We start from the raw sequence: 124,326 nt of genomic DNA, 5'->3' as shown, positions 1-124,326 counted from the left end.
TTTCTTTCTTTCTTTCTTTCTTTCTTTCTTTCTTTCTTTCTTTCTTTCTTTCTTTCATTTTTCATTCATTCATTCATTCATTCATTCATTATTTCCCCATCCACAAACACTTCTCAGCATTGATTACACTCCAGGCATTGGAATGCCAGTGGAGAACAAGACGCCGGGGTCTCCAAACACAGAGAAAGCTGGAAAAATTTAGGCAGAGCGGAAGCAGCCATTCACAAAATATTATAGACTTTAGAAGCCCATCTTTATGAGATTCTAGAACAGGCAAAACTACTCGAGGGTGGAAAAAATGTGGGAATGATGATTGCCTGGGAAGAGCCATGATAGAACTTTCTGGAAGGATGGATATGTTCTGGTGTCTTGATAGAGATTTGGGTTACACGGGTGAATGCATTCGTCAAAGCTTGAAGAGAATACACTTGGGATTTGCACATTTTATTCTATTTTACTCAAAAGGAAAAAAAGTAAGGAGAGTGGCAAACAAATATTGGACCCTAGTTTGTATTTTCCAGGCTGGAGTATTAGAGGGAAATGAGCTAATGTCTGCAACTTACTTTGACCCAGGGATCATGACCTGAGCCAAAGGCAGATGCTTAATGACTGAGTCACCCAGGAGTCCCTGCAACTTACTTTGAAATGCATGAACATGTAGTATGGATTGAGGGGTGGATGGATGAATTGATTGTAATACACTGATTCTAGAATCTAGGAATGGGTTTTCCATTCTTAAACTCAATTTTTTTATATGCTTAAAAATTGTCATAAAGAAATGTTGGATTTCGGGTTGTGGTTGGTGCCTTTCTGGGGCTCATAGTCTGGTGGGGAGAAGAGCGGGTGATGAGGAGGGATAGAAGAGGGTATGGTCACAGGATGAAGTTGGAGGTAGAACATTCTGGAAAAGCACCCCTTCCCCATTCCCTGCTCTTCTAGTCTGAGGGGAAAGGTGGGGGAGGGAAATGAGGGTCTGAGTTGGAGAGGCCAAGGGGGTTTGTGCTAGGAAGCGGGGGGGGGGGTGTTGGAGGGACTCCCTCTAGCACCCTCTGACCCTTTCCCAATGAGTGTCCCCATCAACAGCCCCCTGAGTGACCACACAACCACACTTTCTGGGGCTGAGTCAGCAAGTCAGTGGTGACCTTGAAGCCCAGCCAGGTTTCCTGGACAGACCAGCTCCACTCATCACCCCACTTTCCAAGGAAATGGACTTGTGACAGAATGGCTTGTTCTTTCCAAGCTCCCACCTCCCTCCCCCAGATCCCAGGAAACCCCCTGAGATCCCAAGGCATCTTACCAGGTTGGCTGAGGTGTCTGGGGAGGGCCCCCAAGGTGGGGCAGGACACGTTCCCCACAAGCTCTTGCTAGCCCCTTCCCCCTCTGCCTCAATCCCCCCATCCTCACCCTCTTGTCCTTAGATGCAGACACAGACGGCTCAAGAGGGCTAATTTGGCAGATGCTAACAGAAAGCCTAGAGTCTAAACCCAAAACCTGTGCTTGCCCCTTCCTCATTGGGTGAGCCCGGATACGTCATTTTGCTTCTTCACACCTTGATTTTGCATCCATCCAGTGGGACAGTAATAACACCAGTATTTTGTGGGTTTCTGGCCAACTGAATAATGGCTCACAAAAGGTGTCCCCGTCCCAGTCCCTGGAACCTGTGAATATATGGCCTGACATGGTAAAAGGGGCTTGCAGATGGGATTCATTACCTCAAGAAGCTGGAGATGGAGGTGCCCCTAGATTTTCCAGGTGGGGCCAAGGTCATCATCACAAGGGACCTAAGAAGAGGGAGGCCGGACGAGCAGAGTCTTGAAGGAGATGAGCCCGTTGAGCACAGCCCGAGAGAGACTAGAAGAAAGCTGGGGAAGAGGCTACAAGCCCAGGAATGTGGACGCCTGCAGAAGCCAGAAAAAAATCAAGGAAACATAGTCTCCCTCTTGGGTTTCCAAGAGCGCAGCCTGGTGGATGCCTTCATTTTAGCCCAGGGAGAACCTGTGGGACTTCTGACCTCCAGATCCTTAGCGCATTGAGGTTGTGGAAAGCCACCAAGTGTGTGGTCATTCCACATAGTGGTCATAGGGCGCTCATATGCCCTGAAACCTGGGGAGCAATTACTAGGCGCCCAGCCCTCCTGGCGCGACCAGGGACGGGGACTCCAGGACATGCCACTGCCCCCGCTCCCGGCCCCGGAGCTCAAGGTCCAGCAAACCAGACGCATCCACGCACAGAAGGCAGGTCGTAGAGACGAGTAAAAGGGTGACTGAGGGGCTGGGGGCCCCCTTAGCCAGGGTCACTTCCATCAAATGCAGGCAGAGAAGCCCATAGGTATGGCTAGAGCCCAGTAAAGGGGGAACAGAGCGGAAGGGGAAGGCGCCAGCCACACAGGGCCTTGCTGGCTGCCCGGAGTTGAGGTTTTCTTGGAAGAACCCTTATGGGGCCAGGTGCAGGGCTGCCCTCCCAGGGCTCCCATGCATTGTGGGCTTCTCTCCATTTGGCATCGGGCGGAAGGCTTTATGCGCACAAGAACCTATGTGAGAGAATTTACAGATGGGGAAACTGAGGCCCGAGAGGATACAGTCACCCGGCAGGGAAAGGGGCTGGAGCTGGAACTCAGCCCGCCTTCTCCCTCTCCCACCCAGAGGTGGGGAGTCACCCAGTGGGGGGCGGGGGCAGTGACCAGGTGTGTCCAGCAGGGGGCAGCACGCCTCCGGAGCTGGGAGACCTGAAGCAGGAGCGTGCAGAAAGGCCCAGGGGAGTAAAAAAAAAAAAAAAAACAAACCACGAGCTCTAGACCAACGTTTTTTCCGGGGCTGGGGTCTTGGGTCTCTGAGGTAGGGACCTGGGAACCTGGATTCGTGGGTCGCTAAAGGGCTGGGCCGGGTCTCTGAGGGGCTGGGGACCTGGGGCCTGGAATTCTAGCTCTCCAGGAAGGTGAGAGCATGGGTTCTGGAGTGCGGAGACTGGGTCCAGGATTTCTGGATCTCTGAGGGGCTGGGAGCCCTCCTCCCGCCTGGTCCCCCACACATTACCCAATCCCCTTAGAGAACCGTGGCCATTGTCAGAGAGAAATCCCCGAATCTCCCAGTGCAGGCCCGGAATGTTCTCAGGATTCCTGGGATGGGCTGGCTCAGCCCCTTGGTCCCTTGGGGTGTGCGGGGATCTGGGTGGGGGTGTGGGCTGTGGGCCCGGGAGGCCCTTCTGAGGTAAGGATGTGGACAGGCCAGCTACAGTACCCTCATATCGAGCCCCCTCCAACCTCTCCCTCCATCCCCACAACACACAGAAGCAAAGCCAGCTGGCTTGCAGACCCTAAGGCTCCTCGCAGAACCAGTCTTTTCCCATTTCTAAATGGCCTTCCCTCCTGTTAACAAACTTGCTGAGTGGGTGGGGGTCGGGAAGGGCAGCCAGGAGGGGTATGAGTGGGGAGTGTATGTGACTGGGAGCTTAGGAAGGACTCCCCCCCACCCCCTCCCCACGTCCTGTCCTAGCGGAGCTCCCTGTCCCTGGGGAAGGCCCATTAATGTCGGAGCTCAGGGCTGTGGAAAGGGGGATGCGGAGGACCCTGGGGTGAGCCAATGAAAGAGCACATGAGCCAAGGAAGCCCAGGTGATGGGGTTGGGCTCAAGATAGAGATGTGGGAAGTCAGCAGGGATTGCGGGTGATTAAGGTCAAGGGTCCCTGGAGAGGCAGAGAGGAGTCCCTGAGGGGAAACTGAGGCACGCCCGGACGGGGCAGAAGGGCAGAGGCAAACAAGAGGGCTATTCATGGAGGACGCCTACTTTTTTCCATCAGCCTCTCCTTTGGGAACAGCTTGCAGAGGACCTTTGTGCGTGTCTGGGTGACCGTGTGTGTGTCTCTGTGTGTCCGTGTGTTTAGTTTTCTGTGTGTAGGTTCTGTGCATTTATGTGTGTGTGTGTCCATGTGATTGTGTTCTGTGTGACTCTGCGCACATTGGGTGTGTCCACCTTGTATCTGTGTGGCGTCCATACCTGTGTGTCTACACTCTGTGTGTGGTGTCTGTGTCCCTGCATGGGTTTCTCCGTGTACTTGTCCATGTCTGTTTCTCTATGGATGTGTGCGTGTCCCATGGGTCTGTAGTCTTATTATGTTGCGTCTGTGTGCGTGGGGATGTTGATTTGTGGTTTGGCTGTGTCGTGTGGTCTGTATCTTGGTGGATGTGGTGTGTGGGTGGTCTGGTGTGGCTTCTGTCTCTGTGGTTGGAGGGTGCTGTGTTTGCGTATGGGAGTCTCGGCGTGTGTCTGTGGTTAAGTCGCCTAAGACAGCTGGTCCCTGCGTTTTCAGGTCTCTGTAGGTAATGATGTCATATCACCTCACCTCCCGCTACTGAGTCACAGACGCTGGCACTTGGGCCCCCGACCCCCCACTTTCCTGGAGCACTGGGGTCCTACAAGAGGCTATGGGGCTTCTGTGCCTGTCAGGGAGGAGCGGATCAGGACCACGGGGCTTCCAAGCTCTAAAGTCCGGTGCCCTCCCCTGAGGGGGAAACTGAGACCCCAAAAGAGCAGACTGGGGCAGCCACGTGGCCAAGGTTGGGAAAGGCAGGTCCTCTCCGGGACCTGGGGCCTCCAGGGGAGGACCGTGTGGATTTTCCCTGGCCAGGAAGGGGGTGGGGCACCAGCTCAAGGCTTTGAGGTTGTAAAGCCCCAGGGGAGCACCCCTGGCCGCTGAAACATTGAGGACGAAAATCCAGCTGCCTGGAGGGGTCTGCTCGGACAGAACCTCACGTCCCCCCAGGTTCAGAACCCTCCAGTCTAAACTAGCTCTTCCCCAGGTACCCTAACCCTGCTTTCCACGCCCTGAAACTATCCCATGGATTTGTGAAATTCAAACTTGGTTTTTCCGCTGCGTCCTAGATGAACCTGAGGACGTCAGGCTAAGTGAAATAAGCAGACCCAGAAGGACCCATCCCGCAGGACCCCACTCCCAGGAGGTCCCCAGAGGATCCCCATCCACACAGACAGAGAGGAGAGGGTGGGAGCCAGGGGTGGGGAGTCCGTGCTTTGTGAGGACAGGGTCTCAGTTTTGGGATGCTGGAAAGTTCTAGAGACGGACGGCAGGGATGGTGGCACAATGTGACAAAGGACACGTGGGGATGGCGGGCAGCAGTGTGGACGGGGGACTGAGCACAGGGCCCGCAGAACTCCCACACGCTCAAAAACACCAACCACTTATCGCCACTGGAAATGATTAAAATGGTAAACGTTATGTGATATATATTTTAGCACAATGAAAAACGAAACCTCCCTCACAAGAACTGGGACTTCATCTTGTTCTCAGAACTTGGCCCCCAGTAGGTGCTCAAATCATGGTTGTTGAGTGGATGAAAGAGGAAAAGAGGTCATCCGTCCACAGCAGATGGACAGATAGGAGACAGAGAGAAAGCGGGTGGAAGCTTGAAGCCAGCACCTTCTCCTTTGTCTATAAATCATGCTTCAAAGCAGTGGTGCTTGACTGGGGGTGATTCTGCCCCCCACCAGGAGGCATCCGGTGATGTCTGGAGACTTTGTTGGCTGTCATGACTAGGTGGAAGGGGGACGGCTAGTGGAAGCTCGTGGGTAGAGGCCAGCGAGGCTGTTAAAGATCCTGCAGTGGACAGGACAGCCCCACCCCCCACAACAAGGAACCATCCGGCCCCAATGCCAGCAGAGCTGAGAATGAGAAACCCGATTTCAGAGACACCTCCTCCTGCAAGCCCTCCTTGCAGTTCCTCCTTGCACTTCCCTCCCGCCCGCCAACACACCCCCTTCCTTTCTCCCTTTAGCCTCACCAGGAGACATTGATCGGGTGGGGTAAGCTCTGGGCTGTGCCACCTGGATGGGGTTGGGGTCAGGGTCAGGGTTGGGGTCCAGGAGGAAATGTTCCTTCATCACATTTGCAATGGACACCGGGCCCTGTCCAGGTGCTGAGGCTCTAAGCTTAGCGGGGTGGTTGCAGCTTCTCCGCACAGAGCACAGCGGGGAAAGGCTGGGGATCAGAACCTCCTTGGGGGTGAGTTGGGGTCGAGTAGGGTCAGGGATGGGGCTGGGGTGGGAACCTGCCTGGGAATCATTTACGAACCCCTGGTTCATTCCTACGGATCCTGATCTGCGACAAGTGAGGGGACTGCCCCAGGCTGAAGGATCCCAAACCTGAAAGAAGAACTGACACCCTCAGATTGGGGCCCACATCCGCACGGTTTCCTGTTTTTCCCTTAAAGTGAACAGAGCAGTGGGCTGATACCACAGAAGGGAAGAGGGAGGGGTCATCGCGTGACAGGGTTGCTGCCACTCCCCCTGCCCTGAGGAGGGGAGCGGAGATTTCACCCCCAAAGCATCCTCTCGTCCAAGTTGAGTCTTGGCAGGGACCCAGCATCGCCGGATGGAAGGACACGTGGGGATGGTGGGCAGCAGTGTGGACAGGGGACTGAGCACAGGGCCCGCAGAACTCCCACACGCTCAAAAACACCAAACGGTACCCCCGTCCCATCCTTCATTCCTCACTCCTCACCCTGTCCTGTGTCTTCACCGCGACCCAACAGGGACTGTTCCCAAACTTTCTGCTCCTCTTTTCTGTGTCCTCTTCACTAGGACAGCTCCACTGTCCCCCAGGGTCTCCAACTGAGACCGAGTCAATTTTTACAGCAGCTTCTGAGTACCTCCCCGTGCCCACCGTCCCCTTAGCCAAGGCCCGTCTCTTCCCAAACCAACCCGCTTCTCTTTGTTCCCGCAGCAGCCGCCCCAGACACCTCCTCCAGCACCTGGGCAAGGCGACAGCGCCCCAGTGTCCACACCACCACCTGGCCCCCATGACAACACCTGGCTCCCCTCCCCACCACAGGCCTCCTGCTGCCTTATGTCTAGCCCCAGGGACCGACCTCTCTGGTACCCACCTGACAATGCTCTTCTCTACTTAAAATGACCATCTTGGGGCGCCTGGGTGGCTCAGTCGCTTAAGCCTCTGCCTTGGGCTCGGGTCATGATCCCACGGTCCTGGAATGGAGACTCGCATCAGGCTCTCTGCTCAGCAGGAAGCCTGCTTCTCCCTCCCCCTCTGCCTGCCACTCTTCCTGCTTGTGCTTTCTCTCTCTCTCTCTCTGTCAAACAAATAAATAAAATCTTTAAAAAAATAAAAAATAAAATGAAAGGACCCTCCTCTGTCAGTTGGTCAATCATGCAATGGGTCCGAGTCCCCACGATTAGCCCAGATCAAGGTTGAGAGGGACATTCGGGGGCCCCTGAATGAACAGCCTCCACCAACAACCATTCAGTCGATAGATACATAACGAGGGCTGACCTTCGGTGCTGAAACGTGGTGTGACAGACGAAGGAGGCATTTCAGCCAGGCTCCTCCCCAGCCCGGCCCTAGCTGGGAAGTGGGACACAGGGGCATGGGCAGGCATCTTCCTATCCAATGGGGCTTGGCACAGAATGTTCCCCAAACCAGACCGGGAAGACGTTTAAAGATCAGAGGATACATTTTCTGGAGGATGAGCAAGGTGTGAGGTGTCAGGAAGGCCTCATAAATACAAGGCCAGGTGAACGGTGGTTAGAGATGCAGACTTGGGACCCACGCTACCTGGGTTCAAATCCCTGCTTTGCCGTTTATAAGCTGTGTGACTTTGGGCAAGTTACCTAACCTCTCTGGGCCCCACATCCTTCACCCCTAAGGCAGCGTGAAGAATGAAAGCATCTGCCTCGAAGTGTGTTTGTGGACATTAAATTGCTCTCCAAGGACACTGGGCAACATGCACCGGGCACGACTAAACTCAACCTGATAACAAAACCATCGATATTTGGCCAAGATGTTCTGTGATCTCATGGATCTTTCTAGTCACTTTGGTTCTGTCCCGATTCTCCCATTTACCTCCCCCCAAGCTCCGGGGATGCGGGCTAGCGTCCCTGAACCTGAGTTTGCTCACCTGAGTGATGGAGGGAGCTATTCATAGTCCGGACTTCACCAGGCTGCAAGGAGCCCCCCGGAGGCCATGCGTGTGCTGTGGTTACCCAGGTGGTGAGCCCATAATTAGGTCGGTGAAAATAGAAGCCGTGGGTGGGTCTGCTTTCAGAAGAAACTCTCTCTCCAGGTCAAGCTCCTCACCACGGCCCTCGGCCCCACCGGCCTCTGCAGCCAGCCCCGACGGGCCAGGACAGCGACACGCTCAGAGCTCATGTGAGTGCGTCAGACACATTGAGTGTGTGAGTGTGTGAATGTGTGTGCACATAGGTGATCCTGTGTGTGTCGGGGCTGGCCCTGGGGAGTGGACAAGGAAGGCTCCCTGGAAGAAGCGAGCTCCGGGCTGAGTCTTGAGGGATACTCAGAAGGAGCTCGGCTTGAGGGGAGGGCAGAGGGCAGTGTGGGCGGGATCGCCCGAGGTGCGGGGTCCTGGGCTGGGGAAGGGGAAGCCAGCGCCTGGCATGACAGCGAGGAACCGATGAGTTTGGAGGGTGCGCTGGGGGCCGATCGCAGGGAGCCATGGAAGGCCAGAAGCAGGGCTGGGAGCTCTGGAGTTAGAGAGAGGGCCTGGCCTCAAGCCTGGTTACCAGCAGACCAGGAGGCCATGTTCCCCACACCACACACCCCCCACCAGTGGTTGAGTAAATAGGCTCCAGTGTCCCACGTCCTGGGTTCAAGTCCTGGTTCCACCACTGCGTGACATGGACGAGTGACTTTCTTGATGCCTTAGTTTCCCCAGCAGCCCACCAGTAGGTTAACTGAGCAGCGACTGCGCACCAGGACCTCGCACACCGCCTTGGTCTTCACCCGGTGGGGTTGGCCCCGTCACCCCTGGTTGTGCGTTCAGAGAGCCAACTAAGTTGTGCGTTCAGAGAGAAGCCGGAACTCAGCCCCAGGTCTGTCTGGTGTGGGTTCAGGCAGGCTGGGCGGTGGGATGCTCACACCTCCCGCCTCTTCCATGACGGTGAACGGTCCAGTTGGAGCCGCAGCTAATCGGGTCCCAGCCACCACACGCCTCCACTTCCCCAAGTCTCAGAGAGGGGAAGCAACTTCCCCAGAGTCATACAGCAAGCGAGGTAACCAGTAACCTCAGACAAGAGGCTTGTCTGACCCCCCCCCACCCCCACAGTCACTGGCACGGTCTTTAAAGTCAAGAGAAACTTTTAAAGATTTATCTATTTATTTGAGAGTGAGAGCGCTCACAAGCTGGGGGAGGGGCCGAGGAAGAGATTCCCAAGCAGACTCCCACTGAGCCCAGAGCCCACCTCAGGGGCCGGATCTCACGACCTTGAGATCATGACCTGAGTCAAAACCAAGAGTTGACACCCACCCGGGTGCCCCAAAGTCAAGAGACTCTAAAGATGCCTTGAGCACATTGGTGGAGGAGGAAGCTGAGGTCTAGTGGCAGAGTTTCTGCGCCTCCCAGCACATGCCTGATAAACATTTAGGATCTGGAGACTCACTGTGTGCGAGCGGCACCTCGCTGAAAGCCTCACGCACGTTATTACCTCGTTTGATCCTTCCACGACCTCCTGAGTTGGATGCGATCATCATTCCCATTTTATAGAGGGGAGACTGAGGCTCAGAAAGGTGGGGTCCCAGGCCAAGGTTGCACAGGCAGCAATAGGAACAAGCTGATTTTATTTTGGGGGCTATGGTCAGGCCTTATTGAGAGCAATTTACATATTCATGAGGAGTATCTCACAGCCCTAGGGCATAGGTGTCCTTAACATTGGCTTTTTATGGATGAGGACGTCGGTTTTGAGGTTCAGTCGTTCGCCACATTTTTCAAGCACCTGCTGTGTACCCAACGTGTGCCAGACTCTGGGGTGCCTACCTCTGGTGTCAGGCCTGTGACCCACCATACCAGCTGCATCTCGCAGTTAAATGCAACATTGACTCCTGGCGATGGACTGAGCACAATCAGCCAATGGTCACTGAGCTGCTCAGGTCCCAGATGCTATCTGGAGCCTGACATCTAACCTTCCTGCTCGTTAGAACCCAGCTCCCGGCTAGAGCTATTACCTGTTAAGTTGACTGCTTTGTCCGGTGGTGAGCAGCCCGTCACTGGGAGAATCCAAGCAAGACTGCCATGGAGGAGCACTCATACTCAGGTGAGAGGACTCTCTGGAGCTGACATGGGCAAAACCAAGCAGCTGACCCCCTACCTTTCACCCAAGAGAGGAGAGGGGCTCCAGGGTCTCTCTCTGGGAAGAAGGCCCAGCCAGGGGCCAGGGGGAGGTGAGCCCCGACTGGCCCTCTGGGCCCAGAGCCAGGCAGGAGAGGGAAGCCACAGGCCCCTCCCTTCCCTGACTCAACGGCCTCCAACAACAAAACCGCTCCAGCTGGGGTGCCGGGAGCCCAGTAGGATTGGAAGCCAAGTCGAACAGGGCCTCGGAACAAGGGGAATTCAGCGTGATGAATCCTCCCAGCCAGGGTGAGGGGAGGGGGCCCGGACCCACAGTAGGGCCACAAGGTAGGGTCTTGGGTGACTCAGCGATTGGGATGAGTCCCCCGGGGGGGTCCGACATCCAGGGAAAAGGCTGGGAAAGAGCTTGGGTATTGAGGAAGAACTGAACCCTGGTGCCCTGCGTTTGGGCCAGGACCAGGGTGAGGGCTGGCTGTCCAAGGGGAAGGAGGGCCCAGATTTCTGGGCATGAGGCTGGAGATCTGGCATGGGCGTGAGGGGGTAACTGAACCCACAAAAGGGAAGAGGACCACAGGCGAGCTCTGGGTGGGGGTCAGCCATCAGAGGAGGGGTCCGTGGAGGAAGGGTCTCGGCTCCTGGTCCTAGGCCTGTCTTCCTGGGAAGTGACCTGGCCCCCAGTCAGGCTTGCTGGCCACTGGGGGGTAGGCAGAAGGAGTGGCAGACATGAGGCTGGATGGCTGGAGGGACAGAGTTGGAGACACACGGATGCAGAGAGGGACAAAGTCGGGCGGTGGGGTGCTCACTGGTGGGCACGACAGACAGCAGGCAAGGCGCGCAGAGGAGGCTGGGGCGTCCTCTGAGATCCACTGCCTTCGTGTGGGCTCTAGACAGGCTCCCAGGACTTAGGGGCTCTGGGTGATGGGGAGACAGGCACGGCCAAGCCCAGGCTCAACCCTCTCCCCCTGGCGCTCTCCCCAGACCCAGCAGAGTTCCCAAAGTTTTCCAGAAGGCGGCGATGCTGTGGGCAGAGAGTGCAGCTGGCGCTGTTGGGGCTGGCGACCGTCCTGCTGTGGGCCGGGCTGCTGGCCCTGCTTCTCTTCTGGCGTGAGGACACCCCCAGCCCCATGAGGTCTCCCTCTTGTGTTCCCTCCCAGAAGCCCACTTTCCGACCCCAGGGAGCCCAGCCCTTGGAGTCCAATTTTCCCATCGTGTCTCCTGTGTTGTCCCCACCAGCCTCCTCCCAAGCCCCTTCTGTCCACCCTGGAGAGCTCCCCGCCCCGTCCAGCACCCCTGTCTCCTGCCCTTTCCACACCTGCCACACGATATGCCCAAGGCCTCCATCCCCAGCTGACAGGTGGGGTGTGCATGGCTGTGGGCATCTAGAAACCCGTCTCCTCCCCTTCTCTTCTCTCCTCCCCAGACTGGGACACTGTGCAGAATCTGAGACAGCTAGAAGTAACCGCTGCTCGGAATGGTATGGAGGGGTCAAGGCGGGGAGGGGGTCTCTTGTCCTGCTTCTGCCACTGACCACGGTGGGCAGTGGGAGAAGGACTGGGCTCCAGCGACCCCCCACCCCGGGAACTGAGGGTCAGCCTGCATTTCCCACTCCCCTGGGGATGAAAACCCGGAGACTCTTGGAGGGAAGTGGGCTCTGAGAAGTGCCTGACGGAGAAGTGCTCCGGAATTGCTCCAGGCCTCGGTTTCCTCACCTGTAAAATGGGCATCACTTCAGGGCTCTCGAGGCAGAAACAAGCTAAGACCTTCGAAGCACTGAGACCATGTCCAGTGAACTTTCGAGAAATACTTGCTGCTTTTATGTTTCATTCTGGGCAGGGGTGGGGGGGGAGGTACACGTGTTCATTCTATTCTTGGCTGCGTTTTCCTGAGCACTTTTGCCCCAAAAATGAAAAACAAAAATCTTCAGGTCTTGTGACCATATGAGGGGGCCCTGCACTTGGGGTCGGGGCCAGGGAGCAATTCGGGAATCGGCTTCCTGGCTCCTGAGGGCACATCTTCTCTCCTGCTGCCCCAGTCTCTCGGGTTTCCAAGGACTTGGAAAGACACAACGGTGACCAGATGGCCCAGAAATCCCAGGGTGAGAGCTGGCAGCTTGGGTCTAGGAGGAGGGGAGGGCTGGGGGGAGGGGAAACCTGGATTAACTTGCGGGCACCGTGTAGACCACCTGTGAACTCCAAAATGAGTAGGTGACCCTGAAGACACGGGGGCTGGGGGACAGGGAGGGCTGGGAGACTGGGGAGGACCCGGAGGACTTGCTTACCACTGAGCCCCCTCCCCTGCCACCAGCTGCCCAGGTATCACAGAACATGGAGGAAATCCGAGCTGAACAGAAGAGAATGAAAGCTCAGGGTGAGAAATTGGGGGGGCTGGAGGGGTGGGGGCTGTGGGGAGTGCTAAAGCTGGGAGGCACCATGAGGCTGGGGGCTCTGGGACTCCCAACCCTGACACCAGCCCACCCCCATCAGACTCTGAGCTCTCCCGGAACCTGGACGGACTTCGTTTGGACCTGAGCAACCTCAAGTCCTTGAGTGAGCCTTGGGAGGGGCTGGGGGGTGGGGGGGACGGAGGGGGGCGTTGCCAGTTCGTCTCTGACCACTGTCCCCCATCCAATCTCCCAAGGCTTGAACGAGAGACACACAGCCCTACGTTCCTTGGAAAGACTCCAGCAGGAGGTGCTGAAGCTGTGGATAGAGCTACATGTGTCCAACGGTGAGTTGGTGTGTCAGTGCGTGCATGGGACCGCACGGGTGAGGTGACGTGTGATAGACGTGTGCACGTGACAACGTGGCCGGGTGTGCGCTCATGTGTGTGGCAGGGTCCTTGGGGGACACACGAGAGTGAGTTTCTGAGTCCAGCTGCTTCCCTCCTCGGACCTGGAGCAGGCGCAGGGGCGGGGGGCGCTCGAACACTTTTTTCCTCCAGGTAAAAGCATTGTTTGACCATCTCTGGGTTCTCTTGGCCTCTCTCTCCTCTGCCTGTTGTGGCTCCGCAGAGAGTCAGCAGCACGATGCCCTCAGCCACAGCCCCTCCCCAAAGACTGTCTGACCCAGCCAGGGGTGGGGCCAAGGGGGGGCTCACCTTTGCAGCGATGGGGGCGATGCTGGTGGTCATGAGTTGGGGGGCCGTCCCAAGAGGCTGCAGGAAGAACAGACAGTCCATCAGTGCGCCTTGAACCCGGGTGTTCCTGCCCTGATGTCCTCCCCACCCTCACCCCCTCCCTTGAGTTTTGGTTTTCCACCTCTGGGAAGCCCCAGCTGCCCCAAGTGGCAAAGAAAAGAGGAAGGCTCTGTGCTTGGTATGAAGGAGTTCAGTCCCCTGGGACACTGTGTGGCTGTGGGAATCCCAACAAGAAAGCCGCCTGTGGTCCCTCTGGGGAGGGCTCTGGACCACGTTCTCTCTGACGGAAGATCTTCCAATTCCTCCCTGGTCCCTGGGGAGGCCTGGGGTCTGAGCCCAGCTCCAGGGCTGTCTCTGGACGACTATGCAACACGCAGCCAGGGCACTTTCCTCGAAGTTTTCTGCCTGCCGGCCCCAAATTCTATTTCTTTCTTTATTTGAGAGAGAGAGAGCATGAGCAGGGGAGAGGAGCAGAGTGAGAGGGACAAGCAGACTCCTCGCTGAGCACAGAGCCTGATGCGGGGCTCAATCTCACGACCCCGCAATCATGACACCCAGCAGAAATCAAGAGTCGGACGCCCAATTGACTGAGCCACCCAGGCGCCCCCCATCAAAATTTTCTTCAAGTGCCCAGAGATACTCTCTTCCTGTTTTAAGGTGCCCCACCCCCCGCACCAAGGGCCACATACGGGTCACTGGTTCCTGGTCGGAAACACATCCAGCTTTGTTCCTCGTTGAGGTTGTGGACCCCCAGCCGCTTAAAAACTTCCACCAAAGCTATGGGCCCTCTCTGCCCATCATTCCAAGAAAATCTATTTTATTTTATTTTTTTTAAATTATTTATTTATTTATTGGATAGAGAGAGAATGAGAGAGAGCATGAGAAGGGGGAGGGTCAGAGGGAGAAGCAGACTCCCTGTGGAGCTGGGAGCCCGATATGGGACTCGATCCCGGGACTCCAAGGTCATGACCTGAGCCGAAGGTAGTCGCTTAACCAACTGAACCACCCAGGCGCCCAAGAAAATCTATTTTAAATCAAGAGCGAGTCAACCCAGTAACAGTGGGTTTAACCTCGCACCTGGGAGGGCTGGGTGGTGGTGACAGTGTCTAAGAGTTTCCTCAGAGTGGGGACAAGAGGAGACAGAGACCAAGGTGGCCCAAGGTCGAGACCAGGCAGACCCAGCCCTTCAGGAGCCCCCTCCATAAGCTCTCCATGGTGCCTCCAACTAGACAAAAATCATCTCCATTTCCCCAAACATGGCAAGAATCTGATTTTGGGGGTGCTGGTAGCAAGGGTGACCAGGACTGTTATTGGAGCCATTAATGGGGACAAGTCACAGGGCCAGTGATGCTGGCAATCTTGGCCTCACCACATCGGCATTGGTGTTGGCCGCGGTGGTCGCAGCAGAGAGAGGTTGCTGGCCATCCTGGGCCCCTCTGGTGATGATGGTGGTAACACAGGTGTCGCAGGCAGGGTTGGTGATCACTGCCATGGTGTTGGCAGTGGAGGTGCTTCTGACTGTGAAGGGGTTTGTGGTGATGCTTGGTGGCTGAGGGGCCACTGGCCACAGAGCTGGTGACATGGGGATGCTGATGGTGATGGATACGTGGCTGGCTGTGGGTCACTTTGTGGGGATGGCGCTGGCAGAGGCTGAGGTATTGCTGGCCAGGACCCCCTTGATGTTGGTGTCCGTGGCGGGCATGCTGCTCCGGTGGGGGTCTGGAGGGGGTTCTTTGTGGCATTGCTGCAGGCTGTTGAGGTGCTCCTGCCAGGGAGCTGGTCTGGCCCGTCGGCGGCAGAGCCCCGGAGAAGGCAGCCTGCAAGCCTTTGTTAGGCTCTGGGGTGGGTCTGCTTTCAGCCCGGACCCCAGGGGTGACTCCAGGAGAGACGCTGCCACCCACTCTGCCTATCATACCCACCGTGCCGGCCATGGCGCCAGCCACAACACTCACCACAGTGCCAGCCATGACGCCCACCACGGTGCCAGCCACAGCACCCACCACGGTGCCAGCCATGGCGCCCACCACGGTGCCAGCCACGATGCCCACCACGGTGCCAGCCACGACGCCCACCACGGTGCCAGCCACGGCACCCACCACGGTGCCAGCCACGGCATCCACCACAGTGCCCGTCATGGCGACCACCACGGCATCCGCCACGGTGCCCGTCATGGCGCCCGCCACAGCATCCGCCACGGTGCCCACCACAGCTGCCCCCCTGAGCCTCTCCTCCACCCCAGGCTCCACCTGTAACACGTGTCCCGAGAAGTGGGTCAGCTTCCAGAGGAAGTGCTACTACTTCGGTGAGGACCCCAAGAGGTGGATCCAGGCCCGGTTCGCGTGCAGCAAACTGCAAGGGCAGCTGGTCAGCATCCACAGCCAAGAGGAGCAGGTGAGCCCGAGCTCATGGGCGGGGGCTGTGGACCCCCACCTCCGCCTCTTGCATGGTGGGAGGGACCCGGGCACAACTCCCCGGCACTTCCAGGCCTGTCCTGCTCCCCAGGACTTCCTGGCCAGACACGCCAACAGGAAGGGCACCTGGATTGGCCTTCGGGACCTGGACAGAGAGGGGGAGTTTATATGGATGGACAAGGAACCCCTGAACTATAGGTGAGGAGGGAGAACGTAAGGGGGGCCTCAGGGAGGGGGTGCTTCTCAGCAACGGCCGGCTTGGGGGGCAGGCAGGCCCAGGTGGAGGTGAGGGCCTGTGGGGGGAGGGTATTGCTGGGCTGCAGGGATGGGGGGGGGCGGGCCCAGACTCGGAGGGATGAGTCTAGACTGAAGGCACTAGGGCTCCTTCCCCACCTCCACCCTCTGACCCTAAGTCTTCCGCTGCAGCAACTGGCGGCCAGGGGAACCCAACAACGGGGGCCAGGGCGAGGACTGTGTGATGATGCAGGGCTCCGGGCAGTGGAACGATGCCTTCTGCGGCAGCCGGCTGGACGGCTGGGTGTGCGACCGGCTGGCCACGTGCTGACTGCCCACCCACCCCCGCGGCCCCCCTGGGGTTCACCGGGACGTGCTCCGAGACCCAGACCCTGACAGTCCCCGGCCCACCTGTCTGGTGCCCCCCCTGCGTCGCTCCCCCACCTCAGACACAGGAACAGCCAGGCCCACAGAGAGGCTCTGAGGACCCTCAACTATTTGTGGCTAAGGTCCCGGCCCCATTTTCTCCTGCCCAAACAGAAGAAGGCCTGTTGACCCATCCCCGGCTCCTGCCAACTCCCCAGAGGGCCTGTCCCTTGCTCCTCAGCTGGCCGTCACCCTGTCTTCAAGCGCTCAGAGTACTCGCCTCAGAACTTTCCGGGGAGCCGAGGCGGATGCCTCGGGCCCCTGTGTGCTTCCCCTGTCGGGCCCCCCGACCGTCTGCTGGAGTCAGGAGTAGACCATGTCCCCAGCCCACCCCTGGCCACCCCAGATGTAGCCCCCGTGTCCTAACCCCCCAGGGAGAAGACCCCTGGCTCAGGCAGCCAGGCTCCCCACCCAGCCCACGTCAGTAAAACGGGGTGAGGACAGCCCCTTCCCAGGGGCCTTGCTGGCTCCGGTCTCCCAATGTGGGAGCTGGGAGTTCCAGAACCAGCGGCCTGAGGCCACCTCGGGGTGTCCAGAGCAACTAAAATGGCATTTGCACCTCCCCACTTCCCCGCCCCCCGCACCCCCACTCCTACTTCATTACAAGAAGCATTTACTAGACAGGGCTGGAGATGAAGATTCCCGTGTCCAAAGCAGCAGAGAACACCCCTAGAATATTGTAGGGCGGGGCAGGGGATAGCCTGAGCTTAACCGCCAGCCCGGCCTGCAGGCAGGAGGGCAGGAGCGCACACACGAGACGCAGGATGGGCCTGGTGTGCAGAAGGCACTCGGGAGATGCGGACAGGCCCACAGGTGGCCTGGTCACCCGGTCCAAAGGTGCTGGCCCCACCCTGACGCGGGTTTTGGGAGGCGTACATGGCATCAGCCCCAGGTCTGGCCAGGTCAGTCCCTGCACCCGAGGCTGAGGAGGGAGGCAGGCCAGGACCCCGGGACACCCTGTGTTACACTCCTCGCCCGCTCACCCGACCCCCAACTCCTGGCCTAGAACAGGAAGAACCAGACTGCTCCTGGGATTCTCGGGCCCCCTAGAGGGGAATCCATGAGGAGAGGCCCGCGCTGGACCACCTGGGACCTGGGAGTCAAGGGCCAGGCCGAAGGGGCTGGGGAGGGCGCTAGGGTGGCCCCTGGGGGGTCCTGGGGCCAGGAAGGGGCAGGGGTAGAGCTAGGCCGAGGTTACCTGTTGTCTACCCACTGCTCACCCGATTTCTGCCTCCTCCAGACGCCCCCTTGGAACTCCAGGCCAGTGTATAACTGCCTACCTGATCTCTCCAAAGGGGACTCCCGGCCCCTCTGCCACTCAGGCCAACGACGGGGTCACACTCGGCACCTGTCACCCTCACTGCTCCCTCCGAATCCTCAGGGAAAGCCATGTGCAGAATCTGCCCACTTCCCACCACCTCCAGCAACCGCTTTGGTGGGCCCCCATCCTAGCTTGCCTCAATCTCCTTCTTCACTGCCTCACACCTTCCAGAAGTTTCCTTCTGGATCTGAGGGGGGAAAAAAGAAAAGAAAAAAAAAAAAATCAAAGTCTTACAGGGTGCTTTGCAATTGCAGAATCCCTGCAACTTGCCTGGTCTCCCCAGCTTCTCCTCCGCTCTCGCCTTCCCCAACCCCAGCACCTGCACCAGCCTCCTCACTGGCACTTACACATGGAGGTTCGCTCCTGCCTCAGGGCCTTTGCACATGTCTCCTGCTCCACTTACTCCTCAGTGGGGGCTATCTTGCATTCCCCCCTCCCTCCCATTTAAAATGACACCCCTGACTCCAGATCGCTTGTATCTCACCCTACTTTCTTACTACACTCCTCCCCTTCCAAGAAAATGTGTCATTCACTGATAGGTGTGTTCTTACTCCCCCCAACCCCGCCGGCCTCCCACCCCAGGCTTGACTGTGACCTTCAGGAGAGCAGGAGCTTTTGTTTTGTTCTCAGTTGTGACCCCAGCACCGGACCCATAGTAAGTGTTCAATAAATATCTGTCAAAAAGGTAAATGTGGGTCCATGGGCAGATGATCTCCTCTCAGTACCTACTTCATGGTCTATTAAATGAGGGGAGGTACCACGCCTGCCTGGTTCACCAAGGGCTGCCGCTGGGCTCCTCTTCCTCGCCCCTCCCTACCCACCCTCTCTCGGCTTCAGTAGACACTGTATTTGCAGCCTCGAGCAGAGCATCCTGTTCGGAGCTGCTGTAATGGGAAACTTGCCAGATCTGTTCTTATGGGTGCCCCACCCCCACTCCTACAGATCATTCCACATCTCCCTTGCCCCCAAGTCCGTACTCACCCTCAGCAGGGAGAAAGACCCTGGGCCCCCTCCCAGCCTACCAGCTCTCCAGCTTCCCTCCCTAGAGAACAGCCCCTCTCTTCTCCTCCCACCCTCTCTCTTTCTCTCTGGCATCCTTCACTGTTGGGTCTCTGGGTGGAGCCGGCTGGCCGGTTCCTGCCTCCTGTCCTTTGTTTCTGCGATCTGCCCCTAGCCCAGCAGGCCCTAGAAGCCACTCTCCAGGGGCTCTGGGGGACACCTCAGGCTACTAAACCCAAGGACTCTGCAGTTCCCCCTGGCTTCCCAGCGCACCCCAGCTCACTCCTCCAATCCTATGGGCTTCCCTGCGACTTCCCTCCCTGCATGGAGGCTTAGACCGCCCTCCTGGACTCCCCATCTTGGATCCTGGTCGGCCTCCTAGAAACTGCCCCCTCCCCAAATTCAGACTGGCGCCCTGATCACCCCCTCCACCAGCTCCCTCAGGGGCCCCTCCCCTCGCCCAGCCAACAGCTATTTCCTGCCCATGACCGTCACCAGGGCTACACATGGTACCTACCATGTGTAGTTCCATCCAGGCTGTGAATGCCCCGGTCCTTTGCTGGGGGCGGAGGCCTACCCCACCCCTCGCTGGAGGAACTGGACCCGTCCCCTGGTCAGACTTGGCACCCGGGCTCTCCCCACCTCATGCCGACCTCCACAGTGCACCCCCAAAAGCAACTGAGAGCTGCATCCACCCCACCCCTAAACCCTCAATGAGGGGACCCAGCCGACAGCCCCGAAGTTCTCTTTCATGACAGACTTGTTCAAGTCTGCGAGGAGGGGAAGGAAGGAAGGGAAATTTGAAGACAACCCCCCCTCGCCCCCGCAAAAAAAGATCTGGCAGGATTAACCTTGGGGAGGAGAAGTGATCAGGAACTCAGGGAGGGTGGTGGGCCAAAGGGAAAGGAGCGGCTGCCTTAAGTGTCAGATTTTACTTTTTAAACAAGAACACACAAGAGGGTCCTGGGATCGAGCCCCGCATCATGCTCCCTGCTCGGCTGGGAGTCTGCTTCTCCCTCTGCCTCTGCCTGCCACTCTGCCTGCTTGTGCTCTCTCCCTTTCTGTGACAAATAAATCTTTTTTTTTTAAGATTTTATTTATTTATTTGATAGAGACGACAAGTAGGCAGAGAGAGAGGAGGAAGCAGATTCCCCGCTGAGCAGAGCCCCATGCAGGGCTCCATCCCAGGACCCTGGGATCATGACCTGAGCTGAAGGCAGAGGCTTTAACCCACTGAGCCACCCAGGCGCCCCAAATAAAATCTTTAAAAAAAAAAAAAAAACCTTGAAAAAGAAACGCATGAGAACGCCTGGCCGGCTGGGTCGGTAGAGCACACTGACTCTTGATTTTTTTTTTTCAAAGATTTTATTTATTTATTTGACAGAGATCACAAGTAGGCAGAGAGGCAGGCAGAGAGAGAGAGGGAAGCAGGCTCCCTGCTGAGCAGGGAACCCGATGTGGGGCTTGATCCCAGGACCCTAGGATCATGACCTGAGCCGAAGGCAGAGGCTTTTTAACCCACTGAGCCACCCAGGCGCACCCTGACTCTTGATCTTGACCAGAGTTGTTCAGTTTGAGCCTCCTGTTGAGTGATGACTTAAAAATAAAATTTTTAAAAATAAAATAAAGGGACACCTGGGTGGCTCAGTCATTTAAGCCTCTGTTTTCGGTTCAGGTCATTATCCCAGGACCCCGGTATCGAGTCCCGCATCAGGCTCCCTGCTCAGCAAGAAGCCTGCCTCTCCCTCTCCCTGTCGGCCAGCCCCCTCCACCTCTCCCTCTCCCTGTCGGCCACCCCCCCCCCCCCCCCCCCCCCCCCCCCCGCTTACGCATTCTCCCACTCTCTGTCAAATAAACAAAATCTTTAAAATAAAAATAAAATAAGGGCGCCTGGGTGACTTGGTTGGTTAAGTGACTGCCTTCGGCTCAGGTCATGATCTCTGGGTCCTGAGACGGAGACCTACATCAGGCTCCCTGCTCAGTGGGGAGTCTGCTTCTCCCTCTCTCAAATAAAATCTTAAAAAAAAAAAAAATGAACAAGGAACATAAATGTGTTCATAGATCATCGATATTAACTTCAAACTATCGTAGGCACCGAGATGATTCCGAAGTGAGCCCACCCACTTCCCCAGGTCTCTAGAGTTCTCCAAGTGCGGCCCTTGGAGCATCAGCAGTTCTTGGGGACTTGTTAGAAACGCAAATCCTAGGACGCTTGGGTGGCTCAGTTGGTTAAGCTGCTGCCTTCAGCTCAGGCCATGATCCCAGGGTCCTGGGATCGAGTCCCCCATTGGGCTCCTTGCTCCGCAGGGAGCCTGCTTCCCTCTTGGCCTCTGCCTGCTTGTGTGTGCTCATGCATGCGTGCTCTCTCTCTGACAAATAAATAAATAAAATCTTCTAAGAAAGAAAAGAAAAAGAAATGCAAATCCTCAGCCAGCCCAGCTCTGCAGAATTTTGAAACTCCACGGGTGGGATCTGGGCACCCCCAATGCACCACACTCTGTGTGCTAGCGCACTGCTTCTCAAAATTAAGGTACAGATATCCCCCGGGGAACTTGCTAAGACACAGACTCGCAGTGGCAGACTGAGGGTCTGCGTGCTGACCAACCCCCAGGAGACCCCACTGCTGCGCACCGCAGACCGCACTTTGAGCAACGATATAAAGCCACTGTCAGCCACCTCTCTGCCTACTCCCTCTGCGTGCTTCCTAGGCACACAGCTGTACCCCATCCTTGACCTACTGCTGTCTACACCACAGGGTAGCTGGACAGAGAGTAGCAGCGTTCTCCCATCTCCAGTCACGGGGGAACTCCTGCAGACTCACGTCTACGCTAACCCCGGGCCTCCCCCAGGCCCGGCTGGGTGGGACCTGGCCCACCTCCACCCCTCCACTGTACCATAAATGTGCAGGTCTTGGCCTCCCTCCCCAGCCCGAGGCAGGCACCGGTGTCAAGGTGTCGGGTGGACGTGTGAGGCCCCCACACAAGACACAAGACACGTTTAGGAAGGAGGCTCTGCATTCTTTATCTCCCGTGGGGTCAGCGGCCCTCCAGGGCCCGGTCTCGGGCTATGACCGCCTCCTCAAACTTGATCATGAGCGTGGTGCCCTTGTGCCAGTGTGCCGTGACCTTGGCGGGAAAGCCACTGTGCGTGAGCACCGCCTCCACGATGCCCGCCGTGAAGCTGGCACAGTTGAGCGTGCTGTTCTCCTTGGGCACTGAGATGTAGGTGTTGACGAGCGGCTCCCGCTCGATGATGTAGAAGGTGCGGGCGTCGTCATTGGCCTGCTCCAGCTTGTCGGCCTCCTTGCCGAACAGCGCCTTCCACACCGCACCCTTGACGAACAGCAGAGCGCCCAGCACCTTGGTCTCGCGCCGGGCACCCTTCTCGCGAGCCACAAGCGCATCCAGAACGCGGGCGCCCACCTGGCGGCCCAGGGCAGCCAGGCGCGCCTGCAGCTCGGCCACGGAGAAGACCCGGCTCTGGCAGTGCTGCACCAGCTCAGAGAAGAGCAGCGCGAAGGCGCTCAGGCTCACCTCGGTGCGGGGCCGCACCAGGGCGCGCTCTAGCAGCGCCGACTTCCCGCGCGTGAAGCGTGCCTCCATGCTGCCGCCGCCGCCCTGCTGGGACACAAGGAAACACGGGTCGGGGGAGGGAGGGAGCACCCTTTTTGTGTGCTCCAGTGCCGACGTCCCGTGTAGGAAAAGAGAGGAAGGAAAGGGGGCACCCACCTGCACATAAAGCACGCCTCCCCCAGTGACGGAAAATGGGGAAAGTAGCAGGTTTACACCTTTGGCAAAGAAAGGGTTTGGTGGTGGGAGGACACAAGTGGGAGACCACAGGGGTGACCGGAAACCATCCCCACCTTCGAGTTCCAGGTGATTGCTCCTACATGAAAAGCACCTTCCTGTCCCCCTCTGCCACCTGTGGGAGCAGCTAGAGACCTAGTGCATGGGGGAGGGGGCGTCAGACCTAGGGCAAGGAGAGGACAAGGATGGGGGAGCCGTCAGAAGTCTTGGGCACTGTCCCCCACAAGCCTCCAGCAGCCACAGGGCTAACTTCCTGCAGATGAAGAGAACTTGCCCGCCTCTCCCCTGCGGAAGGCCAAAGAAACCAGAGAGGGGGTAGGGTGTGTCAAGACCAACAGCCAAGAGGGTTTGGGGTTTCAGGGACTGACAGAGGAGTACACGGGACAAGCCAGGAGGAAAGGGCTCTGACAGCGGTCGTCTGGCATGCACGAAGCACGCCTCCTTGAAGATGCGGGTGGGCCTTCGTTTGTAAGGAAGACTGGAGGCGGCCGCAGAGAAGGCGTTGGGAACCCCTCCACCTCCGTGCCCTCCAGATCGGCAGCCGGACAGTGGGAGACAAGGTGGAGGGAGACCCGGGCTCCGGGGGAGCCAGGAGGGGGCGCAGTGGTCCTCCCATCCTAGTGCACCAAGCCAGGGGTCCGCGGAGGAGACCCGGAAGGGGCTACTGGAGAAAACCCGGAGGGGGCACCGAGACTTCCACGACGCTGACCTGCGGTGAGGGTGTAGGAGTAGGAGCGGATGGGAGGATTCCAAGGGCGCTGAGACACCCTCTCCCGCCCCCCGACCCTCGCCCACTCTTGCGTTAAAGCCGCTGCCCAGGGTGGGGTCGGGAGGAGCTGAGAACCCGGTTCCCACTGCGCAGGAGGGGGCCGGAGGCCGGAGGGGTCTGGGGATGCTGGGATTGTCCTCAACGAGGTCCGCGCGGGGAATGGGAAGACAAGAGCGGGGGGGGACTCCAGGGCTCCAAGACGTCCCCAGGTGCGCATCCCTCTACACCGGGAGGGCCCAGCGCGCGAGATGGGAGGGGAGTGTTGGCACCCGCCCCCCTCACCAGGCCACGATGGGAGCCGGTAAGCTAAACCGCGGAAAGGTCGGAGCCCCGAGACCCCCGCGCCAACGTGGACCCGGCAGAGGGGCCGGGGAGGGACCCACAGGGACCCACCCTCCTCACGGACCCTTTGCGTGGGCCGAAGCGGACGGACCGGGGATCGCGGACGCCGGGAACGTCGCCCAGGATCCCCAGGCGCGCGTGAGGCTGGGGGTCCCGGAGCCGGCGAGGCCCAGCGCAGGTAGGGGTCGCGGGCGGGGGTCTCACCAGCGAACTGCGGCCGTCGGTTTGGCCGAGTTGCTTTACGGCGCCGTAAAAGGCCTTGAGTGCGCAGGCGCTGCGACCGGGACGGGCTCGTGGGCGGGGCGCGCGCGCTGGCGGAGATTCCAGAGAGCGGCCGCCAGGGGGCGCGCGTGTCCGGGGCGTCCGCCTGGGACTCCTGGGCGTCCGCCGAGAGGTGTTGGCCCGGAGGTCAGGGGCGGGGCTGGCTTGGGTTGGCCAACTCTTAGACAAACAGGAGCGGGGATGTCTGTCTCAGGGCACATATGTCTGTCTCAGGGCACATATGTCTATTTGTCCTAGAGGCTCCACTACGCCTTGGACACGCAATCCGTGCATTTACTCGGGTACATGTTCTCTTAAGGGACATACATCCAGGAGCCGGGGGCATTGTGCACTTAGGGACGTCTGCACTCAGGGCTGCACGCTCGGTGGAAACGTAGTTCCACCCGAGGATACCTGCTTAAGGGCTCGGATATACCTGTGGGCCCACCTACACTTAGGGAGACACTGTCTATCTCAGACACACAGCCTCCCGGAGGGAGACTAGGTTACCCCCTGGGTACATGTTCATGGACACAGACAGATGCACTCAGGGCATTCATTGCCGCACAATCTCGTGCCCCAGGGCTCCTGGGATCACGTCCGCATGCTCACTGTGTGCCTTTCACCACCCCCCAACATTTGCCAGACCCTCCCCCACCAGGCCCCCAAAGCCCCAGATGCTCGGAATATGAGATCCGAAAGCCACATTCTTTTGCATCGGCCTTTATCCTCACAAATCACAAACCGTGAGCGCAGAAACAAAGGGGCATACATGTGTACAGGCTCTGAACACCCTCGATGACATGATCAGTCACACATATTGGCACACGCCTATTCACACCAACACAAGCAATGACGGCACACGCAGTGACACCACAATTATAGTGGTACAAAGGGTGCCCCCCACACAGCTCCACCAGGACACATTTATGCAACATACCACAGGACACTCACACGTGGTCACCGTGCTCCCCATGTTGCCAACACCCGCATTCACAGTGACACACTTTTGGGGGTCCTTGCTGACACAGCCACCCACTGTGTCATGCATTATGCTCACAACACACCATGATACACACACGTGGCCGGCTTCACTGGGAGGTGCAGCCAGGTCTTCGAGGTCTCCCCATCTGTTGAGGTCTCTGTGTGGGATGGAGACCCAAGGTCAGGCAGATCACTCCCCTAGGAGGGAAACTGGGACCAAGTCCGTGGCTCCCTCCTCACCCACCTCCCCAGCCCCAACTTACATGAGCTTGGGCTCTTCTTCAGTGCATTGGAGATTTCCTGTAACTTATGCTTGATTTGGTTTATGTCTGGGGGCAAGAGGACAGGAGAAAGCTGGTGTGGGGTCCCCCACAAGGCCCCCACCTTTATTGGAAGTCTCCTCCCTGCCCGACCCCCAGTCTGGGGTGCCGCGGGGCCTGTGTACTTGGTGTTCCCAGCAGCATTTAAATATCTGCTGAGTGACTCAGGGGGTGACATCCATCGTGCCTTTAAAACCCTGTGCCCTGGGAGGGTGGGACCCCTGCTGCCCCCGCCCCCAGTTCCCCAGCACCCAGCATGAGACAAATTCCGCCCAGTGAAGGTCTGCCAGGACACCTGCTGATAGCGTCTTCACTTTATCACTCTCGGCCTGGACATCTCTCTTGACCACATTAACGTCCTGCTTGGCCTCCATGACGAGCTGCTGGACCGAGCTCCAGCCCTGATTCTGCTCCTCTTGACACTCGCGCACCAAGGTGGAGACTGAGGACCAAAGTGGGCGTGTCCTTATCACCGCTGCTCCCCCCACCCCCACCCGGACCCCTGGGGCCTCCCCGCTGGGTGCCACCCTCACCATTCCAGAGCTCCCTCTTCAAGACCAGCAACTCCTGGGACATCTCAGAATCTGTTCAGGGGGAGGGGCGGGGGAGGCAGGAGAAGCCTTGAGGCGCCCCCAGTCCTGCAGTCCTGGGAACAAGGGTGGGGGAAGGCAGAGGAACGAGGGAGAAGGCAGATAGGGTGGAAACACTGGGCCTCCCCACTTCCTGAGGACTGGGCCCCCTCCACACTGCTGCAGCCCCCCACCAAAACAAAACAAAAACAAAATCACAAAAACAACAACAAACACCCTGAAACCAAAAACCCTACTCACTCTTTGCCAGGACTACTGCCAAGAGAATGACACAGGACAGGATGAGAATGGTGTGCAGGCTCATAAGGGCTCTGCGCAGACAATGAGGGACTTGGGCGGAGTCTGAGGGCTGCCTAGACAGGGTGGGGACTGGAGTAGAGGCAGGACAGGTGACCTCCAGGGCCCAACACCACCACCCAGCCCGTCAGCACTGACTCTAACACCACCTGCACCTGCTCTTCCCAATACCTTAGCCACCGTGACCACCAACATGCATACTGACCAGAGCCCCAGCGGTCCTAATGCTGCCATCATCATGGCCCCCTTACCGTCCCCTTTACCAGCACTCATGATGTCAGCAGTAGCTGTCAACCACACCCGTCAACATCAGTGCCTATACCGTTGTCAGCACTGTCCCCAGCACCGGGTCTCATCAGCAAGGTCATAGGCTCTGTCCAGGCCCACCCCTCTGCCATCACCAAATCCAAATCCATCACCATCATCCAAACCTTCACCAACACTCCCACCAACACCAACACCACCAACATCATCGTCCCCACCTGGGAAGCTAAGCCGCCGCCCCCGACCTTTAACACACAAACCTTGATGTCACCACGCCCCCCACGTCTGACCCCGACCTCCACCTGGTGCTCTTGTTCCCGTGATGCCCTACCATGGGCCCCTCCCAAGGCTGCGCCATGTGTGTTGGCAGGTGGTTGCTTGTGCTGATCCTTGGATGGTGAATGCCTGCCCTTCAGCTGGTCCTGGTTTCTGAAGGTCAAGGTGATATTCTCATAGTCAGGGTTATCTGCACCTGTGGGTGGGTCAATGAGAGGGGAAACCTGCCGGGACCTCTGGGGCAGGGGTGGGGGTGGGAAGGGGACTCAGAGTTCTTGGCTCACCAGACCCCTGCACACGACAAATTTCCGAGGATAAAAGATAAGGAATGGGGAAAACATGATCTGTTTCTTGGTTAGGTGGAGAGGGCGTGCATGAGCGTTTGGGGGATACACATGCACACATACATTTTGGGGTGGGGAAGGAGCGCTGTGACCCCACTTCTAGCCCCTTGTCTCTCCCATCCCCATCTCTCCCACCTGACCTCTCCCCTCCCCACCCCGAGGTGCCTAACCTTCCTTATTGGCTGGAGCCCTCTGTTTCTTGTCTTTGAAGGCTGCCGCCTGCATCTTGACCTTCTTCTTCGTGTAGATTTCCTCAGACTCCATGGTTCCCAGTCTGCCAGTTTGCCCACACACATCCCCACCCACCGGAAGGTGTCATGGCAGATGAGGAAATCTGTGGGTTGGGGGTAGGGGGAGGAGAGGTCAGCCTCCTCTTTTCAGTGATCCAGGACCCTCCAGCCCTGGGACATCCTCACTGCCCCTTACCCCAGATCAAGAGGGTCTTAGGAGACCAGAGGTCCCCGGGAGTGCCAAGCAGGAGAAGCCCATAGATCCAGAGACAGGAACCACCACAATCAGGAACCAGCAACAGAAATGTTAGTCAATGCTACACGGTCATCATGTTGTAATAAACAAATATATCAAGTCCTCACCTGTATACCTCAATCGCACACATCATTATACACCAATTAGACTCAATATATATAAATTTCAAAAATTTTAAGGGATGGTCACAAACTTTACAGGAAACTATGTATTTGTCTACCCATATGACCTTCATCCCCTGTCCCTCTCAAGAGAGAATCTGGCCCCCCTGGGAGTCCCGCCTTTTAGGTTTGGGGTATCTGGACTTGGAGGCAGGATTCCTAGGTTTCCCACATCTTCCTGCCCCCTGCCCCAGTCCCACCCCTCAGCTCCACCCCAAGAAGTTCTACTTCTTCAAGGCCCTGTGGAGGAAAGGAACGGATGTGAGGCAAGGGGACCAGCCACTGGAGCTCCACCCATGTCTGGGACAGAGGCCAGACGCACCCCTTGACCTAACCCTGGACATGGTGTCCCCTCTCCCGGGGCCCCCAGACAGAGGAACACTTGGAAACATTCACTCTCATCCACACATCTGCTCACTTCCCCACACTCATACACACTCCCAGAAACCATCATATGTCTGCTCACGTATTCACATGGCTCGCCCATTGGTAGGCTTCTACACCGGTTTACCCCCAGAGAAACGCCCATATTCATGCCTTCACGTGTCTGCTCTCTCTAGAGGTCTTAAAGCTCTCTTTGTGTCTGTGACCTTGAAAACTGGAGATAAAAGTGAGACCAAGTTTGCAGGGAATTTCTCTAAGTTTAGAACGGTGCCTTCTGGTGGAAAGGTAATGTAAACCACATCTTTAATTTAAATTTTTCTGGCAGCCACGTTAAGAAGACAAAAAGAGACAGGCTAAATTAATTTTAATAATGTATCTTGTTTAACATAATATACCCCACAAGTGATCACTTCAGCATGTAGGCGATACTAAAAAATTATTGAGCTATATTATTTTTTGTGGGTACTAAATCTTCAAAAATCAAACGTGATTTAAACTCACAGGACAGTTCAAGCATTTGATGGATGCGATATTGGAGAGCACTGGCCTAGACTATCATGGTTCTCTCCCTCTGGAAAAAATAAAAGACCGTTTAAACTTTAAAAAAAGATTCATTTATTTGACAGAGAAATAGAGCACAAGCGAGAGGGGATGGGGAGAAATGGCAGAGGAAGAAGGAGAAGCAAGCTCCCTGCTCAGTGGGGAGCCACTGCCGGGATCACGACCTGAACGGAGGGCCGACACCTAACTGACCGAGCCACCCAGGTCCCCCTTAAAAGGACTGTCCATGTGGGAGAAGTAGGTATGTTTTAGCTTTTAAATATGTGATTAAATTTGAGATAACTTTGGAATGGTCCCCCAGGGTTTGATGAGGATAATGCTCTGTTTTCTAAACTATTGCCAACTTTGCCGGCTCAAGGAGAACCACTTTGACAGTCTCTCTCTCTGCCCTCTCCTCCCTCTGATTATTTAGAAAGTCAGGATTGAGAGATAAGACCCTCTTCTGACGTAACAGTCACAGAGGAGACGGACCAATGGGCAGCCGGCTCTGCTGTGATGGACAGGCGCAGGGGGTGGGGCCGCAGCCTTGCCCATTTCTGTAGGTGCTTGAAGCTAAGAACAGGCTCCATCAGCCCTTTGGATAAAATAGCAGTTGTGCACCTGGAGGCCCACGAGCAATCACAGTGGCCCGAGAGGGCTCTGTGAGGTTTCTTGACCAGTCCTGTCATAGGGTCACAGTCTCAATTTTCTTTTAAGAAAAGAATATGCGTCTCCAGCCCAGCTAACAATAAACCTGTGATTGGTTTAGAGTGGGCACATGATCCAGGCCCAGCCAATCAGAGTCAAAGATTTGGCACAGGGGTGGGCACAGGAACCATATTCAGCCAATGAAACTCAGGCCTGCGAATTCTGCGGCATTAACCAGGGAAAAGGCCATTCCCCCCCCCTCCCCCCGCAGGGGGCTCTCAGCCTGGGAAAATGTAAGCCTGGAGCTGTGTTGGGGGAGACCCCGCTTGGGAGAGAAGACATTGAGGAAAGCAGAGCTGAGAGGCAGTCAGATCCTGGAGATATCATTTGAGGGTTCTATCCACCCATACCTGAATCTGTCGTTTCTAACCCTGGGTCTCTGGGCTTGCCTGGGACCACCAGCATCAGACTCTTCGTTTTGGCTCAGAAAGGTCCGTGATATCAGGGTTGTGAGATCGACCCCTGTGCTTCAGGCTCTGCACTGAGAGTAGACGCTCTCTTCCTCTCCCTCTGCTCCCCTCTGCCCCTTTCCCCAGCGCACTCTCGCTCTAAAATAAATAAATAAACCTTTAACCCTGGGCCTCTCAGTTACATATCCATAAACTTCCTCTTTTTTTCTTTCTTTTTTAAAGATTTTATTTTTAAGTAATCTCTACAGCCAACATGGGTGTCAAACTCACAACCCCGAGATCAAGAGTTGCATGCTCCACCGACTGAGCCAGCCAGGCGCCCCCAGGAACTTCCTTTTACTTTTGCTCAAGCTGTCTTTACGTGAGGTTTGAGGCACTTGCGACTAGAAGAATCTTGGCTACCTCAGGGGGTGCTGGGCGGTTGGCAAGTGAGAAAATGGAGGCTTGAGAAGGGGGCTTGCCTATCCAGGTCTGCACCCTGGGGCAGGAGAATGACTACGCTGGAAATGAGCGCTCTGAAGAGGACCTCCTTGGGGCCAGACACAGGGGGACAATTGAGTGGAGCTTGGAGATAAAGAGGCATTCCAATCAGTCTGGGGACAAAGGAGGGCACCCCCCTCCACATCAGTGAGGGGGTGGGACAGGCGAGGTTATAGACCCTTTCTGGTACTCAACACACTTCTGACTCAGTTGTCCCACCTCAACCCCATGGCCACTGTGGGGTCAGGGGGGTGGATACAGGAGGGGAATCTCTGGATTGGGGTATAGGTGGGCTCCAGGGACAAGAGGAGAGTTTGTGACCTCAGCTCATGGCTACCTGAATCAGACAGGGGGCTATGCCATCACAGGGGGTGGGTGGCAGAGGTTGGGGCATAACATAGGGAGAGAGGGGGTGGTCAGAAGAAAGTCACGGGCGCCCTACGCCACTGCCTCCCTCCAGGAGCGTCTAAAACATCTTGAAAACCAGGATCCCACCCCATCACCCATGCTCCAGTCCCTGGAGTGTGCTGCTGGGGGCTGGGGCAGTTGAGTCTGGGGTCCCTTTCAAGACTGCACACTGAGTGCTCTGAGGTCTGTCTGCATCTCTCAGGGACTGGATTTTAAGACCCTTGGATTAGGGTTCCCAGGGATCTGTGCCACCCAGGAAGCTGTGTAAGGGTTGCAGGTGACTTGCCTTCCAGGTCAGAATTCAGACTGGGACCAAAGCCACCCAGGTGGGGGTGGGAACTTGATGTAAGAGGCAAAAGACTCTGTCCAGGGTTTACATGTTTGTGGTCTATGTTTCTTCTTCTATAGCCATACTTATGTGGTTCAGGGGCATTGTCTGCGGGCATGTTGTGTCCCTGTGTGACCATAATGACTGGGTTGTGTACTGTGTGTGTATATGTAGTGTGTGCAGGTCTCTCCACGAGGTTGGGGAATGAGGGATCGTGGCTCAGGGCTCTGGGCTGAGAGGTGACTCAGGGGTCCACCATGACCCTGGGGCTACTGGGGGCTTTGGCCCTGAAGTATGCAGGGGGTTGGGGGGAGGTCAGGGGTCGCTGTCTCATACAGACCCAGACCCCGAATGAAGCCTCATTGTGGAGGCTGGGACAGACTGACCCAATGACTTCCTGGAAGACCAGAGACCCGAGGGATCGTCGCGGCCTCAGAGGTAACGCTCACTTCCCCTCCTGAAGGAGTCCATGATCCTTGGGTGTGAGTGTCCTTAGAGGAAGGAGAGTCCTTGTTCTCGGAGACGCGGTAGGGGGAGGCACAACGTGGGAGGAGATAAATGGGCAGAAGAAAGTCACGGACGCCCACAGCCACCACCTTCCTCCAGCGTCTCCGTGCCCGGCTCATTTCAGAGACACCAGCTCAGTCCCCCCCCCTCCAACAAACGACAGCAGGGCGCGCAGACCCTCACCATCATCCTCTCAGGGTTTATTTCCACCCCGCCCCTCCGAGGCCTGACTCCGCCCCTCCGAGGCCTGGCCACGCCCCCAGCCCCGCCCGCTCTCCCCGGGGACCTCAGGCGGCGGTCTGCAAGCGACAGCAGCGAGCTCCGGTCCAGTCCATGCCCGCGCACTGGCAGTGGCACGTGGTTTCGGCGCGCACGTCCCACGAGCCGCAGGCGGAGCCGCAAGTGCAGGCGGTGACGGCGAAGCCTGCGGGCGGGAGCGGAGGGAGTGTGGACCCGAGCGGGAGGCTGCGGGCCTGGGGGTCGGGGGGAAGCGGAGGCGGGAGGGTCTCCAACACCAGAGCGTGGGAGCCGGGTTGTGTGGAGCGCAGGGAGGCTGGGGCCCTGGACGCCAGTGTCCTGAGGAAATGCAGTCTCGGTGCTGGGGCGGGGAGGCTAGCGTGGCAGACCAGGACTCTGGGGAAGTTGACTCGAAACAGAGCCTGGGACGCCTGGGTGGCTCAGTCGGTTAAGTGGCTGCCTTCGGCTCAGGTCCTGATCCCGGGCTCCTGGAATCGAGTCCCATATGGGGCTCCTTGCTCAGCGGGGAGCCTGCTTCTCCCTCTCCCCCTCCCCCTGCTTGTGCGCTCGCGCTCTCTCTCTTTCTCTCTCAAATAAAATCTTAAAAAAAGAAAAAGAACTAGAGGCTGGACTTAGGGGGAAGGGTTCCTGCGTGCGGGGAACAGAAGTGAGAGCTGGGAAAAGGACTCGAAACTCACCTGCGGGACAGGTGGCGAGGTCCCCCCTGGAGGTGACACTCCGGCAGGTCAGGCCAAAGTTCCTCATTGTCTCAAGAACTGCGGGAGGGAGGGAGGAGGGAAGGCGGCTGTGAGACCAGGCTGCCCCTCCCCCATCCTCCTGAGGCCCTGGCCCTGGTGGTTTGGAGATAGGCAGGGGTCAAGAAAACTGTTCTGAGGAAGGCCTAGGTGGGCCAGGCCCTGTAGAGAGCCATGAAGTGGGGAGCCCACCACCTCCCAGGTTCTGTCTTGAAATGGGTGATTAGAGGAAGGAGGATATTCCCAGCTTCTGCGGTAGGTGCCGCTAGATGGGGGCTGGGGCTGGGCTGGGCTGGGTTGGGTTCCGGGTGGAGGTTTGGTTCTGGTTGGGGCTGGCTCGATGGCTGCTCCGTGTCCGGAATTAGAGGGGCCCCTGCTGAGGTTGAGTGAGGGTCCTCACTTAAGGATGGGGCGTCATCCTGGATCTTCTCATTGATGGCTTTGTCCACGGGACACAGAGAATTGCCACACACCAGCAGCCCCAGGACAGGGAGCAGGAGGAGGGGAAGAGCCTTCATCCTGCAGCTGCTGAAAGAGGGAACCCACAGCTGGGTCAGTTCCTTCTCATCTGGGGAGGGTCAAGCGTCCAGAGCGGGTGGGATATGGAATCCTGGGTCCCTGTGGGGGACGAGACTGGAGTCCCAGCTTTGTCCTGGCCCCCTCGGGATGGACTTCTGGGCTGAGCCGGAGCAGGGTTCACTTACCCTCGGGATGGACTCAGCAGGTCGAATCTCAGGCACTGATTTCATGCCTCTGCCGCATCTCCCTCTTTAAGGCTTCTGGACGTGGAGCTTCCTGTCTTGGCTGGGTGTTTTGGCCCCCCGCCCCCCCCCCCCCCCCCCCCGGCCCCCTGCCCTCCCATCCCACATCCGGGGCCAAGAGGAAGCCCCCAGGGCAGACTCTAGGGGCCCAGGGGTAGGAAGCTCTGCTCCCCCCTTCCCTGCCACAGTTTCCCCATTCAAGAGCCCACCCTTCTCACATCCGGGCTGGGAATGGTCCAGGAGGTAGTGCCTGGGGGATGACTCCAGAAGCCTTGTCCCAGGGACGGGCAAAGAAACAGGAGTTTGCACAGAAGCATAACCAAAACAACCCCGTGTGAGAACTGCATACCGTGTTCACACCCAAATGCCCATCAACAATAGACTGGATAAAATCATGTTTCTTTTCCCTTCAATGCAACAGTCTGCAACAGACCCACTGTCTATTTCTGCGCAACCCGCGAGCTAAGAATGGTTTTTACATTTTTATTTTGGGGGGTTTTGTTTTTAGTACGAATGGATTTTTTAAAATTGTGGCAAAATACTTTTCGCAATAAAATTTTTTAAGGATTTTATTTATTTATTTGACAGACAGAGATCACAAGTAGGCAGAGAGGCAGGCAGAGAGAGAGAGGAAGGGAAGCAGGTTCCCCGCTGAGCAGAGAGCCCAATGCGGGGCTCGATCCTAGGACACTGAGATCATGACGTGAGCCGAAGGCAGAGGCTTTAACCCACTGAGCCACCCAGGTGCCCCTCACATTAAATTTTTAAAAAGATTTTATTTATTTGTCAGAGACAGAGCGAGAGCGCGCAAGCACTAGCAGGGGAGCGGCAGGCAGAGGGAGAGGAAGAAGCAGACTTTCTGCTGAGCAAGGAGCCCTATGTGGGACTCTATCCTAGGACCCTGGGACCATGACCTGAGCCGAAGGCAGACGCTTAACCGACTGAGCCAGCCAGGTGTCTCTTTCACATTAAATTTGTCATTTTAATCATTTCTTAAGAGTTTATTTATTTATTTGGGACAGACAGATTGCAAGGAGTGAGGAGGGGCAGAGGGAGAAGCTGACTCCGCACTGAGAGCAGAGCTTGATAGGGGGCTTGATTCCAAGATCCCAAGATCATGACCTGAGCGGAAGGCAGATGCTTAACTGACTAAGCCACCCAGATGCCCCATTTTAACCATTTTTTAAATGTACAGACCACTGACATTAAGTACCCTCGCACTGTTGTGCAACCAACCCCATCATCCGTCTCCAGAACTTTCTCATCTTCCCAAACTGAAACTCTTTTGCCCCGAAACACTAACTCACTATCCGCCCTTGCTCCTGGCTTCTACCATCTACTTTCTGTCTCTATGACTTTGTCTGTTCACACCTCAAGTAGGCGGAATCACACAATACTTATGCTTTGATGTCTGTCTTCTTTCACTTAGCATAAATGTTTTCAAGATTCATCCAGGTTGTGGCAGGGGTCAGAACTTCATTCTTTTCCATGGCTAATATTCCATCGTAGGGACACACCACATTTTGTTTATCCATTCATCTGTTACTTACAACTTGCTCTGTTGTTTCCACCTCTTGTCAATGACATCCCTGTAAACCTCGGAATGTAATGAGCATCTCTGAGCCCCTGCTTTAAGTCCCCTTGGGTACACATCCAGAAGTGGGCTTGCTGGATCATATGGCCATTCTGTGCTTAACTTTTCAAGGAGCTGCCAAAAATTCATACATTTTTGAATCATTGGGAACAAAAAATTTAACAGTGACATATGAAAAGGACATGAAATTGAAATCCCAGTGCCCACAAATAAACTGTTCTTGGATTATGGCCATGCCTACTTTTTTATAGGCTGCTTTCCTAAGTCAGTGACAGAGACGATGCCCTGCAGAGGTGACCCCAGCTACCATCTGACCCTTTACAGAAAAAAAAAAAGAAATTGACCATCCCTGGTCAGTAGCACAGAGTGTGAATGAGAGATCATAAGTGGCAGCTGCGTGTAACAATCTGAATGATTCTCTCCAACATAATTGTGAACAAAAGAATCCAGAGGCAGAAAAGAACATTAACTGCACAAATTCATTTATTAAAAAAGACCAGGACAGGGCACCTGGGTGCCTCGGTGGAGTGAGTGTCCGGCTCTTGATTTTTGCTCAGGTCATGATCTCAGGGTTCTGAGATCAAGTCCTGTGTCCAGCTCTGTGCTGGTGTGGAGCCTGCTTGGGATTCTCTCTCTCCCTCTCCCTCTGCACCACCCCTCTCACCACTTCCCACACACACTTGCTCACTCTCAAAAAAAAAAAAAAAAGAAAGAAAAGAAAGGAAGGAAGGATGGAAGAGAGAGAGAGAAAGAAAGGAAAGAAGGAAGACCGATTAATTTATGTTGTTGGAGATGATGCTGGAAGTTCCCTGGGGAGTGAGGGAAAATGGGAAGCTAGTGAAAATTCGAGCGCACACTTACATCTGCACACTTTATGCCTGCTGTATTTCGGTAAAAGTGATGTGTGTGTCAAATCCCTGTGTAAGCACAACCGTGTACACAGGGCCAAAGTGTAGACAATACTTATTGAGCAGTTACTATGTGCCAGATGTGATGCTATGCATTGTGCCTGCCGTGGGGAGCAAGGGGACCCCCACCACCAGCCCTCACGCACTTTGCCCTGTCTGTTGGAGGAAGACAGACACCGAGAGAGAGCTCAATTAACCTCACCCTCCATCAGTCATCTCTGCCATGGAGGAGAGGAATCGAGTTCTGGGAGAACGTCTGGCAGAAGAATGTGGCCCCCACTGGGAGAATCCAAGGAGGTTTTATGGAGGAAGAGATAGCTGAGCGGAGGGTAAGCAAGAGTTAAGCAGGAGAACCAGTCAGGAGGGCATTGTGGGTGGAAGAACAGCATGTCCCAAGTCCCTGGGGAAGGACAGTGTGCACCAGCTTTGAGGAACTGAAAGAAAACCAGTGGGCAGAAAGGCAAAGAGCCTGGTTGGCATAAACAAATTTCACAGGCTCCCTTCCTTGAAGACCCCGAGACACAGCTTGGATACAAGGTAGCTTGGGACACAACAAGAGTCATTTGGTTGCGAGCTCTGATCCTTCAAATCTTTCAGTCTCAGAATTTTTCAGATAAAAACTTTTGAGAGGCACAGAAGTGGGTATCTCTGTCTATAGGTCAGGGGAAAAGCAGGGGGTGTGTGGAACCCCTAGGGTTCCCTGGGGACTTAGCTTGAAAATCCTTGGTTTTCAAGTAGCAGGAAAGGGCCACATGCCTTTTCATTCTCTTTGAAGAAAGGAAAATATTTTGGGGGCGCCTGGCTGGCTTATTTGGAAGAGCATGCCACACTTAATTTCAGGGTCATGAGTTCGAGCCCCACACTGGGTACAGAGATAACTGAAAAGAAATAAACTAAAAAAAAAAATTTTCAGGGGCGCCTGGGTGGCTCAGTGGGTTAAGCCTCTGCCTTCAGCTCAGGTCATGATCTCAGGGTCCTGGGATCGAGCCCCACATCAGGCTCTCTGCTCAGCAGGGAGCCTGCTCCCTCCTCTCTCTGCCTGCCTCTCTGCCTACTTGTGATCTCTGTCTAATAAATAAATACAATCATTAAAAAAAATAAGGTGTCATTTACATAAAGCAAACTTCACTCTTTTTACCGAGTTCTAGGAGTTTTGACAAATGCACAGAGTTACGTGATTATCACCACCCAATACTTAATACTTAAATGACAGTTGGGAAAAAAGGAATTTCCCAACAATCTTAAGGAAATCTGTGTCCTGAAGCCACAGAGAGGATTTTTTCGCTCTGTACCACCCGTCTCCCCGCGTGGCCCAGCAGACCTTGTGAAAATTCACAAGTATTACGAGCTTCTTCCTGCCTCTGTTACTGTACAGCTGTCCTTGAAGGGTTGTTTTGAACCCAGAGGGCCTGGGAAACTGACCTTCAGAAGTAACCTGAGTTACTTTGCCTCGCTAGATAACAACTTGCTGTCCGGTTGACAGACTCAGATGACGGGAGACTCAGCCAAATCAGGAAAGAATCACTGACACTTGCTTCCTGTCCCATATGAATGACAGAAAAGAAAAGCAAAAACCTTGGAACCCTGCCCATTTTCTTTAGCAAGAGCTGGCGAGCCTGGCTTCATTTAGAAACCCTTCTGACCTGGGGGTGGGAGGCTGCCTGGCAGAAGGGGAGTGTGAGCTGCTAGCTACCTGCGCAGAGGTGGGGAGAGGACAGGCAAGACCCTGTGGGGCCAGGTTGCACCTTGGGGCAAGGAACAGCGACAGCCTGAAGGTTGGGTCGTAAAGATCATGAAGATTTCCAGTGTTAATGACCTGAGATTGTCCTTGCAGAGACCCACTCTTGCCTCTTGGTGTCCCTGGTTTCCTTGGGCCTCTGGACTCCTTACAGAATATCTTTCCCGTGGGGGCTCCTTGGGATGCTCTGAGATGACTGTGTCTACTGTTTGTTGGGCAATATATACATATGACCACCACCCAGTCAGGTAGAGATGGTAATTATCTCTACAAAAGGAGCTGTTGAGGCCCAGAGAGGCTAAGGGATTTGTCTGGGGTCACATAGCAAGTTGGTGGAGGAGCTGGGATTTGAACCCCGGTGGTCTGGGTCAAGGACATGTACCTTTCAGCCTCAAGAAGTGTGTGGCAGGGTGGAGGGAGCTCCCCGGAACAGCCACAGCACTGTCCCAGATTTACTTAAAAAAATAAAAAGAAAGAGGGCACCTGGGTGGCTCAGTGGGTTAAAGCCTCTGCTTCAGCCCAGGTCGTGATCCCGGCATCCTGGTATCGAGCCCCGCATCAGGCTCTCTGCTCAGCAGGGAGTCTGCTTTCCCCTCTCTCTGCCTGCCTCTCTGCCTACTTGTGATCTGTGTCTATCAAATAAATTAAATAAATAAAAAATTAAAAAATAAAAAAATAAAAAGAGAAAGAACAAAAGCAACATTGTTTTGAGAATATTCCTACAGCTTTTCTTTTGCTGTTGAAGAAATGACAGAGATAAAATGGCCCTATTTATTTTTCCTAAGATTTTATTTATTTGAGACAGAGAGGGAGAGAGCACAAGCAGGGGAGGGAGAGGGGGAAGGGAGAGGAGCAGAGGGAGAAGCGGGCTGGATCCCAGGTGCCCTGAAATAGGGACATTTTGGAGCACCTGGGGGGCTCAGCTGGTTAAGCGTCTGCTTTCAGCTCAGGTCATGATCCCAGGGTCCTGGGATTTGTCCAACACCAAAGTCTCCCCTTTTAACCAAGGCATTTTCTCCCCCAAACCCTGGGATGGGCAGTACAGGGACCAGGCTGGGGATGCGTGGAGCGCAAAGGAAAGGGGTGCGGAAAAGAGTTTCATGGAAACTCCTTCCACCCAGCCTGGCTTTCTCATTTTTTTAAAGCTTTTATTTATTTATTTGAGAGAGAGAGAGAGAGAGGGCATGAGCAGGGGAAGAGGCAGGGAGTCCTACACATGGGGCTTGATCTGGAGATCTGAGGACCCCAGGATCGTGACCCGAGCCGCAGGCAGACGCTTAACCAACAGAACCCCCCCACCAGGTGCCAGCCTGGCTTTTTTAGGTTCCACATATCAATCTTAAAGAAACAAACAAACTCAGGGTGCCTGGCTAGTTCCGTTGGAAGAGGATGTGACTCCTCATCATGGGGTGGTAAGTTCAAGCCCCACACTAGGTGTAGGGATTACTTTAACTAATTAATTAATTAATTTAAAAAACCAGGGTGCCTGGGTGGCACAGTTGATTGGGCATCTGACTCTTAGTTTTGGCTCAGGTCATAATCACGGGTCCTGGGTTCATATTCTGCGTTCGGCTCCGCTCTCAGCTCAGAGGCAACTTGAGACTCCTTCTCCCTCTTGCTCTGTCCCTCCCCCCTGCTCTCTCGCTCTCTAAAATAAATAAATAAAATCTTGAAAACAAACCAAAAAACCACCCAAACTCTTTACAGAAACAGAGAACAGATCAGTGGTTGCTGGGGGTCGAGGGCGGGATGGAGAAATACAGGAAGGTTGTCCAAAGGTCCAAACTTCCAGCTAGACGATGAATAAGTTCCGGGGAATCTAATGTACCGGGGGGGGGGGGGTCACAGTAAAAACTACTGCATTGTGTGTCTGAAAGTTGCTAAGCGAGTAGATTGTAAGGTTCGCACCACACACACACACACACACACACACACACACACACACACACAGTAACTCTATGAGGGGATGGATGTGTTAGCTAACCTTATGGTAGAAATCATTTTGAAATATGTCACATCACTACATTGTACACCCGAAACTGATACAATGTTACAGATCAATTACATTCCCATAATGGGAGAGGACATCAGTTTCACATATAAGGGAAACCATGCAGTGTTTGTCTTTGTCTTTCTTTCTTTCTTTTTTTTTTTTTTAAGATATTTATTTATTTGGGGCACCTGGGTGGCTCAGTGGGTTAAAGCCTCTGCCTTCAGCTCAGGTCATGATCTCAGGGTCCTGGAATCGAGCCCTGCATTGGGCTCTCTGCTCAGCAGGGAGCCTGCTTCCCCCCTCCCCTCTCTCTGCCTGCCTCTCTGCCTACTTGTGATCTCTGTCAAATAAATAAATAAATAAATCTTTTAAAAAAAAAAGATTTTTATTTATTTGACAGAGAGAGAGACGGCGAGAGAGGGAACACAACAAGCCAGGGGAGTGAGAGAGGGAGAAGCTGGCTTCCTGCCCCACAGAGAGCCCAATGCGGAGCTTGATCCCAGGACCTGGGAATCATGACCTGAGCCAAAGGCAGACGCCTAATGACTGAGCCACCCAGGCCCCCCAGTGTTTGTCTTTCTCCTTCTGACTTATTCACGGGCAACTGCAGAGACCATGCGGATCGGGACACCACACAAAACAGATGCTGCAGAAATGTCACCTTCCCTCACCATCATTTTCCCAGAATTTCCCTGGCCACTGACAGGGACAGAGACTCCTAGTGCTCTCATGAACTTTGGTCACTGGAGGGTTGGGAAGCCCGAGTCAGGACCTTCTCTTCCTGTCCTGTCCCCCCTCCAAGCGCCCCAGCCCTGGGGACTCCATCTCTGCCCACCCCACCCCCCCAGCAGAGTCTTCCCACTCGCTGAGCAATTTCTTCACTCCAGGGGCCTTTTCACAACATTCTTGGCGCTGTTGGTTAACGGCTGTTTGAAGATTTTGAGTAACTTTAGAAAAACAAAAAAAACGGGAAGCTCACTTCGGTGACCTCCTGGCTGTCTGGGCTCCCCTGGAGCTGACAGCTGACAGCCTCCCTGCCCTCTTCTCCTTCCTGGAGCTTTCCTTGGCTCACTGAGTCACACTCACTTCCTGTCCCTGCCCTGCAGCCACTAAGCCCCTGCCTCCCAAGTTGAAGGCTTCAGGCACCCCTTCCTCCGCCGGCGCCCCTGTTTTCACCCCTCCTGCCCACCTGGCGGCTCTGCTGTGCCCCAGAGCCTCGAGTTTGTTTCAGTGGAGCAAGTTCCAGGCCACAAACTTGGATGAAATCTTATTCTAGAAGGACCTCCCTGCACGGCACGGGTGGAGAACTCCCACTCTAATGCATTCCTGACCCTGAGACCGTCTGTCTGTCCTCACTTCTCCTGGGGACGTGCCCTCAGACCCTTCAAAGCGCTGATGTGAGCCTGGGAAATCTTTTTTGCTCACTTTGTGGGGCCCTCCTTCTTAGCCCGGGGCCGGACCCCATTAGAGTGTCTAATAATAATAATAATAATAATAATAATAATAATAACGTTATTATTATATCCATAAATTATCATGATGATAATTATCATTACGGCAGCCAGAGTCTCCAGGATGCCTCCTATATGCTTACAATGTGACCACTGGTCACCCTGAGATCTGTTTCCACCCTAGATCTCCCTGATAAACTCAAATATCCTGCTGACTCCTGGGGATCCTGCAGATAATACCTAAGAAAATGTATCAGGTTGTTACTTTCCAACTAGTTGCCAAGGGCCAGGTTGTTTGAGAAGGATCCCAGCTAATCCCAGTGGAAGGATTAACACACTTGGAAATAATCTTCAGGAGACAATGTGTCCAGGCATGGAGACATGATGGCTGCTGACACTTTTAGGTGGAGAACTGGTAGGGACTGGGGGACATCTGCCTCACTCCCACCAATCCACAGATGAACTATAGGACCCTGACCTTATGGAGCCCTTGAGAAGATGCAAAGGGAGGTGCCCAGCCTCACCGGTGAGAGATTATTCTGACCTACAGCAAAACCTGGTTCAGATAGTGCTAACCACCCGATGTTCTGAGGAAACAGCACGGTGAGGATGGTGGGAACAGATGCTAAGAACAAGTTATACCGGGTCACAAAGAAGCAGCCAGCCACATCCAGAAGGAAGAGAACCCCGAAGAACCCCAAAGAACACACACCAAGTCGGGATAGATGTCCTCAGGAAATAAAGAACGGTGACATTTGAGCTAAAACCGGAAGGAGGGAGGCTAAGAAGATTTGCGGGGAAAAGCAACTGCAGGCAACTAGAAAAGCAAGTGCAAAGGTCCTGTGGCTGGAACGGAGTGGTGTGTTTGACAGATGGCAGTTGTGGCTGAGGGAGCCAGTGGGGAATGGACTTGAAGAGGGACTTTGTGAAACACAGAGAGAGGGAGGTTGGATTTCGTTCTCATAGGAGGGTTTTGACAAGTCTCAGTAATGCATGCGGAGGGATTGGCGTGATGCTTCACGCCCACAGGGGTCCATGAATTTTTGTTGACTGAAACTGTCCTTAAGTCGGAGACGCTACGACACCTCCTCGGCATAAAGGGCAGAGGCTGACGCGGCGGGAGCAGGGGAGTTTTGTTGCAGCAGAGAAGCTCGGAGTCACCGCTGATCCACTTACCGTTTCCAGTTAGGGTTACCCCAGCTCCAGGTACGGAGCCAAGATCCCGGAAATTTGGGGGCACAGCGCCCCCTGGTGCTCATAGCGTTTATCTACCTAAGCGGGGCCCGGGCAGGGGTGGGGCGGAGCGTGGAGACCGCGGTTTCCCGGGGAGGCGAGTTTCACCGTCACACTTTGAAACCACCTCCTTCCCGCCCCGACTCTGGCCAGTTAAATGGCTTCTCTGCCGAGGCCGGAAGGGGAGCCCCGCATCCAGCGCGGGCGTCCCACGGGTCGGGGGCCGGGGCCCCACCCCGCCTCCTCGACGACCTCGCACATCCAGCCTTCTGCCCTGGTGGGAGTTTCGCGTGTATTCTAGAAGTAGACTGAGTCAGAGGGTTTAGCCCTTCTCGAGGGCCCCGCCTGCAAACGCGTCCTTAGAATTCCCTGAATTCGGAAAAGGAGAGGTGACTTCAATCGGGGCCGCGTCTTCCATGGCCGGTGAGGAAGTGTCCTGTCTCCGCCCAAGCCCTCCCGGTCCCGGCCTTAGATGGCCACATCCCCCAAGGTGACCTAATGGGAATAAGTAGCGCTCCACGGGGTGGGGAGGGAGGCGCTATCCCCAGTTTGCCCGCCTGGAGCCCCTCCCCGAGCACCCCTTCGGGCAGTACCTCTTTGCCAGCGTTAAACGTGGGCCCCGCCGGCCCTTGCTCAGATCCCTTCTGTAGTTGTCCCACTGCGCCGGCAGGGGCCAGATCCCTACCTGGGCCCTCCAGGCGCTCTGTGGCTCTCAGATCTTACTGCCCCTCAATGTCCTTGTTGCTCCTTCTCACTCTCTTGCCTTGGCTTCCACTGTGCCCTCCCCGCCTTCCCTGACTCCTCTTTTCATTACCAACTCAAACTTCCCCCTCCTCCAGGAAGCCTTCCTTGACTGCCCCCAGACTGGATAGATGAGGGTATCCCTCTGGGCTCCCACAGCCCCCTCCGCTGCTGCCCACCTGGCTCTGTATCTGTGCCCCAGAGAGGGACAGACCTCATGTCTCATTCACGCTGCGAGATTCCGATCTCCTTTTTAGCTGAGTGTTGCAGGCTGAGCTGTATCTCCCCCTCCCAGAAATTCAGGTGGAAGTCCCAACCCCCAGTGCCTCAGAATGTGACCGATTCTGGAGAGAGTTTTTTTACAAGATAATTAAGTTGAAACTAGGTCATTAGGGTGGGCCTTACTCCAACATGGCTGGTGTCCTTCTAAGAGGGGATTAGGACACAGGCGTGCAGAGGGACAGCACAGGAGGACATGGGGAGAAGAGGGCTTTCCAGCCTCCACTCCCCAGGGTGAGAGGAACAACCAACCCACACACCTTGAGCTTGACCTTCCAGCCTCTAAGGGCCGTGGGAGAATACATCTCTGTTGTTGAAGTCACCCAGGCTGCGGCAGCCCCAGCATGTGCGTATACCCAGTTCACCGCCGCTGTGAACTCCCTGGGGGTGGGGTGGAGGACGAGAAGGGGGAGGGCGAGGCTCTGGGCTGGGTGGGGAAGTGGGCGTGGCATGCTGTGCACCTGTCTGCAGCAAAAGCACACTCTGATCCCAGGAGCTGGAGAAGACCCTGGCTGGCTCCAGGGCCCATCAAAACCGTTCCTGGAGTGGGGGTTGGGAGGGGGGGCTGTGGGAGGACAGGATACCAGGTCTCTTCAGCTTGTCAGTACTAACAGGCCCATCACAGCAGCCAAGATGAATCAAGGCGGAGGAACAGCAGCTGTCACACCCTCACGCCATCAGCTGTCTGGCACGGTCTCTACCTCGTCTGCAAAGCAGCCCCGTGTTTTGGGTGGACGGAGAAGCCAGGAAGCCGGCCAAGGCCTTACAGCTTGTCCCTCTCAGAGCCAATGTTCAAACGAGGCCCAATTCTCAAGCTTCGCCTCAGTTTAAGACGCCTTCTGGCAGGACAAGAATGGGTCCTAAGGGACAGGTCAGGGAGGAGGGTCTGCGGGAGGCACCTGGCCCAAGTCAGCTCCATCAGAAAGAAGGTGAGGTGGGTGCCGGCGGGAGGAGAGAAGGGAGGAGTTTATTTCTCTGGGAAGGGAGGGGGGCGGGTCAGGGCAAGGCAATGTCCTCCAGCTTCTGGTCCAGCGTCTTGAGGTCATCCAGGAAGCGTGTCGGGGTGAGGATGTGCGAGGAACCTGGGCCACGAGAGAGGGTTGGGGAGGTGGATCTAAGAAGTCTAGACTCTCTAGAAACATAGGAGTCCAGCCCCCAGGGGACCCCTTCCCTGGGAACCCAAGCCCCAGCCCCTCAGAAAGTCAGGAGTTTCCAGCTACTCACCCAGGGCTCCCCGACACAGGCCCTGCACAGGCTCCAGGGTTTGGGGACCCAACAGGGAGTCCCCTGTCAGCCCGACCCTCTAAAGCATGTAGGAGCCAGCCCCGGCACCCAAGGTACCCCAGCCCTGGCTTCTCACCAATGAGCACCTCCCACTTGCCATCGGTGGCCCTGGTCACCTCGTAGGCGGCCCTCATCTCTGACATCGCCACGCCGCCCAAGACGTAGATGATGAGCCGGGGCCCAGCCCGCGTCTCCACACCGGCCTTGTTCTTGTGCCAGTGGCCGAAGCGGGCACTGTGCAGGGGGAGGCAGACACAGGTCAGTCCGGGCAGGAGACTCTCCACTGCACTGCCACGCCCCTCATCTCCCATGGGCCTGGGTGTGGGGCAGGAGGCGGCCCCCGAGGGCCCTCACCTCACAGCAGCCTGGGAGCTGGATGTGGGGGCGGGGTCGGACACAAAGGGCCACAGCTTTCGGTCCAGCCGGTCCTCCACGGCATCCTGGGAGCCAGAGAGGGAGGCTCAGGACAGCAGCTTCAGGTGAGGGCATCCGGGCTCCACGGGGGTGGGTGGGGCAAGGCTGCTGGGCCCCCAAGTGGGCAGAGGTGCCAGGGGCCAGAGGAACAGCGGGCCCCTGGCCTGGTCCTTTTGCCTATTGCTCCTTTGGGCTCCCAGGACGGGTAGGGGCTGGTGGTGGGGAGGGTGAAGCAGGAACATGGGGATTTCTTGGGGAGGGTGGGGAGCAGGGGGAAGAGAACTGAGGACAAAGGGGCCAGTGCTTGGACAGGAAATGAGGCTCCCCTTTGAGGTGTCCCCCCGCTTTCCTAATTCCTCGGGTGTGGGCTTGGGGACCCCCCCCCAACAGCAGAGCAGATCGGATGCCAGGGGGATGCCCATAACGAGGGATTTTCCTTTAAGCCCTGAAGCTTAGCACTGTGACATGAAGAGGACTGAGCCACCGCCTAGACCAGGGCCAGACTTGCCATGGGCGGGGGAGGCAGGGGGAGGTAGGGGGAGGTCAGGCCCCACCAGTGGTACCTCCATCACATCCTTGATGACTGGGGTCCAGCGGGACAGCTGATAGGTGGGCTCCAAGCGCTCCCTCCGCTCTAGCCGGTTTGAGGTCCCAGAGCCCTACAGGCAGGGCACAGGGATGGGGGCGGGGAGGATGGGGGAGAAGGAGGTGGGTCATGGGTAGGACTGGGGACTCATCTGGCTTGGGGAGGGGCTGCAGAAAAAGATGGAGAAATGGAACAGAGAAGCAGAGAGAGAGGGAAGAAGGTGAGAGAAGGAGAGAGAGGGCTGGGGAGGGGGAGAGGGAGAAAGGGAAAGAGAGAGGGAGAGGGAGACAACAGGGAATGAGAAGGAAAAAGAGATTCAGAGCCCATGAGACTAAAACCTGTGGCAAAGAGAGACAACAGACAGGTGGAGACAGAGACAGAAAGGCATGGAGAAACAGCGGAATGGGGAGGTGGGAGGCAGGGTGACAGGGGGCTGGGAGAGAGATGAGGGACAGGTGAGGGGACAGGAGAGCCACCCCAGCAGTGGAGGCAGGGTCAGGGGAGGTGGGACACACAGGGCCAGAGAGAGACAGGAGAGACTAAGCAGACAGCTGAGTACAAGAAGCTGCTGTGTGGGTGAATTTGGGGTAGGGGTGTGTGTGTGGGGGGGGGGTCCTCTGAGTCCTCCAGGAGCCCATGTCGACTGTGTGCTGGTGACCCTGCTCTCCGTCCCCTGGGACTCTGGCCACACATCCCACACTGCGCCATCATCAGGACCACAGCTCTGGCTACACCTCACCCCTGTTTATCATGCAACCCATGACTGGGAACAGCTGCGGTGCCCGCTGGTCCCCAGACCAGACCCTTCACAGACCTCCCTGTCCTCCCAGCGCCCCACCATGCTTTGAATGCCGCAGCCTCCCAGGCCCCAGGCTCTGACTCCCAGGCACCGCCCCCCATGCCCACATTTGCACTCCGCCCAGTCTGACCCTAACGGCTTGCTGCCAGCATACCCCGGGGTTGGTGACCGTGCCCCCCAGCTGCTCCAGGTTCCGGATAAGGCTGCTGTGTGCCTGCACGTTGGCGTGCTGGATCAACTTGGCCAGGTTCTCCTCACTCACACCTGGAAGAGGAGGATGGGTGGGCTTCTAGGGATGGGACCCTCATGAGGGGGGCTGGCTCAGAGAGGGCAGGGAGACAAAAGGTGGCCACAGGGTTCCTGGGTGAAGGGGTTTGAGGGTGGCGAGAGGAGGTCCCAAGACTGTGATGGGGGGGTGGTCCTCAGGACCAAGGGAGCCACTGGGGCAGGTGCGAGGAGGATGCTAGAATTCTGGATGGGGATCCCAGAGGGGAGAGATGGGGGTCCGAAATTAGTTGATGGGGCCAAGTTTGGAGGAGTCAGGTTTGGGGGTCGCTATGTCAACGGAGACCTCATGTCAGTGAGAGTTCCCCAGATCAATGGCGGGGGTTCCCAGGTTTGAGGTGGGTGTATCTGTCGGGTCTGGTGTGCCTGTTGAATGGGGGTATCCCAAGGTCGGGAAAACTGTGGGGTTGAGAGATTCCCAGGACCACTGCAGACCCCTGTGATGGAGGTCTCCGGAGGTCTTCCCAGGCCCCCAACCCACCGTTCCGTAGAAGGATGTACAGCAACAGGACCCGAATCTTGTCATAGGCCGGCACCGCCGTATCCAGTAGCACCGGCACGATCAGCTTCATGGCATCCTTGATCTTCTCACCTTCTGCGTCTGAGCCCATGGCCAGGTCCTGCGGGGCAGGGGTCGGTGGGCTTCCAGAGCTAGGCCACCCCCAGAGTCCTTGGCAGGACCTTGGGGACTGCCTTCTTCCTACTACCAGGTCTCTGAAGGTTTTATCAACAGGCCCCGCCCCTCTCAAGACCCCCACCCACCTCTCCACAGGCCCCACCTCTTATCTGGGTCCTACCCCCTCTATGGACCCGCCCTCCCCATAGACCGCTACTTCACAGTCCCTATCACAGTTCTCCCGAAGCCCCGCCCCCTGACAGGCCACACCTCTCCAAGGCTCCTCCCCTGCAGACCCGCCCCCTCTACAGGCAGGTCTCTCTGAGGCCCCACCCCCGACCCAGGCCCGCCCCCACCTGCTCAACACCGCACAGCTTCTCCACCGAACCCATGAAGTGCTTCATGCAGTCGTCGGCTAAATGCAGGTGCGTGGAATACTGCGGGGTGGGAGGAGGAAGTTGGGGGGTGACAGAAACTGAGTCCCAGTCCCCCACCCAGTTTCCCCGCCCAGGCTCACCTTGTTCAGCTCCTTCTGGTACTGCGGCATCTTTTTCAGGATGTGGGACAGGTCTTTGATGTTGGCCTGGGGACAGGGAGGCCGTGAGGCCCGGCCCTGCGCACCCCGGATCCCACTCCGGGCTCGGCCACGGGACTGGGGCCCCGCCCCCACTCGATGGCGGCACAGGCCTCTCTGCCCCAGCTGCCCATCCAGACGCGGGCCCTCCCCTACCTTGTCCGTGGTCAGCCTCTTGCTCTCACAGAACGTCTTCAGAAGCTCCGTGACCCTCCTGGCGGTGAAGAGTGAGCAGGGGTGGGGCTGGGGACTGGCGCCAACGCTGTAGTTTGACAGCAGTGTGTGCGGGTGATGTGGGGTGTCACACAGCCGGGACGCGGGAGCCAGGAGACACATGTGTCCCTGTACTAGGCCATGGGCAAGGCCACACTGAGGAGTCGGCTGAGGGGCGTGGCTTGCACTGGGGCGCTAACCCAGGGCCAAAGACCAGGCACGTGGCCCACAGTGGGGGGTGGGGGAGGGGACGCGACTGGGGACACGGAGTGGCCCACACACTTGGACACGTCGGCGATGTGCATGTGCCGCAGCTCCACCCACAGGTCATCGTCCTCGTCCAGCAGCACAGCCTTCTCGCGGGCCTCGCTCAGCCCCGTGGTCTCGTACCTGCGGGACACGGAGGGTCAGGGCAAGCAGCTGAGGAGGGACGCGGGAGCTGATGCGCCGGGTTCGTGTGCCGGGGCTCTGCGTACTTGTATGTGTCCTGTTCGATGTTCAGCAGGTCATAGGCCATCGCCTGGAAGGTGAGCTCATGCAGCAGTGGGGACACGGGGTCCGCCCCCCGGTCCATGATGAGTAGCTGTGAGCGGGTTTTTTCAGGGCCCTTGGGGGGGGGGGCAGGGATGAGGATCCTGACCCTGTCCTTCCTCCGTCTCGGCTTCACCCCTCCTCCCCTGCAGGCCCCCTTACCTCACCCAGACTGGGACTGTCTGCCTTGAAGGCATTCAGCTTGGCCAGGACTGCGTGGGCCAGCTGCGCCGTGACCTCTGGGCCCCTGGGGGTGGGGTAGGCAGACACGAGGGCCTCAGGCTTGGGGCAGAAGAGGGCCAGGCCCACGCGGGAGGTCAAGGAAGGGGTTAGGGATGGGAGTCGGGCCCCGGGCGAAGACCAGGACTGGGGTCAAAAGTGAGGTTCAAGGCTGCAGGCAGGATGGGGTCAGGGCAGGGGCGGCCTCGGGGGGGGGTCCCCACTTGCGGTAGCGGATGGCCGGGTACTCCTGCAGCGTGGCGCACAGTGTGGCGATCTGCTGGGCCAGTGCCTCAATCTGCCGGGCCCGCTCCCCCACCCGGAAGGGGCAGTAGAGGTTGTAGGTGCTGTGGGGGGCATCCAGGGAGAACACCTGGGGGGACATAAGTGTTGGGGCCACCGCTCTGGGTGTACCCCTGGCCCGCACACGGCCTCCAGCACCTGCAGCTCCCCGGGGCTTCCCCTGGGCTCTGGAACCTGCCGCGCCATGCAGGAGGCAGGCCGGGATGCTTTCAGCTGATGCCCGCAGGAGGCGGAGAAACAGCCCGGGCCCCTGCCCCTCGGTGGGAAGAACTTAGGCCCCTCTGTGTTGGCTGCTTTCCTTTCTGACCTGAAGGCCCCCTTCTTTACTGGGTTCAGTGTCTTTCCGAGGGAACCCAGGCTGTTTGGTCACCGGCTCCCGCCCCCCACCCCGGACCAGCCTCGGCCGTACCTGGGCCTCGTAGGGGAGGAAGGCCAGGTGGATCTCTTTCAGCGTCTTCACCACCTTGGCCAGACGGGAGCGGCCCAGCTCACCGAAAAGGGGCTCAGGGCAGGCTGGGGTGGCAAGAGAGGGCATCAGGCTAGAGTGGCCCCGCGCCCCCGCCCCGCCCCATGCCCCCTGCCTGTTTCACTCACTGTCAGTGAAGAAGATGTGTGCTGCTTTGTAGGTGAAGGTCGGAGTCCCCCGGAAGTCGGCGATCAGGGCCTGCACTGACTGGAGGGCGGAGGGGGGCACAGACCATTGTCCAAGCCTGGTCCTGCCCCTCCAGAGCCCTGCCCCAGCCTCCCAGCCATGGCCTGTCCCCCCTCCCCACAACACGCGCAGACATGCACAGAGGCATGCGTCTACACACACACACACACACACACACACACTCGTTCACACCGGCACCTTCTCCGTGGGGCTCAGCAAATAAATGGCCTCCAAACTAGGGATGGGTTCTCGCCGTTTGTTGATGTCTTCAACAACTAGCAGGAACGGAGAAAGGGCCGTATGTAGGTGGCACTGGGACCAGGGCTCATGGAGAATCTCAGACTCGGAGAGTCGGACACTTGGGCAAGACGGCTGGATGCCAGGGCAGGGGGAGTGGATGCCCTTGGCGCCTAAGGGGAAGTACCCGCCTGTGGGTCACATGGCTAAGGGTTACATGGCAGGGTTCAGCACGTTCAAGGTCACAGCCGTGCCCCTCTAGGGGTCCTCCATAGAAAGCGACACATTCTGGGCATTAGGGGACCGACCCCATGCTCAGTCCCATCTGGGCAGCATGGGGTGGGGGTGTCCACTCACTTGTAATGCCCTCAGCCAGGATGTCTGACATCTTGCAGCAGGAGGACAAGATGCGCATGCTTGGATGGTCCATGATGAGTACCTGTCCGGATGGATGGACAGAACGACTGATGGACTGAGGAGTGGGCAGGAGAAGTTCCAGCTGCCCCTGAGGTAGGGCTGGGGTGGCGGGCAGGACTGACAGCTTCAAGAACTGGCTGGATGGGGGGACCCGACAGCAGCCTGCCCCACACCCACACACCCACCCCAAACCCCTGGACTAGCGGCCTCCCCAGGGAGTACTTATGGGTCCCACATTCAGGGCCTCCCACATGGGTCTGGGCAAGGCATTCTGCCAACCCCATACCTTCCACTCCCCATCCTTTTTGACACTCCGAATGACTCCGCTCAGAATTTCTGCGGGAAAAGTAGAGCGGGCTCAGGATACTGGATTCGCTGGCCCCAACACAGCCCCAAGCCTTCTGAGTCTCAGGGCTGGGCCTCCATCTTCAGTCCTGTTTACTTCTCTCATCAGTCTTGGGAGGTCACCCCTAGGGTCACCCCCAATTTACAGACAGGGAAACAGGTTCAGAGGACGGGTGACCAGCCTAAGCACCCTCAGCCCTAAATGGCTAAGTCCCTGGGGTTTATGTAGTCAATAACAAATATGCATTAGATGAACGAGTAACTGAAAAGTTAGAGTTCATGTACAGGTCTACCTCCCTCCAGAGCCCAGCTCTCAGCCTCGCCATCGCAACCTTGAGTTCTCCTGGTGGGGGCCTCGAAGCCAGATCCCCCTCCCAACCTCCATCAGTTAGTTTCCTTGCAGGACCCCTGACTCCCTGCTCTGAAGCAGGCCTAGCTTCTCCGCATTAACCTCCGTGTAGGAGGCTCCGCTTTGGGCTGGGGTGCTAGGGGTTTGAGCCATAGTCTGCCCTGCCTTGCGGAGGGAGAAGCAGAAGGGACAGGGTAGCCCCGCCCGCCCAGAGTGTCATGTCCACTCTTATCAGGACCGCCAGGGCGGAAGGAGCAGGAAGGAGGTGCTGAGGCCGGAACTACTTGAGATGGGGGAAGAGGCGACCTCCACCCCTCTCCCAAGAGCCCCGACCCATGGCGGAGACGCCCGAGTCCTCACGCTGCATGAGGTTCGTGGTGACCGGGCAAGAAGGAAGGTGTCCCCCACCCCCCGGGCCTAGACATTGGCCTGACCACAACCCCCAAGCTCTCACACCACCTGGGGTCGTTGACCAGCGCACCCAGCCCGGGCCCCAGTCCAAGAGTCCAACCCCCCCGGACTCTGCCAGGCTCGAAGACCCGGCAGTCGGGCGTCCAGCTGCGCCTTCTCCCCGCCGGCAGCCTAGGGGGTCCAGGACTGCAAGCCCTGGGGCCTGCCTACGCCACCCCTAGCCCGATCCCCCTGGGTCCCGGGAGTCCAGTCTCCCAACTTTGTTTAGCTCCGGCACGGGAGAGCCGGGACGTCCAGCAGGACCGAGTCCCCGCCCGCCCCCTCGAGGATCAGGTGCTCAACGCCCAGCCGGGCCGCCAAATCCTCGCCGCCGGCGTCCCAGGGTTCGTGCACCCCCGGCCCCCGCCCCCCAGGAGACGCACTCACTTTCCCCCACCACCGCCTTCAGCCCCGAGGGCGCCATCTTCCCCCAGGGGCGCCGCCACCGCTTCCGGGTCTGTCCCAAGGTGGGGGCGTGGCCCCGCGCGTCAGCCACCTGGACCCCGCCCCGCGGAGCTGGCCCCTCCCCCACCGGTCCTTGGAGAGGAAGATCTGTCCCCCGCAGAGTGGGCGGGCGGATGTGTCCACGCAGACGAGTGCGGAGTCGCTGGAGGGGCCCCCAGACGACACACGCAGACGTGAGCTCAGACACATCTTCCCTGCTTGCGTGCAGCGAGCAAGTGGGATTGCGGGGAAACAACGCTTTAATCTTTCCCAGACGCGGCTACCACCCTGCCAGAAGTTTCTCCGCGGCTGACGGATGCTGTGTGCCCATCGGGGGCCGTGGGGCCATAAGCCCGTGACCCACTTACCTTCTGTTCCCCAGAGCGTAGCCGCGGGCTGGACAACATGTGATCAACTCACGAGAAAGCCTGGAGGGAGGGTTGAAGCTAAACCAGCAGCCACTGTGTGCCAAGGACCTGTGCCAGATTCTCATTCCATCCCCGGAGAAGCCCTGACAGGGAGTGCGGTATAGACGATGAAACCGCGGCTCAGGGGGACCCTTGTCTAAGGCCACACGATGAATAGGCCTGCTGGGATCTGAACGTGGACTCTGTCGGAGGGGGGCCGCTTGTCATAGCCTTGCCCTCACGGGCTGATAATCACATCTCTCTGCTGATGAACCCGTGGGCTCAGCGGCATGCTCAACCCCTTGCACACTTACACACACACTCAATTCACACTTGACTCGAAAGTTCATGGCCTGCTCCTGCTGTGCCCCAGCAAGTGGCTGTCACCTTGCCACACAGAGGGCACAGTCCAGCGGCACCCATCCAAAAGAGGTCCCGTATCTCAGGTGTGATGCACGGGTGTGAATGCAGAGTCCAGAACTGGTTCCTTCATTTGGCCATGTTTATTAAGAATTGGTCTGGATGGGGCACCTGCATGACTCGGTAGGTTAAGCAGTCTGCCTTTGGCTCAGGTTATAATCCCAGGGTCCTGGGTTGGAGCCCCATGTCAGGCTCTCTGCTTAGCAGGGAGTCTGCTTCTCCCTCTGCCCTTCCCCTTGTTCATGCTCTTTTGCTCTCAAATAAATAAATCTTAAAGAAAATAAAAAAGGTAATGAGTCTGGTGCTTGGCCCTTTGCCACTTACATGGGACGGGCAATTCACTAATTCAATTAGTGAATAAAAACTAGATCTGCCATGTGGCACTTAAGGTGAAGCGGAAGGGGGAGAGAAAATGATCAGTTCTGCTCTAACAGAAATAGTGATGTGAGAGCACATGCCAGGTGGGGGGGGGCGGTTTATCATGTGTGGTACCAGAGGGGGACACTCACAGGGTGACATGTAGATTTAACCTGAATGACATCAAGGAGCCATGCAGCGATGCAGGCAGAGAGAAGGGGATGTGGCTGGAGGAGCAGGGGGGAGTGAGGTGAGCTTGGAGACCAGACCTCTGTGGGACAAGGGAGGACTGACCCAGCCCAGTTTGCCTGGGATTGAGAAGTTTCCAGGACACAGGACTTCCAGAGCTAAACTGAGAAAGTCTTGGGCAAACCAGGATTGCTGGCCACTCTAGGTAAGATTTGGGGTTTTCTTCCATGTTTTCCTACCTCCCTCCATTCCTTTCTTGTTTTTTCTTTCTTCTTCTTCTTCTTTTTTTTTAAGATTTTATTCATTTATTTGACAGAGAGAGAGCAGTCACAATGAGGCAGAGGAGCAGGCAGAGAGAGAAGGTGGGGAAGCAGGCTCCCTGCTGAGCAGAAAGCCCATTTACAGGGCTCAATCCCAGGCCCCTGGTATCATGATCTGAGCCAAAGGCAGAGGCTTTAACCCACTGAGACATCCAGGCGCCCATAAAAAAAAAAAATTTTATTTATTTATTTGACAGAGATCACAAGTAGGCAGAGAGAGAGGTCGGGGTGGGGGAAGCAGGCTCCCTGCTGAGCAGAGAGCCCGATGCGGGGCTCAATTCCAGGACCCCGAGACCATGGCCTGAGCCGAAGGCAGAGGCTAAACCCACTGAGCCACCCAGGCGCCTCTTGTTTTTTCTTTCTTTCATAGCTTTGTTGAGATATAATTCACATAGCACACAGTCACTCTGAGAGTACAATTCAATGCCTTTTAGCATGTTCAGAGTTGTGCGTCCATCCCCAATTTTAGAACGTTCCATTACTCCGTGGCATTTTCTCCTGAGGGCAACGGGAGCCAAGGGAGACTTCTGAGCAGGGGAAGGAGGGGAAGGAAGAAGGGTGGATTGCAGGAGCAAAGGGAGGAGTTGGGAGGCCGTGACACCCCCTCCAGCTTCTCAGGCTGTCCCCTGGGGGTGGAAGTCTGGAGGGTCTACCACCCCCCACTGTATTCTGTGAGGGTGACCAGGGTCTTCTGCAGTTAATGGCTGAATGGTATCCTGTCCATCCTCCCCCAAGACAGGTTGAAGGCCCAAGCTCGGTACCTGAGATTGTGACCTTATTTGGAAAAAGAATCGTAGCATGAACCTCTAACACAACGCGACTGGTTTCCATGTCTTGTGACGGCCATGTGGAGACAGGGACACAGAGGAATGTCACATGACATCAGAGCCAGAGGCTGAAATACTGCAGCGACCAGCCAAGGAGCACCGAGGGCTGCCTGCAACCCTGAGGAGCCAGGGAGAGGAAAGGAAGGACCCTCCCCTACGGGTCTCAGGAGCATGGTACCGCCAACGCCCCAACTTCTGGCTCCAGCCTCCAGAACTGTGCGACAATCATCTGTTGCTCTAAGCCCCCCAGTTTGTGACTTTGTTAAGGCAGCAGTAAACTAGTACATCTGCGGAAGAGCAGGGCATCCTGTTGACATCGAGGACTTGGGGCTGCCGACAGGGTGCAGGCAGGGCCCCGGATGGGGAACCGTTGCCTGGGGAAGAGGACCGAGCTTCACGCTTAGGCAAGTGTGGTGACAGTGCGGCCCATTTACTCTGAGGAGAGGTTTTAACTGGTTTCTAGAAAGGCATCTTGGGTAGGGGATGGGGTGCCCGTGGGTTCCTCCCAGTGGCACCCTCTCCCAGGCCACTGAAAGGAGGCCATAGGTGCTTGGGGGAGGGGGCAGGGACTCTCCTCCTTGCCTGCCATCCCCAGGTACTGAGATGACAGGTCTCAGGAGAAAGCTCAACCTGGCATTGGTGGCAGAACAGGAAATTCCAGACCTTTTTGGGACACCTGGGTGGCTCAGCTGGTTGTGTCTGCCTTCAGCTCAGGTCATGATCCTGGGGTCCTGGGATCGAGCCCCGCATTGGGCTCCCTGCTTCTCCTTCTGCCCCTACTCCCCCTGCCCCCAGCTTATGCTCTCTCTTGCTCTCTAAAATAAATAAAACCTTTAAAAAGGCGGCGGGGGGAATCCCAGACCTTCCGGTATTAGGGCCGGTGGTGGGCAACCAGACCCAGGGACTGGGAGGGGTGGCCGGGAGACTGAGATGGAGCTACTCAGCCTGGTGGTGCCTCAGTGGTCCTCAAGTCCACCTCCTTCCCCTACCACCTGCGGTTGGCAACAGCCCTACCAGCAGGGTGAGCCCATCTCACTCTGCTTCCCACTAGAGGGCTACAGACCCCTCCTGAGCTGCCCTGGTGGCCTGACCTCTCCCAGCTGGGCCAACCAGCCCCCCCCCATCGTGGGGGGACACTGCTCTGGCCTGCTGCTGAGCCCCACTGAGAGTTCTTGGGGCCCAGTGAGTCCTGCTGGACAAGGTCCCAAACCCAGGTCACCCTGTCTCCTACCCCCACAGCAGCACTGTGTCCTGCTGCAAAAAACAATTATCTGGATCATCTTTATGGGGCTTAAGCTTGGGTGGGAGCAGATGGGGCATGAGCTGGGGATTTGGGGCTGGGTATCCACTCCCCCCCTCCACATCCCAGTCTTTTAAAAAGCCTTCTCTGGCACAGGGCCGGGACAGAGGTTAGCAGAGAAGTGGACGGGACCCAGGGGAGGGGAGCGGGGATGATGACGGACCAGGAAGAGAAGGTGGATGGGACTTCGGCTCCCTGCCTCAAAGTAAGCAGATCCCACCCCACACATCCCTAACTCAAGGGCCTGTGAATGACAAGACTAATTGGTTTGTAGGGCACCTAATTAGCAAGCAAGTCTCCTGGGACCCCTAACCCAGTTGCTGCCCAAGGAAGCACTGGTGGGCCTGGGGGTCCAAGGGCCTAGCCCAGCCCCAGGGCAGAGGTCAGGGCTCTTCGTGTTAACCCCTGGGAGGTGGGGGATGCTGGGATTCGGGGGCAGCCCTTGGTATGTTTCCCTGGGTCACATCCCAGCCCCCAGGCCATCCTGCAGTCAGGCCCCAATTTAGGATGTCAGGATGCTGGCACCAGTAGCCTCTCCCTGGAGGCAGCACCACGTGGAGTGGCCCTGCTGGCGGGGCCCCTGGGGCAGGGGCCGGGATTGGGAAGGAGGCTCAGGTCTCATTCTGAGCGGCTCTGCAGAGCAGCACATCGGCGGGGACCATGGTGAGCGCCGAGGAGGGGAGGGGAGGGGAGGGGAGGGGAGGGGTTCCCCAGCTGAGAGGCCAGCTAGACTGAGTGCATCTGTCCCCCAGGCTGGCTCTCCAGACCAGGAGGGCTTCTTCAACCTGCTGAGCCACGTACAGGGCGACCGGATGGAGGAGCAGCGGTGCTCGCTGCAGGCAGGGCCGGGTCCGACTTCTGAGAGCCGTGAGCACGGGCACGGGGGCAGGGGGTAGGGTGGGACTGGTGTGATGTTTGGGGGCATGAATGGGGCAGGGCATAGGGATCCAGGGAGAGTGGCCATCTGGGGGGCCTGTGGGCAAGAGTCTGAGAAAGCAAGCTGCAAATGGGAACACTGGGCAAGGGATGGGAGGGAGAGGCCAGCGCGCTTCCTAGAGAAAGAGTGGGGGCAGAGGAGCGGGTTGGGGGCTCCGGCTATGTCCCCTGGAGTCAGCGTATACACATTCATCCCCGCACGCCTCTGCTTAACGCAGAGAGTGGCCCTGCACCCGAGATGGACAGTCTCATGGACATGCTGGCCAGTACCCAGGGCCGCCGTATGGATGACCAGCGTGTGACAGTCAGCAGCCTGCCTGGCTTCCAGCCCATAGGCCCCAAGGTAGGTGACATGCCGCTGGAGCTGAACAGAGACCTGCTAGGCTAAGCGCTCTGACCCTGCCTCCCACCCCCAGCCAGAAGTAAATGGAGACTTCCTCACCCTTATGTCTAGCCCCGATTTGCCCCTTAGGTGTAAGTGCCTAGTAAAAGTGCCACCCTGGGTCCATGCCAGGCACAGGATCCTGGCCAATTGGATACCCAACTTCGGGTGGGAGGACAAAGGCCCAGACAGGGCCGAGAGGGGCCCAAGGTTGGGCCGGGGGCATGTGAATGTCAGAGCCATGGCTGGAACTCATGGCCCCCGCCTGTCTCAGGGTTTCAGGGAAGACAGAATGAGCAGACCCCCTTCCTGGGAAGACACCTCCAAGGAAGAGGGCATCTGAGTTTATACATGGGACCCATACCTCCACACACTAGTGTGTGTCTATGACACACATATGCACGTGTACCCCGGGCTCTGATCAAGACTCCAAATACCGCCCTAAAGGTGGTAACTCAGGAGGTAACTAAAGGAGTAACTCATGTATGTAGAAGCCGGGGGATGGCAGGGGAGAACGGCAGGAGGTGGCACACAGGCACCGTCTCCCGATGTCTGGGTCAGCTTCGGCTGGCACTGCCCGTGATTCCTCCCTCTGGCTGACCCCTCTTCATCCACAGGATGGAGTGCAGAAACGAGCCGGGACGCTCAGCCCCCAACCCCTCCTCACCCCTCAAGACCCGACTGCTCTCAGCTTCCGTCGGAACAGCAGCCCCCAACCCCAGACACAAGCCCCATGAAGGCCTGAGCCGTCCTGGGCCCTGCTTGGCCCCTGAAAACAAACAATAAAACACTTCCACAAGAAACAAGAAACTGTGTATGTGTATTTTCTTGGGTGGACGGGCTAAGATTCAGGAGCTCTGCTGGGCAGCACGAAGGAGCTTCTCCTCCCGCTGCTTCCGTATCTTCTCTTTGAATTCTTCTAGCTCCCGGCGCTGGGGGGTGGAGAAGGCGGGGTGGAATGGGAGAGGGGGAGGACACACACCTCAGGGGCCTGGACCCCCTTCCCTTCACCCCCTTACTCCCCCAGGCAACAGCCTCAGAGTTCAGCATCTATGCTGGAAGCCCTGCACCAATTACAGCGAGGGTCCAAGTGGGATTAGCTTCACCTTTCAGGAAAAGGGCAAAAAAGAAACTATACACCCCTCTGCTCCCAATTCTTTCCTCAGGACTGAGAGCAAAATCTTCATTCAAACCCATCACGGCCACAGGGATCCAGGCACCTCTGTCCCTTTAGGGGGAAGAAGAGTATGTTACTTACCTGGTCTTCCCTCTCAGGTGGCCACAGCTCCCTCTGTGGGGACAAAATAGCAGCTGGAAGCATGAGCCAGGAGACTCCGGAGCTCCCCGCCCAGGGCAGGGTTGGCTGGTGGGAGGCAGACACTGGTCCCCAGAAGGTTGGTGCCCCATTCTCTCCCCCAGCCCTGGAACGAACCCATGAATACTCTCCCTGTGCCCACCTTACGCTGTATGACATAGTCTTCAAACCATTCGGCCTGATTGGCGATCCAGAACATAGCCACAGGGAAGGTGAGGTAGAGTGTCATCTGGAAGGGCAGGAGGTCAATGAACAGAGCCAGGGATTAAAGCTCTTCCACAACATGCACAGGTTGCTCAGAGCCTGGAGGACCATCCTCCCACGGAGACCGGAGTGCGTCCTCAGGGTCCCCAAGAACCGCACAACTCCCACCACGGGCACAGAAGCCTCACACCTTAGAGCCTAGACCTCTAGTAATAATAATTTAGGAGACCTCAAAGCCTCCTCCAAGTTTGGGAAAACGCCCCCTCAAAGACAAAGACACACACACACACACACACACACACATACGTACGTACACACGCGAGCGCGGAAAGACCCCTGACTCAGAGTACAAAATCCCGTACTAAAATCAAAGGCATCTTCGTGAGACCTCATTACCCACCCGTCCGTTAGATCCCTGGAGCATCTTCAGACCCTGGAATCCTCATTACTTGGAATCGATTCCCCTAAACACAGGGGTCTATCAGAAACGCACAACCACCCAGAGCCCATGAGCTTCCGCAAGGTCTGGAGCTTTCCTTCCTGGAGCCCCTTTCCCACATCACTCCTCTCGGACGCCCCGCCGCCCACCAGCCCGCCCCCTCCGCTGCGCTTCCAAACTTAAAGATCCCTCTCAAAACTCAGAAGCTCTCTCCCCACTTTGCCCTCTTTCCTGGAGTCCCCTCCCCTCCAAAGCCTCCTCCTCAGTGCCCGGGGGAGTCCAACTGTCCACCCGCTGCAAAGCTCACTGACCCGAAACACCTCCAGCTTCACCCCCATCTCGCTTCTCCCAGGCTACAAAGCCGCTTCCGCCCAAAGTCAACCCTCCAGCAAAACTGCAGCTCATTGGGCCTTCGTTGCCTCCATTACTGAAGCTGATTGGTAGACGAGTTTCGTGATGACGTCATCTTCGGGCGTCTCTACTCTGCTTCCGGTCGCCGGCGCCTTCTAAGCGAAAGTCAACAAACGCGGTCCGCGGGGTCGGTAAAGGTTCAGCCAATAGGAAATAGGTCTGGCCGTCCGCAGGAGGCGTCATTATAACGCGACTCCTGCCCGTAGCGGGAGAGCCAGGAAGATGGTGGTGATGGCGCGTCTTTCCCGGTCCGAGCGGCCGGACCTCGTTTTCGTGAGTCCGCGGCGGGGCCAGGGGTAGCCCGTGTGAGAGCACAGGGCTTGGATGCTTCAGAGGTTCGGGGTCTGGCTGCCGGGGGTGTCGGCCAAATTCTGTCGACCCGAGAGCAGGGCGTGCGGGCCGGGCTGCCAGGAGCCAAGTTATGGTGCCGGAGTCCAGGTGGTCTGAGTGAAGAGCTGCTGTCGAAGTTAAGGGCCAGGCGCCCCGGGTCTCCGGTGGAAATGGGAGCGCGCGGGGAGAGGGGTGGGTCGCAGAGCGAAGTCTTATAGAGATCTTGGTGTCTGAAGTAGAGGATAGTGACCCAAAGCCAGGGCTCTGGTTTCTGTGGTAAAGTTTTGGTGTCCTGAGTAACGGCCTGGGTCTGGCCCTGAGCCTTGTAGTTTCTGGAATAAAGGATTGGTGTCTGGATTCGGAGAACTGGAGTCAGATGTGGAGCTGGTCAGGCGATGGCCAGTGGGATCCTTAAGAGTCCAAGACTTGGTATCTGGGGCACGGACACATGTCCTTTCATTGTGCTTCACAGTTATTGCAGGAGATCTTAGTTTTCTTTCTTCTTTCTCTCTTTTTCTTTTTTGCTTTTTTGAAGGCTTGCATTTTCTAACTTCTTGTCTCTGTGTCACGTTTTGGTAATTCTCACAGTATTTCAAACTTTTCCATTAGTTTTGTGTTGGGGAACCAGGAGCCACACCAAATAAAAGGGAAAGTTAATAAATGTAGGTGTTCCGACTGCTCCATGGGCTGTTGCCTGTCTCTGTCCCTACTCCCTGAGACGTGACAATACTGAAATTAGACCAGTTAATAACCTTACAGCAGCTTCTCAGTGTTCCAGTGAAGGGAAGAGTCACGTCTCTCACTTGAAGTCAAAAGCTAGAAATGATTAAGGTTAACGAGGAAGGCATGTTGGAAGCTGAGATAGGCCGAAAGCAAGGCCTCTTGCACCAAACAGCCAAGTGGTGAATACAAAGGAAAAGTTCTCGAAGAAAATTAGAAGTGCTGCTCCAGTAAACCCACGAATGATAAAAAGGTGAAACAGCCTTATTGCTGTTACAGAGAAAGTTTTAGTGGTCTGGGTAGAAGATCAAACCAGGCACAACATCCCCTTAATCCAATATCTAATTCAGAGCAAAGCCTAACTCTTTGGTTCTACAAAGGCTGAGGGAGGTGAGGGAGCTCCAGGAGACAAGTTTGAAGCTAACAGAGGTTGGTTCATAAGGTTTAAGGAAAGAAGCCATCTCCGTAACAGAAGTGCGAAGTGAAGCAGGGAATGCCAATGTAGGATCTGTAGCAAGTTAATCAGAAGATCTAGGGGAGGGGCGCCTGGGTGGCTCAGTGGGTTACGCCTCTGCCTGCAGCTCAGGTCATGATCCCAGGGTCCTGGGATGGAGCCCCGAATCAGGCTGTCTGCTTCGCAGGGAGCCCACTTCCCCCTCTCTCTGCCCATCTCTCTGCCTACTTGTAATCTCTCTGTATCTGTCAAATAAATAAATAAAATCTTTAAAAAAAAAGAAATTAAAAAAAAAAGAAGAAGAAGATGATCTAGGGGCACCTGTGTGGCTCAGTTGGTTAAGCGTCTGCCTTAGGTTCAGCTCATGATCCCAGGGTCCTGGGATTGAGCCCCACATCAGGCTTCATGCTCAGTGAAGAGTCTGCTTCTCCCTCTCCCTCCCCCTGCTCTTGCTCTCTCTCTCTCTTTCTCTCACTGTCTCTCAAATAAATCAAATCTTTAAAAAAGAAGAAGAAGAAGAAGAAGATCTAGTTGAGGGGCGCCTGGGTGGCTCAGTTGGTTTAAGTGTCGGTCTTCAGCTCGGGTCATGATCCCTGGGTTCTGGGATCAAGCCCCGTGTCCAGCTTCCCGCTCCGCGGAGAGCCTGCTTCTCCTTCTCCCTCTGCTGCTGCCCCTGCTTGTGTGCGAGTGCACATGTGTGTGCGTGCACGCGCATGCTCTCTCTCGCAAATAAATAAAATCTTTAAAAAAAGAGTTAAGATAATTAATGAAGGTGAGTACGTGAAACAGACTTTCAAATTTATTATTATTATTATTATTATTTTCTCACAACCCTGAGATCAAGACCTGAGCTGACATCAGGAGTCAGGCACCTAACCAACCGAGCCACCCAGGCACCCCAAACAGACTTTTAATATAAATGGAAAAGTCTCCTCTAGGAAGAAGATGCCATTTAGAACTTAAATAGCTGGAGAGGAGAAGAAGTCAGTGCCCGGCTTCAGCACTTCAAAGGACAGGCAGACTCTGTCGTTAGAGGCTAATGCTGCTGATGACTTTAAGCCGAAGCTGGTGCTTGTTTGCTGTTCTAAAAATCCTAGGGCCCTTAAGAATTAAGCTAAAACTACTCGGTGCTGTGTAATTGGAACAACAAAGCTTGGATGATGGCATATCTGTTTACAACACTGTTTACCAAATATTTTGAGCCCCAATGTTGAGAGCTATGGCCCAGAAAGTGAAGATTGCTTCCCAAAAATGACTGCTCACTAACTGTACCTGATCACCCAGGAGCTCTGACAGGGCTGTGCGAGGTGAATGTTGTTTTCGTGCCTGCTAACGTAACATCTGTTCTGTAGTGCACGGACCGAAAGGGTAATTTCAGTTTTCAAGTCTTATTATTTAAGAAACATGTTTCATGGGGGTATTGCTGCCAGAGACGGCAATTACTCTGATAGATCTGGGAAAAGCAAATTGAAAACCTTCTGGAAAGGCTTCACCATTTGAAATGCCATTAGGAGCATTCTGATGCATGAGAAGAGGTCAAAGTATCAACCTGAACAGGATTTTGGAAGAAGTTGACTCCAGCCCTCACGGATGACTCTTGGGGGGGTTCCAGCCTTCAGGGGAGGAAGCAACCGCAGATGTGGTGGAATCAGCAAGAGAACCAGACGTCAGGAGCCTGACGACAGGACTGCCTTGCTGCGGTCTCATGTTAAAATTTGAATGGGGGAGGAGTGCGTTACTTCTTATGGATGAACAAAGAAGGGGGTTTCTTGAAATGGAATCTACCAGCAAAGATGCCATGAAGATTGTCGAAATGAAAACAGGGTTTTTATTCTTTTTTTTTGTTATTTTTAAAAAAAATTTATTTGACGGGGAGAGAGATCACAAGTAGGCAGAAAGGCAGGCAGAGAGAGAGAGAAGCAGGCTCCCTGCTGAGCAGAGAGCCTGATTCGGGGCTCCATCCCAGGGCTCGATCCCAGGACGCTGAGATCACGACCTGAGCAGAAGGCAGAGGCCCCATCCATTGACCCACCCAGATGCCCCGACAACAGAGCTTTTAGCATGTGACAGAAACTCAGTTGACAAAGCAATTTGAGAGGACTGATTGCAGTTTGGAAGGAAGTCCTGCTGTGGGCAAAACGCTGTCAAGCTGAATCCCATACTGCGGAAAAGTCGTTCATGCAGGAACGAGTCAACTGATGTGGTAAACCATTCTCTCTCTCTTTTTTTTTTTTTAAAGAAATTGCCACAGCCACCCCAGCCTTCAGCAGCCCCCACCCTGATCAGTCAGCAGCTGTCCCCACGGAGGCGAGACCCTCCACCAGCAAAAAGATCTCAACTCACTGAAAGCTCGGGTTAGCATTTTTTGAGCAAGAAAGTATTTTTTCGCCAAGATGTGATTTTTTTAGACATAATGCCATTGCACACTTAATAGACTACAGCACAGCATGAGTATAACTTTTACGTGCACTAGGAAACCAGAAAATTCACTTGCCGCGTTGTGATACTCCCTGTGTTGTGGTTGTTTGGAGCTGAATCCGCAGCATCTGTGATGTGTCCCTGTTGAGGCCTGCCCTCTTCCCCAGGGTTTTGGTGTTTGGTGTTGGTGAGGCTTGGTTGCGGTCCATACCTCTCTGGAGGTAAAGGTTTAGCTCCTGTCGAGCCTGGAAATAAAACCGATAGTTATGTTACCAGCAAAATGGGTTTATTTAAGAGTGGCAGAGAAATTTTATTTATTTTTTTACTTTATCTTTTTATTTTATTTTTTTAAAAAGATTTTATTTATTTATTTGACAGATCGCAAGTAGGCAGAGAGGCAGGCCGAGAGAGAGGGGGACGCAGGCTCCCAGCTCAGCAGAGAGCCCGATGCGGGGCTCAATCCCAGGACTCTGGGATCATGACCTGAACTGAAGGCAGAGGCTTTAGTCCACGGAGCCACCCAGGCGCCCCTGGCAGAGGAATTTTAAACAAGGGTATGCAGGCTCTGGTAAAACCAAAGGCAAGTCTGAAGAACAAAGGAGAGGACTGTCACTTTATAGAGAAAAAGTCAGCTGAGAGGGGCTGCTTTGAAGGAAAGTCTCTTAGAAGAAAGTGATATTCCGGGGGTGGTGATGGCTTCTCATTGACTGAATTCTGGCAGTTTCTGGGCTGTTGCCAGGCAAGGAGAAAATGTTCCTGTGGGGTTTCTGCAGTTGACAAAGAGATGGTAGGCATGAGAGTTCCCCCTTCAGGGCTTCCCCATTCCACTCCAGGTGAAGTTTCCTTATTCGTAGTTCAACTTATCCAAGTTCTGGGGCAGAGTTGAGCTCTGCTCCGGCTAGTGGGAGCCCGAGATGTCAGAGGCCTGGTGTTCGGGAAGAGACACGTTGTTCGGAGTCACGGCTTGGTGTCCAGCTCCGAGCGAGGTCTGGCGTTGGACCCGGGAGTCTAAGGAATCCAGTGATCTGGGCCAGGGAGTGGGTGGCTCGATCCGGAAGTCCAAAAGAGTGGTGTCTGGGGGACAGTCTTGAGCCTTACCTCGAACCCTAATTGAGGGGTCTGATGACTGGGTCAGATGGGGGCCGCTGGGATTCCGAGGAGTAAAACGCGGAGCTGAGCCCTAGGATCTGGGTGTCTGGTGACCTGGCTCCGATGAGCTGGGGGACCTGGGAGCAGGTTCTGAGGGCAGGTCTCTCTCCTCCCCATTCCCTGGCTCCCGCAGGAAGAAGAGGATCTCCCCTATGAGGAGGAGATCATGCGGAACCAGTTCTCGGTCAAGTGCTGGCTCCGCTACATTGAGTTCAAACAAGGTGCCCCGAAGCCCCGGCTCAACCAGCTGTATGAGCGGGCGCTGAAGCTGCTGCCGTGCAGGTGTGACCCGCCGCGGCCCCCACCCCCGCCCTGTCCTCACGGAACTGTCCCAGAGGTCCCAGGGGCTCTCGTTCTGGCACTAAGTAGCCATCCCCCCGAGGGTCAGCACATCTCCCCTCCCCCACCCCGTTGCAGGGACTTGTCCTCCTTCCTCAGGTCCCTTCTCCCAGCAGTTGCTTCGTGGGGGGACAGGGCGCAGGGGTGGAGGGGGCGGAGTCTGTAAGGCTGACCGGTCATCGGCTGCCCCCGTCTGCTTCCCCAGCTACAAACTCTGGTACCGATACCTGAAGGCCCGCCGGGCGCAGGTGAAGCACCGCTGTGTCACTGACCCTGCCTATGAAGACGTCAACAACTGCCACGAGAGGGCCTTCGTGTTCATGCACAAGGTGGGGAGGGCGGAGGCCGGGCGGGGCGGGGCGGGGGAACTGGGGTGCCCTGGTCCCCAGCCATGGGCAGAGTGGGGGGATCGGAGTCCTGCCACCTTGATAGACTTGCCCTTGAGCTAGACTTGGCCGTGGAGGAGGGAGTTCTGGGCTCACCGCGCACCTCTGCCCCGCGCCGCCAGATGCCCCGTCTGTGGCTGGACTACTGCCAGTTCCTCATGGACCAGGGCCGCGTCACGCACACGCGCCGCACGTTTGACCGTGCCCTTCGGGCCCTGCCCATCACCCAGCACTCCCGAATCTGGCCCCTGTACCTGCGCTTCCTGCGCTCCCACCCGCTGCCCGAGACGGCCGTGCGGGGCTATCGGCGCTTCCTCAAGGTAGGCGGGAGGGGCACTGCCCCGCGTCAGGAGGCCCCCAGAACTGGTTCCCTGGTCGCTAGCCCCTGGCACGATGTCACGGGGCAGGAAGTAGGGAGAAGGCTTCCTGAGACAGATTTTGTCAGCAGTTTGTTTATTTTCCACACATTTGCTACTAACTGCTGTGTGTCCGGTATCGAGACACATCCTGGGACAGGTGGCAGGGACAGTCTCTGCACGTGGAGGTGTTTGGTCCCACCGGGCAGACAGATGCCCCTGAGCTGACCACGTAAACCAGGAGAATGGCCACCACGGGAGGGCAGGGAACGCGAGATTAATGGCTATGGGAGTGTGTCTAGGTAGAAACCGGGTGCGGATGGTGTGTGGCTTTCTTAAACTTCTAGCAGCTATCATGTACCACGTAACTCTTAACACAGTGCTCTCTGGCCACGTAGGGCGGGTTGTGGTAAAAAGCAAGGCCTGGAGGGTGCAGGCTGTTCCATTGCTGTTGAAGCCGGTGCATTCGGGGCTGGCCTTGGACCAGTGGGGCCCAGACTGATTCCAGTCCAGACTTGGATTCAGTGTGGCTGAGGCCTCACTGGTGGGACCCGGGTTGGACAGGGGTGGCTGAGGCAGGGTTGGCAGGGCTGGCTCTTGACCGGGACAGTGGTGGCTGGCTGACCCGGAGCTGCCGATGGGGGGCGGGTGTCGTGGTGTGGCTCCTCGGCCCCGACTGCTGATGGGGCCGGTCACTGCGCAGCTCAGCCCCGAGAGCGCGGAGGAGTACATCGAGTACCTCAAGTCCAGTGACCGGCTGGACGAAGCCGCGCAGCGCCTGGCCACCGTGGTCAACGACGAGCGCTTTGTGTCCAAGGCCGGCAAGTCCAACTACCAGGTGGGCCTGTGGGGGGATGGGGGCAGGGCAGGAGGGCTTGCTCCTGTGGGGAACCCAGCTGAGACTTCTTCTCCTGGCACTGCAGCTGTGGCACGAGCTCTGTGACCTCATCTCCCAGAACCCGGACAAGGTGCAGTCGCTCAATGTGGACGCCATCATCCGCGGGGGCCTCACCCGCTTCACAGACCAGCTGGGCAAGCTCTGGTGCTCACTGGCTGACTACTACATCCGCAGTGGCCACTTCGAAAAGGTGAGCGGGCCCGGTGGCCGATGCGGGGAGCGGGTGGTCCCTCCAGCGCGTGGCATTCAGGGGACGCAGGCGGGCATGTGTGGGCGCAGCAAACACGCAGGCACGCCGTTTGTGCACACGGGGCACGTCCTGCTGGCATGCACGCCTGCCTTGGGGTTGGCCAGACCTGAGTCCTTCCTGGCTGGGTGGCCTTGAACCCACCAAGCCTGGGCGTCCTCATTTGCAAAGTGAGAGTGACAGTTGCTCCCTCACCTGTGAGGAGTCCGGTGCCACGCAGGTGCCTGGCGTGAGGGTCACTCCCAAAGAGTTAGCCTTCCTTTCCGTGTCCCTGTCCACTTGCTTGTCAGTGGGGTGGCACGCCCGGGGTGCGGGGGGTGCCTGGGCCTCTGACAAGTCCCTGGAGGGGCCGGCCGGGGTTGTTGGGGGCCTCGGGGAGGAAGGAGCAGAGGGGAGTAGAGCTGGACCAGGGGGAGGCTGGCGAAGGGAGGAAAGGGAGAGCTCTGCGGGCCGAGATGGGGCTGGCTGGGCCGAGCAGAGGGGAGCCACCGGCCCGTCGTGAGTGGGACAGAGGCAGGACCAGCTCTGCATTTTAGCCACTGGCCGGCCACAGGCTGAGGCCCATGGCAGGAGACCAGCCAGGAGGCTCTGGGGCCAGTGGCCAGGCGGGGGCCGTAGGATGACCAGCCAGGGCTGGGTAGAGAGATGGGGCCCAAGCTGGGGGAGGGGGCAGGAGTGATGAGGAGAACATGAGCTTCAGAAGTGGGGCCGGGCTGGCATGAGGGGTGCTCCATAGCCACGGCGGGGCCCTTCATGGCTGAGCTGAGGCCAGGGTCCCTGTGGCGTGGACCTTGGGGCACGGGGGTTGGTCACCTCACGAGTCTCACTGGGTATCGGGCACCTTACACATGTTTCCCTCGAGCGTCATTCACTTTGCACAAGAGAGCATCACCGTCAGTTTCCTGGGGAGGAGTGGGGGCCCCAGAGCACTCTGGCGGGGCGGGGAGCAGGGGACAGCTCATCATGGCTGTGCCGTCGCCGCTCAGAGCCTGACAGAGCGGGGCGATCCCGGCTTGGGACCACTGCCAGGGCCGTGCTGTTGGCTTCCCTGTGTTCGTGTGAGTGGGCACCTGTGCCTCCCTTGCCAGCACTTTCCTTCCACCCTCCCATGCCCGCAGGCCCGAGATGTGTATGAGGAGGCCATCCGGACAGTGATGACCGTGCGCGACTTCACGCAGGTGTTTGACAGCTACGCACAGTTCGAAGAGAGCATGATCGCAGCCAAGATGGAGACCGCCTCGGAACTGGGGCGGGAGGAGGATGGTGAGCTGCCGGCAGTTGTCCTGGGCTGGCAAGGAGGGGAGGCCCGGGCTGGCTGGCCCGAGGGCCCCGAGGGTCCTGAGCGGCTGGGGCAGGGGAGAGGTGTGTCTCGGGGCCGTCGGGGGTCGGCAGGGAGGGGGGAGGGAGGCCGGCCAGGTGGCCAGGGCATGTGGCACCTTGGCAAGTAACCGGGATGACGTATACGGCTCCGACTGGGGTGGCCAGTGGGCTGAGTCCGCCAAGCCCAGGGCACGCGGTGGGGTCTGGGGAGCGGGGCGGCTGTGTGCTGAGGCCCTCACTCATACTCCCCGACCCGCGTCATGGAGCCCAGATGACGTGGACCTGGAGCTGCGGCTGGCCCGCTTCGAGCAGCTCATCGGCCGCCGTCCCCTGCTGCTCAACAGCGTCTTGCTGCGCCAGAACCCGCACCACGTGCACGAGTGGCACAAGCGCGTGGCCCTGCATCAGGGCCGCCCCCGGGAGGTACGTGATGGTCCCTCCCCTCGGCTGCGCGACCCCCGCCCCCCCACCCACTGGGGCCCCGACTGTCTCACCTGACTCAATCCCTCCCACCAGATCATCAACACGTACACGGAGGCTGTGCAGACGGTGGACCCTTTCAAGGCGACGGGCAAGCCCCACACCCTGTGGGTCGCATTTGCCAAGTTTTATGAGGACAACGGGCAGCTGGACGATGTGAGTGCTGTGCCATTTGTGCGTGTGTGTGTGTGTGTGTGTGTGTGTGTGTGAGTGTGTGGATGCGTCCTTGGCCAGAGGATGCAGGAGGCCCAGACACAGTCACATTTGTACGAGTATATCCATGTGCACCCTCGTGGGGGGCGTGGGGGGGCAAGCGGGCAGGGTCTCAGCCTGTCCTCTCTGCGCCCTGGCAGGCCCGCATCATCTTGGAGAAGGCCACCAAGGTGAGCTTCAAGCAGGTGGACGACCTGGCCAGCGTGTGGTGCGAGTGTGGCGAGCTGGAGCTCCGGCACGAGAACTATGACCAGGCCTTGCGGCTGCTGCGGGTAGACACAAGCCCGGGCTTGGGGTGGGCCGTGGGGTGTGCGGGGCTGCATGGCCGGACCCAGGACGCTCCTAAGCCCCCGCATCTGCCGCTGGCTCCCTGCAGAAGGCCACCGCGCTGCCCGCCCGCCGTGCCGAGTACTTCGACGGCTCGGAGCCTGTGCAGAACCGTGTGTACAAGTCGCTGAAGGTGTGGTCGATGCTCGCTGACCTAGAGGAGAGCCTGGGCACCTTCCAGGTGAGCTGCGTAGCCAAGTGCCTGTTGCAGGGGGAAGAAGGGGGGACACGGGGCTGCGGACTCTGCCCCGGGACTTGCTCCAACCCGCCCCTGCCCCGCAGTCCACCAAGGCCGTGTATGACCGCATCCTGGACCTGCGCATTGCCACGCCCCAGATCGTCATCAACTATGCCATGTTTCTGGAGGAGCACAAGTACTTCGAGGAGAGCTTCAAGGTGAGCGGGGCTGATCTGGGGGTCCCAGATGATAGCGTGTTCGCTTCAGAGCCTCGAGCACTGTGTTGTGTTCTCTCGCTGTCCTAACGGGGTATCACAGACCAGGGAACTTAAACAACCGAGACGTGTCATCTTAGTCCCAGAGGCTGGAAATCTTGGATTGTGGTGTCTGCGGGGCTGGTTTCGCCTGAGGTCTCTGTCCTTGTCGCATAGGCAGCCATCTTCTCCCCGTGGCCTCCCATGGTCGTCGCTGTGTGTGTGTCTGTGACTTCATCTCCTCATAAGGACCCCAGTTCTTGGATTAGGGCTCACTATAGTGACTTCATGCTCGTTTCCTTTTTAAACAACTCATCTCTAAGTACAGTTCCATTCTGAGGTCCTGGGGGTATGGCTTTGGCAGGATTTGGGGGGACCCCGTTCACCCCTTCAGAGGCCCCGAGTCCTGCTTCCGTGTTTACGGGGCGGGGGTTGGTGTGGGTGTGTGGGGGCTGTTCCTGCTCCACAGCCCAGGCCCAGGTTGTAGGTCTGCGCGTGTGCACTCAGGGACACCCCACCTGGCTGCGTGACAGGTTTGGGAGACCGGACACAGCTGGGGAGGTGGTACACAGTGCACGGGCCACCCCCAGCCTGAGTGACGCGGGCCCTGCCCCTTGGCCTGGGTGTATGAGCCTCTGTGTGGGGCTCTGGGCTCCAGTGTCTGCAGAGCTGAGGCCCCCCCACGCCCCCAGCTCCCCGGCCCATAATGGTACCTCCTGGTGACTTGGTGAGTCCTAGTCCTGCCTGGTTGTTGGGGACTTTGCAGTTTGTTGAGGGAGGCGTACAGGCCTTTTCGACGGCATCGCGATAGTCAGGAGGGGGCGCTAGGAAAGGCCACCTTGCTCAGCCCAAGGGAGATGGGGGGCAGGCTCCCGGCAGCCCAGGCGGCAGGCGCACTCCCCCCGCCTTCCGGCACATGACTTCCTCTCCTGGAGCAGGCGTACGAGCGTGGCATCTCGCTGTTCAAGTGGCCCAACGTGTCAGACATCTGGAGCACCTACCTGACCAAGTTCATCGCCCGCTATGGGGGCCGCAAGCTGGAGCGCGCGCGGGACCTCTTCGAACAGGCGCTGGACGGATGCCCTCCCAAACATGCCAAGAGTAGGCTGGCAGGGCCGGGCAGGGCCGGGCGGGGCGCCCCAGGCTGGGCTCCAGCCTCTGACCCGCCGTCCTCCCGTCGCAGCGCTCTACCTGCTGTACGCGCAGCTGGAGGAGGAGTGGGGCCTGGCCCGGCACGCCATGGCCGTGTACGAGCGTGCCACCAGGGCCGTGGAGCCCGCCCAGCAGTACGACATGTTCAACATCTACATCAAGCGCGCAGCCGAGATCTACGGCGTCACCCACACCCGCGGCATCTACCAGAAGGCCATCGAGGTGCCCCGTGGGGGTGGCTGGGGGCACTGGAGGCCGGCCCTGGGCGTGGGGACCCTGCTGACGCCCACCCCTGTGCGCCTGGCAGGTGCTGTCGGACGAGCACGCCCGGGAGATGTGCCTGCGCTTCGCGGACATGGAGTGCCGGCTTGGCGAGATCGACCGGGCGCGCGCCATCTACAGCTTCTGCTCCCAGATCTGTGACCCCCGGGTAGGGGGAGAGCCCGGCGGGTGGGCAGTGGGGCGCTGCGGCCAAGCCGGCCCGCTCACACACCTGCCACCCACCCTCCACAGACCACCGGGGCTTTCTGGCAGACGTGGAAGGACTTCGAGGTCCGGCACGGCAACGAGGACACCATCCGGGAGATGCTGCGGATTCGCCGCAGCGTGCAGGCCACGTACAACACTCAGGTCAACTTCATGGCCTCGCAGATGCTCAAGGTGTCGGGCAGTGCCACGGGCACTGGTGAGCAGCCGCGGCTCCCCCTTTCCCTGGCCAGGCCCCATCAGCCCGGCCTCTGCCCCCTGTGCAGCCTGGACCTTCTGGGCTGGGAGCTCTGGGGGTCACCTCCGCCTTCCCCACCGGAGCCTGGGAACTCCCTGCGGGCTGCGTCCTCAGACAGCTTGGGGCCCCCAGCAGCACCCAGAGTGAGGTGGGCCTGTGGGCTACGGTGGGGGCTGGTGTGGTTGTGGGGAGGGCAGGACCCACCGAAGCTGTCTGACCCCACGCTCCCCCTCCCAGTGTCTGACCTGGCCCCCGGGCAGAGCGGCATGGACGACATGAAGCTGCTGGAACAGCGGGCGGAGCAGCTGGCGGCTGAGGCCGAGCGGGACCAGCCCCCACGGGCCCAGAGCAAGATCCTGTTCGTGAGGTAAGGGTGGGGGGCGGTGAGCTGGCTCTTCTTCGAGAGGGGAGGGGCCGGGGAGGCCGAGCCGTGTGGCCCCCCCTCCCTGATCGCTCCCTGCCTCCAGGAGCGACGCCTCCCGGGAAGAGCTGGCCGAGCTGGCCCAGCAGGCCAACCCTGAGGAGATTGAGCTGGGCGAGGACGAGGACGAGGACGAGATGGACCTGGAGCCCAATGGTAAGGGGCCGGCCGGACGGGGCAGTTTGGGGGACGCAGGGGCAGGAGCGTCCCTCCTGGAGTGACCGTGTCCTCCCTGCCTCCCCCCTTCCCCAGAGGTGCGGCTGGAGCAGCAGAGTGTGCCGGCCGCCGTGTTCGGGAGCCTGAAGGAGGACTGACCCGCCCTGGCCCCCACCCAGCCTCCCCCAATATAGCCTGTGTTTGTACGTCGTGGTCTGAGCCTCTTTCCTGCTGCCCAGGTGCCCGTAGGGACTGCCTGCCCAGTGGTGCCCTGGCCCTGGGCCCAGTCTCCCCGCCGCCCTTCGCCTCCCCCACCCTTCGCCCCCCCCCACCCCCAGATTGGCTGGTGTAGGGGGTGAGGCAGCTGGGCTCCAGGCCCGGGCCTACGCCCCACCCTCACCCTGCAGAGCCAGTTCTGGACTCCGAGGCCAGTCTCTGCCGCCCAAGGCCTCCTTGAGGGCTTTGCCCCCGACTGCCCGAGTCTTGCCAGCCCGTGCCCACACTGGCAGGTGGATACACTCAGCCTCCCCTCTCTAGATTGTTTCTTCCTGAGCCAGGGCACCGACGACCTCTCAGGAGAAGGCAGGTCGACGAGCTTAGCAAGGTACTTCCCACCCTGGACAGCAGCCAGGAGCAGTCCTCAGCCCTGGGCCAGGGCCAGGAGCCGGGGCGTGGTCCTTAGGCCTAAGCTCTGGGAAGCCATTAGTGGGCTCTAAACTAATAAGGGATTTTAAGCATTGAGGGATGTAATCAGATTTGTGTCCTGAACGGGCCATGCAGGCTGAGGGATTGGCTTATTGGGGGGAGGGCACCGAGGCGGGGTGGGGAGGCCCAGGTCATTGGCCTGGACTGGGGGGTGGTCATGGGGATGGAGAGAAGCAAGTGAGACTGAAGAGGCCGTTAGGCATGGGGGGCAGGGAGAAGGGGCAGGGGGGAAGCTGGTCCCGTGCCTGAGCCACAGGGAGACCAGGAGCTCAGGCCAGCTCGAGCTCACAGCGTAGGGCCTACATCTGAGATGTCCATGGCCATGCCAGGGACCGACCCAGATCCTTCAATGTGGGAGAGAAACATGGGAATCCTTTCTAGCGGTGATAACTGAGCCCAGAAATGGAGGCAGGTGGCGGTTGGAGAGAAGGTCAAGTTTAGCCGCTGGCCGCAGACCAAATGCCAGGAGAGGCCAGTAACCCACACTGAGAAGAGTGGAGTGGTGGGTGGGGAGGCCACGGGGAGAGGCGGCCAAGAAGGGACCATGAGGGGCCTTGGCAGGAAGCCACATCTAGGCTGTTGAGAAAGGAAAACAGGCAGAGAGATCGCCAGTTGCCCCAGTCAGCCTCAGGAAAATGCCAGCACCCAAGCTCTTTCTAAATTATTTTATTCAAGAAGATGGGGAGGACGGACAGGGGACTGAGCTGAGCCCTGAGTCCCTGAACCTCCCAGCTCAGCCCCCACAGCAGGACAGGACAGAAGTTAGGGGGTAGGGACTCCAGCCCTACCCAGACAAGGTTGGAGACAGACGAGACCCAGGAATACCAACTGATTGTCCTCCAGGCTGTCCTCCAGGAGGGCGAGGCTGGGGCCCGCCCCCGTACCACCGGGACGAGGCTACTTGGGGGTGCTGCTGCCCTTCTTGGGAGTCGTGGGCTTCTTGCTCTGCCAGAGGTGGCCCTGGATGGTGAAGGCGTCTACGCTCATGGACATGGTCTTGGCAGGGATCTGGGTAAAGCGCTTGCGGTCCGAGTTGTACTTGTAGATGCCCTCAACCATGGCGGGTGTGACCGTGCGGGGGCCGTAGCCCGCCAGGCGGGTCAGCTCCTCTGTCTCCCCGGACAGTGTGTAGAGGGCCCGGAACTGGCAGCTTGAATCGCGGAAGAGGATCAGGAAGTGGTTGGCCTTGCTCTTCTCAATTTCCTGGTGGGGCGGTGGAAGCGGTTGGCCGGGGCAGGGGGGCAGGCCCTCCCCAACCGCCCCCACCAGCGCCCCCGGCCCAGACGCGGGCTCACCTCGAGAATGCGGTTCTTCTGCGGCTCATTGACCTTCCCTGCCAGGCAGCAGTGAGACAAGGCGTTGTGGACGATGAACTTGTTGGACTTGGCGCTGGGCTCCTTGTACAGCCGTGGACCTAGGGGGCGAGACAGTCAGTGGGGCTGGGGGGTCGGGGTGGGGGACAGGCAGGGCCTGGGGCTTGCCCGCTCCGGCCCCACTCACCCGTGTACTCGGGCACCGACGCGGGGGACGAGGCGTTGCTGCCGTTCTCCCAGTCGCGCTCACGGCTGCCAGGCAGGCGGCTGGGGGACATGAGGCCGGATGGGGACGGAGCCCTGTGGGCGGATGGGAGGTGACAGGGATGCAGTCAACGGTAAGGGAAGCCTCCCCAGAAGCAGAGGCACCAGGGAAGGGACCAGCCTGGGACCCTGCGGCGGGGGAGACGCGCACATGTGTGTACGTACTCTGGCGGCAGGTGCCTGCGCCCCCACTTGTCTCGCCCCCACTTGTCTGCCCCCCACCTGGGTACACAGCCGCGTTCCTGACGCCCGTCAGCAGTGCCCTTGCGCAACGCACAGGATTGCGTTCTCCCTTTGACAAGACACATAGACCCTGAGAGGCTGCCCGGGCCAAACTCACCGAGACGTGGGCCTCTTCACGCCAAGGTTATTGGGGGCCTCGTTGGCCACGGTGGACAGTGACAGGGTGGACTGAGAGTAGACTTTGCTGAGCCGGGAGCCTGGGAGAAGAGGGTGTGGGGTCATCCCTACCCAAATCCCCCTGCCTCCAAAGGGCCTGGGGGCCGGCGGGGGGGAGCGTTACCTGACAGGCTGTGGAAGGAACATGGGGTCACCCCTGAGACGCTCACCCTGTACACTCCGACTGGGACAGACCTCCCCCCTTCCCCCCCACAAAAGCTCTTGCTCCTAAGCATTCCCGAGAGAGCCTCGCAGCCCTTAAGCTCTGGGCATGCCTTACGCCACTGTAGACCCCACGACCCCCTGAAGTCTAACAGACACGGGCAACCCCTCAAGACCCCTTTCGCCCTATGTACTCATGGGGGGGGGTCTCAGCGAGCTCTGGACAAGTGCAGTGGGCAGGCACTGATGACCCAGCCCGATAGGGTCCTTACCCAGCAGGCCACGGGCAGGGCTTCGTGCCAGGGCCGAGTCATCACAGCAACCGGAGCGCGGCCGGGGGGCCCTCCGTCCGCCCCGGCTTGGCCCCCCGGTCCCTGCAGCCCGTGGCCGCAGCACTTTGTCAAGGTCATCCATCAGCTTCAGCTGGGCCCTGCGTTCATACTCGAGCCGAGTGAAGTCCCCCCGCCTAGGGCCCACCTCCTCCTCAGCTGGGGCCCTCCCAGCAGGGGCTGGGGCTGCTGTAGGGGCCACAGGAGCTGGGGGGGCCTGAGTCACCTCCTCCTGGGCCAGCCTGCAGACCGAGAGTTACCAAGACGTCAGACAGGTCCCAGGTTCACTGACAGCAGGTGTCCGGGCAGCCCCCCGCCTCACCGTGCGGCCTCTTCCCTCCGCTGCTCCTTCTCTGCCTCCTGCCACTGCTTCCGCCGCCGCGCCTCCTCTGCCCGCCGTTGCTGCCGCTCCAGCAGGCTGGCCCGCTTTTGGGCCATCTCGTCCTCGGGCTTGTCTTCATCCTGGGGGCAGGCACCGAGTACAGCCAGCCATCCTCCCCTAGTACTTCTCTGCCCACCCCGCCTGCTACCCACGCACCCCTCCTTTGCCTTGTGTAACTGGTCCGAAGGCACCCAGTGGGTTCCTGCTTTACGAACGGCCCTGTACTGGGTACGAGGGCTAAACGGGGACCCAGCCAGACTGGGTGCTCTTCGCACCATGTGCTTAACCCGATGGGGAAGGCTATCAGTCCTCGGTGTGGGGACACGCCTAGCCTAGCCTGGGGGCACTAAAGAAGGCTTCCTGGAGGCGGCAACCCAGAGGAGGACAGGGACTTCACTGGGGAGGGGTAGGAGGGGAACGGAATATTCTAGGCAAAGGAACAGCAAATGCAAAAGCCCCGAGGCTGGAACAAGCCTAGCAGGCATGAACAGTGAGGAGGCCGGTGGGGCTAGGCGTGGAGGGCGGGGCGGATGGGCCCAAAGCCACTGGAAAGACTATCCTAAGAGCAAGGGATGCCACAAAAGGGTTTTAGCAGGGGATTGACAAAGCCCAGTTTACGTTAATCTATAATATATCTGTGCTGTTGAAAATGGCCAGGGACGGAGCAGGGGCTTGGACGGTAAAGGCCAGTCAGCACGTGACTGCAGGCATCCAGCTGAGACCACTGGCCCAGGCCGGGGGCGCTATAAGGACAGAGAACAGTGACATGGAAGAGGACGACGGGGAACTGGCAGGGCCGTGGTGGGGAGAGTGGGAAAGAACATGAGGGAGGAGATGCCGTGGAAGACCCCAGCCCTGTCTGTCTGCCCATTCCTGTCCATCTGTCTATCACCCGCCCCTCCATCAATCTGCCCACTGCCGCCCCTCTCTCTGCCCACCCACCCATCTATCATCCGGCCACAGACACCTCGTCTGTCTGTCCACTCCCACCTGGCCAGCCACGTCCCCGTTTATCCACCAGCGTCCCCCCTCCCTGACCAGCCAGCGGGTCCCTTCCCCCACCGGCTTAGGGGACACTGACCTTATAGAAGAACCCCAGCCCGGCCCGGGGCTCCCCCTCTGAAGACGCCTCTTCCTCTAAGGAATCCTCAGCACCAGGGGGGCTCCCATCTCCCTCGTCCTCGGCCGCGGGCTCCTCCAGGCTGCGCAGCGGGATCTCGATGAGGCCAGGCCGGGCCACAGGCTCCTCGGGAGGTGACCCCTCCGCCAGGAGGATCGAGGAGCGTGTCTGCACGGGCACCTGGCTTGGTGAGAACTTGCGCAGGTGCGGGAGGCTGTCTACGTCGTGGGGAGGCGTGAGCACTCTCGTCAAGGGCGCTAGCCGCAGCTCTGCTGGCCGTGCGTGTTTCGGGCTTCGGGGTGTTGGGCTGGGGCCGGGCCCGGGGCTGCGCCGGGCAGCCGGGGCGCGCCGAGCAGGGCTGGGAGAGGCGGCTTTGGGACCCGCCGTGGGGCCGGGGATGACCCACGCCGCAGGCGGCGGGGCGGGCCCCGGGGCCTCAGGTGGGGCCAGGAGCCGCTGCTGCTGGTCCGTGAGCCTCTGCATGTCCCGCTGCAGTGAGCTCAGCGCGGCACTTAGCTTGCTGACCGCCCGGTTATAGTCCCCCAGCCCCTCGGGGGGCACCGGGCCCAGTTCCGGTGAGAAGGTCACTGCCTTGGGCCGTGGGGATGGATCACCCTGGCCCTCACCCGCTGGCCGCTCCCCACCAGGGACCGGGCCCGGCTCCGCCTCTGCCTCCCCTCCAGCCTCCCGTGGCTGCACCTGCAGGAAGGCACTCTTGCCCAGCCGCTGGCGGTGCTTGGCGAAGATGGCCTCGATCCGTCGCTTCTGAGCCTCGATGGCCCGCCGTTTCTCCTCCAGCCGGGCCCCCAGCTCACTCATCTCTGAGCTCAGGGCCTCTGGCGCTGTGGGGGTGGCTGCCGGGGACCCTGCCTCGGCCTCAGCCTTGACCAGCTGCTTCTTGCGTTCAGCAAAGCTGGTCATCTTGACCTCAGAGTTGCTGGCCGCTGGGGATGAAGCTGCTGCCTTTGGGGAGCCCTCAGATAGGGCCAGCGGTTTCGACACCTCCCCTGCCGGGCAGGGAGATGGTTTCAAGGGGCCCTCGGGGTGGGGCACGTAGATGGGTGCTTTGGTGAGCCCATCGGACAGTGGCTTTGAGGCCCCCTCGAGCGGGTAGGAGGAAGCCAGCGGTAGTTTGGAGGAGCCCTCAGGGGAGTGGAGGTAGAAGCTGCCGTCCGCAGCCCCATCGGGGAGCAGCCGGGGCTCGGCACTGTGGATGATCTGCAGGGCCTCCTCGATAGTAGGCAGGTCGCCAGGCTCCGGGGACGGCTGGACGGGGGTCCGGGCTGGCACAGGGCGCGGGGGGCCCAAGCTGTCTGAGCTGACGGAGCGGAGCAGCACGGGGTCTCCCATGACGACATCCACGTCGCTGTCCAGGCCAAAGGGGGTGCTGAACGACACTGCCTGGGAAAGGGGACGGCTGGGCGGCAGGAGGGAGGGGTCAGCCCCTGGGACGAGCCCCGGCCCCGGCCCCGCCCAGCCTGCTCCCCCAGCCAGGCCCCAGAGATGCACTCACCTGAGCTGCCGGTTCCAGGCCTTGCCGAGGGCCTCCATGTGGGACATGGACGGGGAGGACTTCAGTGAGCCTGGGGAGGGGTGGTAAGTGGTCAATCAGTGGTCACTATGGAGTCGCTGGGGACCCTGGGTGGGGTCAGCCAGAGTGTGTCACTGACAGGGCATTATGTGGATAGCTGGGGCCACTGGGGAGGTCAGGGTCACCATGGGGTCATTCAGGTGTCAGAGGGACCTGGTGGAGGGATCGGGAGAAGTGAAATCTGCTGACGTTGTGTTTGGGTGGGGGTTGCCAGCAACCAGCTGTACCCCTGCCCTCACCTGTGGATCCCCGGAGTGGGGACTGGGGGCCGCCGGGTGACAGGAGCGGGTGGCGGAAGTTGAAGACAGGAGAGCTGCCAAGAGATGCATGTCCACAGGAAGGGGGTCACCTCTCCCGGGAGTGGAGCACAGGGTGTCCCCTAGCTCTGGCGCAGTGCCCAGCGAGGGGAGGAGCCCACCACGGCCACAGAGACTCACCCGACAGGGCAACCGTACCTGCAGCCACTGCTGTTCTGAGCGGGAGAGGCCTCTGCGGCCCGGGGGGAGGCGGCTGCGGCAGAGAAAGCAGGGTCAGGCCAGGCTGGGCCTCCCTACCCCGCCCCACACCCAGGGCCAGGCCTCACCATGACCATCAGGCAGGTCCTTGGCCTGCACGAAATCAGGTTTCAGCACCTCAAAGCACATGAACATCTCGGCGAGCAGCACCACCAGGTTGACCTGGAGGCAGAAGGCAGGGTCAGCCCCGGCGCCTGTGGCCCTGGACACCTGCCTCGGCCCATAAGGCCTCGAGGTGACCTTACCTTGAGGGGTGGTGGGACATAAAGCAGGTCCTCGAGGGAGAGCGGGCAGCCACGAGGAAGGCGGGAGGCACAGAAATCCTGCACCAGCTGGAGGTTGTACAGGCTGTCCGCCACGGACATGGGGTCCTTGAGGCACACCTCTGTAGGGACAGGATACCTGGGTCCCCAGATCTATGGGAAGGAGGACGGGGCCCTGGGGAAGCGAGGGCCTCCTCGTGCTAGGTGCCCTTGACAAAGTGGGTACTAGGACAGGCTGTTCTCGGGTCTCTGCACCTGTTCCCAACTGCCTGCAGAACTAGTCCTCCAAGAACTCAACTCAAAAAGCTTTTCCTGACCCACCCAGCCCGCCTTGGAGCACCTAAGATCCAGAATGTTCTTCTGGATGAACTTATTGTCTTTCTCTCCCAACTAGGATGGGAGCTACCTGAGGTCAGAAGTCCCTCTGTACTGTTCTCACTGGCTCTCTCTAAAATGGAATCTGGCATTCTATAAGTATTTGCTGCAGGAATGAATTATACTAAGCACAGAGAAGTTGAGACACTTGCGCAAGGTCACACAGCTCACTAAGGGGAAAGTGTGCAAGCCCCACTCCACCAGTTCTGGAAGCTGCCCTCATAATTACTGCCCTGCTCTGGGGCAGATGCCCAGGGGCCAGGCTCCCAAGGACGAGTGTGGCCCAGGCCCGCACACTCACCCTCGAGTCGCAAGAGCTGGGGACAGTAGCAGTGGATCGTGGCAGCCAGTGCAGCCCCACTTGCCAGATCCTGGAGGGTGGTCACATTCGGAAAGCAGGGGGCGCGTCGGGCCACAGCTCGGTCCTTGCGGTAACGGATCTGTGGGCGGGGGCAGAGCCGAGTTAGGGCAGAAGGTCAGCCTGGTCCCAAGTCAGTGGTCGCGCAGGCTGGGTGGGGGGGGCCTGGGGTTTCCGCCATGTGGGGGCGTGAAGCTGGGGGTCCCAGAGCCAGAGTGGGGCCAGCCTGGAGCAGGGGAAGGGCAGCAGCAAGAGGCAAAGGAAGTGTCTGCGAGCAGCCAGGCCAGCAGCGAGGGCTGGGGCGGGACTCCTGGGAGCCTGGGGCGGGGGATACATTACCATGGGGGGTTTGCTCCCCGACTCCTTCAAACAGAAGGCAATTGCGTGCTGGGGGGGGAGAGGAGCAGCCGTCAGCGGGGCGGGAGGGGTGCTGACTTGCTGGGCCCCCAAGCTCACCTCCAGGGGAGGGGGAGCTCGCCCTGACCCTGTCATGAGCCCTGGCCATCCAGCTGCGACCACGCTCTGGCCAGCTTTGGGGACCCCAAGCTCCTCCCAGCCTGGAGGGACCCCACAGAGCAGCCTCCCATGCAGGGAATCTCCGCCCCCCAACAAAAGACCCAGGCCCCAGCTTGGGGAGGGGATGCAGAGGAAGCAGGTAGGCAGAAGGAGAGAGGAACCCCCAACCCAGGCCCAAGAGTGGAAAAAGGGGGCCCCAGAGTGAGCAAAGGGAGGGACCCCGTCCAGCCCAAAGCCTCCCACTTGCAGGGGCACCTGCCGCTGGTTGTGCTTCAGGGACGGGCACCCCCCGCCCACCAAAGCTGGGACCCGTCCTTAGGGAAACTGGGGTCTTGGGAACGTCCTTCCACCTTCTCCTGGGTTTGGGGGGGTCTTCTTCTTGACCAAGGGGGTGTTCTCCATGTGCCCTGCCATTGGGGTCAGGATCCGTATGTCTGATGGGCTAGGGTCCTCCCTTCAGAGATGCTGGAAGTCTCCCAGCTCAGCTAAGACGGACAAGCCGAGGAGCTCTGTCCTCTCGATTGCTGGGAAGGGAGGTCCATCCCCCTGAACGGTAACTGGGGAGGGGTCTGCCCCAGCAGCTAACGGCAGAGACTCGTCTCTTCTCGGAGTCTGCAGAGGGCTTCTCTCTCCCCCCTAGGGCTGGGGTCCCATGTCTTTTGCTCACAGCTGGGAAGTAGGAGAGGGAGCCAACAGGCAGGCAGAACAGACACATGGAGAGACAAAGCGACAAGCAAGGCAGGCAGACGGGGCGGAGAAACAGCCCCACTTACAGGAACCAGCTTCCAGTACCAGCGTGTGGGGCACTGATGCCATAGAGGGAGAGGGGAGAGCAGCGGGAGAGGCACAGGGGAGAGGGCAGAGAGAGAGAGAGAGAGAGAGAGTCACCTCAAGCCCCCTCTCCCAGTGCAGGAATGGCCTCGAGGTGCAGCCCTTCCCTGCCCACCCAGCCCTCCAACTGTCCTTGTGTCCGTCCATGCATCCATCGCCCTAGCCTCACCGAGGGCTGTGCTGGGGCCACCCCATCAGCAGGGGCTGCAGGAGAGGCTCTCTGGGCAGCTTCCTGCTCTGTCTTCTCCTGCAGCCGCCGGATGGTCTGGGGAGCAGGGAGAGGTCATCAGAGCTCCAGTCACCGGGCCATCCCGGCCCCCAGCCCACACCAGCCTAACCCCACCTACCGTGTCCACCCAGAAAAGGAGCTTGTGCTCCAAGCTGGCCAGGGCCAAAGGACCAGGCAGTGTCTTTGTCCACTCGAAGGCAAAGGCAACCATGAGGGCATCAATGACAGCTAGGTGGGCTCCCTGTGGAGGTAAGGGCTGAGGGGTGAGACCAGGGCGAGGGATGAACGCTCCCCTCACCGCTGAGGGAGAAGAGAAGGAAGACCCTCAAGGTTGGGGTAGGGGGCGGGGCTTGAAGTAGGAGGGGCTTTGGGGATGGGCCAGGGTCAGCGGGTGGGGCATCAGGGAAAGAGCCAGGAGAGGGGTCCTGGAGGGTCAGAAGGCAGGTCCCCAAAGGCCTAGCGGTGCCTCTGGGGAGGAGCCAAGCCTGGCGGGAAGAGCCTTCAGGAAGGAGCCCGGCGGGCGTGGCGGGGAGGCGGGGGGGGGGGGGGGGGGCGCGCTGCGGGGGGGGGGGGGGGGGGGGGGGGGGCTACCATGAGGATGGGCTGGTGCCTCAGGTCGGCCTCCTGCACCGGGCGCTCGGGCAGCGCGGGCACCGTGCCCCTCCGCGCCAGCAGGGCCAGCAGCGCCGAGGGGCTGGGGGGGGTCTCGAGCTGCGGCAGCGCCTGGCGCCAGGCCCGGCAGTAGAGCTCGGCCGAGAGCAGCAGCCGCGTCACCGGGGGCTTCACGTGCTCCTGCGCGTACTGGTCCGTGTAGAAGGGCTCCCACAGCTCCGAGGGCACGTGCTCTGTGGGGCGAGGCGGGGCACGGCGGGTCAGGGCCGCGGCATCCACAGGGAAGACGGCACCGGGACAGGAGGCCGGGGGAACTGTGCGGAGGCACGCGGCGCACGTGTGCAGGAGGCCCCCGGAGGAAGAAGGGGCTCCGGGCAGAGGGGCCCGCGCCAGCCTGGGACCCGAGAGGAGGCTGCCACCTGCGCAGGGGCTTGTGGGGACACGGGTGGTCCTGGAGGCCCTCAAAGAACAATCACAAGGACCAGATGGTTTAATGGATCTCCCTGGGTGGCACGCCCCAGCCGGGGAAGCCGAAGCAGGGCACAATAGGTAACTCCAGAAACTGAGGCACGGGGTGGGAAAGGCCACACAGCTGGGCCACGCTGGCACTGGGATTCAAACCCGGGCCTTCAGCAGACCCTACACCCTCTCTCAGCTTGAAGGCTGGGGTGGGATGAGCTGTGGCTCGGAGGGCTGGCTGGTGGGGCACAGAGTGGGGGAGGGAGCCAGACTGCAGACGCTGGGGGCTGGGGGTGAGCGGTCTGTATCTGGCGACTGAAGACCAGAGGCAGGGGAGGGAGAGGGAGGTGCCCAGGCCCCATCAGGTGTAACCAGAAAGATGGGGGAAAGGGAGGTGGCCGAGGTGGGGGGACAAGAGGGCCAGCAGGTGAGGCAGCAGAGACTGAGTGTGAGGGACTGGGCCTGAGGACAGAGGTGAGATCATCTAGCAGAGGTGGCCACAACCCCCCTTCCCCCACAACACCGAATGACAGAGAAGACACCAGCAGGGGAGGAGGCTGGAGGAAGCCCATGGGGGCGGTGGGCGCTGGGACGGCTGGTCCCAAGCAGGACCCAAGGGTGGGGAGGAGAGAGACCAGAAGAGGCCACGAGGACAAGTCTCTGGGGAGGTCTAGGAGGAAGTGGCTGAGGCCAGCATGGGGAGCCGGTCCTCGTGGGGGGCCTCCCAGGGAGGCCCCAACTCTTAATTCCAGTCTGAACAGCTGTTTTGCCTGTTGGGGTTCTGTGTGTCTGAGAGGATGGGGAGCAGGATTCTACCGCTTAAGAACATTTGCACAGGACATCCCAGACCGTCCTCAGGTGCCTGTCTTCCCAGCCATGCTCCCCAGAGGCCCCCTGCCTTCCCCTACAAGAACCCACGCATCGGTCCCTTCAGTCCTGACCCACCCCCTAAAATCACACTTGACCTTCCCTCTTAATGCTCTACTCCTGTGCAGACTTGTGCCCGCTCTCTGCCTCTCTCAGCGCAGCTCCTTGAGAGAACAGTTGTCCAGGCTCTGCTTCCTTCCACCGGACCCCCACCCCAACCTCTCTAACTCCTGCCCTCCCAGCCTCCCCGCCTCCGCGCCTCCCCAAGGCCAGCAGCCGCCCTCTGATGCACAGCTGTGGGCCATATCTTGCCCGGGCCCTCTGCCCAGCACCTCCTTGTTCCGGAAACCTTCCTCCCCCAGCATCTCCCAGCTTCCCATCTTCTCTGTCCCACCACTCAAGCCAGGCCTCCTCCCCACATGCCCCGTCAATGCCAGGTTCCTGAAACTCGATCAGAACAGCCCTGTAAATGGATATGGACTCCACCCCCCCACCCCCACCCCAGTGGTGGCTTCCGCGGCCATCTGAGCACTGCCACCTGCTGCAGCCCAGGCCTTGTGTCCCACTGCCCTCTGGGCATCTCCCATGATGCTCAGTACCTGCTCCAAACCTGCTCCTTCTCTCTGAAATTGCACTGAGAAATCATCATCTCCCCCTCCCCCACCAACACCTAATGTCCTCAGGTTTCAACCTCCTGGCATCTCCCCAACCCAAACCCTGCTCCCTATCTCCCCAGGCCCTGCCCACTTCCTGCTCCCACTGGCAAAATTAAACAAGTTTCTTTCTGGGGCACCTGGGTGGCTCAGTCGGTTGAGCGTCTGTCTTCGGCGCCTCGGGTCATGATCCTGGGGTCCTGGGATGGAGCCCCACGTCTCTCTCACTCTCCCTCTGCCCCTCTCCACCGCTCATTCTCTCTCTCTCTCTCTCTCTCTCTCTCGCTTTCTCTCAAATAAATAAATAAAATCTTTAAAAAAGAAAAAAAAGTTCCTTTCCTGCAGGACTTGTCAGGGCCTTCAAGATGAAAACCATGAGCTAGGGCTACCACTAGTTAATGCTGATCAAGCACTTCCTCTACACCTGTGTGTGTGTGCCAACACCCCAGCACTGCTGGCATTTGGGGCTGAATAATTCTTCCATGTTTGGCAAGGGATGGGGTGGCTTTGTAAGATAATCAGCACAGTCCCTGGCCTCTACTCACTAAATGCCAGGAGCACCGTCCTCCTAAGTAGTGACAACCAAAAATGTCTCCAGACGCCCTCAACGGTCTCCTAAGAGGCAAAACCACTGCTGGGTAGAGAGTGAGCCACCACGCATGACTCAAAATGTTCATTAGCCATTCACCATAGGGAGTGCTGTCCGAGAGAAATACAATTCGGAAGACAGACATAGTTTTCAACTGGGTACTAGCCCCATTAAGAAAGTAGAAACGAGAAACCTTAGTAATATATTTAACCCCAGACATATCTGATACTAACATTTCAACATGTAATTAATATAAAAACATTATGTGATATTTCATTTTTTTATTATGAGGTCTTCAGAAGCCACGGGGTGGTTCATTCACGCATCACGACTCAGAGCAGCCCCGTGTGGTGGTGGCCTCGTCCTGGGACCACACGGCTCTACGACAGAGCTAGCACTGACTGAGACCAATGCCACCGTGCATGCGTTTGCTGGTGGAACCCTTAGGACAACTTATTCTTAGCCCCACTGTCCAGATGAGAAAACCAAGGCCCAGGGAGCTGAGATAACTCGGTGGAGGTCACACGGCTCACAAATGGTGCTCAGCGGCCACGAACCCAGGTTCCCTATGGGTCACAGTGATGCTCTGACATAAGGGACTTTGTGTGGTGTTTTCCGAACTTGCGCAGAGATGGCACCCTTTCTTACCTCTGAGCCAGAGTCCCGTGCAGCCCAGCTGCCTGCATTCCTGTCCAGCCTCCTCACACCTGCGCCTCCCGACCACCAGGACCACCTGCTCCCTGGGCAACTGCCTATCTGATCTCATTTTGTCACGTCCTCAAACATGTTCCATAGCTCCCCAGTGCCTTCAGATCCCCCACAAAACACAGACACACCCCTTGAGAGGCCATCCTCAGTCCCACCAGCCTGTCTCATCTCCCACCTCCCCCAGCCACCACCCGCCACCAGGACCTGCACAGCCTCCTCTGAGAACTCCCTGTTGGTCCAAACCCCAGGCCTTTTCACATGAGGTCTCCTCCCCCTGGAAAACTCCTATGCATCCTTCAAGGATGGGAGAGGCTGGGGCACACCCGGGTCTCCCCCTGCCAGCCTCTTTCTTCCTCTAGACCCTCCCTCCTCTGGGGAGACTTCCCTTCTCCTTCCCTGCCTGGCAGAGTTCAGGGATCTCCTCCCTGAGCCCCTCGGCAGCCTCTACAACACAGACCTTATCACTCTAAGCAGTAATGATCTGGTCCCCTGTCCCATCCCCCTCTCTCCAACTCGGCCCCCACTCCCTCTGTCCGGAGCACCCAGCAGCAGCCAGGCACCCAATGGGCACCGGTAAAAAGTCCAGAGCTCATGAACTGAGAGGAGCTTTGTTCCCCACTTCCCTCTTGGGGCTTGGCCACCTTCCTCTGCCCCGTCCGTACAGAGAAGGAAGGCGGCACTGAGGACTGAACGTGACCCTCAGGGAGGACACCACACAGTGCAGGGTTGGGGGGGGGGGAGCCGGGTCAGTGAGAACAGAACTGGGGGAGTCAGGGCATTGCTTCAGGAAACTTCACTTTACTTTCTGCACAATGGGACGGTAATTTCTGCTCCATGATGATATTAATATTATTAATAAAAACACCACTACTGATCACAGCAGCAGGGACAGCGAGCAGCTGTTTAGGAGGTACAGTATGCCAGACACAGCACGAAGAAATCTGATATCTGCTGCCAGCAACCTTGCCCCCACCAACCCAGGCACTGCCCTGGCCCTTAGTGGGTGCCCCCCCCTGACATCTGCAGAATGGATAAGTGAATAAATGCCCTCTTTTCCAGGGAACAGCAGCTCTGGAGAGCTGTAATAATTCTTCCATTACCTGGTGGAGGGGGGCTCAAACCCTGTCTGATCCCCGAAGCTGAGCCCTCTAGGGCCACATAACCTGGGATGGGAGAGGCTGGGGCACACCTGGGTCTCTCCCTGCCAGGCTCCTTCCTTCCTCTAGCAGATCCTCGGGGAAAGGCAGGCCCCAGAGTGGGCCCTGCATGGGAGGGTGCTGGGAGAAAGACACAGGCTTGGGCGGACCCAGGAGACGGGCAGCTGTCCCTGAGCCCCACACCCAGAACAGGTTGATCTAGGAAGGCCACCGAAGGGGGGATGGGCTATGCCCGGCCGGTCCCAAGACCAGTGGGCAGGCCAGTGGGAAAGCAAGCAAGGCGTCCCCTCAGGACTCCCCGGAAGGCCCAGACTTTAATTAACCCCAGCTGCCCCGTAACAGGCCCTGGCTCCCAGATCTGGCCTGAGTGGTGGGGCTGCCCTAAGGCCCTGACTTGGCCCACTCGGGCCCTCGCATCCTGGGGACCCACCCGCATCCTTCCCCTTGGGGTGGCCTGACTTCCGCACACATGTGGGCCTAGGGGAGGAGTGGAGGCTCTGTCCCGGTGGGAGAAGGCCCTACACCTGGGCTCCCACCCCCGCGGATCTCGGACAAGCCAATTCCCTTCTCCTGGGCTCGCCCGCCTCCTAGGCAAAATGGGGTAATAAGTCACAGCTGCCAGCCGCTGGCCGCGGCCATGGAGGCGAAAGTAGGGGCTCCCTCGCCGCCCGCAGCGCAGGGAGGGCTGACGCGGGCTGTAGGTACCGGCTGCGGGGCCGTGGGGAGGCGGGGGTCCTCGCGGGGGCGTGATGTGAATGTGTAAGTGGGGGGAGGGCGTGCAAGGCCCGCCCGGGAGACCCCGCCCCGCTCACCTGGGCTCCCGGACGCCCGGGTCCCCGCGCAGATTTGGGCCGCCGGCCCCACCCCCACCGCGCTCCCGCAGCCGGGCGGGCAAAGTCCACCGCCCGGGCCGAGCAGGAAGCCCGGAGGCCCGGCGCGGCGGGGCCCGAGCCCGGGGCCCCCCGGCGGCCAGCGCTATTGTTCCCACGGCCCCGGCCTCCGCGGCCCGGCGCCCCGCCCCCCCGCACCTGCCGCCCCCGGCCCCGGTACCTGCTCCCCCGAACGCGGCCCGCAGCACCCACGCCAGGCTGGCTGCCGCCTTGGCCCGCGAGAAATCGTACTGGTCCAGCGACTTGATCTCGGGCACCAGGAAGGTTCTCCGCAGCGGCCCGGGCCCGGGGGGCGCCGCCTCCACCATGGCGGCGCCGGGGCTGCGGGCGCCGGCTCCGCGCTCGCTCCAGCTGGGCTGCGCCGCGCTCGCACCCGGACCGGGCCCGCCGCCGCCGCTGCCGAGCCAGGTGCGGCCGCTCGCGCTCGCGACGCAGCGTCGGCCCCGCCCCGGGGCGGAGCCCAGGTGCGCCCCGCCCCCGGCCCGGACCCCTACCCGGTACCCACCCTCCCGCCGCCTCTCCTGGCTGACTGCCGCTGGGTGGGGCGGGCCCGGACTGCGGTGGTGGCGGGAGGCTGCGGAGGAGTGCGTGTGCGCGCGTGCGCTGGGGAGGATGAGGGACCCTCTGTTTGCGAATGTGTGTGCTGGCCCAAGTGTGTCCCCTTAGATGTGAGTGTGAGCATCCATGCGGGCTTGTCATTCCCGGCCAAGAGGCGGCGTGTGCATGGGTGCACCTGTGTCCGACTGCGTATTGGGAACGTGCAAGAGTGTGTGTGTGTTCTTATCAGTGTGTGCGTCCCTGAATGTAGTCGGGTGGGGAGTGTATTTGAGGGTGTCTGCGTGTGCGTATCTGGGTGGGAGCGTGACGGCACACGTGTGTGTCTGTGTTTTTCATGTGTGTGGTGTGTACAAGGATCTGGACTGTGTAGGTGTCTGTGTCCAGAGGATACAGGAGTGGTGAGTGTGCGTGTGTATTTGTGTTTTATCCGTGGATTTGCGAGTGTGCCTATTAGTGAGCATCTAGATGTTGTGTTTTGTATAAGGGTGTGATCAGTACCAATGAAGGAGCCTGTGAGAGAAATTGAGGGCGTGTGTATTTATGCACCAGTGTGAATACTTGTATCTATGAATGTGGTTGAATGGGTCTGAATGGATACACTTGCAAATGTCTGAGCCCCCTTTGTGGATCTTTGTTTAATAATTGCTTTTGTATTCCAGTGTGGTTTTGTGTCAGAACATCTACCCTGTGCCTCTTAGCAGTTTGGAACTGTGAATACCCAAGTGTTTGTGTTAAGTCTTTGCAGGCCTGTATGTCTAAGTATGTGTAGCCCAGTGTGACTGTGTGTGTGTAGTAAGTGTATGAATGTGTTTGCGTTTGTATGTTATCTCTTCTTGACACTCTTCTTGAGTGTATGTGTGTGAAGCTCTTCACATCAGTGTGAATTTTGGGATATTTGCATGGATCTGTGTGTGAGCATGAGTGTGACAAGGTGCACACGTGGGTCTGTTTCCTGAATGTAGATTGAGTGTTGGAACTTACCTCTTTATGTGTGAGTGCATTTGTGGGCATGCCTGATTGTGAATCTGTGGCTATACTGTATTGGGGGGAGGGTATGCATGTGTAAGGGGTTGTGTTTCGAATGGCTCTGTGGGTGTGTACGGTTCTTTGTGTGCACCCAGATGCATTTGTGTGTCGTATCTAAGTGAGACTAGGTGGGTGAATTCCATGGAAGGCGATGTGAGTGTGTTTCTGCCTTTACAACTACAGAGGGAGTTTCATTCAAAACACGCGCATGCACATGCACACACAGAACCATCGGTGTTTTCTCAACTATATAAAATTCTATGAGATGAGAAGGCACTACAGCAAGTCAGTTTCCTGAGACAGCCCACCTCCCAGGGGGTGGTCCCTGAACCCACACTTTGTTGAAATTCCTGGGTCCCTTAACATACATTGCACAGATGTGTTTGAGGAGTGGGTCTCATGGTCCGGAGCGTGTGACTGGAAAGGGGGTGGGTGTGCCCGAGGGAGAGGCACTGGGGCGTCGGCCCTCCTGTCTGGATGTGCCCGCGCACGAGGTGGGTGTGGGCGCACAAAGAGGCCAGTGTGTATGCGTTCGAACACACAGGTTGACGTGTGCGATGCACGTGCCTCGGCTCCTGTCCCAAACCCCGTGAAAGACCTGAACATGTCCTCTCCCCACTGGGCCTTGGTTTCCCCCTCTGTGGCACTGTTGGGGCTCCCAGCACAGCACGGGGAGGTGCCCTGGCCGGGAAGGGCATGCTGTCATGGGCTGCCATGGGCTCCCGCAAGCGTGGCATGTCCTGCTGGCCTCACGCTCGTGTTTGCTTTTCTGGTAAGGTTCTTGTGACCTCTGTGGACCCCAAGGACGAAAAACCAGCTGGCCCACACCCCTGGGGGATGCTGTAAATACACAAGAGAGGCTTTTGGCCCCAGAAGCAGACCCGCAGGCCTTCACCTGTCCTGAGCTGGAGGACCTGGGGGCTTCCGCTGGTGTCCGTGCAGGAGCTGGGCACAGATGCACTTGCCTCAGGCCCAACCCCCACACTGGGCCAACTGGAACTCCTGGCTGGGCCAGACCGCCCCACCCACACAGCCGGCTGGAACCAAGGTCCCACCTGCCCCTGAGGGCCTGTTCCTGGGGCCCAGGCAGCTCCAGACACACTGGCTCCCCTGTGTGCAGGAGGGGGCCCCCTCCCTGCGGCTCCCCTCCCGCCCTCCCCAAGTCCTTGCCTGCCGCCTCCTCCCTCACCTGGGGCTGCCTTGGGTTCTCACACCTCCTAACTCATCAGACAGTCTCCGGTTATGAAGCTGGGGGTGGGGATGACTTAGAGGGTTCATAGGTCAGAATTCAGGACTAGGTTTTGGGGAAGCGTATGAAGCCCCCAAAAATCATCTGCAAAATTCCGCATGTGTGTGCCCTTTGGGGGTCATACCCACAGGTAACAACTTCGGAGAATCTTTTATGCCCAGCACAGTCTCATTTAATTCTCACACTACCCCGAGCCTGAGGAGTAGCAACCCACTTTACAGACAGAAACACTGAGGCTGAGAGCCCCAAAGTGACACGGCAAGGAGAATGGAAGGGGGCTTTGAGCCCAAGGCACCTGGATCTACCCGCTGATCCGCTACGCTACCCTTCCACTCCGAGGCTAGCCCACCTTCTGCCCTCAGATGGCACTGGATGAGGCCAGCAGCTGTGGGGACTCAGAACAGAGGATGGTTGGGACTCCCTCTCTGCACCTCTCACCTACACCTAACTATAGTGATAGGGATTCAAGTGTGGCCACTGTTTTTGTTCTCTCCACCCACAGTGTCCCACGGTGGCCCCTCTGAAGTTTGACCTCCGTGGAAGGAGAGTATTATCAGAACCCACCCCCCACCACCACACACACACACCATCACCACATCCAGGGATCTCCAGAGATGGTTCTGAAATATTAAAAAAACAAAAAACAAAAAACCCAAAAGCCACAATATTGTGCATGCCAAAGTCTATCCCTGTCCTCGTGACACTTGCATTTCTTTTACTTTTTTTTTAAGATTTTATTTTATTTTATTTTAAAGATTTTATTTATTTATTTGACAGAGAGAGAGAGAGAGATCATAAGCAGGCAGAGAGACAGGCAGAGAGAGGGGGAAGCAGGCTCCCCACTGAGCAGAGAGGCCGATGCAGGGCTCCATCCCAGGACCCTGGGATCATGACCTGAGCCGAAGGCAGAGGCTTAACCCACTGAGCCACCCAGTGGCTCATACACATAAAATCCCAAGATTTTATTTTTAAGTAGTCCCTACACCCAACATGGGGCTCGAACTCAGAAGTTTGAGATTAAGAATCCCACGTGCCATCATCGGAGCCAGCCGGGTGCCACGAGGCTTAGGTTCAGAAGTAATCGATAATATGTCAGATTATTTCAGCAGGGGGCAAACTACTGGGGCGGTAAAAAAAACAAAGCAAGAGTGCTAGAGAAAGCTTGAGGGGGCTGCTGCGTCAGCCTGGGAGGAGGTGGCTTCTCTGAGGAGGGGAGATAGGCAGAGACAGGATGAAAAGGAAGGGCTGAAGGAAAAGCATTCCAAGCAGAGAGCACTGCAAGGGCCCTGGGGCAGGGGCAAGCCTGGTGTGCTCAGCAGAAGGTCATTGATAGTGCAGAAGAAGCTGCTGGAGGTGCTTCTCAAATTCTCTCCTGTGAAGAACTACTCCCCCCCCCCGCCATCCATAAAATGCAATAAAAATTTCTAGGAAAGGGGCGCCTGGGTGGCTCAGTGGGTTAAGCCTTTGCCTTCGGCTCAGGTCATGATCTCGGGGTCCTGGGATCGAGCCCCACATCAGGCTTTCTGCTCAGCAGGGAGCCTGCTTCCCTCTCTCTCTCTCTCTCTCTCTGCCTGCCTCTCTGCCTACTTGTGATCTGTCAAATAAATAAATAAAATCCTTCAAAAAAATTTCCAGGAAAGTACAGTTGAAAAAGACATGCATGTTGCCAGAAAGCAAGGAATGGCAGGCAATGAGGGGGTAAGTGTCAAAGGCCACGGGAGCCCACAGAAAGAGCCCCCAGGGGCCACAGCTGGAGCGAGTTAAGGAACAAAACTAATGTCAAGGGGCGCCTGGGTGGCTCAGTGGGTTGGGCCTCTGCCTTCGGCTTGGGTCGTGTTCCCGGGGTCCTGGGATCGAGTCCCGAGTTGGGCTCTTTGCTCGGCGGGGAGCCTGCTTCCCCTCTCTCTCAGCTCTGCCTTTCTGTCTACTTGTGATCTCTCTCTCTGTCAAATAAATAAATAAAATCTTAAAAAAAAAAAAAACGAATGTCGTGTTGTATTATAACCCCCAGAATAAAGTCAATACCCGTGAGTTCGTCCTGATACAAACAAGTGATCAAATGCATTCACAGTGGAAGGGCAAGAAATGAACTTGACATGCAGAAGAATTCCAAATCATTTATGGAAGATACTGCATCTTCCGAAAAAGGTGAAGCGGCACAGGGTGGCTTCCTTCCAAGAAGCACAGTGTGGAAAGAGGGGGACAAAGAGGAGCTTCCCAGGGCAGAACCCTGACATACACATAAGGTCACCAGGCTGGGGGGGTCAAGGCCACCGTCTGCAGTCATGACTGGCTGGGCAGTATGTACTCTCACACTATATCGTGAGAAGACTGGCACTCTGTGATCTTCCTTCCCAAACCCAAAACCCTACCCTAACTGTGAGGGAAAGATCAGGAAAATTCCAACAGAGAGGCACCCTCTGGGATCCCTGAGCAGTTCTCCTCTAAACTGTCAAGGTCATCAAAGACAAGGAAAGCTCAAGAAACCACCCCCAGCCAAGAAGTGCCTAAGGCGACGTGACAGCTTAAAGTCATGTGGAATCCTGGGCCACAAAAGGACATTAGGTTAAAGCTAAAGACATCCGAATAAAACATGTGCTTTAGTTAACACTAGTGTGTCAAAACTGTTTCATTAACTGTAACAGATGTCCCACACTAGTGTAAGATGTTACTAACGGGGAAACTCTGTGTGTGTGTGTGTTTGTGTGTTGGGGGAGGGGTATACAGAAACTACACTAGTTGCTCAATTTTTCTGTAAATTCAACATTGTTCTAAAAAATGATTAAAAGAAGAATTTAAAAGACATGTAGGGGCACCTGGGTGGCTCAGTGGGTTAAGACTCTGCCTTCGACTCCGGTCATGGTCTCAGGGTCCTGGGATCGAGCCCCGCATCAGGCTCTCTACTCAGTGGGGAGCCTCCTCCACCCTCTCTCTCTGCCTGCCTCTCTGTCTACTTGTGATCTCTGTCTGTCAAACAAATAAATAAAGTCTTTTCTAAAAAATTAAAAAATAAAAGACATGTAAAACATGAGCCCAAAAGTCGTAAAATTACTATGCCAAGTTACTATAAAGTGTCTCTACACTTCCTGTCTTCTATACTCTCTCATCTGGACAGGTGATCAGCGGGTCTGGGCAGCGGAGGTCTGTGGAGGGCTTTAAGCCGTTCCAGGTAAGGGCTCTTCCCCCCTCAGCTCTGTTGACGTTTGGGGACAGATCATTCTTGGGGGAGGGGCCATCGTGTGCATTGTTGGGTGTTTAGCAGCAACCCTGACCTCTACACACTAGATGGCCTGTAACGGGCCCCTCCGATCGTGACAACCAACAACGACTCCGGACATTGTGCAATGGTCCCTAGCCGGCCAAATCGCCTTCCCATCGGAAACCATGCACAGAAGCAGGTAACAAAGTCAGGTCTGGAAATGCTGGCCAGAGAGCTCCGAGCGTGTTTGTGGGTCTCAGGGCCACGTGGAGGAGCCTGGTATTTCCAAAACAACTCTACCTGTGTAGAGGTGGCCAATCCCAGGGTGTGGCTTTGGGGCTGCAGAGAATGGAAAGATTCCGAATGTGTTTGGGAGAGAGAATTGACCAGACTTGCTGATCACGGAGGCAGGAGGCAGAGAGAGGGAGGGAGGAGTTTTGGAAGACGCGCAGGTTGCTGATACCTTTCGCAACTGGGTAGATGGTGGTGTCCTGTGCTGAGATGGGAACGTGAGATGAGGGGCCAGGCTGGGCGAGGGAGGGGAGGGTGATGAGTTTCATCTTGGACGGGTTGAGTTTCAGGTCCCGTAGGGCCACAAAGGAGAGCAGAAGATCGCGATCTGGTACACATCGTGCGGAAGTGATGCTCCGTGGGTCCATTCAAATGTACAGCGTTCCCAGAGGGGCCATGTCAGAACGGCCAGAGCCCCCTTCTCTCTCCACTTTTCCCTCCCCCCAGCCCCTACAATCACATGCGCTCTTCCAACATTACCCCTCAGGGAATATTGCACTTTCCGTGGGCACACGCGGCATCGCTCATCATGATGTGTACAAGATCATGAACCTCCGCTCTCCTTCATGGTCCCTCTCCTCTCCCACACGAAAGGACAATGGGACTTGGGAGCCTCCAAGACTCCCTTCAGGACGTGAATGGATACATAAACTATGGTCAATTCGGACACTGGCGTATCATAAAGCTCGTGAAAAGAATGAACTTTCAAACCACAAAAAGACATGGAAGAATCTTAAATGCTTATTACTAAGAGAAGGAAGCTGATCCGAGAAGTCTACAGACCATATGATCCCAGCTCTAGGACCTTCTGGAAAAGGTGAAACCCTGGAGCAATTGCCAGGGGTTCATGGGGGCGGGCGGGATAAACAGGTAGAGCACAGAGGAGTTTCAGGGCAGTGAAAATACTCAGTATGAGACTATAATTATGATCACACATCACTACACACTTGTCAAAACCCACAAAAAGTATGACACCAAGAGTGAATCCTGATATAACCTGTAGGCTCTGAGGATGGTGATGTGTCAATGTGGGTTTGATTGGGACAAATGTCTCCCTCTGGGGCGGTGCTGATAGTGGGGAAGGCTGTGATTTTGTGATGGCAGGGGGTATATGGGAATTCTGTATTTTCTGCTCAATTTTACTACAAACATTAAACTGTTTTTTAAAATAGTCTATAATAGGAGTGCCTGGGTGGCTCAGGGGGTTAAGCCTCTGCCTTCAGCTCAGGTCATGATCTCAGGGTCCTGGGATAGAGCTCCGCATCGGGCTCTCTGCTCAGCAGGGAACCTGCTTCCCCCTCTCTCTGCCTGCCTCTCTGCCTACTTGTGATCTCTCTCTCTCTCTGTCAAATAAATAAAATAGAATCTTAAAAAAAATAGTCTATTATAAACACACACACATTCACACACACAGTCTGTACTGAAACAGGCCAAGGGACAGAGATTATCTCAAGTATGCCTTCTGTCCTTTGCATTGTCCATGATGGGAAGAAATTTTCTGTCCACTTCCTCTCTTTTTTTCCCCCTCCCTCTGGTAAGACGAGGTCTTTGGGAAAACAGATGTGAGGCAGTGACTTCACAGATATAAAACCTGAAGACAATGTGATTGTAGAGGTTGGAGGGAGGAGGGAGAAGTAGAGAGAAGAGGGGGCTCTGGCTGCTCTTCTGACATTGGTGAAGCCTGGAGGAGCTCAACACAGATGAATGCTCCGTATCATCCTCTAAGCTCATTGCTGTGCCCACTGGCCCCTGCCAACCCCACGGGGACAGCTAAATGACATGCTGGGAAAGGCTGATTTCATACAAACTTTGGGTCCTGTAACGCTGCAGTCTGTCAAGACCCCACGGCTCAGGATCCCCTCAGGAGTCATGCCCAGAACCTGGAGTGCCCTCGGAGAAGTCCGAAACTGAAGCCCCACGGAAACCGAGATACAGGCTGGCAATGGAGCCCGGAGAGGAAAACCAAAGAGGGCAAGGTTTCCAGAGGGTGGGAGTGCTCCCCAGGGTTTGGGGCTGGCCTGGAGGGTCTGTGAGATAAGGACTGAACACTCACAGTGGATACAGGAACATAGTGTTCAATAGTGACCTCGAGGAAAGCAGTTTCAAGGGTGCGTGTGGGAGGTACAGGGGAGGGAGTCAAAGAAGTGAGATGAGAGGGAGTGGAAACTACCTCTCTTCCCTCTGAATTCTTCCCTCTGAAACCTCGCTGCATCTCCAGCCACCCTCCATGACTTTATCCTGCTGTCCTCTGAAACTGCTCCTCCCCTGGGCACCCGGGTGGCTCAGTTGGTTAAGCGTCTGCCTTCGGCTCAGGTCATGATCCCAGGGTCCTTGGATCAAGCCCCGTATCGGGCTCCCTGCTCAGCAGGGAGTCTTCTCCTCCCTCTCCCTCTCCTGCCCCTTCCCCTCCCAGCCTGTACTCGCTCTCACTCTCTCTCTCTCTCAAATGAATAAAGACAATCTTGAAAAAAAACAACAACAATAAAAAAGAAGCCATTCTTCCCCCCCAACCTTCCGGAGTCTTCCCTTTGTGCTCCTTTTCCATATCTTCTCTTTCCCTCAAACTCAATCCCTGCTCTGGGGGGATACTGCAGAGGAAAGGAACCATCAACCTTGGTTAGTGCAAACCTCCCCCAAGCTAAAACAAGGCCCCTCTGCAGCATCTCTGTCTCCTCTTGTACAGCCTGTCTTTGATTCTTTCCATGAGAAGGGAGCTCCGCCAGCCCCAGATCTATTCTTTTTGCCAAATCATACATGCACACAGTACATACTGAGTTCGTGTTTGGAGGGTCTGTTTCCTAGACTCCCTGCCTCATTTCTCAATTTCCCTAGCAAATGATGTATCCTACACATGAAGGTAATTGTAAGGTGTGGGGTAGCTTGTAGATTACAGGTTTTCATTTCAAACACAGAAATTAATAGAGCATCTCCTATGTGCTAGGAGTTGGGGAATCAGTCCGGATAGACAGACACAGTCACTGTCCTCACGGAGCTTATATTCTAGTGGGAACATGGACACTGAACAGCTAAAGACACAATTATGTAATTACAGGTGTGGTGAGTGCTCTGGGAGAACGCGATGTAGGAGGACTGGTAGACAGGAAAACCATGCAATAAGGTGGTCTTCATGAATGTGCAATACACTTCTTTTTTTTTTTTTTTTTAAGATTTTATTTATTTACTTGACAGAGAGAGATCACAAGTAGGCAGAGAGGCGGCGAGATGGGGCGGCGGGAAGCAGGATCCCCGCTGAGCAGAGACCCCCCCCCCCGCCCCCAACTTGGGGCTCAATCCCAGGACCCTGAGATCATGACCTGAGCCAAAGGCAGAGGCTTAAACCACTGAGCCACCTCGGCACCCTTGCAATACTCTTCTTATACTTACATAAATAAAACTGGTCACACAAAATCACTAAGCAAGTAATAGGAACAAATCTGTTCCTTAGGGGCAGAAACTTCCCACAAGGAGGTAGTGTGTATGGCAGATTGTTGAAGTAATGGCTTCCAATTTGTTCACATCTGCCTGTCTCCACCCACCTGGGGGATCCCCTCCCACTCTGAGTCAATGTGACTTATTTTGGCCAATGGGACAATGGGAAATGTGACAGAGACAAAGGCTTGAACAAGAGAACTTGCACAGTGAAATAAAAGAGAGGAGATCACTATAGGTCCTTCAGATGTTGAAAGGATAATGAAGAGATGCCTGGGTGGCTCAGTCAGTTAAGCTTCTGCCTTCAGCTCAAGGTCATGGTCTCAGGGTCCTGGGATGAAGCCCTGAGCCCCGCATTGGGCTCTCTGCTCAGCGGGGAGCCTGATTCCCCCCCAACCATCTGCCTGCTTCTCTGCCTACTCGTGATTTCTCTCTCTGTCAAATAAATAAATAGAATCTTTAAAAAAGAAAAAAAAAGGATAACTAGGGAATTTTATGAATAACTTGATATCTATAAATCTGAGAACTTACACGGCATATACAAACTCCTTGAAATGCAAGACTACAAAAGCTTACTTAAGAAAAAAATGGACAACCTAGGGACACCTGGGTGGCTCCGTGGGTTAAAGCCTCTGCCTTCGGCTTAGGTCATGATCCCAGGGTCCTGGGATCAAGACCACATCAGACTCTCTGCTCAGTGGGGATCCTCCTCCTCCCTCTCTCTCTGCCTGCCTCTCTGCCTACTTGTGATCTCCCTCTCTCTGTCAAATAAATAAATAAAATCTTAAAAAAAAAAGAAAAAGAAAAAATGGACAACCTAAATAGTCCTCTATTTAAAAATGGAATTTGAGGGGTGCCTGGGTGGCTCAGCAGGGAGCCTGCTTCCTCCTCTCTCTCTGCCTGCTTCTCTGCCTACTTGTGATCTCCATCTGTCAAATAAATAAATAAAATCTTTCAAAAAAATAAAAATAAAAACGGAATTTGTGATTTAAGCCCTTCCCACAAAGAAAACTCCATGCCTGGATGGCTTCATTGGTGAATCCTACAAAATATAAGAAAGAAATAATACTAATTCTACACAAATTCTTCCAGAAAGTAGGAGGGCGCACTTCCCAGTTCATTCTATAAGGGTTATATTAATCTGATACCACCACCAGATAAGGACATTATAAGAAAAAAAAAAAAAACCTACAGACCACTATCTTTCAAGAATATGGACACAAGGGGCACCTGGGTGGCCCAGTGGATTAAAGCCTCTGCCTTCGGCTCAGGTCATGATCCCAGGGTCCTGAGATCGAGCCCCGCATCGGGCTCCCTGCTCAGTGGGAAACCTGCTTCCTCCTCTCTCTCTGCCTGCCTCTCTGCCTACTTGTGATCTCTGTCAAATAAATGAATAAAATCTTAAAAAAAAAAAGAATATGGACACAATTCACAGACCTGTACCCCTGGGGCTAATAATACAGTATATGTTAATAAAAAAAATTTTTATTAAAAAAATAAAATCTTAAAAAAAAAAGAATATGGACACAAACAATCTTAACGAAATATTAGCAAATAGAGTCCAGCAATTTATACAAACGGAAATACATCATGATCACAGGTGGTTTATCTGAGTAATGTAAGGTTGATTCAGCATTTGAAAATCAATCATCCTGATTTGCCATACCCAGAGATTAGAAAAGAATAATCAGATGAGAATCATCATCTTAATAGATGTAGAAAATTCATTTGACAAAAATCAACACAGACTCACGATATTGGAAAAAACCTCTCAGCAAGCTAGGAATAAAAGATTTCCTCTATGAGACGCCTGGGTGGCTCAGTTGTTAAGCGTCTGCCTTTGGCTCAGGTCATGATCCCAGGGTCCTGGGATGGAGCCCCACATCCCCCACATCGGGCTCCCTGCTCAGTGGGAAGTCTGCTTCTCCCTCTCCCACTCCCCCTGCTTGTGTTCCCTCTCTCGCTGTGTCTCTCTGTCAAATAAATAAATAAAGTCTTTAAAAAAATGTCCTCTATGTACTAAAAAGCATATATGAAAACTTATAGCTAAAACAATATACTTAACAGTGCATGCGAAGGGACGCCTGGGTGGCTCAGTTGGTTAAGCAGCTGCCTTCGGCTCAGGTCATGATCCCAGTGTCCTGGGATCGAGTCCCACATCGGGCTCCTTGCTCTTCAGGGAGCCTGCTTCTCCCTCTGCCTCTGCCTGCCATTCTGTCTGCCTGTGCTCGCTCTCTCTCTGACAAATAAATAAATAAAATCTTTAAAAAAAAAAAAAAAAAAAAAAAAAAACAGTGCATGCGAGATGTTTTACCCCGAGACTGGGAACAAGGCCAAGGTGTCTGCTCTCGCTGCCTCTATTCAGCATTGTGTCTGAAGTCATGGCCAGGGTCATAAGGCAAGACAAGAAATAAAAAAGCACAAATAGGAAAGAAAAGTTAAACATGATTGTCTGCATGAATGAAAAGAAAGAAAACAGTAAAATACAATCATCTACATAAAAAATCAAAAAGAATGGACATAAGGCTACTAGACCTATTGTGAGTTTAGCAAAGCTGTAGGATACAAGATCAATATAAAAAAAGGAATTCTGGGGCGCCTGGGTGGCTCAGTGGGTTGAGCTGCTGCCTTCGGCTCGGGTCATGATCTCGGGGTCCTGGGATCGAGTCCCGCGTCGGGCTCTCTGCTCGGCCGGAGGCCTGCTTCCCTCTCTCTCTCTCTCTCCGCCTGCCTCTCCATCTGCTTGTGATCTCTCTCTGTCAAATAAGTAAATAAAATAAAATAAAATAAAATAAAGGAATTCTGTCTCTACATATTAACAACAGACAACTGGAAAATGGAAATATGAAAAATCAATATTATTTTCAATATCGTCAGAAACATGAAATACTTAGAGATACATCTAACAAGATATGTACAAGACCTGTACATGGAAAACTAGAAAGCACTGTTCAGAAAAATCAAAGAAAGCCAGAACAAACACAGAAATACACTACGTTCATGGAGTAGAAGATTCAATATTGGTAATATGTCATTTCTCCCTAAAATGACCCATAGATTCAGTGCAATCCCACTGTAAATTTCAGTAGGTTTTTTTGGTAGAGGCTGGTGAGTGGATTCTAAAGTTACAGAAATGGGAAGGATCTGGAAGAGCTTAAGCAATTTGAAAAAGAATGAAGTTGGGGTGCCTGAGTGGGCCCCCCAGTAATAACATAATAATAATAATAATAAAGAATGAAATTACAGGATGTAAGTTACTTGATCTCAAGACATAAAGTTACAGTAGACTAAACAATATTATGTTGGTATAAGGATAAACCTATATATTAATGGACTAGAAAGCCCATAAATACAGACCCACACATACATGATCAGTTGTCTTAATAAAGCTATCCAGGTAACTTGATGAGAAAAAGAGAGTCTTTCTGACAAGTGGGATGGAAAAATTATGTATCTGTATGCAAAAATAAATAAATAAACCTTGATCCCTACCTCACATCACATATAAAAATAACTCAAAATAGATTACAGACCCAAACCTAGAATTAAAACTATAAAACTTCTAGATGAAAACATAAGAGAAAATCTCTGCACACTCATTTTAGGCCAATATTTCTTGGTAGGATACAAAAAAAGCAAACAAAACAGATCATTCAAAAAATGACAAATTGAACTTAACCAAAAGATGGAACTTTTGGTCAGTCTTTCCATGATACCATTAGAAAAATGACAATACAAGCCACAGACTGGGAGAAAACATTCCCAAAGCACATATCTGATAAAAGACTTGTATCCAAGAATATATTAAAAACCCTCACAATGCAATATGACAAACAACGTGGTTCTTCCCCCCATGGGTAAAAGATTAAACGAGCACTTTACCAAAGAAGTTATACAAACAGCGAGTAAGTATGTTCAGTATCATTAGTGATCAGACAAGTTTCAATTAAAACTGCAAGGAGAGGCACTCCCACTACAATAACAAAAATTAATTAATTAATTAAAATTAAAAATAAATAAAAGATAAGATATGACAGTACCAAGGGTCGGCGAATATGTGAAGCAATTAGAACACTCGCCCACTGCTGAAATGGTGTGGCCACTTTGGAAAACAGTTTGGCAGCTTCTTATAAAGTTAATAAACACACACATCACATATGATACAACTATTTCACTCTCCCACAGAGATGTAAGGGAAGCAACTGTGTTTGTCCATTTCTCATCACCGTGCTACAGACTGCAACATGGTGCTCGCACAGAGCTGGTGCAAACGTTTATTGAATGAATAAGGAAAGCCTATTTGACTCTTTGACCATTTGATGCATTTTCTGGTCTTCAGACCCTTTTTGCCTAACGCTGAGAAAGAATGCAAGGAGTTCAGTTCTGGAACTGCTGGTTTAAGTCCCTCCTGGGAGACAATCCCAAACTGGTCACAGAGAAATGGCGCCTCTCTCAGAATCCATGACAAGTGAAGGGACCCCGGGCAGTGAAGACTTCATTGGAGTTCAAACAGATTGCCCAGCTCACCTACCACACTTCTCAGTACACATTAGAAAATGTAACATTCTCTAACACTCTTTGCATATGGCTCAGACAACTGGTTGACCATTTGGGAAAATAATCAGTTCAAACCCTATAACACATCACATAACAAACTAAATTTCAGATTGATGAAAGAATTAAGAGTAAAACGACAAAGCCATAAAATAAATTGATAAAATCTTTTTAAAAATCAAAGGAAGAATATTTGACAATACCTGAAAATTATATGAAATTCAAAATTTCAAAGGGTGCTTGGGTGGCTCAATTTGTTAAGCACCTGACTCTTGATCTCAACTCGGGTCTTGATTGCAGGGTCTTGAGTTCAAGCCCCTCCTTTAAGAATTTTTTTCTTGGGGCACCTGGGTGGCTCAGTGGGTTAAAGCCTGTGCCTTTGGCTTGGGTCATGATCCCGGGGTCCTGGGATCAAGCCCCGCATTGGGCTCTCTGCTCAGCGGGGAGGCTGCTTCCTCCTCTCTCTCTGCCTGCCTCTCTGCCTACTTGTAATCTGTTTGTCAAATAAATAAATAAAATCTTAAAAAAATTTTTTTTTCTTAAAGATTTTATTTATTTATTTGTCAGAGAGAGAGAGAGAGAGTGAGCTCAAGCAGGGAGAGGAGCAGGCAGAGAGAGAAGCAGTCTCCCCACTGACCAAGGAGCCCGATGCAGGGGATCCTAGGACTCTGGGATCATGACCTGAGCCAAAGGCAAATGTTTAGCCAACTGAGTCACCCAGGCGCCCCTAAAAAAATTTTTCATGTGTCCATCAATAAACTTCCATTGGAGCATGGCCATGCCCACTGATTTACATGATGTCTGATTGCTTTTGAGTTATGATAGCAGGTTTGGATAGTCACAACACAAACTCTGTGGCCTGCAAAGCCAAAAATATTTACTAACTGACTCTTCATAGAAAAAGTTAAGGGGGTGCCTGACTGGCTTAGTCAGTAGAAGGGGCAACTCTTGATCTCGGGGTTATAGGTTTGAGCCCCACGTTGGGTGTAGAGATTACTTAAAAATACATCCTTTTTTTTTTTTAAGATTTTGTTTATTTGACAGACAGAGATCACAAGTAGGCAGAGAGGCAGGCAGAGAGAGAAGGAGGGGAAGCAGGCTCCCTGCTGAGCAGAGAGCCCGATTGGGGGCTTGATCCAAAGACCCTGGGATCATGACCTGAGCCGAAGGCAGAGGCTTAACCCGCTGAGCCATCCAGGCACCCCGCATATGAATTTTTTTTTTAAATATTTTATTTATTTATTCAACAGACAGAGATCACAAGTAGGCAGAGAGGCAGGCAGAGAGAGAGGAAGGGAAGCAGGCTCCCTGCTGAGCAGAGAGCCCAATGCGGGACTCGATCCCAGGACCCTGAGATCATGACCTGAGCTGAAGGCAGAGGCTTAACCCACTGAGCCACCCAGGCGCCCCGCATATGAATTTTTTAAAAAGATTTTATTTATTTATTTGAGAGAGAGAGAATGAGAAAGAGAGAGAACATGATGGGGGAGGGTTAGAGGGAGAAGCAGACTCCCAGCTGAGCAGGGAGCCAGATGTAGGACTCCATCCTGGGACTCTGTCCTGGGACTCCAGCATCATGACCTGAGCCAAGGCAGTTGCTTAACCAACTGAGCCACCGAGGCATCCATGTTGCATATGAATGTTAAGGGTGATTTTCAAAGCATTTAACAACTGACAGTGTTGTTAATCTTAAAAATCTTTTAAAAAATCTTTAAAAAAATCTTTAAAAAACAAAGTTAAGAACAAATTGATGTTTGGTCATGAAATCAGAGCTTCAAACAGATCTACTGAGAGTTTGAGAGAGAGCGTGTGCAGGAGTGCAGGGGAGGGACAGAGGAAGTAGGAGAAGCATGCTCCCCCGTTTGGCAGGGAGAAAAAGTGGGGTTTGGGGCTCGATCTCAGGACCCACCCCCCCATCCCAGGATCCCGGCATCACAACCTGAGCCAGAGGCAGACATTTAACAGATGGAGCCAGCCAGGCGCCCCTCTGGGCTTCTTATTTAAAAAGTTAGACCACTGACCAAATCACTTCATCACCCTGTGCCTCAGTTTACCTATAAAGTGAAGAGCAAAGTAGGATTATTGCACACAATAAATTAAAACATTAAATTGAAAAAAAAAAAAAAACCCATTACACTGAAACTCTTAGAATGGAACCTGGCACATGGTATCACTGTATGGATGTGAGCCATTCCTGTTTCACTTGCATTCATAGATATTTTTAAATTGCCATCCTGCCTGGCGTTTTCAAGTGTTCTAGGAAGCAAGACTTTACATCCATCCCCAGGGGTGTGTACCACCTTTTCCAGGGCAACTTGCCAAGTATTTCTACATCGGAGATCTTTTTGTAAGAACACAAGCAGAGAAACAATAAATCTGTGTTTGTTCATTCATTTCTTCACTAGTGAATTGGGAGTAGCATCAGGAATTCATCACAGAGGCACGGAGATTAGCATACAAGGATATGCATCCCAGTTTCCTACAGAACAGTGGAAAGTCACAAACAACCCAGCAGGAAAGGACAAGTTAAATAATTATGCAGCTATGGGGGCAGGGGAGAGGGGGAGGTGTCATGCTTTAAAAGAATATTTAACAAGATATATTCTGGGGTTTTAAAAAATCATCGAGGGGCCCCTGGGTGGCTCAATGGGTTAAAGCCTCTGCCTTCAGCTCAGGTCATGATCCCAGAGTCCTGGGATCGAGCCCCACATCGGGCTCTCTGCTCCGAGGGGAGCCTGCTTCCCTTCCTCTCTCTCTGCCTGCCTCCCTGCCTACTTGTGATCTCTGTCTGTCAAATAAATAAAATCTTAAAAAAAATAAAAATAAAAAAATCATCGAAATAATACAATCTTGTTGTAAAAGGCTCAAATAACAGAAAAGTAAAAGAGACAGAAATTCTCCCCTTAAACTCTCACTCCACGTCTTCTTAAGAGGGACCCACTGCCCATTGTCTGGAAGAGAATTCCGAGGTGTCTGGTACATGTGTCCATTCGTGTTCTCTAACATAAAGGCACTCATACTGTATGCAATGTTATGTGGGTTTTTGTTTTTTTTTTTTTCCCATGGAGCAAGGTATGGAGAGATTTTTCCATGGCAGTGAATATGGGTCTGTCTCATTCTTTTTAATGGCTACAAAGCGTTCCCATAGCATGCCATGCCCAATTTGTCTAACTATGCCCCTATTGTCAGTCATGGAGACTCTATGCCACGTTTCACTTTTACAAGCAATGGCATCATTGCAAGCCAGGCTGTGATGAGCACACGTCCTTAGGCACATGAATTTATGGGCTCCGTTGTTGGCTAGAGAGTGGCCGGGTCAGAGGTTAGGTGCTTTAAATATTTTGTTCCACCATAGCCAAATCCCTTTCCAAAAAGTTTCAACAGTTTTCACTTCCCCTGCTCGACAGTGTGATGATGCTCATTATTCATCCAATTCTCCATAAGATTCGAATAAGAATTAAAATTTGTCCCATTACGGGGCACCTGGGTGGCTCAGTGGGTTAAGCTTCTGCCTTCGGCTCAGGTCATGATCCCAGGGTCCTGGGATTGAGCCCTGCATCGGGTTCTCTGCTCAGCGGTGAGACTGCTTCCTCCTCTCTCTCTGTCTGTCTCCCTGCCTACTTGTGATCTCTCTATGTCAAATAAATAAATAAAATCTTTAAAAAAAAATTTTTGTCCCATTACTGGGGCACCTGGGTGGCTCAGTGGGTTAAAGCCTCTGCCTTCAGCTGGGGTCATGATCCCAGGGTCCTGGAATCTAGTCCCAAGTCAGGGGCTCCTTGCTCAGGGGGGAGCCTGCTTCTCCCTTTACCTGCCACTTCCCCGGCTTGGGCTCTCTCTCTCTGACAAGTAAACAAATAAAATCTTTTTAATAAAATCTTTTTAAAATCTTTTTTTAAAAGATTTTATTTATTTGAGGGAGAGCATGAGTGGGGTGGGGAGGAGCAGAGGGAGGGGGAGAAGCAGGCTCCCCATTGGGTAGGGAATCCCAGGACCCTGGGACCATGCCCTGAACTGAAGGCAGACGCATAACTGATGGAGCCACCCAGGCGCCCCTGTGTTTAGCCTGTTCACATAGTTTGGGGGCCAACCTGGACTATTAAGGAGGCACACTGATGTAAGGAGTATGGACCCTGGGGCCAAGCTGCTCTGATTCAGGCTCTGCTGTGTGATCTTGAGCAAGTCACTTAGCCTCTCTGTGTCTCTGGTTCTCATCTGTAAAATAAAGATAATAATGGTATCTATCTCTTAGGGTTGAGTATTAAATTAATTTGTATAGAGAAAGTACCTGGAACAGTGCCCAGGGTGCGGCAAGCACTCAATAAACAGCTGTACCTGCTCCTTGCCTGAGCTTTATGCTGCCAATGTTCCCTTCCCAGCCTTGCTTTGTTTGGTCTTTTGTCTTTGTTCATGATGACGTGTTTTCATGTGATCAAATCAGTCTGCCTCTTCGTTCAGAGCTCTGGGTTTCAATAAAAGCAAAACCGGGTCATTCAAACTGAGCATAGAGTAACAAGCTGGGAAACGAGAAGAAAATATTAGCAGTGTTTGTGTCCAGGGAGTGGAACGCATGCGGATGACTTACTTTCCTTTTTTTATATTCTGTATTTTCTGAGTGTTCTAATGACCATGTTTTATGAATATATATTTCCTAACGAACACACAGCACCTTTATTTTTATGCTTTACTTATTTTACACACACCAGCGACCGTTTTATAATGAGAAAAGGCACCCCCTCCCCACCGCACGTTGTTTAAACCATAAAGGACAAAAGAAAGCAAGGAATTAGCCAACTACCGCCCACACTTTAAGGCTCCCTGAGTCCACAGGAGAACGCTCCACCCTTGAAATCTTCACGACTGGGGCCAGACACCCAACTATCACGGCAGGATCGCCCCCTGGTGGCGGGCAAGTAAGAGGCAGAGGCTACTCCAGGAGTGGGGGTGTGTGTGTGTGCGTACTTGTCTCCATGTGTGTCTCCTCCTGTAAGGAACTCTGTTTCATTCAAAGCAACCCTTTGAGACAGGGACTAAAATTATGTAAAAGACCCAGGTGAGAAAGGGAGCTCCCTGGCTGGCAAGGGGCAGAATCTCCCCCAATTCTGAGAAAATCCAGGTCCCTGTTTTGAACCACCCTAAATCTTCTGTTCCCAAAGTTTCCTACTCGAGTCTGTGGATCTAATTGACATATCACGCAATTCACCCATGGAAAGCGTACAATTCAGTGGGCTCTAGTGTGCTCACAGAGCTGTGCATCCATCTCCCCTGTCGACTTGAAAACATTTCCATCACAGGATGTGGAGAAAAGGGAAGTCTTATGCACTTTGGTAGGAATGTAAACTGGTGCAGCCACTATGGAAAACAGTACGGAGGGGCCTCAAAAAAATTTTTTAAGTAAAACTACCATATGACCCAGAAGTTCCACTTTTTTTTTTTTTTTAAAGATTTTACTTATTTATTTGACACAGAGAGAGAGAGGGTCTGCATGAGCGTACAAGCAGGGGGAATGGGAGAGGGAGAGGGAGAAGCAGGCTCCCCACTGAGCAGGGAGCCCAATGCAGGGCTCCATCCCAGGACCCTGAGAACACGATCGGACCCAAAGGCAGACGCTTAACCAATTGAGCCACCCAGGCGCCCCAGCAGTTCCCCTTCTAGGTATACATGCAGAGAACAGGAAATCACCATCTCAAAGAGACATCTGCACCCCGATGTTCACTGCAGCATCATTCACAATATCCAAGCTATGGAAACAATCCAAGTGTCCACTGATGGGTTGAAAGGATAAAGAAAAGGTAGTGGGTATATTCAGTGGAATATTTTTTTGGATTTTTTTAAAAAGATTTTATTTATTTTCAGAGAGAGAGAGAGAGAGAGAGAGCACAAAGAGGGGGAGCAGCAGGTAGAAGGAGAGAGGGAAGCAGGCTCCCTTCTGAGCAGTGAGCCTGATGCAGGGCTCCATCCAGGACCCTGGGATCATGACCTGAGCCGAAGGCAGTTGCTTAACTGACTGAGCCACCCATACATGCCTTATTTTACCTTTAAAAAGAAAGAAATCCTGAGTTTCTGAGATAAATGGCACCTGAGTGGCTCGTGGGGTCAATTCCTACATCCGGCTCCTTGCTCAGCGGAGAGTCTGCTTCTTCCTCTGCCTCTGCCTCTGCCTGTCACTCCTCCTGTTTGTGCCCCCCCCCAACAAATAAATAAATAAAACCTAAAAAATTTTAAAAATAAAGAAATCCTGTCATTTACAACAACATGAGTAAAACTGCAGGGCATTATTTTTTTTTTTAAGATTTTATTTATTGGGACGCCTGGGTGGCTCAGTTAGTTGGGCGGCTGCCTTCGGCTCAGGTCATGATCCCAGCATTCTGGGATAGAGTCCCACATCGGGCTCCTTGCTCGGCAGGGAGCCTGATTCTCCTTCTGCCTCAGCCTGCCACTCTGTCTGCCTGTGCTCGCTCTCACTCATCTCTCTCTCTCTGACAAATAAATAAATAAACTCTTTAAAGATTTTATTTATTTATTTGACAGAGATCACAAGTAGGCAGAGAGGCAGGCAGAGAGAGAGGGGGAAGCAGGCTCCTCGCAGAGCAGAGAGCCCGATGCGGGGCTCAATCCCAGGACCCTGGGATCATGACCTGAGCCGAAGGCAGAGGCTTTAACCCACTGAGCCACCCAGGCGCCCCTCTATTCTCTGTTTCTATGAAGTCAGCTCCCCCCTCCCCACGCCCAGATTCCACATGTAAGTGATGCCTTACAGTGTTGGTCTTTCTCTGTCCGACTCATTTCACTTAAAATAATGCCCTGCAGGGGCACCTGGGTGGCTCAGTGGGTTAAAGCCTCTGCCTTCCGCTCAGGTCAGGATCCCAGGGTCCTGGGATCGAGCCCTGCATCGGGCTCTCTGCTCAGTGGGGAGCCTGCTTCCCCCTCTCTCTGCCTGCCTCTCTGCCTACTTGTGATCTCTGTCTGTCAAATAAATAAATAAAATCTTAAAAAAAAAGAAACAAAGAATAGAAAAGTGGTTTCCAGGGGCTGGGAGATGGAGAAATAGGAAGAGGTTGGTAAAAGGGCACAAACTTTGTTATAAGATGAATAAGGTCTAGGGATCTGATGTAGAACATGATGACTATAGCTGATAACATTGTACGGTATTATTATTATTATTGACATTTGCTAAGAGCAGAACTTAAATGTGCTCACAAAAAGGGAGGGGGAGTAAATATGCAAGGTCAGGAACATGTCACCCACCTCAATGGGGGATCCTTCCACAATGTATCTCTGCATCAAGTCATCACATTAATACATTCTTTCATTCCACATAGTGCTTCCAAGCTTCATCCACATTGTATCATGGGGCAATACTTCACTCCCTTTGTGACCAAATCATATTCCATTGTGTGGCTATAAAAGTTTGTTCATTCATTCATCAGTTGATGGGTGTTTGATTGACTATTATGAGTAATGCTGCTAGGAACTTCTGAGTACAAGATTTCGCTGGACGTCTGTTTTCATCTAGGGGACAGATACCCAGGAGACCACTCTCTATAGGAGAGACCCTTTAGTCAGCTTTCCAGATGTCCTGGGTCTGATCTCTATGTGGTTGTTTTCAGAGACCTGGCCAGAAACATGCAAAGGGAAGCCCCTGGGAAGCCTGGCTCCATCAGTCTCCTCTGATCCCACTCCTCTTGGTCAGCTCCTGTGAGCTGCAGGGCAGGCCCCCTGACTCAAAACCAAAGCCTTCACCAGAACCCCAAGATTTCTTAGCATTAGCTGAGCCTTAAGCTCTAGAGCCAGGGAGAAGCAGCCTGGACAGCCCAAGAAGTTCCAGTGGGAGCTGAACTAGTTCTGTTAAATGATGTATTCACCAAAAATTTCCAATTCTCTCTCTTTTGGGCATGGGGTAGGGCTGCTCTTTCCTGCATGCTCATGGTTGAGTAGAGCCATGTGACTTGTTCTGGCCAATGAGCAGTGTCATTTCTGGGCCAGGGCATTTAATTGCTGTGCAGCACCCCCCCCCCCAGATTTCTTTTCTCTGCTACAGCAGTCTGAAACATTCCAGATGTGGCTGTTTCATCACATGGGATGAGGAGTGAAGCACATGGGGAAGAATTCCTAGATGATTTGCAACATATACATCTTGAGAGCAAAAAGTTAATTTTGCATAGTTTTAAGCCCCTCAGACTTTGGAGTCATTTGTTACAGCAGCATAATCTGATTTATCCTGACTGATACACCAACCTAACCACATCTTGGTACCTGGGCCCACTCAAGGGCTTTGTATTAGATTGGTAGGGCTTCCATAACAAAGGACCACAGACAAGGTGACTTAGAAATTTCTTGTCTCATGGTTCTGGAGGCTTGAAGTCAGAGATCAGGGTGTTAACAGGGGTGAATCCTCTGAGCATTGAGGGAGAATCTGTCCCATCCTTCTTTCCAAGCTTCTGGTGGCCTCAGGCATTCTTTGGTCTTGTAAATGATGTTCTCCCTGTGTCTTCACACTGTCTTCCCTCCGTGTACCTTAGTGTCCAAATTTCCCCCTTTTATAAGGATGCCCGTTAGATTAATTCTGGCTTAATTCCCTCTTTAAAAACCTTATTGCCAAAAAGAGTCACATTCTGTGGTCCTGGGGTTTAGCATTCCAACATATACATTTGGGAGGGGGGAACCTCCAAACAGGCTCCACTCCAGCTTCAAGGTGCCAGGGGTCTCATCCTGCCCAGGATCAGTAAGAGAAGGTACGAAAGGTTGATACCAGTATAAGTTGGTGAGACTTGGGGTACTGTAGAGGTAGGCTCTACTGATCGGGGGCTCCTTCTAGGCCCATGGAGGACTTCCTTCTTGAGGACTAAGTGCTGGCCCCAGGACTACAGCCTATAATGGAAATCTCAGCAAGTCCACTCCCTGAGGAAACAGCATTGGGAAACAGTAAGCTTATGAATATGAATCCTGGCTCCATCTCTTAACTTAACCCCTTCATGAGCCTCGGTTTTCTCTCTTATAAAATAGGACGATAATATGTAAAGCAACTGTGGCTAGAGATCGTGATTGAAAAGCAAGGAAACCTGGCGGGTGGGGTGAGGAAGCTACATGAGACAGTAGTTTCGGACAGTCTGAAAAGATGGTATTTGAGAAAAGACTTATTCAGCTACACAAAGAGTAAAGAGCAAAGGACAAAGCGTTTCAAGGCAGGAATCTGGAGAGTTTGAGAAAAAGAATCTGGTGTATTGGGGTGGAGGGAAAGGACACTAGGGACACTAGGGCGGAGAGATCGACAAGGGGCCAACTGTGACTGAATTTTTGGTTTACTGTGCCCCTCAAAAACCTAAAGGTCTCCTGGGGGCAGGCTAGGAGGGGAAGGCTTTTAGGGGGCTTGGCAGCACCCGGGACAGCTCTCTCGCTGTCCATGGTGCTGACACCTGAGACCAGCATCCTACTCTTGGTTTTGGATCAGGTCTTGACCTCAGGGTAGTGAGCTCAAGCCCTGAGTTGGGATCTGTGCTCAGTGGGGGGTCTGGTTGAGATTCTCTCTCCCCCTCTCTCTGCTCTTCATATTCATTCTCTCTAAAATAAATAAGGGTGCCTGGGTGGCTCAGTTGGTTGATCATCTGCTTTCAGCTCAGGTCATGGTCCTGGGATGGAGCCCCATGTCGAGCTCCCTGCTCAACAGGGAGTCAGTTTCTCCCTCTCCCTCTGCCCCTCCCCATGCTCATGCTCTCTATCTCTGTCTCTCTCAGATAAATAAATAAAATCTTTTTAAAAATTAAAAATATATATGTATGTGTGTGTATACATATATATATTTTTAAATTTTATTTATTTATTTGACAGAGATCACAAATAGGCAGAGAGACAGGCAGAGAGAGATGAGGAAGCAGGCCCCCTGCTGAGCAGAGAGCCCGATGTGGGGCTTGATCCCAGGACCCTAGGATCATGACCTGAGCTGAAGGCAGAGGCTTTAACCCACTGAGCCACCCAGGCGCCCCTATACATATATTTTTTAATAACTGATTTTTGACGGTCTCTTATTGGCTCAGCTCATGTCCATCTCCTCCAAACATGCCCACATCCTAGTCCCCAGAACCTGTGAATATGTCCTCTTACATGGCCAAAGGGACTTTGCAGAAGTGATTGCATTGAGGATCTTGAGATGATCTTGGATTACCCACGGGGTAATCCCGTGGTACCCATGTCATCACAAGGGTCGCTGCAGGATGGAGGCAGAAGGGTCAGCATCAGGAAAAGGGACGATGATGGAAGCAGAGGTCAGAGCGATGCAGTGTGAGAAAGACCCAGCCGGCTACCGCTGGCTTCAAAGGTAGGGAATGGGGCCACAGTTGAGGACTTCAGGTGCCTCTAGAAGCTGGAAAGGCAAAATAACAGATTGTCCTCTGGATCCTCCAGAAGGAATGCACCCCTACAGACACCTGGAATTTAGCTCAGAGAGACCCATTTCGAACTTCTGGCCTCTGGAACTGTAAACTAATATATGTGTGTTGGGGGGCACCTGGGTGGCTCAGTCAGTCCTTAAACGTCTGCCTTGGGCTCAGGTCATGATACCAGGGTCCTGGGATGGAGCCCTGCATCGGGCTCCATGCTCAGCGGGAAGACTGCTTCTCCCTCTCCCACTCCCCCTGCTTGTGTTCCTTCTCTTGCTCTCTGTGTCAAATAAATTTAAAAATCTTTAAAAAATAAAAATAAATAAATATACATTGTTTGAAGCACCAGGTTTGTGGTGATTCATTACAGAAGCAGTAGGAAACTCACACGGGGGCCAAAGCCCAGAAAAGATGGCTCTTTCCTTTACAGAATCCAGGAATTGGAACAACTGGGCATTTGAACCAGGTGGTCTGACGCCAGGCCCGTGCTCCACACTGCCTCACCAAGCTGGAATTGTCTTCCCTGCTGTTACAGACTGGCCTGGGTCCCTGCCAATCCCATGAATTCATATGCTGGCATTCTAATCCCCGTGCAAAGGACTGAAGGCTTGTGTCCTCTGCTTTAGTTCTCATGTTGAAATTCTAACATGGTATTGGATAGGGCCTCTGGGAGATAATTAGGTCGCAGGGCTGGCATCCTCACCGGAGGGATCAGTGAGTGCCCTTATAAGAGAAACCCCAGAGACATCACTCATCCTCCCTCTGCCAAGGGAGGGTACAAGAAGTCGGCACTCAAGCAACCTGGAAAAGGCCTTCCCCACAAGGCCGCCATGTTGGCACCTTGATCTCATGCTTCCAGCTTGCCTCAGTGTGAGAAATAAATTTCTGTTGTGCACAAGCTGCCCAGTCCATGGTATTTTATTAGAGTAGCCCGTACTAAGAACCCCAGTACCTCAGAATGTGACTGTATTTGGAGACAGCATCTCCAGGGAGGTAATTAAGTTAAAATGAGGTCATTAGGGTGGGCCCTGATCCAGTATGACTGACGTCCTCAGAAGATGAGGAGATCAGAACATGGGCACAGAGGGAAGACCCGTGAGGCCACGGGGAGAGGATGGCCATCTGCAAGCCAAGGGGAGAGGCTTGAGAAGGAACCGACCCTGCAGACACCTTGATCTTTGTCTTCCAAGACTCTAGAACTGAGAAATCGAGGTCTGCTGTTGGAGCCCCGCAGCCAGAGCACATGGTTGCAGCTGCCACAGCCAAGCAACACGCCTGGGGCCTGGGGAGCTCCAGCTCCAGGTGCACCAAGGCTGCCTTGAAGAGTAGTGCTCTCCAAGCCCAGAGAATCCCAGTTAGGGTGCTCGGCCCACCTCGGCTGGTTCTGGGCTCTTGCAAGGCGGGGTGGGGGGCGGTGCGGGGTCTTTGGGTAAGCGTCTGGAGACATGACATACATGAGCCCTGGGGCCGTTCTTGCCCAGCGTGGCCTCTCTGGACAACACCATCCACCCCCATGGCATCAATCTCCGCTGCTGTCCCGAGGTCTCCAGACTGGTTCCCGGTACAAATCTCTTTTAGGTCCCCACCCTAAACGTCCAGAGCCCCTGCCATCTCCCCTTGAACGGTCCCTGAAGTGCCTCAGACTGAACATGGTCAAAACAGAGCCGAGTACCGTCCCCTGCTTCTATGTCCTTCCCCACACCCCATCTCAGGGAAGATGGCCCTCCCGTGACCCGTGCTAACCAAGGTGCCTTCATCATCCCCCTTGGTGTCCCCCGCCCCGTGCCCCCCACTGCTGCCCCAACCTAGGCCTTATCATCTCTCCTTGGTCCCCTGCACTCTCTGTCCCCTTCTGGAAACACAGATCTGACTAGTCTCCACTCAAAAACCTTCCAAAGCCACTGTGTTGCCGGTGGGCGGGGAAAGGGGTATAGCCACTGCGAGGAAGAGTGAGGATTCCTCAAAAAGTCCAGCTTAGAAAGACCTATGACCCAGCAATCTCCCCGCTGGGTCCACACCCAGAGGAAGTGAAACCAGGGACTCAGACCTGGACACGCACACATCCGTGTTCGCCGCGGCCGCCATCCACGGTGCCCAAGAAGTGGAAGCAACCCCGGGGTCCACTGACGGGTAAGTGGGGAGACATGACGTGATCCATCCACACCGTGGAGTCTCACAGTCTTAAAAAGGAAGGACAGTCTGACACCTGCTACGACACAAAAGAACCCTGAGGGCACCATACTCCGTGAACTCCGCCAGTCACCAAAGGTCAAATGCTGTAGCATCCCACTCCCAGGAGGTCCCTAGAGGAGTCAAATCCACAGAGACAGAGTGCAGGTGGTGGGAGCCAGGGGCTGCGGAGTCAGTGTTGAATTCAGGCATAGTTTCAGTTTCAGATGAGAAAGTTCTAGATGGTGGGGACACAGATGGTGGGGACAGTCACACAACAATGTGCATATTTAGGGCCAGTGAACTGTACACGTGCCAGCATGTGGTGAAGGCAGTGACCGGGACCCCCTGCAGCGCATAGTGGGGGGGGGGCACTCGCAGGGAGCCGGGCCCGGGCCCTGGCCGTAGTGACATCGGGTGAGTCACGTGCTACCCACATCCCCATTCCCCAGGCGAAGCGAGGCAGGCTCAGAGAGTCTCAGTAACAAGCCTGAGGCCACCAGTAAGAAGCAAGGCTGGGGTTTCATACCAGGCAGCCTTGCTCCACAGTCTAGATGCACCAAGACAATGAATGAGAACCCCTGGGGACGGGTCTTGGTGCATCATAGGGATTGGCATGTCCTCTGTGACCACAGCCGAACACACAGTAGGGCCAATGCCTGGGAGCCACTCGAAGTCCTTAAGCCTGCGCATGCTGCACAGTCCCCCGGGAACCAGGCTCTGTGGTGCACACAGCAGGGAAGAATGGGAAACACAAAATGCCTGCACACAGTAGAGCCAGCTGAGCGCAGAGGCTGTGGGAGTCCGGTAAGGAAAATGAAGGGCGCAGGGTGGGCACCCAAGAACACCCAGAATCCCCAGAGGTCCTGCGGTCTGAAGCCAGCACAGAGGGGGACTGCAGGGGAATTTCGAGCGCGCGCACAGTGGGGCGAGCTGGCTGGGCCTGAGGCTGAGCATGGCATGTGGGTACGAAGACAAGCGCCAGGCTGTCCAGCCCAGCGCCAGCCGTCTGACCCAAAGATGACACGAGGCCACTTCCAAGAGGGAAAGGTTTATTGGGAGTGACTGGTCATGGTCCTCAGTGTGGTGTGGCCTCTCCCCTTGGGGGCAGGGCGGTCCAGTGTGTGGGCCCCGGGGGGGGGGCTGGGGTTCAAGGGGAACCCAGGAGGGTGGCAGGCATAGCAGCAGACAGAGAAGTGAGCCACCCCCACCGGGCTCAGCCCCGGCCCCGCCCCAGGGGGACCCCTCTTGAGGTCCTCAGGCCTCCGCAGCTGAGCCCGGAGGGTCCAGGGGCAGACAGCGCCGGTGCCGGAGAAGGGACTTCTCCTCCTCCTGCAGGGACAGGAGCGCCACACGCACACATCACACGGCACGGGACACTGGTACACGCGAACGCCTCCGCCATGTCACCCCCACCCCGTGGAGGGCCTGGGCCACCCAGTCTCACCATCTCGGAGGCAGTGCTGGGGCTTGCGCCCTCGGGAGAGCCGCCCTCGTCCCGTGAGCAGTCAGGGCCCGCGTCCTCCTCATACTCCGTCAGGCAGTCCGACTCCTCCCCTGGAACCGGGGAACAGGGCAAAGTGAATCACGCAGGCTGGCCTAACATCTCTATATCCCATGGATCCCAGCCCCAGCTCTGTGACCCCCCCGCAAGGTGTCCCCGGGCCCTCACCATCGGCACAGCCGTCAGAAACGTAGCTCGTGGGGGGCTCAATCCGGGACACGATCTCCGCCAGGTCAGTGAAGCCAGAGCTGGGGAAGGCCAGCACCTGGGGAGCGGCACAGGTGAGGGTCTTGGGAGCTCTCTGGGACTCTGGAGTGTCAGGGGCTGTGGTGTCTTGGGGCCCCGAGATCTGAGGGGGACCTCTCTGGTCTAATGGGCTCAGCTAAATCCAAGGAGGTCTGGGGGCATCTGAGTTCTGGGGGTGCCTCAGCCAGGTTGGGGGAATCTCTGTTGTTAGGAGTGGCCGCCCTTGGGGTAGGTCACAGGCTTACGTCTGCGCGGCGGCTCTCGTTAAGGTCAGCAGATCGCCGGTCCGTGAGCATCTTTTCAATTATGTCGCCCCGGCTCCAGCCCCCAAACACAGCCTTCCCGTACTGGTAGCCCACATCCTGCGGGAAGGGAGGAGACTGGAGCTGGGCCTGCCAACCCCCCCCCACCCCAATGTTTCCTCTGCCTCCCCTTTGCTGCCTATCTCCGTTCTGCTGACCCTTCCTTGGCCCCTCGAGAGCCTGATGTTCAGGGGAGCTGGCATCTGAGACTCAACGTACTTTCGAGCCAGCCCCACGCAGCACACTCACCCCCGTATTCCTCACCCTGTGCCCCTGACATGCCTTCCCCCTCAGCCCCACACAGTGCACCAAATGGTGTGTCGGCTTCTTTCAAGATCTGCAAATACACAACACACCTGCAGACATCCCCATCTCCCAAGCCTGTGACAGACATCACCAATCCATCCCTGCACACTTCCACTCCCGGTCAATTTCCGGGGACGTGGGCTAGGACGCAATTTTCAGATCAGCAGCTAGTAGCACATAGCATGTCCGTCGCTCCACGCCCCTCCCATGTTTGTGACACACATTACTAACTGATCGCCTGTTCCCATTCCCGCCAGCACGAGAACGTCATTAGAAACTTCTAATGCACTTTGGGCGGCGCAGCCGGCGCCCAGCAGGAAACGTAGTGCGTACACAGCACACACACAGCCACGTTCCCTGGCCACACTCACTGCAGACATCACAAATCGATCAGCACTCTGTTCCTCACGGATCCCACTTGGGAATGGAGCCTATGCTCTGTCCCCCGGGGTTGCTGTGGGCTTTAGGTAGTAAAGCTTTGCCACCCCACCCGCTCACATAGATCTGGTCGAATTTCCCGAAGTCCATGGTCTTGAAGCAGTCGATGGGTGGGCGCAGGTACTCGCAGTAGGAGCTGGACTTAACGACCTCCAGCTGCCGCACGCAGGACACATAGGCCAGGCGGGACTGGATCTCGGCCATGTCTGGAACCTTGATCTTGTCGGCCCAGGGGTTTAACCGCTTCCACAGCAACCACCAGCCAGACAGGCTGTCCCCATAGGTGCTGAGGTCCGTCTCATCCTGGCTTCCCACATCGATGGCGATGACTGTCTTGGCACCCATACTGCGGGCGATGTCCGCTGTGGGGCCGGGGGGTGTCAGCAGGCAGCTCCCCACCAAGGCCCAGGGCAGGGACATTCAACCCAGTCCCAGAAACACCATCATACAAATGGTCACACACAAAAAAACCATGCAAACATGCCAGTATGTAAAGGGCACAGGCACCGATGCCCATGACCTTGAGGAGGTGGGGTCAGATGGTGGAACTGTTAAGGCTGGGGAACTAGGGCCAGACGGATGGAGTGGATGGAGACAAAGGGGCAAAGTTGCTGGGAATAAAAGACACCAAGTCAGACACATGGTGGAGTGGAGAAGAGTGATGTGGAGAGATAAAGAGTGGTAAGGACACCAGGAAACAGAGACACAGGAAGACAGAGTCAGAGAGGCAGGCAGTCCAAGTGGCAAGAAAACACATGCAGAGAGGTGAAGAAGTCAAGCCACAAGGAACAGAGATGCAGGGAAGTGGAGACACCAACAGATTTATGGGGGAAAAAGAGAGATCAGAGATATGGAAAGACAGAGAATCTGGGGGGAAATGTGAGGCTGAGATGGGGACAGAGAACAATGTCTAAGAACAAGGAGATTCAGGGAAACAGGACAGAGGCATGAAGGGTGGGTGATGGCCCCGCGAGGAGGGTGGTGTGTCTGTGGGTCAGTGTGTGTCCGTGTGTCCCATGGAGGGTCCCTGAGCAGGTCTGGGAGAGCCTGGGGAGATGGGGACAGGGCCCCAAAGCCAGGCCCAGCCCAGCAGGACACCCGAGTCTCCAGCAGACTTTGCATGAGTCCCTCATGAGCCTATTTGTGTGTCTAGGAACATGTCCCCATATCTAGGAACATGTCCCCATATCCACGTGGCTGCACGCAGCTGTCATGTATGTGTGTCTCCCGTGTGTGAACATGCACACCTCTGGGTCTGTCTGTAGCTCTATACACACCCCTGGGCCTGAGCGCATTTCTTTCCACACGTGTCTAGATTGGCACTGCCCGCCTGTGGATCTGCACACACCACTCATGTACGTGGCTGTTAGCGTGGGCATCCGTACAGGGCACACATGGCAGGAGTTGGCAAACTTTCTGTAAGCGGTCAGAGAGAAAATAACTTTTTCCCAACCACTCAGTGTTGCAGCTGAGGCACGAAGGCGGCCAAGAAACCAGGCCTGAACCACTGGATGTGGCTGTGTTCAATAAACCTTTCCTGACAAAACCCGGCAGGGGCTGGATTTGCGGCAGTTGGTCGATCTCCGGCCTCCAACACAGAGCGTGTATGTGTAGCTAGCACACGTGTCTACTCGGGTGTGCTCACTCCTGGGCACGTGACATTCTCTGGGGCACAGCTGGTCCCCCGCTCCTCAGCAGGCGAGAGGTCTGCAGAGCCGGAAGCTCACCGTGGGCACACACGTGCCCATCTGTGTGCCTACACTTGTGTGCACCTGAGACAGCGTGCAGTGTGCATGTGGACAGATGGCTGTGCAAGGACGCATGCCTGATTTCACGGGCACATGGGTCTGGCCACGTGCATGTGTGAGAACACGCCGCCTGCACTGTGAGCAGCCGTGAGAACGCGTGAGCACAGGTGTGGCTGACGTGAACCCGGACGGGTATCCTGCTGTCCCTGCATGCACGTGTGTCTACACGCGTTCATTCACGCTGAACACGGCATGTGGATGTGCTTTCCGGCTCCACGCGCTTCTGTCCCCGGGCACTCCCCTGGTCTGTGGCTGCACACGGGTATGCACACACCCTCCTGGGCGCCCGTCCACGTGCTCGCCTGTGCATGCTCGTGCGTGCGGGTGAGTGGGCAGCCACTTGCCTGGCAGGTTGTTGATGTAGCCGCCGTCCATGAGGAGGTGCCCGTCCTTCGGGTCGCACAGCGGCGGCAGGTAGCCCGAGAGCGTCATGCTGGCGCGGACGTAGCGCCACAGGGAGCCTGCCCAGCGGGACACACAGACACAGACACGCACAGACACGCTCAGACATGCTCGGAGGCCCGGCCAGCCCGGTGGGCTCGCTGACCTGGCACGTTGTTGACATAGCACCCGTCCACCAGCAGGTGCCCGTCCTTGGGGTCGCAGAGCGGGGGCAGGTAGGGGCAGTAGGAGGCACTGGCCCGGACGTAACGCCACACGCAGCCTGCGGGGACGGCGTGAGGGGGTGAGGCGCCCGGCTCGTCCCCCAGCCCCCCCACCCCCAAGGAGAGACATACCTGGGGCCTCTGGGGCATTAGTGGGTGATGGTTAGTGCTCGGCAATCAGGCCAGGGCGGACGGTCACTCATGTTAACAATGTCCCAGATGCTCGGCTGCCCTCCCTGCACCCCCTCCCCACACCGCCGCAGAGGTCATTGTGGGGCCAGCTGGGGCACCCACCGTCTTTATGGACACGCATGGCTGAGGCAGTGATGTCCGTGGTCACATTGAAGTAGGGCAGCCACAGGTCCTGTGGAGACAAGGACCATGCTGGGAGAGGAGCGGGGACTCCCGCGGGGAGCGGCAGGGGCAGGGCAGGCGAGGACGGAGGGCAGACCTCAATCTGCTTGTCCTGGAAGACCCGGTGGATGCTGCGGTTGAAGGCCGAGCCGGTGAACATGGAGGTGACAGGGTACGTGAGGTCCAGCACGGGCTCCAACACCGAGGTCATGCTCTAGGGGCAAGGATGCCGGCTGGGATCAAACGGAAGCCACTTGGGGTCACTAACAAGGTGACCACTAAGGGTCCTGATCGCTCCAGCAGGGAGCTGGGGACTAGGGTGACCAACCAGGAGGTCAGGTCAGCAAGGTTGTGGAGGGAATGCCATGGGCCAGGAGGGGTTCACAGATGAAGTCAGGAAAGGGGCAGAAGCAGCCCAGGAGCCCCTCAGGGAGCAGGTTTCAGGGCACTCCTGCGGTAGGTGGCCCCCCACACCTTGGCCCACTCCCGGGCCCGCTGCTTCGTGCGACTGGCACTCCGCTCCTCCGCGTACAGGGCCCCGATGAAGGAGCCGATGGATGTGCCGCCTACTAGGTCCACAGGTACCCCTGCTTCCTCCAATGCCTTCAGCACGCCGATGTGTGAGCAGCCCCTGCCAGGGAGAGAAAACCCAGGGACCCACTGGAGATGCCCCACGACCCTCAGAGCTCCCCTTCTCCAACCTCCCGCACCGGCAAGGAACAAGTGCCAGCCCCACCCCTACAGGGCGGCTCCGGGAGATAAGCTCCACCCCTCAGGGCGAGCCCCGGGGAGCAGGTCCCACCCCCTCACCTGGCACCGCCCCCGCCCAGGACCAGGGCGATGGTGTTGCCGGTGAGCACCCGCGCTAGGCGGGAGAAGTCGCTGTGCCTGTCGGCGCGCTTGGAGAAAACCTTCTCATAGAGCTCGTGCTGGAATACGGGGAAGGGGGGGCGGCACAGAGAGGCGACGCATGAGGATGGGGGCTCAAGAGACAGTGTCCGGACCTCCACACCACCGCTCCTGCCCCCACAGGTCTCTGAGCCCCCCCACCACCCCGCCAATGGCCCTAGAGGCCGGCGGTCCCGGGAGGGCCCCTCTGCCGGCGCAGCGCTCACCAGCTTGGCGGGGCTGCGGCGGGAGAAGAGGCGGCGCGGACAGCGCAGATGCAAGTGCCCCGAGCACCAGCTGCGCATGTTCAGCCACTCCACCGTGCGCGTGGGGCCCGCGCCCTCCTCCCGGTGCAGCAAGACCAGCTGCTTGAGGGCGCGCACCGCTGTGTTCTCCAGCATCTGCTCCAGCTGGAAGGGCAACGGAGGACGGAAGTCACTAACCCTCGGCCATTTCCTCCCCCAAGCCCGGGTGAGCTTGGGTCCCTGGTTGCCACCCCACAGGTGCACAGGGCCTGGTGCAGGCGCAGGAGGGCAGGAGGACGCTCTCCGGGGGTGGAGGTGTCCCTGTGCATGGACTCCGGACCTGGCCGAGAGTGGGCTCCTGGTCGCCCAGGCCCACAATGAGGATGCAGTCGGCCTGTCGCAGGCAACGGACGGTCCAGGGTGTCAGCGAGGCGTCGGTCTGGTAGAGAACGATGCGGTGCGCGTCCTCCTGCTGGGCCAGCCACCCTGAGAGCCGGAACTCCTGGATGCTGCAACGGGGCGGCGGAGAGTCATCCCGGGCGCTCGTCCGGGGTCCCGCACCTCCGTCACCGGGAGGACGTACACTTAGACACCCAAGCCCCACCATGTCCATGCCCTCGGGGTGATCTGACCCACGGTCTCCCACAGACTGAAGGGATGGAACCCATGGTCCTTGGTTCACAGCCCAGACCTCAAGCAGACCTGAAGGAATTGTAGACTTCAGGTCTATCCCCCACCTCCTCAAACTCTGGACACATACCTATCCAGAGCAGAAGCCCCCAGGCGGGCCCGGATGATGTCACTGTTGAGGAGGAGTGTGGGACCTGGGGATAGGTGAGGACGGAGAGTCAGACACCCAGGTCCAGAGAACTGGGGGCCTGTCCCGCAATACGGCCTCAGCCCCCACACAGACCCATGGCCTGTCCTCACCTCCCCCCCCGCCCCCCCCCCCCCCCACAATGGCCTGTCCTCAACCCCCCTCCCCCACAGCCCCACCCCCCCAGACCAATGGCCTGTCCTCAACCCCCCTCCCCCACTGACCGATGGCTTGCAGAGCATGCTGCAGCTCCAGAGTGAAGGCCACCATAGGCACCTCAGCACACACCGGCAGGACGGCCACCGTTGCCAGGTTGCTGGCTGGGTTGGTAAGCTCCGAGGGAGGGGGCACGCCTAGTCCTGAGCCTGCCGAGACCCCAAGGAAGGAGATTTGAGGTGCAGTCCTGTGCCTGGAGAGGCAGACCTGCCCCCTCCTCAGAAGTCCCTGCCCCGCTAACCTAGTGAAGCCACAGCAGAGGCTGTGGCCTCAGGCCTGGACCCACAGCCTCATCCGGTCCCCTCATCCGGTCTTGATAAGACCTAGCCATGCGACCCTCACTTCAGGGCCTCATCTCGACAGGACGCGCTACATAACCCTAACAAGCCCTCCACTGTGCGTGCATGGACCCATCTGTGCCCCTACCCCATTCTGGCCTTGCTGCTTCCGTCCACCCAAGGGACTTGAACACAAAACGAGGCAGAAACAAACATCTTTTTGACCCATCTGTTGCTTCCCAGCTTCTCCATTAACACCCTAGACCAAGCCCTCACCTCCCTCTTGCATGGATCTCTCACTGCCTCCTCCCCTCCAGCTCGTTCCCCTAACAACCTGAATTAGCCTAAATGCCTTTCTGGGGCTCCCAGTCCCTACGTGACCTGCCCCTTCCCCCCATATCTCCCCCTTCTTCACTTTTCTCTTTGAAGTGCTTCAAACCCACGAAACCCTGTGTGCAGGGCCTTCCTAGTTCTCATCAATGCCACGCCCTATCTCATTTGTCTAGTCCCAGCTCACTGCCCCCAGAACAACCTCCCTCCCTCCCTCCATCACATTCCATCAAGACCTTCTTCTGTTTTCTTCACTGTACATGTCAGCTTGTGATGTCACACTTCTTCTTTGTATTTTTCAAATGTGTTGCTTGCCCAGCTGTAAACCTTCTAAGAGCCTCATCTGCCTGGTCACTCTTCCCCCCCCTCCCCCTGCCACCCGTGCCCAGCACAGGGCCTAGTATACATTAGGTGCTCTCTGGAAAATTTTTCTGTATCTCATCAACAGAGAGTTTCTGCCAGCAAGGCTGCCCCACAATCGTGAAAAGGATGGACCAATGGCCTGATGGGAAATGAACAGGCATTTGCATGCATGGGCCAAGACTGGGGAGAAAAAATCTATCCGGGAAGATCCTGAGCATGGGGGTGGTTCTTAGCCAAGGCTCACCACTGCCACCACCATCCAGGTGTCAAGGCAGAAGGGGCAGAAGACCTTGGGGGATAGGAGGAGCAGGTGTAGAGGCTGGGCTGATCCAGGGTCGGCTGGCCCTTACAGACTCTCAGGCCCGTATGCACCTGGAATCCGACTTCATTCCGATGTACCCTAACTCGGCAAACTACACCTTTCAGCTCGCCAGTAACTTCAGCAGCCAGTTCCCAGCCTGGCCCCTAGCCCCCAGCTCCCACCCCCACGGACTTCATGTCCCAGCATACTCTTCCAGGACTCCCTCTCCCAGCGTGCTCAGGACGTGGACTCCATCCCGCCTGCAAGCTCTCACACCCAGAACCAAGTTTGCCCCTAAAGACTCCGTCATTTGACATTGACAGACACTGTAGGTTTCATCAAGAGCATGGCCTGGGTCTAGGGCTCTGTTCCCCGGCATGCCCAGGACCCCGAACTCCACCCCCCAGCCCTCCAAACAGGCACCGGATATCAGATCCCACTCCTACTTTAAGCCCCACCCAGAGCGCAGTTCCTACGCCGGACTCCATTTCCCAGCATGCCCAGGGCTTAGGGCTCCCCCTCCCGGTGTGTTCCAGGAGTCGGATTACATTCCCGCAGCATGCCCCGGGCGGCGGGCTCTCACCTGGGAAGGGTCCCTGCAACTGCTGCAAATTCCCTAAAATCTTCTGGCTTAGCAGGTGGATGAGACGAGTTACGACCTGGGGCATGGGAGGCCGGCGTTCCAGTGAGACGCGAGGGGCAACTGTCCGAGTCCTACCTGGGCGCCTGGGTCCCCGTTACTTGGGCCCCACTCCCAAGAGCCCAGCTCTAACTCGAGGGTCTCTGCCTCCTCCCTGAGACTCCCACCCCCCCCGCCCCACCCCTCTATTAGGCTCTGCCTCCTCGAGCCCCGCCCCCCACCAGGACGCCAGCCCACACAGCTTGGAGCCGCACCTGCGGGTATCGCCGTTTGATGTGGCCCAGCGTGCCCTCCGGGAGTTTCGCCAACTCCGTGTCGCGCACCGCGTGCACTGTCGTGGCACGAGGCTGCCGTGTCAGCGCCTCCACCTGGGGGGCCCCCGTTTATGACCAGGGCTGCTTGACCCAGGAGGCCCCGATGGGAAAGGGGGACCCAGACCAGAGGCGCTACCGCCCTACCCGCAACAGACCCCGGAGATGGGTGGAAATCGAACCCCACTACTCATTAGGGCTTCGGGGAGAGAGAGAGGGTTAGGGATCCATGCCCGGGTGTGTGAGTGTGTACGCACTTAAGCGGGGGGTTGTCTCCTAACAGAGATCTAGGGACGGAGTCCAATTAAGACAAGAATTTCCCCCCTCCTCCTGCCCACGGAACAGAGCTGGACAAGCGGACTGGGCTAGGCCAGCGGTCAGGCGGCCATCAGCAATCCATCAGATTACCCCGGATGCTGTGTTTTGTTGGGAGTAGTGGGAGGAAACCTGTAGTGGGAGTGATCAGAGGGCCGTGGCGGGGGGGGGGGGGGGGGGGGGGGGGG

General features: G+C 56.3%; 10 protein-coding genes and 1 long non-coding RNA gene across 36 annotated transcripts in view; 4 read left to right on the top strand and 7 right to left on the bottom strand.

Moving 5' to 3' along the window:
- Positions 1-8,324: 8,324 nt before the first annotated feature.
- On the top strand, positions 8,325-17,854 carry LOC111161863 (Fc fragment of IgE receptor II). Of its 3 annotated transcripts, XM_022525886.1 has the most exons (11): positions 8,325-8,852; positions 9,955-10,070; positions 11,084-11,209; positions 11,526-11,579; positions 12,138-12,200; positions 12,410-12,472; positions 12,589-12,651; positions 12,743-12,832; positions 15,480-15,631; positions 15,743-15,849; positions 16,078-17,854. In XM_022525886.1, the coding sequence occupies exons 2-11, from the start codon at positions 10,049-10,051 to the stop codon at positions 16,214-16,216; spliced, it is 879 nt and encodes a 292-aa protein (XP_022381594.1). In that variant the 5' UTR covers positions 8,325-8,852; positions 9,955-10,048; the 3' UTR covers positions 16,217-17,854. The 3 variants fall into 3 exon arrangements, with proteins under 3 accessions (XP_022381594.1, XP_022381595.1, XP_022381593.1); XM_022525887.1 differs by lacking the exon at positions 8,325-8,852 and having other exon boundaries at positions 9,263-10,070; positions 11,093-11,209; XM_022525885.1 differs by lacking the exon at positions 8,325-8,852 and having other exon boundaries at positions 9,263-10,070.
- Positions 17,855-21,631: 3,777 nt separating this feature from the next.
- LOC111161866 (trafficking protein particle complex 5) lies at positions 21,632-24,982 on the bottom strand. Of its 9 annotated transcripts, none has more exons than XM_022525897.1 (3): positions 23,761-24,982; positions 22,874-22,878; positions 21,632-22,251 (listed from the first exon to the last, which is right to left on the bottom strand). In XM_022525897.1, the coding sequence occupies exon 3, from the start codon at positions 22,231-22,233 to the stop codon at positions 21,667-21,669; it is 567 nt and encodes a 188-aa protein (XP_022381605.1). In that variant the 5' UTR covers positions 22,234-22,251; positions 22,874-22,878; positions 23,761-24,982; the 3' UTR covers positions 21,632-21,666. The 9 variants fall into 9 exon arrangements, with proteins under 9 accessions (XP_022381605.1, XP_022381607.1, XP_022381603.1 ...); XM_022525899.1 differs by lacking the exon at positions 22,874-22,878 and adding an exon at positions 22,494-22,600 and having other exon boundaries at positions 21,632-22,248; positions 23,753-23,941; XM_022525895.1 differs by lacking the exon at positions 22,874-22,878 and having other exon boundaries at positions 21,632-22,248; positions 23,600-24,982.
- Positions 24,983-25,059: 77 nt separating this feature from the next.
- On the bottom strand, positions 25,060-28,531 carry LOC111161864 (mast cell expressed membrane protein 1). Its single transcript, XM_022525888.1, has 6 exons — positions 27,311-28,531; positions 27,055-27,218; positions 26,596-26,736; positions 25,944-26,072; positions 25,647-25,697; positions 25,060-25,555 (listed from the first exon to the last, which is right to left on the bottom strand). Exons 2-6 carry the CDS (start codon positions 27,146-27,148, stop codon positions 25,278-25,280), a joined length of 693 nt encoding a protein of 230 aa, XP_022381596.1. The 5' UTR covers positions 27,149-27,218; positions 27,311-28,531; the 3' UTR covers positions 25,060-25,277.
- Positions 28,532-31,470: 2,939 nt separating this feature from the next.
- LOC111161868 (resistin) lies at positions 31,471-33,098 on the bottom strand. 2 transcript variants are annotated; one of them, XM_022525901.1, is made up of 4 exons: positions 32,993-33,098; positions 32,689-32,816; positions 32,232-32,309; positions 31,471-31,720 (listed from the first exon to the last, which is right to left on the bottom strand). In XM_022525901.1, exons 2-4 carry the CDS (start codon positions 32,804-32,806, stop codon positions 31,584-31,586), a joined length of 333 nt encoding a protein of 110 aa, XP_022381609.1. In that variant the 5' UTR covers positions 32,807-32,816; positions 32,993-33,098; the 3' UTR covers positions 31,471-31,583. The 2 variants fall into 2 exon arrangements, with proteins under 2 accessions (XP_022381609.1, XP_022381610.1); XM_022525902.1 differs by having other exon boundaries at positions 32,689-32,813.
- A 10,835-nt stretch (positions 33,099-43,933) lies between these two features.
- Positions 43,934-51,750, bottom strand: LOC111161862 (syntaxin binding protein 2). 3 transcript variants are annotated; one of them, XM_022525882.1, is made up of 19 exons: positions 51,648-51,750; positions 50,403-50,452; positions 50,057-50,138; positions 49,653-49,737; positions 49,405-49,520; positions 49,220-49,323; positions 48,732-48,880; positions 48,451-48,535; positions 48,234-48,364; positions 48,040-48,147; positions 47,701-47,758; positions 47,488-47,553; positions 47,327-47,407; positions 46,836-46,974; positions 46,224-46,333; positions 45,248-45,343; positions 44,625-44,710; positions 44,347-44,504; positions 43,934-44,068 (listed from the first exon to the last, which is right to left on the bottom strand). In XM_022525882.1, the coding sequence occupies exons 1-19, from the start codon at positions 51,682-51,684 to the stop codon at positions 43,983-43,985; spliced, it is 1,827 nt and encodes a 608-aa protein (XP_022381590.1). In that variant the 5' UTR covers positions 51,685-51,750; the 3' UTR covers positions 43,934-43,982. The 3 variants fall into 3 exon arrangements, with proteins under 3 accessions (XP_022381590.1, XP_022381592.1, XP_022381591.1); XM_022525884.1 differs by having other exon boundaries at positions 49,405-49,474; positions 49,661-49,737; positions 51,648-51,748; XM_022525883.1 differs by having other exon boundaries at positions 49,405-49,483; positions 49,661-49,737; positions 51,648-51,746.
- LOC111161871 lies at positions 50,102-51,589 on the top strand. Its single transcript, XR_002641544.1, has 3 exons — positions 50,102-50,209; positions 51,046-51,180; positions 51,490-51,589. It is a non-coding gene; the product is annotated as an uncharacterized LOC111161871 (long non-coding RNA).
- A 3,928-nt stretch (positions 51,751-55,678) lies between the features above and the next one.
- On the top strand, positions 55,679-57,579 carry LOC111161867 (Purkinje cell protein 2). Its single transcript, XM_022525900.1, has 4 exons — positions 55,679-55,729; positions 56,277-56,391; positions 56,679-56,803; positions 57,460-57,579. The coding sequence occupies exons 1-4, from the start codon at positions 55,679-55,681 to the stop codon at positions 57,577-57,579; spliced, it is 411 nt and encodes a 136-aa protein (XP_022381608.1).
- A 57-nt stretch (positions 57,580-57,636) lies between these two features.
- LOC111161869 (PET100 homolog) lies at positions 57,637-59,179 on the bottom strand. Of its 8 annotated transcripts, none has more exons than XM_022525904.1 (5): positions 59,112-59,165; positions 58,762-58,794; positions 58,300-58,386; positions 58,101-58,133; positions 57,637-57,774 (listed from the first exon to the last, which is right to left on the bottom strand). In XM_022525904.1, the coding sequence occupies exons 1-5, from the start codon at positions 59,136-59,138 to the stop codon at positions 57,691-57,693; spliced, it is 264 nt and encodes an 87-aa protein (XP_022381612.1). In that variant the 5' UTR covers positions 59,139-59,165; the 3' UTR covers positions 57,637-57,690. The 8 variants fall into 8 exon arrangements, 7 of the variants coding, with proteins under 7 accessions (XP_022381612.1, XP_022381617.1, XP_022381618.1 ...); XM_022525907.1 differs by having other exon boundaries at positions 57,734-57,774; positions 58,101-58,222; positions 58,762-58,825; positions 59,112-59,171; XM_022525903.1 differs by having other exon boundaries at positions 57,734-57,774; positions 58,101-58,222.
- Positions 59,180-59,261: 82 nt separating this feature from the next.
- Positions 59,262-71,939, top strand: LOC111161861 (XPA binding protein 2). 2 transcript variants are annotated; one of them, XM_022525880.1, is made up of 19 exons: positions 59,262-59,484; positions 64,416-64,564; positions 64,827-64,950; positions 65,130-65,327; positions 66,067-66,201; positions 66,287-66,451; positions 67,627-67,771; positions 68,100-68,251; positions 68,345-68,464; positions 68,662-68,793; positions 68,898-69,029; positions 69,131-69,244; positions 70,219-70,381; positions 70,464-70,654; positions 70,740-70,862; positions 70,946-71,117; positions 71,394-71,523; positions 71,624-71,733; positions 71,830-71,939. In XM_022525880.1, the coding sequence occupies exons 1-19, from the start codon at positions 59,434-59,436 to the stop codon at positions 71,889-71,891; spliced, it is 2,568 nt and encodes an 855-aa protein (XP_022381588.1). In that variant the 5' UTR covers positions 59,262-59,433; the 3' UTR covers positions 71,892-71,939. The 2 variants fall into 2 exon arrangements, with proteins under 2 accessions (XP_022381588.1, XP_022381589.1); XM_022525881.1 differs by lacking the exon at positions 59,262-59,484 and adding an exon at positions 59,664-60,514.
- Positions 71,940-73,158: 1,219 nt separating this feature from the next.
- Positions 73,159-87,328, bottom strand: LOC111161742 (calmodulin regulated spectrin associated protein family member 3). Of its 2 annotated transcripts, XM_022525644.1 has the most exons (19): positions 87,181-87,328; positions 81,677-81,930; positions 81,204-81,326; positions 81,026-81,121; positions 80,799-80,831; positions 79,849-79,896; positions 79,453-79,591; positions 78,759-78,898; positions 78,582-78,675; positions 78,454-78,508; positions 78,238-78,311; positions 77,921-77,990; positions 76,369-77,824; positions 75,228-75,367; positions 74,849-75,147; positions 74,356-74,455; positions 73,939-74,051; positions 73,734-73,852; positions 73,159-73,641 (listed from the first exon to the last, which is right to left on the bottom strand). In XM_022525644.1, the coding sequence occupies exons 1-19, from the start codon at positions 87,326-87,328 to the stop codon at positions 73,336-73,338; spliced, it is 3,807 nt and encodes a 1,268-aa protein (XP_022381352.1). In that variant the 3' UTR covers positions 73,159-73,335. The 2 variants fall into 2 exon arrangements, with proteins under 2 accessions (XP_022381352.1, XP_022381353.1); XM_022525645.1 differs by lacking the exons at positions 79,849-79,896; positions 80,799-80,831.
- Positions 87,329-114,912: 27,584 nt separating this feature from the next.
- The window catches only part of LOC111161690 (patatin like phospholipase domain containing 6), a 20,517-nt gene continuing 11,103 nt past the window's right edge, over positions 114,913-124,326 (bottom strand). For all 4 annotated transcript variants that reach the window (XM_022525504.1, XM_022525502.1, XM_022525505.1 and 1 more), the window contains 16 exons: positions 123,767-123,880; positions 123,456-123,531; positions 121,609-121,749; positions 121,328-121,391; positions 120,908-121,076; positions 120,550-120,732; positions 120,245-120,363; positions 119,909-120,065; positions 119,532-119,648; positions 119,375-119,444; positions 118,820-118,936; positions 116,728-117,029; positions 115,867-115,983; positions 115,544-115,640; positions 115,319-115,428; positions 114,913-115,203 (listed from right to left, as the gene is read on the bottom strand). In XM_022525504.1, the coding sequence (XP_022381212.1) occupies positions 115,129-115,203; positions 115,319-115,428; positions 115,544-115,640; positions 115,867-115,983; positions 116,728-117,029; positions 118,820-118,936; positions 119,375-119,444; positions 119,532-119,648; positions 119,909-120,065; positions 120,245-120,363; positions 120,550-120,732; positions 120,908-121,076; positions 121,328-121,391; positions 121,609-121,749; positions 123,456-123,531; positions 123,767-123,880 (2,028 nt within the window). In that variant the 3' untranslated portion in view covers positions 114,913-115,128. The remainder of the gene's footprint in view (positions 115,204-115,318; positions 115,429-115,543; positions 115,641-115,866; positions 115,984-116,727; positions 117,030-118,819; positions 118,937-119,374; positions 119,445-119,531; positions 119,649-119,908; positions 120,066-120,244; positions 120,364-120,549; positions 120,733-120,907; positions 121,077-121,327; positions 121,392-121,608; positions 121,750-123,455; positions 123,532-123,766; positions 123,881-124,326) is intronic.

This window comes from Enhydra lutris, unplaced genomic scaffold (assembly GCF_002288905.1).
Source record: "Enhydra lutris kenyoni isolate GAN:26980312 unplaced genomic scaffold, ASM228890v2 scaffoldscaffold86, whole genome shotgun sequence".
Classification (NCBI taxonomy): domain Eukaryota; kingdom Metazoa; phylum Chordata; class Mammalia; order Carnivora; family Mustelidae; genus Enhydra; species Enhydra lutris.
This window is presented reverse-complemented; position numbering and strand designations above follow the sequence as displayed.

Excerpts from the sequence above, each read along its gene's own strand:
- LOC111161861 (XM_022525880.1), top strand. The coding sequence starts at position 59,434 with ATGGTGGTGATGGCGCGTCTTTCCCGGTCCGAGCGGCCGGACCTCGTT. Across the intron at positions 64,565-64,826 it reads CTGAAGCTGCTGCCGTGCAG|CTACAAACTCTGGTACCGAT; the intron begins GTGTGACCCGCC and ends CTGCTTCCCCAG. Across the intron at positions 69,245-70,218 it reads ACTTCGAGGAGAGCTTCAAG|GCGTACGAGCGTGGCATCTC; the intron begins GTGAGCGGGGCT and ends CTCCTGGAGCAG.
- LOC111161869 (XM_022525903.1), bottom strand. The coding sequence starts at position 59,138 with ATGGGGGTGAAGCTGGAGGTGTTTCGG. Across the intron at positions 58,795-59,111 it reads TGAAGCTGGAGGTGTTTCGG|GGTCTGAAGATGCTCCAGGG; the intron begins GTCAGTGAGCTT and ends TGAGGATTCCAG. Across the intron at positions 58,387-58,761 it reads TCCAGGGATCTAACGGACGG|ATGACACTCTACCTCACCTT; the intron begins GTGGGTAATGAG and ends CTGCCCTTCCAG.
- LOC111161863 (XM_022525886.1), top strand. The coding sequence starts at position 10,049 with ATGGAGGAGCACTCATACTCAG. Across the intron at positions 10,071-11,083 it reads GGAGGAGCACTCATACTCAG|ACCCAGCAGAGTTCCCAAAG; the intron begins GTGAGAGGACTC and ends CGCTCTCCCCAG. Across the intron at positions 12,473-12,588 it reads GAAGAGAATGAAAGCTCAGG|ACTCTGAGCTCTCCCGGAAC; the intron begins GTGAGAAATTGG and ends CACCCCCATCAG.
- LOC111161742 (XM_022525644.1), bottom strand. The coding sequence starts at position 87,328 with ATGGTGGAGGCGGCGCCCCCCGGGCCCGGGCCGCTGCGGAGAACCTTC. Across the intron at positions 81,931-87,180 it reads GGCCGCGTTCGGGGGAGCAG|AGCACGTGCCCTCGGAGCTG; the intron begins GTACCGGGGCCG and ends CTCGCCCCACAG. Across the intron at positions 73,853-73,938 it reads GTCGGTGCCCGAGTACACGG|GTCCACGGCTGTACAAGGAG; the intron begins GTGAGTGGGGCC and ends CTCGCCCCCTAG.
- LOC111161862 (XM_022525882.1), bottom strand. The coding sequence starts at position 51,684 with ATGGCGCCCTCGGGGCTGAAGGCGGTGGTGGGGGAAA. Across the intron at positions 49,324-49,404 it reads ACACATCTTCTTCACTGACA|CCTGCCCTGAGCCCCTTTTC; the intron begins GTGAGTGAAACA and ends TTGCCACCCCAG. Across the intron at positions 47,759-48,039 it reads CACATCGCCGACGTGTCCAA|GAGGGTCACGGAGCTTCTGA; the intron begins GTGTGTGGGCCA and ends CTTCACCGCCAG.
- LOC111161868 (XM_022525901.1), bottom strand. The coding sequence starts at position 32,806 with ATGAAGGCTCTTCCCCTCCTCCTGCTCCCTGTCCTGGGGCTGCTGGTG. Across the intron at positions 32,310-32,688 it reads GGATGACGCCCCATCCTTAA|TTCTTGAGACAATGAGGAAC; the intron begins GTGAGGACCCTC and ends TCCCTCCCGCAG. Across the intron at positions 31,721-32,231 it reads CCTCGCCACCTGTCCCGCAG|GCTTCGCCGTCACCGCCTGC; the intron begins GTGAGTTTCGAG and ends TCCCGCCCGCAG.
- LOC111161866 (XM_022525895.1), bottom strand. The coding sequence starts at position 22,233 with ATGGAGGCACGCTTCACGCGCGGGAAGTCGGCGCTGCTAGAGCGCGCC.
- LOC111161864 (XM_022525888.1), bottom strand. The coding sequence starts at position 27,148 with ATGGAGTCTGAGGAAATCTACACGAAGAAGAAGGTCAAGATGCAGGCG. Across the intron at positions 26,737-27,054 it reads GGCTCCAGCCAATAAGGAAG|GTGCAGATAACCCTGACTAT; the intron begins GTTAGGCACCTC and ends ACCCACCCACAG. Across the intron at positions 26,073-26,595 it reads AGCCTTGGGAGGGGCCCATG|TCCCCACCCTGTCTAGGCAG; the intron begins GTAGGGCATCAC and ends CCTCTACTCCAG.
- LOC111161867 (XM_022525900.1), top strand. The coding sequence starts at position 55,679 with ATGACGGACCAGGAAGAGAAGGTGGATGGGACTTCGGCTCCCTGCCTC. Across the intron at positions 56,392-56,678 it reads GGGTCCGACTTCTGAGAGCC|AGAGTGGCCCTGCACCCGAG; the intron begins GTGAGCACGGGC and ends TGCTTAACGCAG. Across the intron at positions 56,804-57,459 it reads TCCAGCCCATAGGCCCCAAG|GATGGAGTGCAGAAACGAGC; the intron begins GTAGGTGACATG and ends CTTCATCCACAG.